This window comes from Haliotis rufescens, unplaced genomic scaffold, assembly GCF_023055435.1.
Source record: "Haliotis rufescens isolate VD_foot unplaced genomic scaffold, xgHalRufe1.0.p SCAF_130, whole genome shotgun sequence".
Lineage (NCBI taxonomy): Eukaryota > Metazoa > Mollusca > Gastropoda > Lepetellida > Haliotidae > Haliotis > Haliotis rufescens.
The window spans coordinates 315,484-459,662 of record NW_025963814.1 but is presented as its reverse complement, the minus strand read 5'-3'; the positions used below and the strand labels follow the sequence as shown (position 1 = coordinate 459,662).

Below are 144,179 nucleotides of genomic sequence, written 5' to 3'. Positions count from 1 at the left end.
TAATTTGTTTGTATGTTTCTTTTTTAACCCCGCACTCAGTAATACTCCAGCTATATGACACCAGTCTGTAAGAAATCGAGTCTGGACCAGAAAACCCAGTGGCTGACATCATGAACATCGATCTACGCAATTGGGACACAATAACATGGATCAATAAAGTCAGCGGGCCTCACCCGTTAGTTGCCTCTTTCTAGTCTTCACAATTACAGTAGCAGCAGAAGCAGTAGCAGTAGCAGCAGCAGCAGTATTAGTAGTAGTAGTAGCAGCATTAGCAGCAGCAGCAGTCGTAGTAGAAGTAGTAGTAGTAGTAGTAGTAGTAGTGGGAGAAGTAGCAGTAGTAGCAGTCGTAGTAGTTGTAGTAAAAGCAGCAGCAGTAGTAGTTGTAGTAGTAGTAGTAGTTGTAGTAGTAGTAGTTGTAGTAGTAGTTGTTGTAGCAGTAGTGGTAGTAGCAGTAGTAGCAGCAATAATAGTAGTAGTGGTAGCAGTAGTGGTAGCAACAGTGGTAGTAGTAGTGGTAGTAACAGTAGTGGTAGTAGCAGTAGAAGTAGCAGTAGCAGTCATAGTAGTAATGGTAGCAGCAGCGGTAGTAGTAGTGGTAGTAGCAGTAGTAGTAGTAGTTTTGGTAGTAGCAGTAGAAGTAGTAGTAGAAGCAGTAGTATTAGTGGTAGTAGCAGTAGTAGTAGTTGTAGTAGCAGTAGTAGTTGTAGTAGAAGTGGTAGTGGTAGCAGTAGCAGTAGTAACAGTAGTAGTAGTTGTAGTAGCAGTAGTAGTTGTAGTAGAAGTGGTAGCGGTAGCAGTAGCAGTAGTAACAGTAGTAGTAGTAGTTGAAGTAGCAGTAGCAGCAGCAGTAGTAGCAGTAGTAGTAGTAGTAGTAGCAGCAGCAGCAGTAGTAGTATTAGTAGTAGTAGTAGTAGTAGTAGTAGTAGTAGTAGTAGGTGCTAGAGCAGTAGTAGGTGCTATTGCAGTAGGAGTAGGTTTGCGTTGTTTGTATTTATCTAATATCTTCAGAACAAAGCAATCCCCATCAACTGTAAACGAAAATATATACATTGCGTGTAATAAACATGGTGTAAGTTGACAATTTAAAACTAACAACAACGAATTTGACAGATGATAGCAAATGCCAATTCCCGTCACTCAACCGCCAAACTGCCACAGCTGAACTCTATGGTCTTCAGAGTTATCTGCCCTTGTTTGGAAACAAATCGCCAGCACAAAAAGCAAGCGAAGCTTTGTCGACTGAGTGGGTTGGATTTGTTTCCAAGGGCAGATAACTCGTAAGACCATAGATAACTGTCAATTTAGTGCATCACTCTGGCAGAATGGGTTCGAATCCCGGACGGGACCCTGCTTATACCTACTCTATACCTAGACTGCACCTAGCGTATATTATAGTAGCAAGTACATACACTGTACCTTACCTGTATCTGGCATGTATCTTGCCTGTACCTAGCCCGTACCTAGCCTGTAACTGGCCTGTAACTAGCCTGTATCAAACTACCATGTACCTTGCTGGTACCTAGCCCCTACCGAGCCTGTACCTAGACTGTACCTTGCCTGTACCTTGCCTGTACCTAGACTGTTCCTAGCCGAAACCTTGACTGTACCTAGCCTGTAACTAGCCTTTACCTAGACTGTACCTAGCGTATATTAAACTTGCATTTAACAAGCCTGTAACTAGCCTGTAACTACCCTGCACGTGTATGTTCGTATCACCACTGACAGTGTTGCTGTTCTAAACACCGAGATTTGGCATGATTTGTAGTACATGTAGAACACGTCTTAATCCCCTTGATGGTAGTAGTACATGTAGAACACATCTTAACCCCCTTGATGCAAGTAGTACATGTAGAACAGGTCGTAACCCCATTGATGCTAGTAGTAGATGTAGAACACGTCTTAATCCCCCAGATGCTAGTAGTACATGTAGAACCAATCCATTTAATGCTAGTAGTACATGTACAACACATCTTAACCCCCTTGATGCAAGTAGTACATGTAGAACAGGTCGTAACCCCCTTGATGCTAGTAGTACATGTAGAACACATCGTAACCCCCTTGATGCAAGTAGTACATGTAGAACGCATCGTAACCCCCTTGATGCTAGTAGTACATGTAGAACAGGTCTTAACCCCCTTGATGCTAGTAGTACATGTAGAACACATCTTAACCCCCTTGATGCAAGTAGTACATGTAGAACACATCGTAACCCCCTTGATGCTAGTAGTACATGTAGAACAGGTCTTAACCCCCTTGATGCTAGTAGTACATGTACAACACATCTTAACCCCCTTGATGCAAGTAGTACATGTAGAACACATCGTAACCCCCTTGATGCTAGTAGTACATGTAGAACAGGTCTTAACCCCCTTGATGCTAGTAGTACATGTAGAACACATCTTAACTCCCTTGATGCTAGTTGTACATGTAGAACAAGTCTTAACCCCCTTGATGCTAGTAGTACATGTAGAACATATCTTAACCCCCTTGATGCTAGTAGTACATGTAGAACACATCTTAACCCCCTTGATGCTAGTAGTACATGTAGAACACATCTTAACCCCCTTGATGCTAGTAGTACATGTAGAACACATCTTAACCCCCTTGATGCTAGTAGTACATGTAGAACAGGTCGTAACCCCCTTGATGCTAGTAGTACATGCAGAACATATCTTAACCCCCTTGATGCTAGTAGTACATGTAGAACACATCTTAACCCCCTTGATGCTAGTTGTACATGCAGAACATATCTTAACCCCCTTGATGCTAGTAGTACATGTAGAACCAATCCATTTAATGCTAGTAGCAGATGTAGAACATATCTTAACCCCCTTGATGCTAGTAGTACATGTAGAACACATCTTAACCCCCTTGATGCTAGTAGTACATGTAGTACATATCTTAACCCCCTTGATGCTAGTAGTACATGTAGAACACATCTTAACCCCCTTGATGCTAGTTGTACATGCAGAACATATCTTAACCCCCTTGATGCTAGTAGTACATGTAGAACATATCTTAACCCCCTTGATGCTAGTAGTACATGTAGAACACATCTTAACCCCCTTGATGCTAGTAGTACATGTAGAACACATCTTAATCCCATTGATGCTAGTAGTAGATGTAGAACACATCTTAACCCCTTGATGACAGTAGTACATGTAGAACACATCTTAACCCCATTGATGCTAGTAGGATATGTAGAACACATCTTAACCCCCTTGATGCTAGTTGTACATGCAGAACATATCTTAACCCACTTGATGCTAGTAGTACATATAGAACAGGTTTTTACCGCCTTGATGCTAGTAGTACACGTAGAACACATCTTAACCCCCTTGATGCTAGTAGTACATATAGAACAGGTTTTTACCGCCTTGATGCTAGTAGTACATGTAGAACACGTCTTGACACTCTTGATGCTAGTAGTACATGTAGAACACATCTTAACCCAATTGATGCTAGTAGTACATGTAGAACACGTTTTAAGCCCCTTGATGGTAGTAGTACATGTTGGACACGTCTTGAGACTCTTGATGCTAGTAGTACATGTAGAACACGTTTTAACCCCCTTGATGCTAGTAGTACATATAGAACAAGTCGTAACCCCTTGATGCTAGTAGTACATGTAGACGGGTCTTAACCCCCTTGATGCTAGTAGTACATATAGAACAGGTCTTAACTCCTTGATACTAGTAGTACATGTAGAACACGTCTTGACACTCTTGATGCTAGTAGTACATGTAGAACACATCTTAACCCAATTGATGCTAGTAGTACATGTAGAACACGTTTTAAGCCCCTTGATGGTAGTAGTACATGTTGGACACGTCTTGAGACTCTTGATGCTAGTAGTACATGTAGAACACGTTTTAACCCCCTTGATGCTAGTAGTACATATAGAACAAGTCGTAACCCCTTGATGCTAGTAGTACATGTAGACGGGTCTTAACCCCCTTGATGCTAGTAGTACATATAGAACAGGTCTTAACTCCTTGATACTAGTAGTACATGTAGAACACATGTTAACCCCCTTGATGCTTCTTGTACATGTAGAACATTACTTCTTACATAATCGATCAAAAGCTTTCTCGTCATGTCCACGTTTCTAATCTTTCAATGCGAATTTTCTAAAAAAGCTTACTAAGACAAGACGTTCGCGTAATACCTCTATAATTGTCAGGGTTTGATTTATCTTTCTTAAACTTATAAATACCCCGTGTCTATAGGCTGCAGGTGTGTTCTGAAGTCTGAGAATAGTATTAGATAACAGTGCCAACTTCCGTACTAGCAGCTCACCACCAAACATCACATGTTCAATATTTATAGTGTCAGGGCCAGGTGATTTGTTCCTCCTCAGTGTCTGTACATACCTAGTGACTTCCTGAACGGATATTTCAGCACACAGTACATTATCAACCCATGAAAAAGATTCATTACCAGAGGCTTAGTTCTCAATTTCATAGTCAATACCATCTTTAAAGTCTTGATCGATTTGGTCAGCGTCATATGGTTTTGCTAAATCCGCCTATTACCTACCCCAAAGCTGACATATGTCAGTGGGGGTTGTTACATTACGCTCATCATATGTAAGTGGCATTGGTCAAGTGGTGCGATCTCGCGTTCTCGCAAATGTTTGATGCGTCCATAAAATCACTTTGGCCATTTGGCTGCGCTGCTCGAGCCGAGGCTTGATGGTGGTGGGTGTGGTAGGCATCTCGACTGGATGCAGATATCAGAGGTGGGTGGGGTAGTCGACTTCACTGTATGCTGATGTCGGTAGGTGTGGTAGCCATCACGAACGGATGCAGATATCAGAGGTGGGTGGGGTAGTCGACTTCACTGTATGCTGATGTCAGTAGGTGTGGTAGCCATCACGACTGGATGCAGATATCAGAGGTGGGTGGGGTAGTCGACTTCACTGTATGCTGATGTCGGAAGGTGTGGTAGCCATCACGACTGGATGCAGATATCAGAGGTGGGTGGGGTAGTCGACTTCACTGTATGCTGATGTCGGAAGGTGAGGTAGGCATCTCGACTGGATGCAGATATCAGAGGTGGGTGGGGTAGTCGACTTCACTGTATGCTGATGTCGGAAGGTGAGGTAGGCATCTCGACTGGATGCAGATATCAGAGGTGGGTGGGGTAGTCGACTTCACTGTATGCTGATGTCGGAAGGTGAGGTAGGCATCTCGACTGAAGGCAGATATCAGAGGTGGGTGGGGTAGTCGACTTCACTGTATGCGGATGTCGGTAGGTGTGGTAGCCATCACGACTGGATGCAGATATCAGATGTCTTCTATGCTTAAGGATGAGAAGAGGACGGCGTCAATATCAATGTAGCCTTCTGTGCTTTAATGGTAAACGGCTTAACGTCCCATCTGTCAATATAGTATTCTATGGACTCGTGTCAATATCAAAGCTCCTGAAGTGCCTCTGGACAAGTTGTACTTGCTATACAGTACTTTATGTTACCCTGGCTGTGTAGTACTACTTGCTACCCTAGCTATGCAGTACTTTGTGTTCCATGGCTGTGCAGTACTTTGTGTTCCATGGCTGTGCAGTACTACTTGCTATCCTACCTATGCAGTACTTTGTGTTCCATGGCTGTGCAGTATTTTGTTTTCCATGGCTGTGCAGTACTTTGTGTTCGATGGATGTGCAGTACTTTGTGTTCCATGGCTGTGCAGTACTTTGTGTTCCATGGCTATGCAGTACTTTGTGTTCCATGGCTGTGCAGTACTTTGTGTTCCGTAGCTGTGCAGTACTTTGTGTTCCATGGCTATGCAGTACTTTGTGTTCCATGGATGTGCAGTACTTTGTGTTCCATGTCTGTGCAGTACTTTGTGTTCCATGGCTATGCAGTACTTTGTGTTCCATGGCTGTGCAGTTCTTTGTGTTCCGTAGCTGTGCAGTACTTTGTGTTCCATGGCTATGCAGTACTTTGTGTTCCATGGCTGTGCAGTACTTTGTGTTCCATGGCTATGCAGTACTTTGTGTTCCATGGCTATGCAGTACTTTGTGTTCCATGACTGTGCAGTACTTTGTGTTCCATGGCTATGCAGTATTTTGTGTTCCATGGCTATGCAGTACTTTGTGTTCCATGGCTGTGCAGTACTTTGTGTTCCGTAGCTGTGCAGTACTTTGTGTTCCATGGCTATGCAGTACTTTGTGTTCCATGGCTGTGCAGTACTTTGTGTTCCATGGCTATGCAGTACTTTGTGTTCCATGGCTGTGCAGTACTTTGTGTTCCATGGCTGTGCAGTACTTTGTGTTCCATGGCTATGCAGTACTTTGTGTTCCGTAGCTGTGCAGTACTATGTGTTCCTTGCCTATGCAGTACTTTGTGTTCCATGGCTGTGCAGTACTTTGTGTTCCATGTCTGTGCAGTACTTTGTGTTCCATGGCTATGCAGTACTTTGTGTTCCATGGCTATGCAGTACTTTGTGTTCCGTAGCTGTGCAGTACTTTGTGTTCCATGGCTATGCAGTACTTTGTGTTCCATGGCTGTGCAGTACTTTGTGTTCCATGGCTATGCAGTACTTTGTGTTCCATGGCTGTGCAGTACTTTGTGTTCAATGGCTATGCAGTACTTTGTGTTACATGGCTGTGCAGTACTTTGTGTTCCATGGCTGTGCAGTACTTTGTGTTCCATGGCTGTGCAGTACTTTGTGTTCCATGGCTGTGCAGTACTTTGTGTTCCGTAGCTGTGCAGTACTTTGTGTTCCATGCCTATGCAGTACTTTGTGTTCCATGGCTGTGCAGTACTTTGTGTTCCGTAGCTGTGCAGTACTTTGTGTTCCATGCCTATGCAGTACTTTGTGTTCCATGGCTATGCAGTACTTTGTGTTCCATGGCTGTGCAGTACTTTGTGTTCCATGGCTATGCAGTACTTTGTGTTCCATGGCTGTGCAGTACTTTGTGTTCCGTAGCTGTGCAGTACTTTGTGTTCCATGGCTATGCAGTACTTTGTGTTCCATGGCTATGCAGAACTTTGTGTTCCATGGCTATGCAGTACTTTGTGTTCCATGGCTGTGCAGTACTTTGTGTTCCGTAGCTGTGCAGTACTTTGTGTTCCATGACTGTGCAGTACTTTGTGTTCCATGGCTGTGCAGTACTTTGTGTTCAATGGCTATGCAGTACTTTGTGATCCATGGCTGTGCAGTACTTTGTGTTCCATGGCTATGCAGTACTTTGTGTTCCATGGCTATGCAGTACTTTGTGTTCCATGGCTGTGCAGTACGTTGTGTTCCATGGCTGTGTAGTACTTTGTGTTCCATGGCTATGCAGTACTTTGTGTTCCGTAGATGTGCAGTACTTTGTGTTCCATGGCTATGCAGTACTTTGTGTTCCATGGTGGTGCAGTTTTTTGTGTTCAATGGCTGTGCAGTACTTTGTGTTCCATGGCTATGCAGTACGTTGTGTTCCATGGCTGTGCAGTACTTTGTGTTCCATGGCTGTGCAGTACTTTGTGTTCCATGGCTGTGCAGTACTTTGTGTTCCATGGCTGTGCAGTACTCTGTGTTCCATGGCTGTGCAGTACTTTGTGTTCCATGGCTGTGCAGTACTTTGTGTTACATGGCTGTGCAGTACTTTGTGTTCGATTGCTGTGCAGTACTTTGTGTTCCATGGATATACAGTACTTTCTGTTCCATGGCTGTGCATTACTTTGTGTTCCATGGCTGTGCAGTACTTTGTGTTCCATGGCTATGCAGTACTTTGTGTTCCATGGCTATGCAGTACTTTGTGTTTCATGGATGTGCAGTACTTTGTGTTCCATGGCTGTGGAGTACTTTGTGTTCCATGGCTGTGCAGTACTCTGTGTTCCATGGCTGTGCAGTACTTTGTGTTCCATGGCAGTGCAGTACTTTGTGTTCCATGGATGTGCAGTACTTTGTGTTCCATGGCTGTGCAGTACTTTGTGTTCCATGGCTATGCAGTACTTCGTGTTCCGTGGCTGTACAGTACTTTGTGTTCCATGGCTGTGCAGTACTTTGTGTTCCATGGCTGTACATTACTTTGTGTTCCATGGCTATGCAGTACTTTGTGTTCCATGGCTGTGCAGTACTTTGTGTTCGATTGCTGTGCAGTACTTTGTGTTCCATGGATATACAGTACTTTCTGTTCCATGGCTGTGCATTACTTTGTGTTCCATGTCTGTGCAGTACTTTGTGTTCCATGGCTATGCAGTACTTCGTGTTCCATGGATGTGCAGTACTTTGTGTTCAATGGCTGTGGAGTACTTTGTGTTCCATGGCTGTGCAGTACTCTGTGTTCCATGGCTGTGCAGTACTTTGTGTTCCATGGCTGTGCAGTACTTTGTGTTCCATGGATGTGCATTACTTTGTGTTCCATGGCTGTGCAGTACTTTGTGTTCCATGGCTATGCAGTACTTCGTGTTCCGTGGCTGTACAGTACTTTGTGTTCCATGGCTGTGCAGTACTTTGTGTTCCATGGCTGTGCAGTACTTTGTGTTCCATGGCTGTGCAGTACTTTGTGTTCCATGGCTGTGCAGTACTTTGGGTTCGATTGCTGTGCAGTACTTTGTGTTCCCTGGATATACAGTACTTTCTGTTTCATGGCTTTGCATTACTTTGTGTTCCATGGATGTGCAGTACTTTGTGTTCCATGGCTATGCAGTACTTCGTGTTCCGTGGCTGTACAGTACTTTGTGTTCCATGGCTGTGCAGTACTTTGTGTTCCATGGCTGTGCAGTACTTTGTGTTCCATGGCTGTGCAGTACTTTGTGTTCCATGGCTATGCAGTACTTTGTGTTCGATTGCTGTGCAGTACTTTGTGTTCCCTGGATATACAGTACTTTCTGTTCCATGGCTGTGCATTACTTTGTGTTCCATGGCTGTGCAGTACTTTGTGTTCCATGGCTATGCAGTACTTCGTGTTCCGTGGCTGTACAGTACTTTGTGTTCCATGGCTATGCAGTACTTTGTGTTCCATGGCTGTGCAGTACTTTGTGTTCCATGGCTGTGCAGTACTTTGTGTTCCATGGCTGTGCAGTACTTTCTGTTCGATTGCTGTGCAGTACTTTGTGTTCCCTGGATATACAGTACTTTCTGTTCCATGGCTGTGCATTACTTTGTGTTCCATGGATGTGCAGTACTTTGTGTTCCATGGCTGTGCAGTACTTTGTGTTCCATGGCTGTGCAGTACTTTGTGTTCCATGGCTGTGCAGTACTTTGTGTTCCTTGTGTTACTCTGGTGATGAGGTACTTAATGTTACCCTGGCTATGAAGTACAATATGTTACCTTGCTGTGCAATACTACATGTTACCCTGACTATGCAGTACTACATGTTACTTGACTATGTAGTACATTGTGTTACCCTGTCTATACAGTACTACATGTACTCTGGTTATGCGGTACTTATTGTTACCCTGGCTATGAAGTACAATATGTTTTCTGGCTATGCAATGCTACATATGTTACAAGTTATTGCTGTGATTTTTGGAGAACCGCACACAGCCCACCCTTCTAACCCGGCTCATCTTGACTGAAAATAGGCCAATTTGGCCTGAAACGGGTTTTGGCAGTATCCACTTCACATCTTACAAACTTAATTCCTAAATGATATTTTTCAAGGAAACCCATTTAAAAAACAAGAGTAGTTCTTATCCCAACAGATGTTACCAGTTTTTGCTGTAATTTTTGGAGAACCGCACACAGCCCACCCTTCTATCCCGGTTCATGTTGACTGAAAATAGGCCTATTTGGCTTGAAATGGGTTTTTGCAGTATCCACTTCACATCTTACAAACTAAAGTCCTAAATAATATTTTTCAAGGAAACCCATTTAAAACACAGGAGAAGTTCTTATCCCAACAAATGTTACCAGTTATTGCTGTGATTTTTGGAGAACCGCACACAGCCCACCCTTCTAATCCAGCTCATCTTGACTGAAAATTGGCCAGTTTTGTCTTGAAACGGGTTCTGGCAGTACCCGCTTCAGATCCTACAAACTATGTTCATAAATAATGTTTTTCAAGGAAACCCATTTAAAACACAAGAGAGGTTCTTATCCCAACAGATGTTACCAGTTATTGCTGTGATTTTTAGAGAACCGCACACAGCCCACCCTTCTAACCCCGCTCATCTTGACTGAAAATTGGCCAGTTTTGGCTTGAAACGGGTTTTGGCAGTATCCACTTCATATCTTAGAAACTTAATTCTTAAATAATATTTTTCAAGGAAACCCATTTAAAACATAAGAGAAGTTCTTATCCCAACAGATGTTACCAGTTATTGCTGTGATTTTTTTAGAACCGCACACAGCCCACCCTTCTAACCCGGTTCATCTTGACTGAAAATAGGCCAATTTGGCTTGAAATGGGTTTTTGCAGTATCAACTTCACATCTTACAAACTAAAGTCCTAAATAATATTTTTCAAGGAAACCCATTTAAAACACAAGAGAAGTTCTTATCCCAACAGATGTTACCAGTTATTGCTTTGATTTTTGGAAAACCGCACACAGCCCACCCTTCTAACCCGGCACGTCATGACTGAAAAATAGGCCAATTTGGCCTGAAACGGGTTTTGGCAGTATCCCCTTCACGTCTTAAAAACAAATATCCTAAATAATATTTTTCAAGGAAACAAATTTAAAACACAAGAGAGGTTCTTATCCCAACACATGATACCAGTTATTGCTGTGATTTTTGGAGAACCGCACACAGCCCACCCTTCTAATCCAGCTCGTCTTGACTGAAAATTGGCCAGTTTTGTCTTGAAACGGGTTCTGGCAGTACCCACTTCAGATCCTGCAAACTAAATTCCTAAATAATGATTTTCAAGGAACCCATTTAAAACACAAGAGAAGTTCTTATCCCAACATATGTTACCAGTTATTGCTGTGATTTTTTGGAGAAACGCACACAGCCCACCCTTCTAACCCGGCTCATCTTGACTGAAAATAGGCCTATTTGGCTTGAAATTGGTTTTTGCAGTATCCACTTCACATCTTACAAACTAAAGTCCTAAATAATATTTTAAAGGAAGCCCATTTAAAACACAAGAGAAGTTCTTATCCCAACACATGTTACCAGATATGTCTTTGATTTTTGGAGAAACGCACACAGCCCACCCTTCTAACCCGGCACAGCATGACTGAAAAATAGGCCAATTTGGCCTGAAACGGGTTTTGGCAGTCTCCACTTCACATCTTGAAAATTCAGTTCCTAAATGATATTTTTCAAGGAAACCCATTTAAAACACAAGAGAAGTTCTTATCCCAACAGATGTTACCAGATATGTCTTTGATTTTTGGAGAACCGCACACAGCCCACCCTTCTAACCCGGCACATCATGACTGAAAAATAGGCCAATTTGGCCTGAAACGGGCTTTGGCAGTATCCACTTCACATCTTGAAAACTCAGTTCCTAAATGATATTTTTCAAGGAAACCCATTTAAAACACAAGAGAAGTTCTTAACCGAACACATGTTACCAGTTATTGCTGTGATTTTTGGAGAACCGCACACAGCCCACCCTTCTAACCCGGCACATCATGACTGAAAAATAGGCCAATTTGGCCTGAAACGGGCTTTGGCAGTATCCACTTCACATCTTGAAAACTCAGTTCCTAAATGATATTTTTCAAGGAAACCCATTTAAAACACAAGAGCAGTTCTTATCCCAACAGATGTTACCAGATATGTCTTTGATTTTTGGAGAACCGCACACAGCCCACCCTTCTAACCCGGCACATCATGACTGAAAAATAGGCCAATTTGGCCTGAAACGGGTTTTGGCAGTATCCACTTCACATCTTGAAAACTAATAATCTCAATGATATTTTTCAAGGGAACCCATTTAAAACACAAGAGAAGTTCTTAACCGAACACATGTTACCAGTTATTGCTGTGATTTTTGGAGAACCGCACACAGCCCACCCTTCTAAACCGGCAGATCATGGCTGAAAAATAGGCCAATTTGGCTTGAAACGGGTTTTGGCAGTATCCACTTCACATCTTACAAACAAATATCCTAAATAATATTTTTCAAGGAAACCCATTCAAAACACAAGAGAACTTCTTATCCCAACAGATGTTATCAGTTATTGCTGTGATTTTTGGAGAACCGCACACAGCCCACCCTTCTAATCCAGCTCATCTTGACTGAAAATTGGCCAGTTTTGTCTTGAAACGGGTTCTGGCAGTACCCGCTTCAGATCCTACAAACTTAATTCCTAAATAATATTTTTCAAGTAAACCCATTTAAAACACAAGAGAAGTTCTTATCCCAACATATGTTACCAGTTATTGCTGTGATTTTTGGAGAACCACACACAGCCCACCCTTCTAACCCGGCACATCATGACTGAAAAATAGGCCAATTTGGCCTGAAACGGGTTTTGGCAGTATCCACTTCACATCTTGAAAACTCAGTTCCTATATGATATTTTTCAAGGAAACCCATTTAACACACAAGAGAAGTTCTTATCCCAACAGATGTTACCAGTTATTGCTGTGATTTTTGGAGAACCACACACAGCCCACCCTTCTAACACGCCTCATCTTGACTGAAAATTGGCCAGTTTTGGCTTGAAACGGGTTTGGGCAGTATCCACTTCACATCTTACAAACTTAATTCATAAATAATATTTTTCAAGGAAACCCATTTAAAACACAAGAGAAGTTCTTATCCCAACAGATGTTACCAGTTATTTCTGTGATTTTTGGAGAACCGCACCCTTCTAAACCGGCAAATAGGCCAGTTTGGCTTGAAACAGGTTTTGGCAGTATTCACTTCTCATCTTGAAATAAAATAATATGTAAATATATTTTACAGGAAATTCTTATTATAAACAAAAGTAAAGATCCTTTCCCAACAGATGTGACCAGTTTTTGTTGTAATGTTGGGCGTCTGTGTCTAAATTCGTCACATCTCAACTTATAAAAGGCCAATTCTATTGTAGCAAAACAATATAGTAGCAGTAATAGTAGCAGTAGTTGTGGTAGCAGCAGTAGTAGTTTGTTTGTATGTTTCTTTTTTAACCCCGCACTCAGTAATACTCCAGCTATATGACACCAGTCTGTAAGAAATCGAGTCTGGACCAGAAAACCCAGTGGCTGACATCATGAACATCGATCTACGCAATTGGGACACAATAACATGGATCAATAAAGTCAGCGGGCCTCACCCGTTAGTTGCCTCTTTCTAGTCTTCACAATTACAGTAGCAGCAGCAGTAGTAGTAGTAGAAGTAGTAGTAGTAGTAGTAGCAGTAGCAGCAGCAGCAGTATTAGTAGTAGTAGTAGCAGCATTAGCAGCAGCAGCAGTAGTAGTAGAAGTAGTAGTAGTAGTAGTAGTAGTGGGAGAAGTAGCAGTAGTAGCAGTCGTAGTAGTTGTAGTAAAAGCAGCAGCAGTAGTAGTAGTAGTAGTAGTTGTAGTAGTAGTTGTTGTAGCAGTAGTGGTAGTAGCAGTAGTAGCAGCAATAATAGTAGTAGTGGTAGCAGCAGTGGTAGCAGCAGTGGTAGCAGCAGTGGTAGTAGTAGTGGTAGTAACAGTAGTGGTAGTAGCAGTAGAAGTAGCAGTAGCAGTCATAGTAGTAATGGTAGCAGCAGCGGTAGTAGTAGTGGTAGTAGCAGTAGTAGTAGTAGTTTTGGTAGTAGCAGTAGAAGTAGTAGTAGAAGCAGTAGTATTAGTGGTAGTAGCAGTAGTAGTAGCAGTAGTAGTAGAAGTGGTAGCAGTAGCAGTAGTAGCAGTAGTAGTAGTTGTAGTAGCAGTAGTAGTTGTAGTAGAAGTGGTAGTGGTAGCAGTAGCAGTAGTAACAGTAGTAGTAGTTGTAGTAGCAGTAGTAGTTGTAGTAGAAGTGGTAGCGGTAGCAGTAGCAGTAGTAACAGTAGTAGTAGTAGTTGAAGTAGCAGTAGCAGCAGCAGTAGTAGCAGTAGTAGTAGTAGTAGTAGCAGCAGCAGCAGTAGTAGTATTAGTAGTAGTAGTAGTAGTAGTAGTAGGTGCTAGAGCAGTAGTAGGTGCTATAGTAGTAGGAGTAGGTTTGCGTTGTTTGTATTTATCTAATATCTTCAGAACAAAGCAATCCCCATCAACTGTAAACGAAAATATATACATTGCGTGTAATAAACATGGTGTAAGTTGACAATTTAAAACTAACAACAACGAATTTGACAGATGATAGCAAATGCCAATTCCCGTCACTCAACCGCCGAACTGCCACAGCTGAACTCTATGGTCTTCAGAGTTATCTGCCCTTGTTTGGAAACAAATCGCCAGCACAAAAAGCAAGCGAAGCCTTGTCGGCTGAGTGGGGTGGATTTGTTTCCAAGGGCAGATAACTCGGAAGACCATAGATAACTGTCAATTTAGTGCATCACTCTGGCAGAATGGGTTCGAATCCCGGACGGGACCCTGCTTATACCTACTCTATACCTAGACTGCACCTAGCGTATATTATAGTAGCAAGTACATACACTGTACCTTACCTGTATCTGGCATGTATCTTGCCTGTACCTAGCCCGTACCTAGCCTGTAACTGGCCTGTAACTAGCCTGTATCAAACTACCATGTACCTTGCTTGTACCTAGCCCCTACCGAGCCTGTACCTAGACTGTACCTAGCCCGTACCTAGCCTGTAACTGGCCTGTAACTAGCCTGTATCAAACTACCATGTACCTTGCTTGTACCTAGCCCCTACCGAGCCTGTACCTAGACTGTACCTTGCCTGTACCTAGACTGTTCCTAGCCGAAACCTTGACTGTACCTAGCCTGTAACTAGCCTTTACCTAGACTGTACCTAGCGTATATTAAACTTGCATTTAACAAGCCTGTAACTAGCCTGTAACTACCCTGCACGTGTATGTTCGTATCACCACTGACAGTGTTGCTGTTCTAAACACCGAGATTTGGCATGATTTGTAGTACATGTAGAACACGTCTTAATCCCCTTGATGGTAGTAGTACATGTAGAACCCAACCCATTTAATGCTAGTAGTACATGTAGAACACGTCTTAATCCCCTTGGTGCTAGTAGTACATGTAGAACACATCTTAACCCCCTTGATGCAAGTAGTACATGTAGAACAGGTCGTAACCCCATTGATGCTAGTAGTAGATGTAGAACACGTCTTAATCCCCCAGATGCTAGTAGTACATGTAGAACCAATCCATTTAATGCTAGTAGTACATGTACAACACATCTTAACCCCCTTGATGCAAGTAGTACATGTAGAACAGGTCGTAACCCCCTTGATGCTAGTAGTACATGTAGAACACATCTTAACCCCCTTGATGCTAGTAGTACATGTAGAACACATCTTAACCCCCTTGATGCTAGTTGTACATGCAGAACATATCTTAACCCCCTTGATGCTAGTAGTACATGTAGAACCAATCCATTTAATGCTAGTAGCAGATGTAGAAGATATCTTAACCCCCTTGATGCTAGTAGTACATGTAGAACACATCTTAACCCCCTTGATGCTAGTAGTACATGTAGTACATATCTTAACCCCCTTGATGCTAGTAGTACATGTAGAACACATCTTAACCCCCTTGATGCTAGTAGTAGATGTAGAACACATCTTAACCCCCTTGATGCTAGTTGTACATGCAGAACATATCTTAACCCCCTTGATGCTAGTAGTACATGTAGAACATATCTTAACCCCCTTGATGCTAGTAGTACATGTAGAACACTTCTTAACCCCCTTGATGCTAGTAGTACATGTAGAACACATCTTAATCCCATTGATGCTAGTAGTAGATGTAGAACACATCTTAACCCCCTTGATGACAGTAGTACATGTAGAACACATCTTAACCCCATTGATGCTAGTAGTAGATGTAGAACACATCTTAACCCCCTTGATGCTAGTTGTACATGCAGAACATATCTTAACCCACTTGATGGTAGTAGTACATATAGAACAGGTTTTTACCGCCTTGATGCTAGTAGTACACGTAGAACACATCTTAACCCCCTTGATGCTAGTAGTACATATAGAACAGGTTTTTACCGCCTTGATGCTAGTAGTACATGTAGAACACGTCTTGACACTCTTGATGCTAGTAGTACATGTAGAACACATCTTAACCCAATTGATGCTAGTAGTACATGTAGAACACGTTTTAAGCCCCTTGATGGTAGTAGTACATGTTGGACACGTCTTGAGACTCTTGATGCTAGTAGTACATGTAGAACACGTTTTAACCCCCTTGATGCTAGTAGTACATATAGAACAAGTCGTAACCCCTTGATGCTAGTAGTACATGTAGACGGGTCTTAACCCCCTTGATGCTAGTAGTACATATAGAACAGGTCTTAACTCCTTGATACTAGTAGTACATGTAGAACACGTCTTGACACTCTTGATGCTAGTAGTACATGTAGAACACATCTTAACCCAATTGATGCTAGTAGTACATGTAGAACACGTTTTAAGCCCCTTGATGGTAGTAGTACATGTTGGACACGTCTTGAGACTCTTGATGCTAGTAGTACATGTAGAACACGTTTTAACCCCCTTGATGCTAGTAGTACATATAGAACAAGTCGTAACCCCTTGATGCTAGTAGTACATGTAGACGGGTCTTAACCCCCTTGATGCTAGTAGTACATATAGAACAGGTCTTAACTCCTTGATACTAGTAGTACATGTAGAACACATGTTAACCCCCTTGATGCTTCTTGTACATGTAGAACATTACTTCTTACATAATCGATCAAAAGCTTTCTCGTCATGTCCACGTTTCTAATCTTTCAATGCGAATTTTCTCAAAAAGCTTACTAAGACAAGACGTTCGCGTAATACCTCTATAATTGTCAGGGTTTGATTTATCTTTCTTAAACTTATAAATACCCCGTGTCTATAGGCTGCAGGTGTGTTCTGAAGTCTGAGAATAGTATTAGATAACAGTGCCAACTTCCGTACTAGCAGCTCACCACCAAACATCACATGTTCAATATATATAGTGTCAGGGCCAGGTGATTTGTTCCTCCTCAGTGTCTGTACATACCTAGTGACTTCCTGAACGGATATTTCAGCACACAGTACATTATCAACCCATGAAAAAGATTCATTACCAGAGGCTTAGTTCTCAATTTCATAGTCAATACCATCTTTAAAGTCTTGATCGATTTGGTCAGCGTCATATGGTTTTGCTAAATCCGCCTATTACCTACCCCAAAGCTGACATATGTCAGTGGGGGTTGTTACATTACGGTCATCATATGTAAGTGTCATTGGTCAAGTGGTGCGATCTCGCGTTCTCGCAAATGTTTGATGCGTCCATAAAATCACTTTGGCCATTTGGCTGCGCTGCTCGAGCCGAGGCTTGATGGTGGTGGGTGTGGTAGGCATCTCGACTGGATGCAGATATCAGAGGTGGGTGGGGTAGTCGACTTCACTGTATGCTGATGTCGGTAGGTGTGGTAGCCATCACGAACGGATGCAGATATCAGAGGTGGGTGGGGTAGTCGACTTCACTGTATGCTGATGTCAGTAGGTGTGGTAGCCATCACGACTGGATGCAGATATCAGAGGTGGGTGGGGTAGTCGACTTCACTGTATGCGGATGTCGGTAGGTGTGGTAGGCATCTCGAGTGGATGCAGATATCAGAGGTGGGTGGGGTAGTCGACTTCACTGTATGCTGATGTCGGTAGGTGTGGTAGGCATCTCGACTGGATGCAGATATCAGATGTCTTCTATGCTTAAGGATGAGAAGAGGACGGCGTCAATATCAATGTAGCCTTCTGTGCTTTAATGGTAAACGGCTTAACGTCCCATCTGTCAATATAGTATTCTATGGACTCGCGTCAATATCAAAGCTCCTCAAGTGCCTCTGGACAAGTTGTACTTGCTATACAGTGCTTTATGTTACCCTGGCTGTGTAGTACTACTTGCTACCCTAGCTATGCAGTACTTTGTGTTCCATGGCTATGCAGTACTTTGTGTTCCATGGCTATGCAGTACTCTGTGTTCCATGGCTGTGCAGTACTTTGTGTTCCATGGCTGTGCAGTACTTTGTGTTCCATGGCTGTGCAGTACTTTGTGTTACATGGCTGTGCAGTACTTTGTGTTCGATTGCTGTGCAGTACTTTGTGTTCCATGGATATACAGTACTTTCTGTTCCATGGCTGTGCAGTACTTTGTGTTCCATGGCTGTGCAGTACTTTGTGTTCCATGGCTGTGCAGTACTTTGTGTTCCATGGCTATGCAGTACTTTGTGTTTCATGGATGTGCAGTACTTTTTGTTCCATGGCTGTGGAGTACTTTGTGTTCCATGGCTGTGCAGTACTTTGTGTTCCATGGCTGTGCAGTACTTTGTGTTCCATGGCTGTGCAGTACTTTGTGTTCCATGGATGTGCATTACTTTGTGTTCCATGGCTGTGCAGTACTTTGTGTTCCATGGCTATGCAGTACTTCGTGTTCCGTGGCTGTACAGTACTTTGTGTTCCATGGCTGTGCAGTACTTTGTGTTCCATGGCTATGCAGTACTTTGTGTTTCATGGATGTGCAGTACTTTGTGTTCCATGGCTGTGGAGTACTTTGTGTTCCATGGCTGTGCAGTGCTCAGTGTTCCATGGCTGTGCAGTACTCTGTGTTCCATGGCTGTGCATTACTTTGTGTTCCATGGATGTGCATTTCTTTGTGTTCCATGGCTGTGCAGTACTTTGTGTTCCATGGCTATGCAGTACTTCGTGTTCCGTGGCTGTACAGTACTTTGTGTTCCATGGCTGTGCAGTACTTTGTGTTCCATGGCTGTGCAGTACTTTGTGTTCCATGGCTGTGCAGTACTTTGTGTTCCATGGCTGTGCAGTACTTTGTGTTCCGTAGCTGTGCAGTACTTTGTTTTCCATGGCTATGCAGTACTTTGTGTTCCATCTCTGTGCAGTACTTTGTGTTCCATGGTTGTGCAGTACTTTGTGTTACATGGCTGTGCAGTACTTTGTGTTCGATTGCTATGCAGTACTTTGTGTTCCATGGATATACAGTACTTTCTGTTCCATGGCTGTGCAGTAATTTGTGTTCCATGGCTGTGCAGTACTTTGTGTTCCATGGCTGTGCAGTACTTTGTGTTCCATGGCTATGCAGTACTTTGTGTTTCATGGATGTGCAGTACTTTGTGTTCCATGGCTGTGGAGTACTTTGTGTTCCATGGCTGTGCAGTACTCTGTGTTCCATGGCTGTGCAGTACTTTGTGTTCCATGGCTGTACAGTACTTTCTGTTCCATGGCTGTGCATTACTTTGTGTTCCATGGATGTGCAGTACTTTGTGTTCCATAGCTATGCAGTACTTCGTGTTCCGTGGCAGTACAGTACTTTGTGTTCCATGGCTGTGCAGTACTTTGTGTTCCATGTCTGTGCAGTACATTGTGTTGCATGGCTATGCAGTAATTATTGTTCCATGGCTATGCAGTACTTTGTGTTCCATGGCTATGCAGAACTTTGTGTTCCATGGTTATGCAGTACTTTGTGTTCCATGGCTGTGCAGTACTTTGTGTTCGATGGCTGTGCACTACTTTGTGTTCCATGGCTGTGCAGTACTTTGTGTTGCATGGCTATGCAGTACTTTGTGTTCCATGGCTGTGCAGTACTTTGTGTTCCATGGCTATGCAGTACTTTGTGTTCCATGGCTGTGCAGTACTTTGTGTTCCATGGCTATGTAGTACTTTGTTTTCCATGGCTATGCAGTACTTTGTGTTCCATGTCTGTGCAGTACTTTGTGTTCCATGGCTATGCAGTACTTTGTGTTCCATGGCTATGCAGTACTTTGTGTTCCGTAGCTTTGCAGTACTTTGTGTTCCATGGCTATGCAGTACTTTGTGTTCCATGGTTGTGCAGTACTTTGTGTTGCATGTCTGTGCAGTACTTTGTGTTCCATGGCTGTGCAGTACTTTGTGTTCCATGGCTGTGCAGTTCTTTGTGTTCCATGGCTGTACAGATCTTTGTGTTCCATGGCTATGCAGTACTTTGTGTTCCATGGCTGTGCAGTACTTTGTGTTCAATGGCTGTGCAGTACTTTCTGTTCCATGCCTATGCAGTACTTTGTGTTCCATGGCTGTGCAGTACTTTGTGTTCCATGGCTGTGCAGTACTTTGTGTTTCATGGATGTGCAGTACTTTCTGTTCCATAGCTATGCAGTACTTTGTGTTCCGTGGCTGTACAGTACTGTGTGTTCTATTGCTGTGCAGTAATTTGTGTTCCATGGCTGTGCAGTACGTTATTTTCCATGGCTGTGCAGTACTTTGTGTTCGATTGCTGTGCAGTACTTTGTGTTCCGTGGCTGTACAGTACTTTGTGTTCTATTGCTGTGCAGTACTTTGTGTTCCATGGCTGTGCAGTACTTTGTGTTTCATGACTATGCAGTACTTTGTGTTCCATGGCTGTGTAGTACTCTGTGTTCCATGGCTGTGCAGTACTTTGTGTTACATGGCTGTGCAGTACTTTGTGTTCGATTGCTGTGCAGTACTTTGTGTTCCATGGATATACAGTACTTTCTGTTCCATGGCTGTGCACTACTTTGTGTTCCATGGCTGTGCAGTACTTTGTGTTCCATGGCTATGCAGTACTTTGTGTTCCATGGCTGTGCAGTGCTTTGTGTTCCATGGCTGTGCAGTACTCTGTGTTCCATGGCTGTGCAGTACTTTGTGTTCCATGGCTATGGAGTACTTTGTGTTTCATGGATGTGCAGTACTTTGTGTTCCATGGCTGTGGAGTACTTTGTGTTCCATGGATGTGCATTACTTTGTGTTCCAAGGCTGTGCAGTACGTTGTGTTCCATGGATGTGCATTACTTTGTGTTCCAAGGCTGTGCAGTACTTTGTGTTCCATGGCTATGCAGTACTTCGTGTTCCGTGGCTGTACAGTACTTTGTGTTCCATGGCTGTGCAGTACTTTGTGTTCCATGGCTGTGCAGTACTTTGTGTTCCATGGCTGTGCAGTACTTTGTGTTCGATTGCTGTGCAGTACTTTGTGTTCCCTGGATATACAGTACTTTCTGTTCCATGGCTATGGAGTACTTTGTGTTCCATGAATGTGCAGTACTTTGTGTTCCATGGCTGTGCAGTACTTTGTGTTCCATGGATATGCAGTACTTTGTGTTCCATGGCTGTGCAGTACTTTGTGTTACATGGCTATGCAGTACTTTGTGTTCCATGGCTATGCAGTACTTTGTGTTCCATGGCTGTGCAGCACTTTGTGTTCCATGTCTGTGCAGTACTTTGTGTTCCATGGCTATGCAATACTTTGTGTTCCATGGCTGTGCAGTACTTTGTGTTCTGTAGGTCTGCAGTACTTTGTGTTCCATGGCTATGCAGTACTTTCTTTTCCATGGCTGTGCAGTACTTTGTGTTCCATGGCTATGCAGTACTTATTGTTCCATGGCTGTGCAGTACTTTGTGTTCCATGGCTATGCAGTACTTCGTGTTCCGTGGCTGTACAGTACTTTGTGTTCCATGGCTGTGCAGTACTTTGTGTTCCATGGCTGTGCAGTACTTTGTGTTCCATGGCTGTGCAGTACTTTGTGTTTGATTGCTGTGCAGTACTTTGTGTTCCCTGGATATACAGTACTTTCTGTTCCATGGCTGTGCATTACTTTGTGTTCCATGGCTGTGCAGTACTTTGTGTTCCATGGCTGTGCAGTACTTTGTGTTCCATGGATGTGCAGTACTTTGTGTTCCATGGCTGTGCAGTACTTTGTGTTCCATGGCTATGCAGTACTTTGTGTTACATGGCTGTGCAGTACTTTGTGTTCCATGGCTATGCAGTACTTTGTGTTCCGTGGCTGTGCAGTACTTTGTGTTCCATGTCTGTGCAGTACTTTGTGTTCCATGGCTATGCAGTACTTTGTGTTCCATGGCTGTGCAGTACTTTGTGTTCCGTAGCTCTGCAGTACTTTGTGTTCCATGGCTATGCAGTACTTTGTTTTCCATGGTTGTGCAGTACTTTGTGTTCCATGGCTGTGCAGTACTCTGTGTTCCATGGCTGTGCAGTAATTTGTGTTCCATGGTTGTGCAGTACTTTGTGTTCCATGGTTGTGCAGTACTTTGTGTTCCATGGCTGTGCAGTACTTTGTGTTCCATGGCTATGCAGTACTTTGTGTTCCTTGTGTTACTCTGGTGATGAGGTACTTAATGTTACCCTGGCTATGAAGTACAATATGTTACCTGGCTGTGCAATACTACATGTTACCCTGACTATGCAGTACTACATGTTACTTGACTATGTAGTACATTGTGTTACCCTGTCTATACAGTACTACATGTTACTCTGGTTATGCGGTACTTAATGTTACCCTGGCTATGAAGTACAATATGTTTTCTGGCTATGCAATGCTACATATGTTACAAGTTATTGCTGTGATTTTTGGAGAACCGCACACAGCCCACCCTTCTAACCCGGCTCATCAGGATTGAAAATAGGCCAATTTGGCCTGAAACTGGTTTTGGCAGTATCCACTTCACATCTTGAAAACTCAGTTCCTTAATGATATTTTTCAAGGAAACCCATTTAAAACACAAGAGAAGTTCTTATCCCAACAGATGTTACCAGTTATTGCTGTGATTTTTAGAGAACCGCACACAGCCCACCCTTCTAACCCGGTTCATCTTGACTGAAAAATAGGCCAATTTGGCCTGAAACGGTTTTGGCAGTATACACTTCACATCTTGAAAACTCAGTTCCTAAATGATATTTTTCAAGGGAACCCATTTAACACACAAGAGAAGTTCTTATCCCAACAGATGTTATCAGTTATTGCTGTGATTTTTGGAGAACCGCACACAGCCCACCCTTCTAACCCGGTTCATCATGACTGAAAATAGGCTTATTTGGCTTGAAATGGGTTTTTGCAGTATCCACTTCACATCTTACAAACTAAAGTCTTAAATCATATTTTTCAAGGAAACCCATTTAAAACAAAAGAGAAGTTTTTATCCCAACAGATGTTACCAGTTATTGCTGTGATTTTTGGAGAACCGCACACAGCCCACCCTTCTAACCCGGCACATCATGACTGAAAATAGGCCAGCTTGGCTTGAAACGGATTTGGGCAGTATCCGCTTCACATCTTGCAAACGAATATCCTAAATTATATAATTCAGGGAAACCCATTTAAAACATAAGAGAAGTTCTTATCCCAACATATGTTACCAGATATTTCTTTGATTTTTGGAGAACCGCACACAGCCCACCCTTCTAACCCGGCACATCATGACTTAAAAATAGGCCAATTTGGCTTGAAACAGGTTTTGACAGTATACACTTCACATCTTGAAAACTAATATCCTCAATGATATTTTTCAAGGGAACCCATTTAAAACACAAGAGAAGTTCTTATCCCAACACATGTTACCAGTTATTGCTGTGATTTTTTTTGAGAACCGCACACAGCCCACCCTTCTAATCCAGCTGATCTTGACTGAAAATTGGCCAGTTTTCTCTTGAAACGGGTTCTGGCAGTACCTGCTTCAGATCCTACAAACTGATTTCCTAAATAATGTTTTTCAAGGAAACCCATTTAAAACACAAGAGAAGTTCTTATCCCAACAGATGTTACCAGTTATTGCTGTGATTTTAGGAGAACCGCACACAGCCCACCCTTCTAACCCGGCTCATCAGGATTGAAAATAGGCCTATTTGGCTTGAAACGGGTTTTGGCAGTGTCCACTTCACATCTTACAAACTAATATCCTAAATAATATAATTCAAGGGAACCCATTTAAAATATAAGAGAGGTTCTTATCCCAACAGATGTTACCAGATATTTCTTTGATTTTTGGAGAACCGCACACAGCCCACCCTTCTAACCCGGCACGTCTTGACTGAAAATTGGCCAGTTTTGGCTTGAAACAGGTTTGGGCAGTATCCACTTCACATCTTACAAACTTAATTCATAAAAAATATTTTTCAAGGAAACCCATTTAAAACACAAGAGAAGTTCTTATCCCAACAGATGTTACCAGTTATTGCTGTGATTTTTGGAGAACCGCACACAGCCCACCCTTCTAACCCGGCTCATCATGATTGAAAATAGGCCTATTTGGCTTGAAACGGGTTTTGGCAGTGTCCACTTCACATCTTACAAACTAATATCCTAAATAATATAATTCAAGGGAACCCATTTAAAATATAAGAGAGGTTCTTATCCCAACAGATGTTACCAGTTATTGCTGTGATTTTAGGAGAACCGCACACAGCCCACCCTTCTAACCCGGCTCATCATGATTGAAAATAGGCCTATTTGGCTTGAAACGGGTTTTGGCAGTGTCCACTTCACATCTTACAAACTTAATTCATAAATAATATTTTTCAAGGAAACCCATTTAAAACACAAGAGAAGTTCTTATACCAACAGATGTTACCAGTTATTGCTGTGATTTTTGGAGAACCGCACACAGCCCACCCTTCTAACCCGGTTCATCTTGACTGAAAATAGGCTTATTTGGCTTGAAATGGGTTTTTGCAGAATCCACTTCACATCTTACAAACTAAAGTCCTACATAATATTTTTCAAGGAAACCCATTTAACACACAAGAGAAGTTCTTATCCCAACAGATGTTACCAGTTATTGCTGTGATTTTTAGAAAACCGCACACAGCCCACCCTTCTAAACCGGCACATCATGACTGAAAAATAGGCCAATTTGGCCTGAAACGGTTTGGGCAGTATCCACTTCACATCTTGAAAACTCAGTTCCTAAATGATATTTTTCAAGGAAACCAATTTAACACACAAGAGAAGTTCTTATCCCAACAGATGTTACCAGTTATTGCTGTGATTTTTAGAAAACCGCACACAGCCCACCCTTCTAAACCGGCACATCATGACTGAAAAATAGGCCAATTTGGCTTTAAACAGGTTTTGGCAGTATCCACTTCACACCTTGAAAACTAATATCTTAAATAATATTTTGCAAGGAAACCAATTTAAATGACAAGAGAAGTTCTTATCCGAACACATGTTACCAGTTATTGTTGTGATTTTTGGAAAACAGCACACAGCCCACCCTTCTAACCCGGCTCATCTTGACTGAAAATAGGTCAATTTGGCTTGAAACGGGTTCTGGCAGTACCCGCTTCCCATCCTACAAACTGATATCCTAAATAATATTTTTCAAGGAAACCAATTTAAAACACAAGAGAAGTTCTTATCCCAACAGATGTTACCAGTTATTGCTGTGATTTTTGGAGAACCGCACCCTTCTAAACCGGGAAATAGGCCAGTTTGGCTTGAAACGGGTTTTGGCAGTATTCACTTCTCATCTTGAAATAAAATAATATGTAAATATTAACAAAAGTAAAGATCCTTTCCCAACAGATGTGACCAGTTTTTGTCGTAATGTTGGGCGTCTGTGTCTAAATTCGTCACATCTCAACTCATAAAAGGCCAATTCTATTGTAGCAAAACAATATAGTAGCAGTAATAGTAGCAGTAGTTGTGGTAGCAGCAGTAGTAGTTTGTTTGTGTGTTTCTTTTTTAACCCCGCACTCAGTAATACTCCAGCTATATGACACCAGTCTGTAAGAAATCGAGTCTGGACCAGAAAACCCAGTGGCTGACATCATGAACATCGATCTACGCAATTGGGACACAATAACATGGATCAATAAAGTCAGCGGGCCTCACCCGCGGTTGCCTCTTTCTAGTCTTCACAATTACAGTAGCAGCAGCAGTAGTAGTAGTAGAAGTAGTAGTAGTAGTAGCAGCAGTAGCAGCAGCAGCAGCAGCAGCAGCAGCAGCAGTAGCAGTAGTAGCAGCAGTAGTAGTAGTAGTAGTGGCAGCAGTAGCAGCAGTAGTAGTAGTAGTAGTAGTAGCAGCAGCAGCAGCAGTAGTAGTAGTAGTAGTAGTAGTAGTAGCAGCAGTAGCGGTAGCAGCAGCAGCAGCAGTGGTAGTAGTAGTAGTAGTAGTAGTGGGAGTAGTAGCAGTAGTAGCAGTCGTAGTAGTTGTAGTAAAAGCAGCAGTAGTAGTAGTAGTAGTAGTTGTAGTAGTAGTTGTTGTAGCAGTAGTGGTAGTAGCAGTAGTAGCAGCAGTAATAGTAGTAGTGGTAGCAACAGTGGTAGTAGTAGTGGTAGTAACAGTAGTGGTAGTAGCAGTAGAAGTAGCAGTAGCAGTCATAGTAGTAATGGTAGCAGCAGCGGTAGTAGTAGTGGTAGTAGCAGTAGTAGTAGTAGTTTTGGTAGTAGGAGTAGAAGTAGTAGTAGAAGCAGTAGTATTAGTGGTAGTAGCAGTAGTAGTAGTAGTAGTAGTAGTAGTAGTAGTAGTAGAAGTGGTAGTGGTAGCAGTAGCAGTAGTAACAGTAGTAGTAGTAGTTGAAGTAGCAGTAGCAGTAGCAGTAGTAGCAGTAGTAGTAGTAGTAGTAGCAGCAGCAGCAGTAGTAGTATTAGTAGTAGTAGTAGTAGTAGTAGTAGGTGCTAGAGCAGTAGTAGGTGCTATAGTAGTAGGAGTAGGTTTGCGTTGTTTGTATTTATCTAATATCTTCAGAACAAAGCAATCCCCATCAACTGTAAACGAAAATATATACATTGCGTGTAATAAACATGGTGTAAGTTGACAATTTTAAACTAACAACAACGAATTTGACAGATGATAGCAAATGCCAATTCCAGTCACTCAACCGCCGAACTGCCATAGCTGAACTCTATGGTCTTCAGAGTTATCTGCCCTTGTTTGGAAACAAATCGCCAGCACACAAAGTCAGCGAAGCTTTGTCGGCTGAGTGGGTTGGATTTGTTTCCAAGGGCAGATAACTCGTAAGACCATAGATAACTGTCAATTTAGTGCATCACTCTGGCAGAGTGGGTTCGAATCCCGGACGGGACCCTGCTTATACCTACTCTATACCTAGACTGTACCTAGCGTATATTGTAGTAGCAAGTACATACACTGTACCTTACCTGTACCTGGCATTTATCTTTCCTGTACCTAGCCCGTACCTAGCCTGTAACTGGCCTGTAACTAGCCTGTATCAAACTACCATGTACCTTGCTTGTACCTAGCCTCTACCGAGCCTGTCCTCAAGTCTCCCGCGTCCTCCGATATGGCATCAGCACAGAAGTCCGGCAAGACGAAGAAGAAGAAGAAGTCGATGGGTGGTAACGCTGACAAAAACACTCCAGTGACACGCACGACTGACAAAACTCCTGGTTCAAACAAGAAGACACTCACACGATCTCGGGCAGCAGATTTCTTCTGAGTTGTGTCACCATGAATGTTGTACTGAGATTCAATAGCAACACAAGAGGCCTATGCGCTATACGCCAAGGATGCCGACAATATCGACTCCACACCAGCCTCCGTAACACCGAGGTCTGCTGCAACTACAACTACAAGTGTCCTGGTTGCCAAGGTTGTTGTTATGGTAACAGGTGTGATTGTCCTGGAAGCAGGAGTGTCCTGTTATACTTTGTGACCACTCACTCACTCACTCACTCACTCACTCATGTAGCAGATCGTGTACAGTGGTACTATAGACGGGAACAGGGATACACTGAGTTAAGGCAAGTTCACTGGCAGCTGTCTATAGCTGGGTGGGGTGGGGTGGGGTGGGGCTCAATTGGAGGAGCATTCTTCACATATTGTCAGGGGAGGATGTTTTTTGGGGGGGTGTTTAGAGAGTGGGGTCGCATCCTTCACATAATTTTTTTTGGGGGGGTAAAGAGTGGGGTGGCAACTTTAATATATTTTGGGGTTGGGAGTGGGATAGCCATGCAGTTAACACATGGTTAAAGTGAGTGAGTGAGTGAGTTGGGTTTAGCGCTGTTTTTAGCAATATTTCAGTTATATCACAGTGTGTCAGCTTAATGTGGGAGGAAAGCCCGAAGTGAAGCAGGTCTCAGAAGTTTACCACTTCGGTGAAACCCACAAGCACAGGTATGGTGCTGACGAACCTAAGAACTTAACGGGGCGAACCAGGTTCGTACCTACAATCATAGGTTTCTGGCGTAGCCAAGGGATACAACTCTGTACAGCGAATTGCGGCGCCTTAGACGGCCACCTGTGTCCCCTTGTAGCTAAAGAATTAGAGAAAAACCATCGAGCTACGAGGAAGCACGGATTGCCTGACCCGGGTTAATGAATGGAGGTACAGGTCCCCCCTGTATCGAGTAGGTTATTGAGAGAGATAATGAAGAAAAAATGTCAATCCTACAGAAAAACTTCACTAAAGGCAGCCTATTGTTCAGATGACATTTAATGTATTTAATTTGTGACGTCAAGAACAATGGCTGAAGTAACATATTTTATTCAACGGTGACGCACGATGACATCACATGACTTCAACTGACCAATCAGCATTTAGAATCGATAAAATGCCAATACCAGAATGTTATTCTGCATGGTCATTCTACCTTTATGGGTTCTGTATTCAACGTAATAAGGACCCAGGGCACTCTCAAAATTAAATAGGGGGCTCTTATTAGAATACTATTTTGCTAAGAAAAAAAAACAGAGTTGAAAGATCGTAAATTTTGTGGTTTATGCTGACAGCCTGAAATGATACAAAGAAAAGTCTGTGTGTATTATACACGACAAATCTTTTTTCCAGAATTTAAATGCCCATAATTGAGGGTGCATATAACACACAAGTGCATATCATACACGAATAAATAAGTCTTGTGTACATTGATCAATCAGAAGGGATGCTAATTGGGATTGTACACTAGCCAATATATTAGCAAATATAGCCGTGGGCGCTTTTTAGAGCAGGGTACTTATTACGTTGAATACGGTAATATAACACTGATAACGCCCTAGACTCCAGTTGGTTCCCCACATAGGTGCAAAGTAGGAAGCCAGTCTCTCTCTCTCACTCACTCACTCACTCACTCACTCACTCACTCACTCACTCACTCACCTGGCTAGGACTCGGGTAACCACAATTTGGTAAGTAGAGTTGCTTCCCTTAGCATTGCAAGGATAGGCTTATTGTGGGTTCTATTGGCAGATTTGCCCAGATTATGGTCCTTGGTTTGTCAGAATCATACCCATGGATGTGGTAAATGTCAAAAGACCTGCCTCACTTCAGGCTGTCCGACCACATGAAGCTGACATGCCGTGATATAGCGGCAATACTGTTCAAAGCAATGTTTGATTACCTGAGTGAATGTTGGTCTGAACACGAGATGTTATAATTGTACAGTTTATGATTTGTATATAGGTTTCCATGGTGATGACACAGCACTGCAGTCAGGGTTTGCCACATATTTCTTCATAGTGTGTTACCATGGTTACAGGAGCCAGTTGCCTCTGCAATTCTGTTGAGATTCTGTAGGAAGAAACTGATGTCCAGATTTCGTTGGATGAAATTGAGATTTCTCGAATTGCGAATTTGATTGATGATTTTCAGGAAATCTTGATTTCAAGTAATGATTTCAAGTAATGATTACAAGCCAAAACAAAATGTCTCCTCTACCCTAGATGAATTGATGTGTCCAGATAACACTGAATGATAATGAGGTGTCCAGATTATGTTGAATTATAGTGAGGTGTCCTGATGTCATTGGAGTGAGTGAGTGAGTGAGTATGGTTTTACGCCGCTTTTAGCAATTTTCCAGCAATATCACGGCGGGGGACACCAGAAATGGGCTTCACACATTGTACCCATGTCGGGAATCGAACCCGGGTCTTCGGCGTGACGAGCGAACGCTTTAACCACTAGGCTACCCGACCGCCCCTTGATGTCATTGGAGGAAACTGAGGCATTTCAAGTTTATCTGGGCCGGTCGGGTAGCCTAGTGGTTAGAGCGTTCGCTCGTCACACCGAAGACCCAGGTTCGATTTCCGACATGGGTACATTGTGTGAAGCCTGTTTCTGGTGTCCACCGCCGTGATATTGCTGGAATATTGCTAAAAGCGGCGTAAAACCATATTCATTCACTCGCTACAGGATGTTGTGATATTGCCGGAATATTTCTGAGTCTTAAACTGTCCCTCCCTTCACCCTTGGGACAGGATTCTATACTACACTACACTTGATAAGGATATATATTTTCTTGCCATGATACCCAAAAATGATTTTCATGTCAAGAATATATTCAAATATTTGGCATTATTGTCATCGAAAGCTCAGTATTATATACTAATCAAAAGAAGTTAAGGCAACCCAATTTTTGCATAAAACTATAAACTACTTTTATAACAAACACGCTTATAATGAACTGATGGATAGTAGCGTCCTTTTGCTGTATATATGCTTATGATGAACTACGGTTTTAACGAACACAAATTAGTGGTCCCTTTGAGTTCGTTATTACCATAGGTTACTGTAGTTAATCGGTCATGTTATGACAGATTAACTGTAATCATATGAAAGAATCAGGGTTCTTCAACTCCTTGTGAGTAGTCTGTTTTATTTTGGGTTTATTCAGACCAGTGAGTTGTGATATTGTTGGCGCTGTGTGACAGTCTACAGGTTTACATCACATCAGTCTGGACCAGTCATCCTGGTGGCTCAGTCACTGGGGTAGCGGGGGGCACGGGGGGCACGGGGGGCACGGGGGGCCCAGTTGTCTAAGGCGATGTGCAGAGTTGCGTCCCTTGGGCACGCCAGAAACCTATAATTGTGGGTTCGAATCCCGGTTAGCCCTGATTATGTTTCTAGGTTTTTCAGCACCATACCCGTGCTCGTGGGTTTCACCGAAGTGTTAAACGTCTGACACCTGCATCACTTCGGGTTTTCCTCCCACATTAAGCTGACACGCCGTGATATAACTGGAATACTGTTAAAAGTGGCGTTAAACCCAACTCACTCACTCGCTGGTGTAGCTCTGATTTACTTGCAATCTGAAGTGGTGTATACTGCTCAAAAGAAGTTAGACAGATTAACCACAGTAATTTGAAGAATCAGGTGCTCCTTAACTTCTTTTGAGTAGTATATTAGGAAAAGACCTACCCTTGCTTGACTGATGACATTCTTGAACCATGGTGTACATTGTAGAAGTTGAAGACATTTGAATAAACAATGAGTATTGTTTCTGCATTCTGTTTTCTTGATGTTTGATGCTCATGATATCAATCAGTGGCTGTGTCCCGATTTACAGTAATTTGTCCCCTTAGATTTTTATCAACTTGTCAGTACGAACACATGGCCGACCAACATGAGGATTGGATGGTTAACATTACTATATTCTCATATTATACATTTATATACCACAGGTATCGAGGTACTAATGCGGGTACTCAAAAGCGGTCTTATTTGTTCCCTGGCCAGTGCATCCATTTGCATTCCAGTTATCATTCTCAACTCCCTGGGGAGTATACAACCAAACCAGTTAGTTTTTACATCCACTTCACATACTGGGTACCCATTCCCTCCTGGGTGAACAGAGGCACATTTGAACTAAGTCACTTGTCCAGGGTGACCCCACACGTTGTGACACTTGTGTTTCGGGTGTATGTACGTATCCGTGTTTCCACCATCTTGTCATCTACCGTCGGACGAGTGGGTTCTTTTGAGTGCACAGGGTGAATGTTCTGTACACTAGGAGTAGTCACAACACCTTAAAGACCTGTAAATATTGTTGGTCCCAAGGCTGAATAACAACCTGGTCACATGCGGGAAATGATCTCAGGACCTGGTGCTTGCTAACCTGGCGCTTTTGACCGCTTGCCCTCACCGCCCCTAATGAGACCTGACCACACCCAACTTTATAACATGCTGCTGTCACATAGTTCTTCTTATTCACGTTCGCTCGTCACGCTGAAAACCCGGGTTCGAATCCCAACATTGGTACAATGTGTGAAGCCCATTTCTGGTGTCCCCCGCCGTGATATTGCTGGAATATTGCTAAAAGCGGCGTAAAACCATACTCACTCACTCACTCACTTTTCTTATTCAAATATTGTCAATCTTTTTATTAACAATTTCATTATCAAGGACAGTCCTATTACATATCCTTCAGTCTTGTGATATACAAGCCCTTCCAGACCCGTGAAGATCCCTGGTAGAATAGATCTTCAGCAATCCATGCTTGATGTAAAAGGCGACTATGCTTGTCATAAAAGGCGATTAACTGGATCGGGTGGTCAGACTCGCTGACTTGGTTGATGCATGTCATCATATCCCAATTGCGTGGATCGATTCTCATGATGTCAATAACTGGATTGTCTGGTCCAGACTTGATTGCTTATAAACCGCCATAATATAGCTGGAATATTGCTGAGTGCGGCGTTAAACAACAAACCAACCAAGTTCAGTTGTCGTATACGAGCCCCGTCAGTCTCTCTCTCTCTTCTCTCCTCTCTCTCTCTCTCACACACTCTCTCTCTCTCTCTCTCTCAATATCTCACTCACTCTCTCTCACACACTCTCTCTCACTCCTCTCTCTCTCTCTCTCCTCTCATTTACGAGGAGCTGGGGATCACACGCAGATAAATAACAACAGCAAAGGGTTGATGGTTTGAAACATTTATGCATTTTCTTTATACATGCATGGGAGCCGTGAGCGTCGAGAGGCCACCCACAACTTCATATACAGCAGTCAAGCAGGATAGGTGGCAGGGACATCAGCCCTTCACACAGTACCCTCAGTGAACACTGGAGATAGCTAGACATACACCACACTGGCAATATACACATTTATACACCACTTATAGTGGCAAAGGTTTGCATAACAGTGGTTAGTGAACATGAAAAACCAATTCCACAAACTGCCACATATGGACCTAAAACGGAACATATTTAGCACTTGGTGCCCAATTTCATTTCTTTGGAATACCTGAAGGCCATTTCACATATTGTGACAATATTTGATTGTAGTATCCACGGTGACAGGATGTGGAATATGACCTGAATCCGCAAGCTCCTCGCAGTGATACCCCTTTCACGGAGCTCTCCATACTATCACTGACACCAGTCAAACCTTCCCACTGTGATGGGTGGCCACAACCATGCATGAAGTTGAACTCACAGCCGAATGACCGTTATGTTTACAAACAAGTGATAATGCAGTGACGTGGATACTCTTACCCTTGTTATATTATTTTCTTTGTTTATCAATCTTAATTTGCGTTTCATGACAACTATCATGTACTTGAAAGTTGGTTGATTTTCCATTTGTCTGCAATTGTGAACCAATCTGATCAAACAAACAAAATGGTAAATTCATCTGGAAATAATGGTCAGTCATAAACCTTTTCAAAATTCACTATGATATGGGGTTAGAGGGCAAATTTCAAGATTCTTGAAATGGGCGTGCCCCTACTGGTGACAGCGATGTTACCGAGAGTGTAACGAAGGTGTCAAGCGCTGGGAGGGAGCTTGAAGAATCAGGTCCTGTGATTGGAGGAGGTGGGTGATGCTGGATGTACAGGGCATGAGACAGGTCATGAGAACACTGCAAGCAGGGCAACCAAGCAGCATTGTATTAAGTACAGCTTCAAGAACTCATATAAACACCAAAGGCCAACACAAATTTATTGCTACATTATCACCCTGTCCTCTCACCTTCATATTTCATTATAACAGAACTGTCACAAAAACAATAGTGTCAGGGAACTGTAGCTCACCTGGATATGTACGCAACAGTTTTAAAAAACAAAGACAGTCTGAACCTAATTCTGATGTCTGCATTGATTTTCATCTATTCTCTGTATAAATACTAAACACTAGAACTAAAGTCTAATGAATTGACCAAAATGTCATCTAAAGGAGAAACATACATGACAAAGTCTTCCATTTTCATAGAAGTGAGTGAGTGAGTGAGTGAGGTTTTACGCCGCTTTAAGCAATATTCCAGCAATATCACGGCGGGGGACACCAGAAATGGGCTTCACACATTGTACCCATGTGGGGAATCAAACCCGGGTCTTCGGCGCGACGAGTGAACGCTTTAACCACTTGGCTACCCTACCGCCCCTTTCATAGAAGTTTTACAGCACATGGAGAGATTTAACAGCATGACTCACAGATAGCTAACTAGATAATAACTTTAATCACATATTGAACAATGACTGAGTAATGGTCATAAATATCTTTTTCAAAATGGCTGCCATGGTGGCCATATTGAAAAACTGATTCCAACCTCTTCAACAGATTCAGTGCCATCATTGTTGGGAATAAACATGTGAAGTGTCAGCTTCATTGGTCTTGTGGATTCTGAGGAGGAGAAATTTACAGAAGACAAGCAGACGAGCAGACAACGACATACGCTCACTTTCAATCGTGACCTTGAAAGATGATGTTTTTAAAAATAAAACCCCCTCCTTCACTATATTGATAAATATGGATCATAATGTAATAATTAATTTCTTGTGGCCAGAGATTAGTGTTGGTGAAAAATATAGTTTGGCTGGAAATACATTCCCCACCCCTCACTCAGCCTGTCCTACACCGTCACTGTGACTTTACCAAGCCACTTTACATTTACCCTTATAGTTCAGGAGGGACAGTGTTCCTGGAACTGCCAGCCAAACCAAGGCCAAGTGCCCTTCAAATGTAGTGATGCAATATTTTACAAATTGGTGTGAGTTGATTATGAAATCGAGGCCCTGTTAAATAATAACTCAATCTTGGGACATTCATCTTCCAGCCAAACTATTTTTGACATACATGAACAATTTGAAATGTATTCAAGACAATGACAAGGAGTCAACAGCCTCCATGAATGATGATAGCTTATGTACAGGGAAGTGAGGGCAGCAAGTAACAAACATTGTACACAGGGTATAAACAGTTGTATATGTACAGGAGAGGGTACTGCATGGAGGGGGATATGAGCCATACCGCCCGGTAGAAAGTATGTATATATAACAGTGGACATATCTTAGAAAAAAACAACAATATACATAGCACTGTCAAAACAGTCATACAATAAGAATTGGATCAGCTTGTGAGCCAGCATATAAACAACAATAACAGACTCAATGGTCATGAATACCAATGGAAAAAAAAACAAATCCTATGAAAATATGACCTTAACAGATCACCATACATTAGGTATGGCAGGGGGATACAAACATCAAGCCGTCACAATAAAAGTTAAAGTTGCGATAAAAAAATTACAAAATATACTTTAGCTAAGAGGGCATGCCTTGTGTGTAACATATGTTCTAAGTCAACCGTATAAAACATACACACTCCCAATTGTCCTGACTAACTTACTGGTTTCAATGGTCCCAGGCTCAAACCTGAATTGATTCAGCCAGATTCCACCTTATTCAGTAATTGCTGGGGCAGCGAAAAAGGTCAAGGTCGTAAACACTCGATCAAGGTCATAAGCACAAAGTTCAGTGTCATAAGCACAAGGTCAAGGTCATAAGCACTAGGTCATGGTTTCCATGCAATGTTAAAGCCAAATTTTCCAAAGCTTTGACAAATGGAGCATAAAATGGAGCATGTACTGCCTACATGAAGTCATGACAGAAATCAGAGTATCCACGGTATCAGCAATGGGAAAAACACTGCACAATAGCAAAACAATAGGAAAAAGAATGTAACATTGTATGACAGTTATAACCATATAGTTTTAAGTTTGGGCCTGACAGCAGCCTTCAGCACCAGATCAGACAAAGTTCAGGGTCCAAGACATGAATATACAGTTTAATATGGTAATTAACACTAGCCCACTGCCAGTACAGATGCAAGGTGCTAGTAAATCGGTTGTGCTTCACACCACTGTGAACAGTATTTCACATATACTACTCAAAACAAGTCCAAGAACACCCACAACTGGAAGGTTGTGTGCACCCACCAGCCATGGCAGACTAACTATAGTCATAAGAAAACATTGGGCTGTCTTTAACTTCTTTTTGAGTAATATACATGGTGTGTCAGTTTGTGTTAGGAGGAAAGCCAGAGTGATGCAGTTCTTCGACGTTTACCACTCTGGTGAAACCCACAAGCACGGGTATGGTACAGAAAACACTGTGACAATCAAGGTGGATCTAGGATTCGAACCCATGATCACAGGTTCACGCATGCCTGAGGGAGGAATTGCAGCACACTGCAGCACCTTAGGTGACTGGGCTACCCTTGCCCCTCAAACCAGGGCTGCCCTTGGCCCTCAAACCAGGACCACCCCTGGCCTTTAAACCTGGGCCACCCCTGGCCCTTAAACCAGGCCCACCCCTGGCCCTTAAACCAGGGCCTGTAGAGTGTGCAGGACACTGCCGATGTGAGTGCAAATAATACTTTGGTTAACATGTACAAGGAAGAAGATATCGCATTGGCCTATAATGATAGACTCAACTACTTATTTCACACTTAGATGTTTAGTATTTTCCATTAATATACACATGTAATATATAGTATATTCCAAGGAAAATATAGTTTCATGCAAAGTCTTTAAGTTTGCAAATGAGGGCCTTGTACTGATTACCTACCTCGTTAAGATAACCTTGAACCTGTGTTGCTGCTTGTAACAGAGACTAAGGACATCTCATAGTTCAGTGTAAGAACAAAATGTCCAGTCGAATGGTAGGAATTGGTCATTTTTCAAAGGTGAACAACAGCAACTAAAAACCTTATCTGACAATATTTATGTCATCTGGAACGTCAGTCTTGATCCCAAAGCTAGTTTCCTTCCGCAACACAGAATTCAGGGCCTCCTTCCACTGTTGAAACTCTATCGTCGACTTACGATAGTCGCAGCACTCGTATCATCTTATAGCGCATGGCCCAGTAGTTAATAAGTGTTTATTAACAAATGCAAAATACAAATAATTCCTGTGTGAAATTGCAGTTCTAGACAGCTGTGTACATTATTCTACCTATTCTGGTCAACACACCTTATTAATCACGACAGAAGAACTCGGACATGCCACATGCTTATTTTAGGACAGCATGCCGGTTGATCTTTCTGGCAAAGCAAATACAAAATCACATTATCCAAAACATAATTCTGCAATGTTATTTTCCTTATAAGCAATAACACAAAGCCTTATTTCAACACATTCACTTTAAGTTGTTTGGTTAGAATACCAAATACTGCAGTTGACCCAGGATTTTTATACATATTTTTCAGCATTTTTTGTGAACAATAATGCTAACGTCACACTGTTTTTTCTCTCTCACCTATTTGGTAAAATGGAGTCAGTCAAAAGAAATTGTTAGGTCAAATGTACTATTTCTTCTTTCTAATTTCAATTTGTTTGTCAGTCTCTTTAACCAAGTGAAACAATAACAGGCCTTCAGTTTTGTCCCTTTGCCTTCTGTTCCGGACAAGATGCTATTTTATTTCCACATTCCTGCACATTGTGTAACATGTTACAAATATTTTACATTATATTATTAATAACTATTTGATCTCTGAAGTTGATGCAGCTGCTGACAGGACCTCATCCCATCCTGCAGGAATCTGTATATTCCAGCACAGCATAGACGCGGTGGGGATGTACGGTCAAGGTGCCCCTATCAGCATTATCTCAATTGATACTCCCATCCTGCAGGAATCTGTATATTCCAGCACAGCATAGACGCGGTGGGGATGTACGGTCAAGGTGCCCCTATCAGCATTATCTCAATTGATACTCCCATCCTGCAGGAATCTGTATATTCCAGCACAGCATAGACGCGGTGGGGATGTACGGTCAAGGTGCCCCTATCAGCATTATCTCAATTGATACTCCCATCCTGCAGGAATCTGTATATTCCAGCACAGCATAGACGCTGTGGGGATGTACGGTCAAGGTGCCCCTATCAGCATTATCTCAATTGATACACCCATCCTGCAGGAATCTGTATATTCTAGCACAGCATAGACGCGGTGGGGATGTACGGTCAAGGTGCCCCTATCAGCATTATCTCAATTGATACACCCATCCTGCAGGAATCTGTATATTCTAGCACAGCATAGACGCGGTGGGGATGTACGGTCAAGGTGCCCCTATCAGCATTATCTCAATTGATACTCCCATCCTGCAGGAATCTGTATATTCTAGCACAGCATAGACGCGGTGGGGATGTACGGTCAAGGTGCCCCTATCAGCATTATCTCAATTGATACACCCATCCTGCAGGAATCTGTATATTCCAGCACAGCATAGACGCTGTGGGGATGTACGGTCAAGGTGCCCCTATCAGCATTATCTCAATTGATACTCCCATCCTGTAGGAATCTGTATATTCTAGCATAGCATAGACGCAGTGGGGATGTACGGTCAAGGTGCCCCTATCAGCATTATCTCAATTGATACACCCATCCTGTAGGAATCTGTATATTCTAGCACAGCATAGACGCGGTGGGGATGTACGGTCAAGGTGCCCCTATCAGCATTATCTCAATTGATACTCCCATCCTGTAGGAATCTGTATATTCTAGCATAGCATAGACGCAGTGGGGATGTACGGTCAAGGTGCCCCTATCAGCATTATCTCAATTGATACACCCATCCTGTAGGAATCTGTATATTCTAGCACAGCATAGACGCAGTGGGGATGTACGGTCAAGGTGCCCCTATCAGCATTATCTCAATTGATACACCCATCCTGCAGGAATCTGTATATTCTAGCACAGCATAGACGCGGTGGGGATGTACGGTCAAGGTGCCCCTATCAGCATTATCTCAATTGATACACCCATCCTGCAGGAATCTGTATATTCTAGCATAGCATAGGCGCAGTGGGGATGTACGGTCAAGGTGCCCCTATCAGCGTTTGTCAATTGATACACCCATCCTGCAGGAATCTGTATATTCTAGCATAGCATAGACGCAGTGGGGATGTACGGTCAAGGTGCCCCTATCAGCATTATCTCAATTGATACACCCATCCTGTGGGAATCTGTATATTCCAGCATAGCATAGACGCAGTGGGGATGTACGGTCAAGGTGCCCCTATCAGCGTTTGTCAACTGATCACCCATCTTGTCTATTCTATCAGAAGGTATGTACTAGATCAAATGGTCTCACAGAGATTTACAGAAATCAGAAATAAGGAGGGTAGTCGTAAGAGAAACTTTACAAAAAACAACAATAATAAACATGTCATAAATATGCATACAAACTCACGCACTATTTGCAGGTATTTGGAAGAATAAAGACACACCCACCCAGAATCAATGCCGAATTTCATTTTCAGTGATGAACACCACAAACAATATACTGTAAATCTGGAAATTAATGCGTCTCCAAATTAATACGACTGCTGACCCCTAGCCAAAAAATGCGACTCAAAATCAATGCGACTCCCCCCACCCCATCCCCAGTGGAATGATAGGAATCCTTACCCTAATCCGATCAAACAGTGGTCAATGATGCCTAGTTTGACACGAGTGGGTAGAACTCTTGACCCCAGCAGTGATAACTCACCGGATGCCCTTTGTGTAATTCCTATTCTTTAAATGACATTGTTATGTACTTCAAATTGCTCCTCAATAAACCGTGTTTGTGTATATATTCAAGTTGGTATTTCCGCTATCCAAAGTGTGCGCTATCCGAAGTCATATTGTTGATAGTCATTTTGGAGACATAAATACGAAGTTTCATTAATGCGAACAAAGACCACTCGCATTTTATCATTTAATTCATGCTCGCGTTAAATTCAAGATTTACAGTACCTCGTAACATAGGATTATCCTATAACACGTATGTCCCATTGTACGCAATAGATGCCAGGAAATTTGTTGTGCCTGCTAAATCCCAGTATGAGATGACCACAATAAAGCTAACTTGGTGAGAACACTACGGCCTTTTTTAGACGACTTGGAGTCAGTTGGCTTTAACATTGCTTTGAATGTGAGTGAGTCAGCTTAATGTGGGAGGAAAGCCCGAAGTGATGCAGGTCTCAGACGTTTACCACTTCGGTGAAACCCACGAGCACAGTTATGGTGCTGACAAACCTAGAAACATAATCGAAGTGAACAAAGATTTAAACCCTCGACCAAAGGTTTCTGGGTGTGTCCAAGTGAAGGAAGTCACAGGTCAACTCAGATCTATCATTATCAGTATCGAGATGTTACCTTCAATATACAATTAACTACTCTTGATCATTCGTACTGTTAAACCGAAATATAATCTAAAGTTCATGTACCCTTAAACTTTTCTATGTTTCATTACAATAACTTACCCACGAACCATAAAATGTTAGAACCGGACGCCATCTTGTTTCCTAGCAGACGAGTCAATATTCATCACGTGACAAGTCAATACTGATCATGTGACAAGTCAATACTGATCATGTGACAAGTCAATACTGATCATGTGACAAGTCAATACTGATCATGTGACAAGTCAATACTGATCATGTGACCAGTCAATACTGATCATGTGACAAGTCAATACTGATCATGTGACAAGTCAATACTGATCATGTGACAAGTCAATACTGATCATGTGACAAGTCAATACTGATCATGTGACCAGTCAATACTGATCATGTGACAAGTCAATACTGATCATGTGACAAGTCAATACTGATCATGTGACAAGTCAATACTGATCATGTGACAAGTCAATACTGATCATGTGACAAGTCAATACTGATCATGTGACAAGTCAATACTGATCATGTGACAAGTCAATACTGATCATGTGACAAGTCAATACTGATCATGTGATAAGTCAATGTTTGAGGTCAGTGTCAGTCACATGATTTGGGGGTCAACATTGAAACGTATTTTTTTGTCACGTGGTACGGAATAACCAATGGAATAGCAAGATTCTTAATAGAGGCATAACCAGTTATAATGAACACATTCTTAATGAAAGATTATCTAGAAGTTCGCCTACAGTAATAGTTACCTTATTTATCAATATTGACACTGAGATATTCACCTGTGAAGCTGTTCTTCATGAATAATCAAGATATTCACCTGTCAAGTTAATTGTCAGGATTTTCTTCGTACCCATATCATGAACAGTTTAGTAAATCTTCATGAACACATCTATCATGAAAGGTATTATTTAGATGCCCACCTACAAGTATGTTGACCAGGCTAAATGGTAAACAGAGTGTCAGCTTGACGAACAACATGTTTTGTACAAGAGGCCAGGGCATGCTATCAAAAGGTGCATCTGGCGTGTGGATATGCAATTCAAAGAGAAAAACCAGCTCTTGAAGAATGGCATACTTGTCCCAACATTACAGCGACAGAAATAGGCAATTTGTGGGCGTGTCCCAATGTTACAGTGACAGAAACATGTAACTTGTGGGCGTGTCCCAATGTTACAGTGACAGAAACATGTAACTTCTGGGCGTGTCCCAATGTTACAGTGACAGAAACATGTAACTTGTGGGCGTGTCCCAATGTTACAGTGACGGAAACATGTAACTTGTGGGCGTGTCCCAATGTTACAGTGACAAAAACGGAACTTGCGGGTGCGTCCCAATGTTACAGTGACAAAAACGTAACTTGTGGGCGTGTCCCAATGTTACAGTGACAGAAACAAAGTAGAAAAGACTCCTCTCTTGGTGCGGCTGAAATGAATAGAGTCACAGCCTCATGGGATATACGGACATAAATACTAACGTACTAAAAGCATAAGTGACTCTCCGCCACACGACCCCAGGAACCTGCGAGGGGTAGGACCAGACCGAGGCAGCCTCACTTTGATTGTAGAGTGAGTATAAATTATTTGATTACGACACGTTTACAGCAGAACAGTCTCCAGTCACATGGCACTCTGCCCACGTCTCTTCTCAATACAATCAGTCCAGGCGTATCAAACGTGGCGACAGTGCCCCCTGGTGGTTGGTAGAATCATCACACTCCCTACTATTTTTCATCGATTGTTTTTAACAAACGTATCCAGAATGTCCTCGGCCATTTTGAGGTTGTTGTGCGACACTCTCAAGGCCTCCACTGCTTTGAGGCGATCGTAGCCCCGGTCTACGAGTATGGTGACGTGCTCCTCGTTTAAACTGCCCACAATCGTTCCATTGTTCTCCTTGTTCAGGTCCTGGTTCTCTCGCAGTCCCTCGCGCCGAGCGGGCAGGGGAATATCATTCACATCTCCACTGAAACAACACACACATCCAATACTAATTAACCATACTTGATGGCCCCAGCTGTCACAGTAGTGTAGAATAGTGGGCAGGTCGATCTCATTAACTCATAGAAACAACATCAAAATACTATCATACATTCATATTTCCCCACAAACACAGGTAATTATTTTTGATTTTGTATTTATTTTGTGCCAGATGTATGCTCATCTTTTTGCATCGTAACCATGCATATTTATGCACATGTCTTCAAGTTTGCACGTACATCAACCAACCTACATTCCATAGTAAAAGAGCTGGAATGCAGGGGGATTACAGGACCCTTCCCCTTCAATGACTTGATATACCCTACCCTGAATGATTCATTATTCCTTACCACTCAATGACTCGCTATACTCTCCCCCTCAATGATTCTATATTCCCTACCCCTCAATGATTCTATATTCCCTCCCCCTCAATGATTCTATATTCCCTCCCCCTCAATGATTCTATATTCCCTCCCCCTCAATGATTCTATATTCCCTCCCCCTCAATGATTCTATATTCCCTCCCCCTCAATGATTCTATATTCCCTCCCCCTCAATGATTCTATATTCCCTCCCCATCAATGACTCGATATACCCTCCCCATCAATGATTCTATATTCCCTCCCCCTCAATGATCAATGATTCTATATTCCCTTCCCCTCAATGATTCTATATACCCTCTCCTCAATGATTCCATATACCCTCCCACTCAATAATTCTCTCGTCCCTCCCCTTGTGAAGGGTGGAGGTGTTGGTCCGTGGGGCGAAGGTGTGTCCTTGTGGGGTGAATATGTACCATTGTGGGGGTGGAGGTTTTTGGCCTGTGGGGTGGAGGTATGTCATTGTGGGGTGAAGGTGTGTCATTGTGGGGTGGAGGTATGTCATTGTGGGAGGTCGGTGTGTAATAGTGGGGTGGAGGTGTGTAATAGTGGGGTGGAGGTGTGGGCCTGTGGGGTGAAGGTGTGGGCCTGTAGGGTGGAGGTGTGTCATTGTGGGAGGTCGGTGTGTAATAGTGGGGTGGAGGTGTGTAATAGTGGGGTGGAGGTGTGGGCCTGTGGGGTGAAGGTGTGGGCCTGTGGGGTGAAGGTGTGTCATTGTGGGAGGGAGGTGTGTAATAGTTGGGTGGAGGTGTGGGCCTGTGGGGTGAAGGTGTGTCATTGTGGGAGGGAGGTGTGTAATAGTGGGGTGGAGGTGTGTAATAGTGGGGTGGAGGTGTGGGCCTGTGGGGTGGAGGTGTGTCATTGTGGGAGGGAGGTGTGTAATAGTGGGGTGGAGGTGTGTAATAGTGGGGTGGAGGTGTGGGCCTGTGGGGTGAAGGTGTGTCATTGTGGGAGGGAGGTGTGTAATAGTGGGGTGGAGGTGTGTAATAGTGGGGTGGAGGTGTGTAATAGTGGGGTGGAGGTGTGGGCCTGTGGGGTGAAGGTGTGTCATTGTGGGAGGGAGGTGTGTAATAGTGGGGTGGAGGTGTGGGCCTGTGGGGTGAAGGTGTGTCATTGTGGGAGGGAGGTGTGTAATAGTGGGGTGGAGGTGTGTCATTGTGGGAGGGAGGTGTGTCATTGTGGGAGGGAGGTGTGTAATAGTGGGGTGGAGGTGTGGGCCTGTGGGGTGAAGGTGTGTCATTGTGGGAGGGAGGTGTGTAATAGTGGGGTGGAGGTGTGGGCCTGTGGGGTGAAGGTGTGTCATTGTGGGAGGGAGGTGTGTAATAGTGGGGTGGAGGTGTGGGTCTGTGGGGTGGAGGTGTGGGCCTGTGGGGTGAAGGTGTGGGCCTGTGGGGTGGAGGTGTGTAATAGTGGGGTGGAGGTGTGGGCCTGTGGGGTGAAGGTGTGGGCCTGTGGGGTGGAGGTGTGTAATAGTGGGGTGGAGGTGTGTCATTGTGGGAGGGAGGTGTGTCATTGTGGGAGGGAGGTGTGTAATAGTGGGGTGGAGGTGTGGGCCTGTGGGGTGAAGGTGTGTCATTGTGGGAGGGAGGTGTGTAATAGTGGGGTGGAGGTGTGGGTCTGTGGGGTGGAGGTGTGGGCCTGTGGGGTGAAGGTGTGGGCCTGTGGGGTGAAGGTGTGTCATTGTGGGAGGGAGGTGTGTAATAGTTGGGTGGAGGTGTGGGCCTGTGGGGTGAAGGTGTGTCATTGTGGGAGGGAGGTGTGTAATAGTGGGGTGGAGGTGTGTAATAGTGGGGTGGAGGTGTGGGCCTGTGGGGTGAAGGTGTGTCATTGTGGGAGGGAGGTGTGTAATAGTGGGGTGGAGGTGTGGGTCTGTGGGGTGGAGGTGTGGGCCTGTGGGGTGAAGGTGTGGGCCTGTGGGGTGAAGGTGTGTCATTGTGGGAGGGAGGTGTGTAATAGTGGGGTGGAGGTGTGTCATTGTGGGAGGGAGGTGTGTAATAGTGGGGTGGAGGTGTGTAATAGTGGGGTGGAGGTGTGTCATTGTGGGAGGGAGGTGTGTTTTAGTGGGGTGGAGGTGTGGGCCTGTGGGGTGAAGGTGTGTCATTGTGGGAGGGAGGTGTGTAATAGTGGGGTGGAGGTGTGGGCCTGTGGGGTGAAGGTGTGTCATTGTGGGAGGGAGGTGTGTTTTAGTGGGGTGGAGGTGTGGGCCTGTGGGGTGAAGGTGTGTCATTGTGGGAGGGAGGTGTGTAATAGTGGGGTGGAGGTGTGGGCCTGTGGGGTGAAGGTGTGTCATTGTGGGAGGGAGGTGTGTTTTAGTGGGGTGGAGGTGTGGGCCTGTGGGGTGAAGGTGTGTCATTGTGGGAGGGAGGTGTGTAATAGTGGGGTGGAGGTGTGGGCCTGTGGGGTGAAGGTGTGTCATTGTGGGAGGGAGGTGTGTAATAGTGGGGTGGAGGTGTGGGTCTGTGGGGTGGAGGTGTGGGCCTGTGGGGTGAAGGTGTGGGCCTGTGGGGTGAAGGTGTGTCATTGTGGGAGGGAGGTGTGTAATAGTGGGGTGGAGGTGTGTCATTGTGGGAGGGAGGTGTGTAATAGTGGGGTGGAGGTGTGTAATAGTGGGGTGGAGGTGTGGGCCTGTGGGGTGGAGGTGTGTCATTGTGGGAGGGAGGTGTGTAATAGTGGGGTGGAGGTGTGTCATTGTGGGAGGGAGGTGTGTAATAGTGGGAGGGAGGTGTGTAATAGTGGGGTGGAGGTGTGGGCCTGTGGGGTGGAGGTGTGTCATTGTGGGAGGGAGGTGTGTAATAGTGGGGTGGAGGTGTGGGTCTGAGGGATGGAGGCGTTGGTCTGAGGGATGGAGGCGTTGGTATGCGGGGGAGGTGTGTGACTGTGGGGGAGGTGTGTGACTGTGGGGTTGAGAGGCTCAGGTTTGCTGTACTTACTGTGACTGAACAGGAGCTGGCTGTTTGGCCCTGGGCATATGGGCAGGTGGGCAGGCATATTCACTTGGAAGTCGATGTAACTGGGGGGGAGCGTTTCCTGTCACGGAGAAAATAGTTCCTGTAAAATGTGAGTGAAGCATGAGGAAAGCATTAGGCAAAGCATGCTGGGTAAGCAAATAAGGGCAAGCACAGGCATGCAACTTAAAAACAGCAGAGTCAAGCATGACAAAAATTCAACATAAACAACAAAATATGGGAACGAAGTGTTTGTTCACATGAATGCTTTGCATGAAAGATCAAGTCAAACATGTTATATATGTGCCAAAGTAATATATTTCTACCTCAACAAGTGCATCAAGTCTCAAGAAAGTCGAGAGAACATTGCATACAACTATTCAGGGATATGTTAAGTGCATCGTAAAACCTTCCAGAATTGTTTTGTCGAGGAATTGGTGAGAATTAGAGCCCTAAGTTCTTGTGATTGTGCAGCCTAGTGTTAATGTCAACATCCATGCAGAGGTGTTTACTCATTCAGCCATCCGGAAAGATCCGGGGTAGAATAGGTCTTCAGCAACCCATGCTTGCCGTAAAAGGCGACTATGTTTGTCGTAAGAGGCGACTAACGGGATCGGGTGGTCAGGCTCGCTGACTTGGTGGATACACATCATCGTATCCCAGTCGTGTGGATCAATTTTCTGGAATGTCTGGTCCTGACAAGATTATTTACAGACTACCGTCATATAGCTGGAATATTGCTGAGTGCGGCGTTAAACAACAAACCAACAAACCAACAAAACAAACAAAACTCATTCAGCAGATCCTGAGAGTGAGTGAGTGAGTGAGGGATGACTGCATTATTCCAGCTCTATCCCTATGGCAGGCTGTGAGTAATGGACCAGACAAACCAGTGACTGAAAGGACGTCAGTAAATCCCCACCATCAGGGTACAGACACACCATCAACCCTGTCACAGAGAACTCATCCCAGACTGTAGGTGATGGGTCACTAACTCTGCTCTACTGCATGGTACTCAAGATGAGTGAGTGAGTGAGTGAGTGAGTGAGTGAGTGAGTGACCCTGTCACAGAGAACTCATCCCAGACTCTAGGTGATGGGTCACTAACTCTACGCAACTGCATGGTACTCAAGATGAGTGAGTGAGTGAGTAAGGTTTTACGGCGCTTTTAGCAATATTCCAGCAATATCACCACGGGGACACCAGAAATGGGCTTCACACATTGTACCCATGTCGGGAATTGAACCCGGGTCTTCGGCATGACGAGCGAACGCTTTAACCACTAGGCTACCCGACCACCCTGGTACTCAAGATGAGTGAAGGACCCAAATGGTAATTGTTGTTTATAACCATCCCAATATTTAATTATATATATTTACTTACACTTTATAACTGTGTGGTTTATATGGTATTGTTTTTAAAAAACAACAACATAAATACAAAAAAGTACACAGGGTGGAAATTAACGCTCACCTATAGGCCCGAGGCCAGTAGAAAATACCTCGGGCTAATATAATCATACTTCTACTTAGCTATAGGCCGTTTTTTTAACACATGCTGTTAATTATCTTCCTCTCGATTCCCCAAATCGCTGCGCTAGACATCTTTCAAGTCTTAAAAGATTGAGTTAAAAGATTAGTTAATAAATATGGCAAATATTTGCCCGTTTTCACCATGTGTAAACTTTGATGGACACCTGTAGCGAACTTAAACTTGCTGACCTGCTGTCTGCTGTATAGGTAACCTATACCTAACAAGTATGCTACAAGACGTGCTACTCCATGTATAACCCTGTAATGTCATATACTGAACTGAATAAAAAATATTTTTAAAAAAAGAAAAAAAAGATTTAAATTTGAGAGTCTGCTTATTTTTTAAGGACTAGTAACAATTCCGAAAGGCCTGTGTTTTTCTAGTTAATTTCCATCACTGGCACGGCACAAGACAGAAGACAAATGATCGTGACAGTGTGACCACGTGACTCTGAGACAGTGTGACAGTGAGACTGACCAAGACTTCAGCGTCACAAGCAGAGACATAAGGTTCAACACATGAAGCTTCAGGATATTTTCTGAGTATGACATATCTCACATGGGATAATATCTCACCGTATTCAAGTTACCAAGACAACAGACAAGTATTTTATTGAAATGGCGATATGAGTTCTATAAGCATGCACGTCAAGCCCATGGTGACTCCAGGCCAGATTAGGTGCCCACTACGTGTACCCTATGCTTGTGGTAATACTGCTGATTCAGCACCTATCTCTCCATAGGGGACACAGCTGATGAGTGAATGTATGATGACTGAATGTATGCTTGTGGTAATACTGCTGATTCAGCACCTATCTCTCCATAGGGGACACAGCTGATGAGTGAATGTATGATGACTGAATGTATGCTTGTGGTAATACTGCTGATTCAGCACCTATCTCTCCATAGGGAACACAGCTGATGAGTGAATGTATGATGACTGAATGTATGCTTGTGGTAATACTGCTGATTCAGCACCTATCTCTCCATAGGGGACACAGCTGATGAGTGAATGTATGCTTGTGGTAATACTGCTGATTCAGTACCTATCTCTCCATAGGGAACACAGTTGATGAGTGAATGTATGATGACTGAATGTATGCTTGTGGTAATACTGCTGATTCAGCTCCTATCTCTCCATAGGGGACACAGTTGATGAGTGAATGTATGATGACTGAATGTATGCTTGTGGTAATACTGCTGATTCAGCACCTATCTCTCCACAGGGAACACAGCTGATGAGTGAATGTATGCTTGTGGTAATACTGCTGATTCAGCACCTATCTCTCCATAGGGGACACAGCTCATGAGTGAATGTATGATGACTGAATGTATGCTTGTGGTAATACTGCTGATTCAGCTCCTATCTCTCCATAGGGGACACAGTTGATGAGTGAATGTATGATGACTGAATGTATGCTTGTGGTAATACTGCTGATTCAGCACCTATCTCTCCACAGGGAACACAGCTGATGAGTGAATGTATGCTTGTGGTAATACTGCTGATTCAGCACCTATCTCTCCATAGGGGACACAGCTCATGAGTGAATGTATGATGACTGAATGTATGCTTGTGGTAATACTGCTGATTCAGCTCCTATCTCTCCATAGGGGACACAGCTGATGAGTGAATGTATGATGACTGAATGTATGCTTGTGGTAATACTGCTGATTCAGCTCCTATCTCTCCATAGGGGACACAGTTGATGAGTGAATGTATGATGACTGAATGTATGCTTGTGGTAATACTGCTGATTCAGCTCCTATCTCTCCATAGGGGACACAGCTGATGAGTGAATGTATGATGACTGAATGTATGCTTGTGGTAATACTGCTGATTCAGTACCTATCTCTCCATAGGGAACACAGCTGATGAGTGAATGTATGATGACTGAATGTATGCTTGTGGTAATACTGCTGATTCAGCATCTATCTCTCCATAGGGGACACAGCTGATGAGTGAATGTATGATGAGTGAATGTATGCTTGTGGTAATACTGCTGATTCAGCACCTATCTCTCCATAGGGAACACAGCTGATGAGTGAATGTATGATGAGTGAATGTATGCTTGTGGTAATACTGCTGATTCAGCACCTATCTCTCCATAGGGGACACAGCTGATGAGTGAATGTATGATGACTTAATGTATGCTTGTGGTAATATTGCTGATTCAGCACCTATCTCTCCATAGGGGACAAAGCTGATGAGTGAATGTATGATGAGTGAATGTATGTTTGTGGTAATACTGCTGATTCAGCACCGATCTCTCCATAGGGGACACAGCTGATGAGTGAATGTATGATGACTGAATGTATGCTTGTGGTAATACTGCTGATTCAGCACCTATCTCTCCATAGGGGACACAGCTGATGAGTGAATGTATGATGAGTGAATGTATGCTTGTGGTAATACTGCTGATTCAGCACCTATCTCTCCATAGGGGACACAGCTGATGAGTGAATGTATGATGACTGAATGTATGCTTGTGGTAATACTGCTGATTCAGCACCTATCTCTCCATAGGGGACACAGCTGATGACTGAATGTATGCTAGTGGTAATACTGCTGATTCAGCACCTATCTCTCCATAGGGGACACAGCTGATGAGTGAATGTATGATGACTGAATGTATGCTTGTGGTAATACTGCTGATTCAGCACCTATCTCTCCATAGGGAACACAGCTGATGAGTGAATGTATGATGACTGAATGTATGCTAGTGGTAATACTGCTGATTCAGCACCTATCTCTCCATAGGGGACACAGCTGATGACTGAATGTATGCTAGTGGTAATACTGCTGATTCAGCACCTATCTCTCCATAGGGGACACAGCTGATGAGTGAATGTATGCTTGTGGTAATACTGCTGATTCAGCACCTATCTCTCCATAGGGGACACAGCTGATGAGTGAATGTATGATGACTGAATGTATGCTTGTGGTAATACTGCTGATTCAGCACCTATCTCTCCATAGGGGACACAGCTGATGAGTGAATGTATGCTTGTGGTAATACTGCTGATTCAGCACCTATCTCTCCATAGGGGACACAGCTGATGAGTGAATGTATGCTTGTGGTAATACTGCTGATTCAGCACCTATCTCTCCATAGGGGACACAGCTGATGAGTGAATGTATGATGACTGAATGTATGCTAGTGGTAATACTGCTGATTCAGCACCTATCTCTCCATAGGGAACACAGCTGATGAGTGAATGTATGATGACTGAATGTATGCTTGTGGTAATACTGCTGATTCAGCACCTATCTCTCCATAGGGAACACAGCTGATGAGTGAATGTATGCTTGTGGTAATACTGCTGATTCAGCACCGATCTCTCCATAGGGGACACAGCTGATGAGTGAATGTATGATGACTGAATGTATGCTTGTGGTAATACTGCTGATTCAGCACCTATCTCTCCATAGGGGACACAGCTGATGAGTGAATGTATGATGAGTGAATGTATGCTTGTGGTAATACTGCTGATTCAGCACCTATCTCTCCATAGGGGACACAGCTGATGAGTGAATGTATGATGACTGAATGTATGCTTGTGGTAATACTGCTGATTCAGCACCTATCTCTCCATAGGGGACACAGCTGATGACTGAATGTATGCTAGTGGTAATACTGCTGATTCAGCACCTATCTCTCCATAGGGGACACAGCTGATGAGTGAATGTATGATGACTGAATGTATGCTTGTGGTAATACTGCTGATTCAGCACCTATCTCTCCATAGGGAACACAGCTGATGAGTGAATGTATGATGACTGAATGTATGCTAGTGGTAATACTGCTGATTCAGCACCTATCTCTCCATAGGGGACACAGCTGATGACTGAATGTATGCTAGTGGTAATACTGCTGATTCAGCACCTATCTCTCCATAGGGGACACAGCTGATGAGTGAATGTATGCTTGTGGTAATACTGCTGATTCAGCACCTATCTCTCCATAGGGGACACAGCTGATGAGTGAATGTATGATGACTGAATGTATGCTTGTGGTAATACTGCTGATTCAGCACCTATCTCTCCATAGGGGACACAGCTGATGAGTGAATGTATGCTTGTGGTAATACTGCTGATTCAGCACCTATCTCTCCATAGGGGACACAGCTGATGAGTGAATGTATGCTTGTGGTAATACTGCTGATTCAGCACCTATCTCTCCATAGGGGACACAGCTGATGAGTGAATGTATGATGACTGAATGTATGCTAGTGGTAATACTGCTGATTCAGCACCTATCTCTCCATAGGGAACACAGCTGATGAGTGAATGTATGATGACTGAATGTATGCTTGTGGTAATACTGCTGATTCAGCACCTATCTCTCCATAGGGAACACAGCTCATGAGTGAATGTATGATGACTGAATGTATGCTTGTGGTAATACTGCTGATTCAGCACCTATCTCTCCATAGGGGACACAGCTGATGAGTGAATGTATGATGACTGAATGTATGCTTGTGGTAATACTGCTGATTCAGCACCTATCTCTCCATAGGGGACACAGCTGATGAGTGAATGTATGCTTGTGGTAATACTGCTGATTCAGCTCCTATCTCTCCATAGGGGACACAGTTGATGAGTGAATGTATGATGACTGAATGTATGCTTGTGGTAATACTGCTGATTCAGCACCTATCTCTCCATAGGGAACACAGCTGATGAGTGAATGTATGCTTGTGGTAATACTGCTGATTCAGCTCCTATCTCTCCATAGGGGACACAGTTGATGAGTGAATGTATGATGACTGAATGTATGCTTGTGGTAATACTGCTGATTCAGTACCTATCTCTCCATAGGGGACACAGCTGATGAGTGAATGTATGATGACTGAATGTATGCTTGTGGTAATACTGCTGATTCAGCACCTATCTCTCCATAGGGGACACAGCTGATGAGTGAATGTATGATGACTGAATGTATGCTTGTGGTAATACTGCTGATTCAGTACCTATCTCTCCATAGGGAACACAGCTGATGAGTGAATGTATGATGACTGAATGTATGCTTGTGGTAATACTGCTGATTCAGCACCTATCTCTCCATAGGGGACACAGCTGATGAGTGAATGTATGCTTGTGGTAATACTGCTGATTCAGCACCTATCTCTCCATAGGGGACACAGCTGATGACTGAATGTATGCTTGTGGTAACACTGCTGATTCAGCACCTATCTCTCCATAGGGGACACAGCTGATGACTGAATGTATGATGAGTGAATGTATGATGACTGAATGTATGCTTGTGGTAATTCTGCTGATTCAGCACCTATCTCTCCATAGGGGACACAGCTGATGAGTGAATGTATGATGACTGAATGTATGCTTGTGGTAATACTGCTGATTCAGCACCTATCTCTCCATAGGGAACACAGCTGATGAGTGAATGTATGATGACTGAATGTATGCTTGTGGTAATACTGCTGATTCAGCACCTATCTCTCCATAGGGAACACAGCTGATGAGTGAATGTATGATGACTGAATGTATGCTTGTGGTAATACTGCTGATTCAGCACCTATCTCTCCATAGGGGACACAGCTGATGAGTGAATGTATGATGACTGAATGTATGCTTGTGGTAATACTGCTGATTCAGCACCTATCTCTCCATAGGGAACACAGCTGATGACTGAATGTATGCTTGTGGTAATACTGCTGATTCAGCACCTATCTCTCCATAGGGGACACAGCTGATGAGTGAATGTATGCTTGCACCTATCTAACATATGGCATATACCACACAGACATCCTTGGAGTAGCATAATATTTGTATTACTAAGTAGTATAAATATCACACACAGACATCCCTGGAGTGGTATAACACTTGTATTACACAGCAGTGCATATGACATCACACAAACATCCTCGGAGCAGTATAATAACGCAGTGTATATAGACAATACAGACAAGATGCAGAAGGTGGTTATCTGTAGCAATATGTAGCATTTAGTCTCCAGTAGTTAAGCACAGCAGACCACTGCTCTCATAGATCTTATACGGTTTAGAAACAATAATGCATACTGCAGACAGAACAAGAGATCAATAAAGAAGTGGCGAAGGGAACAAAGCAAATAGCTGCCACAGGAAAAAGCTCATATAATGAGATCACTGCCTAAGGCATAACTTTTGCAGAGTCTGAAAACCTAGCTTACATAGCCTCCACTTCCCGTCTTGACCCCTCCCTGTTATTGTCTGGTAACTACACAGTGATTAATGGCTTTCCTGCTTGGGTATATCTGCCCCTAACATTGCCTATTGCCACTGAATTCCCCAACCCCTTGTGTAAGGATGCTGGTATGCTGATGCCGTACCTCCCTCAGGTGACGGCGGGTGTTTGGAGATGCCCTCCGACGTGGGGGAGGTGTTGATGAGGGGGTGCACGCCAGGCAGGGGTTTGTCGTAGTGCGAGTCCGGCTCCGTGTCAACGGTCTTCACAGTGTGGCCGGGGATGTCGTACCTTAGCTCCGCATAGGACACTCCTGAAACACAGGCTACATCTTAGACACTGCCACCCTTCCCTCTAAACACTTACTACACCTGCACCCAGAAGCCGAACTTGAGTTAACATTCCGCTGCTACACAGTGGGATCCTCTGGAGCCACAAGGGGTTGAGTTTAGGGGTTAGAGGTTCGTGGACACCATGTGAGGAGATATTCTCAAGCTAAACATTAGTGTGATGTTACTTTCTGTACACTGACTTTTACCAGACACAAGACATAAACTAGGCTCTCCACAAGGGAACGTTTCCATCTAATGTGCGAGAGTGGGGTGTATGAGAGGGTGGAATATGAGAGTGGGGCGTTGGAGCGAGTGGAATATGAGAGAGTGGGCGTGGGAGAGAGTGGGTGAGTGAGTGAGTGGGTAAGTGAGTGAGTGGTAGCTAGCAGCAGCCAAGTGTTCAGGTGTGTGTGAGGACAGCTGTATCTAACCTTGGTCCTTCTCTGCGGGCGTCACGTTGATGACCGTCCTCTGGGGTACTGTCGGCCGCTGGAGGCGGGGCGTGTCTTCGTCGTCTGCTGGCGGGGTGGGTGGAAGCTGACGTCTGTCAACACAACACAACACAACGCATCTCGTCACTCAGCAAACACAGAAAACCTCACACATCATAGAAACTTTTGAATACTGACAGTATTGCTTAATGTTTGTTTGTGTGCTGTCAGCCATGAACACTAGGCCAGACAAACCAGTGATTAACACAAAGACTAACATCCCATGTAGTCAGAGTATGACACAGCAGGTCTGTTTGTCTGTTGCTTAATGCCACCCTCAGCGCTATTCAAGCAATATGACTGCAGTCTGAAATATTTGTTTGTTTGTTTGTTTGTTGTTTAACGCCGCACTCAGCAGTATTCCAGCCATATGACGGCGGTCTGTAAAAAAAATCGAGTCTGGACCAGACAATCCAGTGATTGACATCATGAGCATCGATCTAAGCAATTGGGATCGATGACATGTATCAACCAAGTCAGCGAGCCTGACCACCCGATCCCGTTAGTCGACTTTTACGACAAGCATAGTCGCCTTTTACGGCAAGTATGGGTTGCTGAAGACCTATTCTACCCCGGAATCTTCACGGGTCCAGTCTGAAATAATCTAGTCTGGACCAGTTTCTGGTGTGCCCAAGGCAAGTAACTCTACACAACAAATCAGTGCAGGCCCCCCTGCCCACCAACAAGTGACGGGAAGCTTATGCCGAGGTAGGACGTCGATAAGGATTCAAACTCTTAGAACATTAATGCTTTCCTTCACGCCACTGTACCACACACCAATTTCTTTGTTTTCTGTCAGTACTGCTGAAAACTATTCCCCAAATTCCACAATGCGGATCCTGGCATAACTAAGGGCCACAACTCAGCACAGTGAACAACGACCTTTAAGTGATGTGGTAGGGAAGTGTGTAGGGGACATAGTACGAGGAGGTTTTGGTGATTTGATAGGGGAGTGAGTAGGGGACAACCTACCTCGGAGGTTTTGGCGATGTGGTTGGGGAGTGAGCAGGCGACATAGTACGAGGAGGAACCGGAGGCGGCACGTCTCTTTTTGACGTGTGCGGAGAATCAAACGGGGAGCTGCGATCTCTTGTATTCTGAAATAATAAAACACCATAGCTGACATCACAAACATACAAACATTTCATGTACAGTACCCACAAACATACAAAAATTCCATGTACAACACCCACAAACATACAAACATTCCAAGTACAGTACCCACAAACATACAAACATTCCATGTACAACACCCACAAACATACAAACATTCCATGTACAGTACCCACAAACATTCCATGTACAGTACCCACAAACATACAAACATTCCATGTACCGTACCCACAAACATACAAACATTCCATGTACAACACCCACAAACATACAAACATTCCAAGTACAACACCCACAAACATACAAACATTCCATGTACAGTACCCACAAACATTCCATGTACAGTACCCACAAACATACAAACATTCCATGTACCATACCCACAAACATACAAACATTCCATGTACAACACCCACAAACATACAAACATTCCATGTACCGTACCCGCAAACATATAAACATTCCATGTACAGTACCCACAACCATACAAATATTCCATGTACAGTACCCACAAACATACAAACATTCCATGTACAGAAATCCCTTATACCCCACTTCAAACAAAGTGCTTACAAGTCAATGAAAGCTCAATCGATTGTTCTATCAATTTTTAATTTGCTTTCATTCTATCACAATGGCAGATTGAGTGAGTTGGGTTTAACACCACTTCTAACAATATTCCAGTTATATCGCGGCGTGTCAGCTTAATGTGGGAGGAAAGCCTGAAATGATGCAGGTCTCACACGTCTACCACTTGGGTGAAACCCACGAGTACGGGTATGGTGCTGACAAACCTAGAAACATAATAGGGGCGAACCGGGATTCAAACCCACAATCATAGGTTTCCGGCGTGCCCAAGGGACGCAACTCCGCACAGCGAATCGCAGCACCTTTGACGATTGGGCCACCCGTGCCTCCCAATGGCAGATTGAAACATGTCGCCAAGAAAAATATGTTGCACAAGTATCACAGGTTTTATACCACTTGCCTAAGGTTGTGGCATAAAACCTAACATCACATATACCCCATGTGATACTGCTACAACGTATAATATACAAGAGCACTATATGGCTAAATGCTAAGTGAACAACTCACTCTGTCTCGGGGGCTGACCGACAGGGCATGTAATGTAGTCGTCCCACCGTCCTGAAATGCAATGTCACGGATAGAAATGGATTCTTTTCAAGTGTGCCACGAACTCATTTATGGATTTTTAGAAAGGTTGGTTGGTTGGTTGTTTAACGCCGCACTCAGCAATATTCCAGCTATATGACGGCGGTCTGTATAAATAATCGAGTCTGGACCAGACAATCCAGTGATTGATAACATGAGCATGGATCCACGCAATTGGGATCGATGACATGTATCAACCAAGTCAGCGAGTCTGACCACCCGATCCCGTTAGTCAACTTTTACGACAAGCATAGTCGCCTTTTACGGCAAGTATGGGTTGCTGAAGACCTATTCTACCCCGGAATCTTCACGGGTTTTTAGAAAGGCCAACCAGACGAAAAAATTTCAATTAAAAGCATTAATAGGTTATTTGAAATACAGTAGTTTAAGCAAGTTCCTCACTGAACTCTTGTACTCAAACAATAACATGTATCCGAGGTAGACGGTGGTGCATTATTGGATACTTCTGCATTGACAATACAAGTCAGTGTGTGGGTCCACAACGTTTATTCTATGATAGTATGCAGCTACATCATATCCATGGCCATGGCCTCGGGTTAGCCTCTCAGAGGCGTACGAGAGCCAACCTGCCTAGCAGTCAAGTCTCGACTCACAGAAAGCGTACTATATTTAACTGCTGCTGTTATAATTTGTTTTGAGAAAGCACTGTGTATATCTAGATAGATGTATTTAACTTACTTAACTGAGGGAATATATCAAACATATATAGACTCACTGTTAAAATATATATAGTCTCCAGCGGTAGAAACACTAGCCCTTATAATGACAACATACAGCAAAACCCTTAAAAATGGCAAATTTCTACTAGTCCTTATGATACCTTAATTATTGGGCAGTTTGGCAAGGACTATAGGACTAGTGCCAATTTCTAACGCTGGACTCCCTGTTAAAACCTATACCCCACCAAACTGCCTATGATCCATGTGCTATACATTTATTTCTACAAATGGCCAAAGATATCCGTCTGTGTGTCTGTGTGCCAGGTTACAAATGTCCAAATCACTGGCTTCACTGTTTTTCACACATCCAAGATCAACATGGCCTCTAGTCCCTTAGTCAGAGACTAGTGGTTGGTTGGTTGGTTGTTTAACGCCACACTCAGCAATATTCCAGTTATATGCCGGCGGTCTGTAAATAATCGAGTCTGGACCAGACAATCCAGTGACTGATATCATGAACATCAATCCACGCAATTGGGATCGATGACATGCATCATCCAAGTCAGCGAGCCTGACCACCCGATCCTGTTAGTCGCCTTTACGACAAGCATAGTCGCCTTATACGGCAAGCATGGGTTGCTGAAGATCTATTCTACCCCGGAATCTTCACGGGTCTCAGAGACTAGTGAAAATATAGACAGACTAGTTGTTTTTATCCAAAATCTACTTATGATACACAAACCAATAGTCAAAATTGTCGGCTAGTTGGATATGACCAATGGCAGGAGTTATTGTTATCGAATTATCAATGTATTGCAATTGTTTGTCCTTCAATAGCACCATAACGATAGAACATACAACTGCCAATAGCAATGGCGATAGTATGAACAACAATCGATAGTTTCAATAGTTTCAAATGGTATTAAATAAAACATAAATCAATCAAATTTCAAACATGATTTAGAGTTACTTCCCTTTGGTTTGAGTAAGTGAGTGAGTGAGTTGGGTTTAACGCCGCTTTTAACAGTATTCCAGTTATATCACGGCGTGTCAGCTTAATGTGGGAGGAAAGCCCGAAGTGATGCAGGTCTCAGACGTTTACCACTTCGGTGAAACCCACGAGCACGGGTATCGTGCTGACAAACCTAGAAACATAATTGGGGCGAACCAGGATTCGAACCCACAATCATAGGTTTCTGGCGTGCCCAAGGGACGCAACTCTGCACAGCGAATCGCGGCGCCTTAGACGACTGGGCCACCGGTGCCCCCCACCCTTTGGTTTGAGCAGCGACAGGGAGAAAAATGTCTGACTTTGAGATTGTCAGCAATACATTTTTCATTTTTCTTACATCGATTGATATAATTATCAAGCCTTTAGGCTGGTTTAATACTATTGCAATAGTGTGGGGTACAGGAGCAGTACAATCGCAATAGTGAAATTAGCCCTAATAGTCATCCCAATAAACCCATGGTGTCTACCCAGCAACCAATGCTTGTTGAGAGGCGACTAACGAGATCGCGTGGTCAGACTCGCTGACTTGGTTGATGCATGTCATCGTATCACAATTGTGTGGACTGATGCTCATGATGTCAATCACTGGATTATCTGGTCTAGACTCGATTATTTACAGACCGCCGTCATATAGCTGGGATATTGCTGAGTGTGGCGTTAAACAACAAACAAACTAATAAACATAATGGACCAATAATACACTGAATGTATAGTCTCACATCATCATCCTCTATGTCCATGGTGTGGTTGTGTCTGGGCTCCACCTTGAGGCTCCCCGACGGGTGGAAGGCGTCCACTATCACCTGCTCGGTGCCCTTGATCTCAGTACGACAGAAAGGACAACTTTGCCCATCAGAATCCTGTAACAGACAGAGAAATTAGAGACATGTACAGAGTTGTCTCCCTTTGGCCAGACATGCTGCAGAAAATATTTCACTGTTAAATTTAGATACATCATTAGAAAATTGGTGAGGTGAGGTGAGGTGAGGGTAGGTGAAATTGGGTTTAACGTTGCGTCCAAGATTATTGCACTTATATAGCGACGTGCATGCACGTGTATGTGTGTGTGTGGCTGCTTGTACTAGTCCGGACTGATGCCGATTTATAGTGCTAGCTCACTGAGATACCATGCCGCAGTTTAACATGAATACCCCACTCAGACACAGTATACTGACTCCGAGCCGACCAGTCCTTGTTTTAGCCCCTTAATGCCGAGCACCAGACAGGGTAACAACAAGTACCATCTTTTAACGTCTTTTGGTATGACGCGGCCGGGGATCAAACCCCGGACCTTCCGCTCTCCGGGCGGACGCTCTACCACTAGACCACGGAGGCGGTCTCTTATAAAATTGGAGCTTCTTCTCTATCATATTTGAGTTTTATTCATGAATTTTTCTGATGAATAGTGAGTGACTGATGTTTTGACCAGTGTCAGTGTACAGTGTGTGTCAGTGGTGGGCCTCACCTGCCACTGTGTGAGACAAGGGGTACAGAGTGTGTTAGTGGTGGGCCTCACCTGCCACTGTGTGAGACAAGGGGTACAGAGGAGGTGGCCGCATGGCTCGATGCGGATGTCCTTGTCGTTCTCGGCACAGATCTTGCAGAGTTGGAAGGTGGAGCCCATCTCGCAGTACAGCTCGTACTGTTCCTGCGTCACCTTGATGTGGTCCTCCTGGCTGTCCTGAACCAGGAAACTCAGGTCCGGGTTGATGTGGCGACCGTCAGGGTACAGGAAGCTGAAACAGACGCAGGTTCTGGGAATCAGTGGGGTTTTATCACTTATCAATTATCATAGGTTTTCAAAATTATGAATGGGAATTAATGGGTCCATGTCATAAAACTAAGGTCCAGGGATTCCAAGTACAAAAGCAGCAAACTCAAAGGACTGAAGAAACACCTCCCTCTGCCCTGACACAGACACTGGTGCTATACTTACAAGCCCTCCCTCTGCCCTGACACAGACACTGGTGCTATACTTATAAGCCCTGCATCTGCCCTGACACAGACACTGGTGCTATACGTACAAGCCCTCCCTCTGCCCTGACACAGACACTGGTGCTATACTTAACAAGCCTTCCCTCTGCCCTGACACAGACACTGGTGCTATACTTACAAACCCTCCCTCTGCCCTGACACAGACACTGGTCCTATACTTACAAGCCCTCCATCTGCCCTGACACAGACACTGGTCCTATACTTACAAGCCCTCCCTCTGCCCTGACACAGACACTGGTGCTATACTTACAAGCCCTCCCTCTGCCCTGACACAGACACTGGTGCTATACTTACAAGCCCTCCCTCTGCCCTGACACAGACACTGGTGCTATACCTACAAGCCCTCCCTCTGCCCTGACACAGACACTGGTGCTATACGTACAAGCCCTCCCACTGCCCTGACACAGACACTGGTGCTATACTTACAAGCCCTCCCTCTGCCCTGACACAGACACTAGTGCTATACTTACAAGCCCTCCCCCGCCCTGACACAGACACTGGTGCTCTACTTACAAGCCTTCCCTCTGCCCTGACACAGACACTGGTGCTATACTTACAAGCCCTCCCCCGCCCTGACACAGACACTGGTGCTATACTTACAAGCCTTCCCTCTGCCCTGACACAGACACTGGTGCTATACTTACAAGCCTTCCCTCTGCCCTGACACAGACACTGGTGCTATATGTACAAGCCCTCCCTCTGCCCTGACACAGACACTGGTGCTATACTTACAAGCCCTCCCTCTGCCCTGACAGACACTGGTGCTATACTTACAAGCACTCCATCTGCCCTGGCACAGACACTGGTGCTATATGTACAAGCCCTCCCTCTGCCCTGACACAGACACTGGTGCTATACTTACAAGCCTTCCCTCTGCCCTGACACAGACACTGGTGCTCTACTTACAAGCCTTCCCTCACCCTGACACAGACACTGGTGCTATATGTACAAGCACTCCCTCTGCCCTGACACAGACACTGATGCTATACTAACAAGCCTTCCCTCTGCCCTGACACAGACACTGGTGCTATACTTACAAGCCTTCCCTCTGCCCTGACACAGACACTGGTGCTATACTTACAAGCCCTCCCTCTGCCCTGACACAGACACTTGTGCTATACTTACAAGCCTTCCCTCTGCCCTGACACAGACACTGGTGCTATACTTACAAGCCCTGCATCTGCCCTGACACAGACACTTGTGCTATACTTACAAGCCTTCCCTCTGCCCTGACACAGACACTGGTGCTATACTTACAAGCCCTGCATCTGCCCTGACACAGACACTGGTGCTATACGTACAAGCCCTCCCTCTCCCCTGACACAGACACTGGTGCTATACGTACAAGCCCTCCCTCTGCCCTGACACAGACACTGGTCCTATACTTACAAGCCCTCCCTCTGCCCTGACACAGACACTGGTGCTATACTTACAAGCCCTCCCTCTGCCCTGACACAGACACTGGTGCTATACTTACAAGCCCTGCATCTGCCCTGACACAGACACTGGTGCTATACTTACAAGCCCTGCATCTGCCCTGACACAGACAGTAGTGCTATACTTACAAGCCCTCCCTCTGCCCTGACACAGACACTGGTGCTATACTTACAAGCCCTCCCTCTGCCCTGACACAGACACTGGTGCTATACCTACAAGCCCTCCCTCTGTCCTGACACAGACACTGGTGCTATACTTACAAGCCCTCCCTCTGCCCTGACACAGACACTGGTGCTATACGTACAAGCCCTCCATCTGCCCTGACACAGACACTGGTGCTATACTTACAAGCCCTCCCTCTGCCCTGACACAGACACTGGTGCTATACTTACAAGCCCTCCATCTGCCCTGACACAGACACTGGTGCTAAACGTACAAGCCCTCCCTCTGCCCTGACACAGACACTGGTGCTATACGTACAAGCCTTCCCTCTGCCCTGACACAGACACTGGTCCTATACTTACAAGCCCTCCCTCTGTCCTGACACAGACACTGGTGCTATACTTACAAGCCCTCCCTCTGCCCTGACACAGACACTGGTGCTATACTTACAAGCCCTCCCTCTGCCCTGACACAGACACTGGTGCTATACTTACAAGCCCTCCCTCTGCCCTGACACAGACACTGGTCCTATACTTACAAGCCCTGCATCTGCCCTGACACAGACACTGGTGCTATACTTACAAGCCCTCCCTCTGCCCTGACACAGACACTGGTCCTATACTTACAAGCCCTCCCTCTGCCCTGACACAGACACTGGTGCTATACTTACAAGCCCTCCCTCTGCCCTGACACAGACACTGGTGCTATACGTACAAGCCTTCCCTCTGCCCTGACACAGACACTGGTGCTTACTTACAAGCCCTCCCTCTGCCCTGACACAGACACTGGTGCTATACTAACAAGCCTTCCCTCTGCCCTGACACAGACACTGGTGCTATACTTACAAGCCCTCCCTCTGCCCTGACACAGACACTGGTGCTATACGTACAAGCCCTCCCTCTGCCCTGACACAGACACTGGTGCTATACGTACAAGCCTTCCCTCTGCCCTGACACAGACACTGGTGCTTACTTACAAGCCCTCCCTCTGCCCTGACACAGACACTGGTGCTATACTAACAAGCCTTCCCTCTGCCCTGACACAGACACTGGTGCTATACTTACAAGCCCTCCCTCTGCCCTGACACAGACACTGGTGCTATACGTACAAGCCCTCCCTCTGCCCTGACACAGACACTGGTGCTATACGTACAAGCCTTCCCTCTGCCCTGACACAGACACTGGTCCTATACTTACAAGCCCTCCCTCTGCCCTGACACAGACACTGGTGCTATACTTACAAGCCCTCCTTCTGCCCTGACACAGACACTGGTGCTATACTTACAAGCCCTCCCTCTGCCCTGACACAGACACTGGTGCTATTCGTACAAGCCCTCCCTCTGCCCTGACACAGACACTGGTCCTATACTTACAAGCCCTCCCTCTGCCCTGACACAGACACTGGTGCTATACTTACAAGCCCTCCCTCTGCCCTGACACAGACACTAGTGCTATACGTACAAGCCCTCCATCTGCCCTGACACAGACACTGGTGCTAAACGTACAAGCCCTCCCTCTGCCCTGACACAGACACTGGTGCTATACGTACAAGCCTTCCCTCTGCCCTGACACAGACACTGGTCCTATACTTACAAGCCCTCCCTCTGTCCTGACACAGACACTGGTCCTATACTTACAAGCCCTGCATCTGCCCTGACACAGACACTGGTGCTATACTTACAAGCCCTCCCTCTGCCCTGACACAGACACTGGTGCTAAACGTACAAGCCCTCCCTCTGCCCTGACACAGACACTGGTGCTATACGTACAAGCCTTCCCTCTGCCCTGACACAGACACTGGTCCTATACTTACAAGCCTTCCCTCTGCCCTGACACAGACACTGGTGCTTTACTTACAAGCCCTGCATCTGCCCTGACACAGACACTGGTGCTATACTTACAAGCCCTCCCTCTGCCCTGACACAGACACTAGTGCTATACTTACAAGCCCTCCCTCTGCCCTGACACAGACACTGGTGCTATACTTACAAGCCCTCCCTCTGCCCTGACACAGACACTGGTGCTTACTTACAAGCCCTGCATCTGCCCTGACACAGACACTGGTGCTATACTTACAAGCCCTCCCTCTGCCCTGACACAGACACTGGTGCTATACTTACAAGCCCTCCCTCTGCCCTGACACAGACACTGGTCCTATACTAACAAGCCTTCCCTCTGCCCTGACACAGACACTGGTGCTATACTTACAAGCCCTCCCTCTGCCCTGACACAGACACTGGTGCTATACTTACAAGCCCTCCCTCTGCCCTGACACAGAGACTGGTGTTATACTTAGAAGCCCTCCCTCTGCCCTGACACAGACACTGGTGCTTACTTACAAGCCTTCCCTCTGCCCTGACACAGACACTGGTGCTATACTTACAAGCCCTCCCTCTGCCCGTCCAGCAGCGCCTGACACAGAGACTTGTTCTGAGGGATGGTCTGAAGAATCTGCTTGTCTGACGTCACATAGCCAATGGCCCACTGTCCCAGCCTTGTGCAGCTGAGCCGAAACACGTAGCTGTAGACAGAAATCAGGACAATTAGTCAACAAAAACACAGAAAAGAAAACAAAGAAATCAAACATATTTCAGGACATCATAATGCTCAAGATTGAATAATGTTTCAGATGGCAGCAGAACGGCAAAGAGATTGTAATGGGTTGACCTAAAGAAAACTACATGCATCAGCTTCATGGTTTAGTCAGCTCTTGCAACAAGATTGGGTACCAGGCAACCTTCTCTCACTTATTCCACCTCCCTGCAATTATAAACTTTTCACTCTCTTCTTTTCCCTACTCATTCTCAGCCAGTGACTCTCCCTTCTTCCCTCACAAGATCAGGCGTCCTCCTGCCTTCCCTCACAAGCTCTGACGTTCTTCTGCCTTCCCTCACAAGCTCTGATGTCCTCCTGCCTTCCCTTTCAAGCTCTGACGTCCTCCTGCCTTCCCTTTCAAGCTGACGTTCTCCTGCCTTCCCTCACAAGCCCAGACATTCTCCTGCCTTCCCTCACAAGCTGACGTCCTCCTGCCATCCCTTTCAAGCTGACGTCCTCCTGCCTTCCCTCACAAGCTCTGACGTCCTCCTGCCTTCCCTTTTAAGCTGACGTCCTCCTGCCTTCCCTTTCAAGCTCAGACATCCTCCTGCCTTCCCTTTCAAGCTCTGACGTCCTCCTGCCTTCCCTTTCAAGCTGACATTCTCCTGCCTTCCCTTTCAAGCTCTGACATCCTCCTGCCTTCCCTTTTAAGCTGACGTCCTCCTGCCTTCCCTTTCAAGCTCAGACATCCTCCTGCCTTCCCTTTCAAGCTCTGACGTCCTCCTGCCTTCCCTTTCAAGCTGACGTCCTCCTGCCTTCCCTTTCAAGCTCAGACGTCCTCCTGCCGTTCCTCACAAGCTCTGACGTCCTCCTGCCTTCCCTCACAAGCTCAGCCGTTCTCCTGCCTTCCCTCACAAGCTCTGAAGTCCTCCTGCCTTCCCTCTCAAGCTCAGATGTTCTCCTGCCTTCCCTTTCAAGCTCTGACATCCTCCTGCCTTCCCTTTCAAGCTCTGACGTCCTCCTGCCTTCCCTCACAAGCTCAGCCGTTCTCCTGCCTTCCCTCACAAGCTCTGACGTCCTCCTGCCTTCTCTCTCAAGCTCAGATGTTCTCCTGCCTTCCCTTTCAAGCTCTGACGTCCTCCTGCCTTCCCTTTCAAGCTCTGACGTCCTCCTGCCTTCCCTTTCAAGCTCTGACGTCCTCCTGCCTTCCCTTTCAAGCTCTGACGTCCTCCTGCCTTCCCTCACAAGTTCAGCCGTTCTCCTGCCTTCCCTCACAAGCTCTGACGTCCTCCTGCCTTCCCTCTCAAGCTCAGATGTTCTCCTGCCTTCCCTTTCAAGCTCTGACGTCCTCCTGCCTTCCCTTTCAAGCTCTGACGTCCTCCTGCCTTCCCTTTCAAGCTCTGACGTCCTCCCTTTCAAGCTCTGACGTCCTCCTGCCTTCCCTTTCAAGCTCTGACGTCCTCCTGCCTTCCCTCACAAGTTCAGCCGTTCTCCTGCCTTCCCTCACAAGCTCTGACGTCCTCCTGCCTTCCCTCTCAAGCTCAGATGTTCTCCTGCCTTCCCTTTCAAGCTCTGACGTCCTCCTGCCTTCCCTTTCAAGCTCTGACGTCCTCCTGCCTTCCCTCTAAAGCTGACGTTCTCCTGCCTTCCCTCACAAGCTCTGACGTCCTCCTGCCCTCCCTCACAAGCTCTGATGTCCTCCTGCCTTCCCTTTCAAGCTGACGTCCTCCTGCCTTCCCTCACAAGCTCTGACGTCCTCCTGCCTTCCCTCACAAGCTCTGATGTCCTCCTGCCTTCCCTCTCAAGCTCTGACGTCCTCCTGCCTTCCCTCTCAAGCTCTGACGTCCTCCTGCCTTCCCTCTCAAGCTCTGACATCCTCCTGCCTTCCCTTTCAAGCTGACGTCCTCCTGCCTTCCCTCACAAGCTCTGACGTCCTCCTGCCTTCCCTCACAAGCTCTGACGTCCTCCTGCCTTCCCTCTCAAGCTGACGTCCTCCTGCCTTCCCTCACAAGCGCTGACGTCCTCCTGCCTTCCCTCACAAGCTCTGACGTCCTCCTGCCTTCCCTTTCAAGCTGACGTCCTCCTTCCTTCCCTTTCAAGCTGACGTCCTCCTGCCTTCCCTTTCAAGCTCAGACATCCTCCTGCCTTCCCTCACAAGCTCTGACGTCCTCCTGCCTTCCCTCTCAAGGTCTGACGTCAAAATTTACAGGCCACTGTCATATAGCTAGGATACTACTGAGTGGGACACAGACAGAAAGACAGACACAGACACAGACACAGACACACACACACATACACACACACACACACACACACACACACACACACACACACACACATACACACACACACACACACTGTCGTAAGTCTATGTCAAAGCATGGGAGTTGCGATTGTCTTAGCGCTAAGATTGCTTTGTGGAATGTTGCCCCCTACTTGTATGTTGTACACACCTCCCTGGTTTGTTGATGTAATTCTTTAGTCTAGCCTTCACCTCGTCATACGTGAGGAACGCCACGTAGCCAGGATGCGTGACGGCCAAAACGTTCCAGTTGCGCAGCAAATTATTCCAAGGCTGAAACAATCTGGAAGAAAACATTGCTAGTGTTAAAATAGCCATAGATGAATGAAATCAAAAAGATCAATACAAGGAAATACAAGTTGTTATTTTGTTCATTTACAAGAAAGGCAAAAATATATTTAAAATATTAATCCTATCTTGTGAAGACATCAAACACTGATATATTGCCGTATATCCTACCTTGTGATGACAACGCTAATATATTGCTGTATATCCTACCTTGTGAAGACATCAAACACTGACATATTGCTGTGTATCCTACCTTGTGAAGACATCAAACACTGATATATTGCTGTGTATCCTACCTTGTGAAGACATCAAACACTGATATAGTGCCGTATATCCTACCTTGTGAAGACATCAAACACTGACATAGAAATTGGCACTAGTCCTATAGTCCTTACCAAACTGCCCAATAGTAAAGGTATTCTAAGGACTAGTAGAAATTGGCCCATTTTAAAGGTTTTGCTATATGTTATTATTATAAGGACTAGTGGACAAAAACTGTTAGTTTCTAACCCTGACTGACATATTGCCGTTTATCCGACCTTGTGAAGACATCAAACACTGATATATTGCCATATATCCTACCTTGTGAAGACATCAAACACTGATATATTGCCATATATCCTGCCTTGTGAATACATCAAACACTGACATATTGCCGTATATCCTACCTTGTGAAGACATCAAACACTGACATATTGCTGTGTATCCTACCTTGTGAAGACATCACACACTGATATATTGCCATATATCCTACCTTATAAAGAAATCGAACACTGACATATTGCTGTGTATCCTACCTTGTGAAGACATCAAACTCAAACACTGATATGTAGTCGTTACACGTAAGGTCGATGGTGGACTTGAGCGCCATGGCCTCCAAGGAGGTGCTGATGGAGTGAGTCTCATTTAGTGTGCTGCGAAAATCTTTCCAGGACACAATGATTCTGTAACAGAAGAAAATGTATTAGACCACAGCTACTTGTCTCTCAGAAATGTGCAGATACAGCATGATGTCAAAGTACTGCAGCATTAAACCAGCCTCAGAAACTCGCCTTTTTCAGACTAGCCGAGAGGACTGTAGAAACCTTATTTCACTGGTACTTTCAATTATTTTGAGTACAAAAACCATGCATTAAATGAAAAAGTCAAATGTATAAAAACAGCTTGCGTAAAAACCCAATGAAGCTTTTTCAGCACAATTAAGAGCTAATTTACTTTCCGAGTAAAGCCTATATATTTAGAACAGTTACATACATCTTAAACATTCTTTCATTTTTTTTAAATCTTAAAATGTTCACTAATTTGGGGGAAAAGCCATAGAGTGATGAATAGATGAGTGAAAAATTATTGGTTACCCAATTGAAATAGAAACCCTAGAGTAAAAACTCTATTGCTCAAAAAATTATCTGGAGCTCTGGTCATGCTTGAGCAAGCTAAGAATGTACACTATGTTTTTCAAAGCTGTCAATTTTCCTCAGTTCCAGTGTGTAGTAAGGTTAAAGTATTGAGAACTGGTTCAGGCCCCTCAACTGCTGCTAGTCACGAGGAGTGCCATGATTGGATTTTCACTAGTCCTCAGCACAATTTGGTAGCCTTGGGCTTGCAGACTAGTGTGAATTTCTAAGGCCGTAAACCAGTGTTGGAAAAAAAGGAAGGCCTGGGTTTCTTGAGATTCTACAGTAGTTCTAGTGAGTGAGTGAGTATGGTTTTACGCCGCTTTTAGCAATATTCCAGCAATATCACGGCGGGGACACCAGAAATGGGCTTCACACATTGTACCCATGTCGGGAATCGGACCCGGGTCTTCGGCGTGACGAGCGAACGCTTTAACCACTAGGCTACCTGACCGCCCCACAGTAGTTCTAGGGACTCCTGAATACCCCTCCAGTTAACAAGATAAACAATGGGTTAGGACAGGACCCCTTGATTTTCATGCAGAATCTCAATCTCTGGAAACTAGGACACCGTGAAAAAACTGTAGGCTATACACTGTGAAAAAACTGTAGGCTATACACTGTGATAAAACTGTAGGATATACACTGTGATAAAACTGTAGGCTATACACTGTAATAAAAAGTGTAGGCTATACACTGTGATAAAACTGTAGGCTATACACTGTGATAAAACTGTAGGCTATACACTGTGATAAAACTGTAGGCTATACACTGTGATAAAAATTGTAGGCTATACACTGTGATAAAACTGTAGGATATACACTGTGATAAAACTGTAGGCTATACACTGTAATAATAATTGTAGGCTATACACTGTGATAAAACTGTAGGCTATACACTGTGATAAAACTGTTGGCTATACACTGATAAAACTGTAAGCTATACACTGTGATAAAACTGTAGGCTATACACTGTGATAAAACTGTAGGCTATACACTGGGAAAAAACTGTAGGCTATACACTGTGAAAAAACTGTAGGCTATACACTGTGATAAAACTGTTGGCTATACACTGTGATAAAACTGTTGGCTATACACTGTGAAGAAACTGATGTCAATATACTGTGATGAAACTGTTGGCTATACACTGTGATAAAACTGTAGGCTATACACTGTAATAAAAATTGTAGGCTATACACTGTGATAAAACTGTTGGCTATACACCATGATAAAGCTGTAGGCTATACACTGTGATAAAACTAGGCTATACACTGTGATAAAACTGTTGGCTATACACTGTGATAAAACTGTTGGCTATACACTGTGATAAAACTGTAGGCTATACACTGTGATAAAACTGTTGGCTATACACTGTGATAAAGCTGTAGGCTAAACACTGTGATAAAACTGTTGGCTATACACTATGATAAAACTATTGGCTATACACTGTGATAAAACTGTTGGCTATACACTATGATAAAACTATTGGCTATACACTGTGATAAAACTGTTGGCTATACACTGTGATAAAACTGTAGGCTATACACCATGATAAAACTATTGACTATACACTGTGATAAAATTGTTAGCTATACACCATGATAAAACTATTGGCTATACACCATGATAAAACTGTTGGCTATACACTGTGATAAAACTGTTGGCTATACACTGTGATAAAACTGATGGCTATATACTGTGATAACACTGTAGGCTATACACTGTGATTAAACTGTTGGCTATACACTGTGATAAAACTGATGGCTCAACACCATGATAAAACTATTGGCTATACACTGTGATAAAACTGTTGGCTATACACTGTGATAGAACTGTTGGCTATACACTGTGATAGAACTGTTGGCTAATGGCTATACACTCTGATAAAACTGTAGGCTATACACCATGATAAAACTATTGACTATACACTGTGATAAAACTGTTGGCTATACACTGTGATAAAACTGTTGGCTATACACTCTGATAAAACTGTAGGCTATACACCATGATAAAACTATTGACTATAAACCATGATAAAACTATTGGCTATACACTGTGATAAAACTATTGGCTATACACTGTGATAAAACTGTAGGCTATACACTGATAAAACTGTAAGCTATACACTGTGATAAAACTGTAGGCTATACACTGTGATAAAACTGTAGGCTATACACTGGGAAAAAACTGTAGGCTATACACTGTGAAAAAACTGTAGGCTATACACTGTGATAAAACTGATGGCTCAACACCATGATAAAACTATTGACTATACACTGTGATACAACTGTTGGCTATACACTGTGATAAAACTGTAGGCTATACACCATGATAAAACTATTGACTATACACTGTGATAAAACTGTTGGCTATACACTGTGATAAAACTGTTGGCTATACACTCTGATAAAACTGATGGCTCAACACCATGATAAAACTATTGACTATACACTGTCATACAACTGTTGGCTATACACTGTGATAAAACTGTTGGCTATACACTCTGATAAAACTGTAGGCTATACACCATGATAAAACTATTGACTATACACCATGATAAAACTATTGGCTATACACTGTGATAAAACTATTGACTATACACTGTGATAAAACTGTAGGCTATACACTGTGATAAAACTGATGGCTCAACACCATGATAAAACTATTGACTATACACTGTGATAAAACTGTAGGCTATACACCATGATAAAACTATTGGCTATACACTGTGATAAAACTGTTGGCTATACACTGTGATAAAACTGTTGGCTATACACTCTGATAAAACTGATGGATCAACACCATGATAAAACTATTGACTATACACTGGGATACAACTGTTGGCTATACACTGTGATAAAACTGTAGGCTATACACCATGATAAAACTATTGGCTATACACTGTGATAAAACTATTGGCTATACACTGTGATAAAACTGATGGCTCAACACCATGATAAAACTGATGGCTCAACACCATGATAAAACTGTTGACTATACACTTTGATAAAACTGATGGCTCAACACCATGATAAAACTGTTTTCTCAACACCGAGACAAAACTGTTGGCTATACACTGTGATAAAACTATTGGCTATACACTGTGACAAAATTGTTGGCTAAACACACCCAGATTTTTGTTTGTCTTTTATCTAAAACAGCAGTGTGCACCCATTAATGGAGGATATCATATTGATGACACTAATTCAGCCACATCAATAAACCTGCACCAATCCATTTAGTTGCCTCTCATTACAATGAGCGGTTACGGGGATCTGTTCCAACCAAGCACCACCCTTAGGGATGACAGGTGTAATGTGTGATTGGTTTGGTTGGTTTGTTGTTAACACCACACTCAGCAATATTCCAGCAATGTGACGTCAGTCTGTAAATAATCCAGTCTGGACCAGACTATCAAGTGATTGGCATCATGAACATCGATCCACGCAATTGGGATACAATGACATGCATCAACCAAGTCAGTGAGCCTGACCACCCAGTCTTGTTAGTCCCTTCTTATGACAAGCATAGTCGCCTTTTACAGCAGCTTGGATTGGACCTCCAGTGGTATCAAATTGAGAGGAATTTACAGGTATCAAATCTACATTGACAACCTCTAAATTGAGAAGCAGTACTGAGATAGGTTTTTAAGTTCATATCAAAGGCAATTTTCATTCGACCCACACTTATGAGTGAGTGAGTTGAGTTTAACGCCGCTTTTAACAGTATTCCAGTTATATCGCGGCATGTCAGCTTAATGTGGGAGGAAAGCCCGAAATGATGCAGGTCTCAGACGTTTACCACTTCGGTGAAACCCACGAGCACGGGTATGGTGCTGACAAACCTAGAAACATAATCGGGGTGAACCGGGATTCGAACTCACAATCATAGGTTTCTGGCGTGCCCAAGGGACGCAACTCTGCACAGCGAATCGCGGCCCCTTAGATGACTGGGCCACCCGTGCCCCCCTCCAACACTTATGATGGATCACTGCATTGGTGTATGTCCAAACTTCCGTTCTCTTCAAACTGAAGTTTTTGTTTTAAAGCGCTTTGAATACACTTGACCCTGACCAAGAAAAACTATGAATTTATGTCCTGTTGATGACAAACTCTGCACTGTATTTTAGAATAATAATATTCAAGTAAGGAAGTACGTTACTGCAGTCTCGTTAGCCCTCTACTTCGTCAATTCTAAACACTCCCACACCACCGGCACACTTCAAAATGTATCACAACAAATATTTTATATCAGTTCTCTCCTCAACCATAGGTATGTGTTATTTCTATTTTTTATTATATTCATCATTCGGCCCACTCCCTACACCTGAGCCTGAGCCTGAGTGGAGTGGAGTGGAGTGGAGTGGAGTGGAGTGGAGTGGAGTGGAGTGGAGTGGAGTGGAGTGGAGTGGAGTGGAGTGGAGTGGAGTGGAGTGGAGTGATTGAATGAGTGAGTGAGTGAAGTGACTGTGTGAGTGAGTGAGTGAGTGAGTGAGTGAGTGAGTGAGTCAAGTGACTGTGTGAGAGAGTTGGGTTTTAATGCGTGTCAGCCAGCTTAATGTGGGAGGAAAGACCAAAGTGATGCAGGTCTCAGACGTTTACCACTTTGGTAAAACCCACGAGCACGGGCACGGTGCTGACAAACCTAGAAACATAATCAGGGCGAACCAGGATTTCAACCCACAATCATAGGTTTCTGGTGTGCCCAAGGGACGCAACTCTGCACAGGGAATTGCAGAGCTTTAGACGACTGGGCCAACCGTGCCCCAGCTGAGCATGGAGATTTGAATCAATCATGGAACATCTACATAACCATAGGAGGCGTTTGGATAGCCTAGTGGCTAAAGCGTTTGCTTGGAATGCCGAACGCCCGGGTTCGATTCGCCACATGGGTTGCAATGTGTGAAGCCCATTTCTGGTGTCACGCCGTGAAATTGCTGGAATAATGCTAATACCAGTGTAAGACCATACTCACTTAGATAACAATAGTATTATCACACATAACCATAGTATAATCACACATAACAACAGTATAATCACACATAACAATGGTATTATCAGCCCTTAACCTCACCCAGTGTTTAATGAATTCATCTTCCGGCCCCCTCCCTTGCAGCTCAGCCTGGAGATGAGAAACACATAATAAAGTGGATGGATGTACGATCTTGAGTGGGGTTTAACACCGCTTTTAACAGTATTCCAGTTATATCACAGTGTGTCAGCTTAATGTGAGAGGAAAGCCCGAAGCGATGCAGGTCTCAGACGTTTACCACTTCGGTGAAACCCACGAGCACGGGTGTGATGCTGACAAACCTAGAAACATAATCGGGGCGAACCAGGATTCGAAACCCACAATCATAGGTTGCTGGCGTGCCCAAGGGACGCAACTCTGCACAGCGAATCGCGGCACCTTAGACGACTGGGCCACCCGTGCCCCCGGACTTACAAACAGTCATGGGACATCTACATGGCACAGCAGTATCAGCCCTGAACCTCACCCAGTGTCTAACAACAACCCGTGAAGATCCGGGGTAGAATAGGTCTTCAGCAACCCATGTTTGTAGTAAAAGGCGACTATGCTTGTAGTAAAAGGCGACTAACAGGATCTGGTGGTCAGGCATGCTGACTTGGTTGATGCATGTCATAGATCTCAATTGTGTGGATCGATGCTCATGACGTCAATCACTGGATTGTCTGGTCCAGACTCGATTATTTACAGACTGCCGTCATATAGCCATGATAGCTGGAATATGCTTGGTGCGGCGTTAAACAACAAACAAACAACCAACCAGTGTCTAACATGTCTAATATCATGCATGTGTGTAAGGAAAACATGTACTTCCTCGTGTGTGTGATACCAGTTAGGGAGTGTTATGAGATAATATACCATGGCTGCAATTACACACAGAATCAACTGTTTTCCTCATCCTGCTCTAGTCACCTATTTATCTTTAACACACCTTCACATGGCTTTTTGTGACACAAATCAAACTCAGCGAGTCCTTTTATTGTGATAATATACAGCAAAACCCTTAAAATGGGCACATTTCCACCAGTCCTCATGATATAAGGCTTCTGGGCAGTTTGGCAAGGACTATAGGTCTTGTGCCAATTTCAAAAGCTGATACTTAGAGACTACAGGGTTCCCATTGATTATATGCTCACCACCAAAAGAAACGCAAACTATAGAAACATGTGGAGAAGTTTATAAGCTGAGAAGAGATGTTTCTAATCTGTACCACTGACTGAGTGAGTGAGTGAGTGAGTGAGTGAGTGAGTGAGTGAGTGAGTGAGTGAGTGAATGGGTGAGTGAGTGAGTGAGTTGGGTTTAACGCCGCTTTAAACAGTATTACAGTTATATCGCGGCGTGTCAGCTTAACGTAGGAGAAAAGCCTTGTAGATTTAGCCTCGCTAAATTGAATTTGGCTTGTGAGTGAGTGAGTTGGGTTTAACGCCGCTTTTAACAGTATTCCAGTCATATCACGGCGTGTCAGCTTAATGTGGGAGGAAAGCCCGAAGTGATGCAGGTCTCAGACGTTTACCACTTCGGTGAAACCCAAGAGCACGGGTATGGTGCTGACAAACCTAGGAACATAATCGGGGCGAACCGGGATTCGAACCCACAATCATAGCTTTCTGGCATGCCTAAGGGACACAACTCTGCACAGCGAATCCTGGCACCACGTGCCCCAAACTTCATTTATACCAGTCAACAGAATAAACATATAAGCTGGGTGTTGTTTTTAGGAAAACACTGTTTATTGTTATTATGGAAGTGCTTTACCCAGTGCTAGTAAGCGGTGCTATTTTTTGTTTGCTTGGATTAATGGAAGGATATGTATCAACCCACTAGGGATGGGGTGGGGAGGAGTCGCAATTTTTGCTAGGGGGTCAGCAGTCGTATTAATTTGGAGACACATTAATTTCAAGATTTAGTTGTGTCCCTTGGGCACGCAAGAAACCTATGATTGTGGGTTCGAATCCCGGTTCGCCCCGATTATGTTTCTAGGTTTGTCAGCACCATACCCGTGCTCGTGGGTTTCACCGAAGTGGTCAACGTCTGAGACCTGCATCACTTCGGGCTTTCCTCCCACAGTAAGCTGACACGCCGTGATATGACTGGAATACTTTTAAAAGCGGTGTTAAACCCAACTCACTCACTCACACTCCAAATTCAATTTAGCACGGCTAAATCTACAAGGCTTTCCTCCCACATTAAACTGACATGCCGTGATATGACTGGAATACTGTTAAAAGTGGCGTTAAACCCAACGCACTCACTCACACTCCAAATTCAATTTAGCACGGCTAAATCTACAAGTAACCAAGTTCAACACCCAAACCACAGCACGTTAATCTCCTGATTGATCACTCTTTCAAACTTACGGCCAATCTTGAAACAACAAATTCCCAACACTACTTGTCATGTGTAGTGGGGACGGAAGTGATGTGCGGTTTCTCTTTCACCACGAAAAACATGACGAGCACATCACATGAATATCTACATTCCTCTGGCATCGTGTCCGTGTCATACAACAAAGTGAAACTACTGATAAACTACTGATGTCCACACCTCCAATCAATGTCACACAGGAAACTTTGATATAAAGATCACACCCTGTCTGAACAGGGTGATATCCTGGTCACTGTATCATATATCATATTTGAAATGTAAATATTACTATTATGATTATTGCTGCGTACACTGATTGTTCTAAATGCTGGTTTCACAAAATTAATTCAGGTAGACAAATGAATAAACAGAAGAGTGACTAGTCCCATATAACACCTTGATAAGCCTTTTATTTTTCATTATTGTTTGACAAAAGATGTGGCCTTAAAGTCAATGTAGGTGGTTGGTGAGGTGAGGTGAGGTGAGGTGAGGTGAGGTGAGGTGAGGTGAGGTGAGGTGAGGTGAAATTGGGTTTAACGTTGCGTCCAAGATTATTGCACTTATATAGCAACGTGCATGCACGTGTATGTGTGTGTGTGGCTGCTTGTACTAGTCCGGACTGATGCCGATTTATAGTGCTAGCTCACTGAGATACCATGCCGCAGTTTAACATGAATACCCCACTCAGACACAGTATACTGACTCCGAGCCGACCAGTCCTTGTTTTAGCCCCTTAATGCCGAGCGCCAGACAGGGTAACAACAAGTACAATCTTTTAACGTCTTTTGGCATGACGCGGCCCGGGATCAAACCCTGGACCTTCCGCTCTCCGGGCGGACGCTCTACCACTAGACCATGTAGGTGGTTGGAAATGATTTCTTCTTTAGTTTCAACTTCCAGAATAGCACTGCTTCTCATAAATGAAAAACAAAGTCGTAGGTCACACTATCAAGGAAGTATGATTGTGAAACAATACTGAAAGATAATTGATTGATTTTATTACAGTAAAGATTTTTAAACATATTTTTCACCTTTTAATTAAAATAGCAGTGATAAAATCTTGTCTTTTTTTCGTTATACCTAGGTGCATCTCTATACAAGTCGGCCCAAAGTAATCATATTTTATTTTTTCGAATTTAAGGTTGTTGTTTGTTGTTTATCCCAAATGCGTGGATCGATGCTCATGATGTCAATCACTGGATTGTCTGGTCAGACTTGATTATTTACAGACCGACGTCATATAGCTGGAATATTGCTGAGTGAGGCGTTAAACAACAAACAAACAAACAAACAACAACAACTAAGCGACTAACAGGATCGGGTGGTCAGGCTCGCTGACTTGGTGGATGCATGTCATCGTATCCCAATTGCGTGGATCGATGCTCATGATATCAATCACTGGATTGTCTGGTCAGACTTGATTATTTACAGACCGACGTCATATAGCTGGAATATTGCTGAGTGAGGCGTTAAACAACAAACAAACAAACAACAACAACAACAAAACAACAATCTGCAAAATGCACTGAAAGTGAAAGGCCTCCATATGCTCGTCTGCTCAGATTTCAGAATAAGCGCTTTTGTTTACAAACAAGAGAAAAGTTTGATCATGTGACATGCAAGTCAGCTTGTGGCAGTTGTGTCATGCTAAGTCATCACTGCATCCGGGAGTGGATATAACTATCGATACTGCCTCTGAAGCCAGGCAAGTATCTGTGTATATCCCCTTTCCTTGTGATGGCCGACTTGTGTCAGGGGAGACTACTTGGACATAACAGGGCCTATGCTTGGGGTGAGGTTAAATGGGGTTTAACGTCACGTCCAAGATTATTGCACTTAGATAGAGACGTGCATGCACGTGTGTGTGTGGCTGCTCCGAACTGATGCCGATTAGAGCTAGCTCTCTGAGATACCATGCCGCAGTTTAACATGAATACCCAACTCAGACACAGTATACTGACTCCAAGCCGACCAGTCCTTGTTTCAGCCCCTTAATGCCGAGTGCAAGACAGGGTAACAACAAGTACCATTTTTTAACGTCTTTTGGCATGACGCGGAAGGGGATCCAACCCTGGGCCTTCAGCTCTCGGATGCTCTACCACTGGACCAAGGAGGCGGTCGTCTAAGCTTGGCCACTTATACATCCTCCGCTGAAAACTTGGGATTTCATTGGTCATTCTGGATTACTGTATTCGACGTAATAAGCGCCCCGATCTAATAAGCTCCCACGGCGATATTTGCTAACATATTGGCTAGTGAACAATCCCAATTAGCATCCCTTCTGATTGATCAATGTACACAGGACATATTTATTCGTGTATAATACGCACTTGTGTGTTATATGCACCCTTAATTACGGGCAATTAAATTCTGGAAAAATATATTTGTCGTGTATAATACGCTCAGACTTTTCTTTTGTATCATTTCAGGCTGTCAGCATAAACCACAAAATTAACGATCTCTCAACTCTTTCACCAAAAACATATTCTAATAAGAGCCCCCTATTTCTAATTTTGAGAGCGACCTGGGCACTTATTACATCATATACGGTAAATAGAATAACACACATTACTGACTTGTAACAAGGAAGGAAGTTGAGATCTAAGAAGTCAAAAAGCAGAAACTGTCTTTCTCTTTGTTGATTGGGATGTCATTTCACTACAGTTTCAGCGTTAGAAATTGGCACTAGTCCTGTTGTCCTTGTCAAACTGCCAATAGTTAAGGTATCATAAGGACAAGTAGACATTTGCCATTACTAAGGGTTTCTCTATATGTTATCATCATAAGGACAAGTAGACTAAAACTGGGTTTTTTTACCACTGAGTTAATATGTTAAAATAAGTTATACAGCACTTTATTTTGAGAAATATATATCAGTATTCTTAATTAAAGGGGTGTTCTGAGGTCCATGTTATAACAAGATGAGTGAGTGAGTTGTGTTTAACGCCGCTTTTAACAGTATTCCAGTTATATCACGGCGTGTCAGCTTAATGTGGGAGGAAAGCCCGAAGTGATGCAGGTTTTAGACGTTTACCACTTCGGTGAACCAGGATTAGAACCCACAATCATAGGTTTCTGGCGTGCCCAAGGGACGCAACTCTGCACAGCGAATCGCGGCGCCTTAGACAACTGGGCCACCCGTGCCCCCTATAACAAGTTGAAGTGAGGTGAGGTGGAAAGGGGCTCAACATCACCTTTTAGATTATTGCACTGATGTAGTCATGTGTGTGATTTGTTTGTTTGTTTGTTGTTTGATGCTGCACTCAGCAATATTCCCGCTGTATGACAGCAGTCGGTAAAAAATCGAGGCTGGACCAGTTAGTCCAGTGATTGACATCATGAACATTGATCCACGCAATTGGGATTCGATGACATGCATCAACCAAGTCAGCGTCCCTGACCACCCGATCACATCAGTCGCCTCTTACAAGCACAGATTGATGATGACCAATTCTGACCATGATCTTCGAGGGGCTTGTGGTCAATTTATGATATTTGAGACCAGTTTGGGAATATAAAATATTCCAAATATTCTAATGATCACAACATGCCTCACATTAGGTCCAACGTGTAGCTAGTGTGTATGAGGGAGTCGACTCCTGCTGCTCCACACAGATTGTAACAGTGGTGTTCTGTTGTACTTTATCTGCAGGAGAACACACACTTGATCTCCATAACTAGGTCACTTGTTTATACCCTGTGTTTTTTTCCCTGTCAATAACAAGGAAGGAGAATGTATGCCACAAGGGACCCGATAACTTGATCGGCAGGATAGGCGGACACAGACACAGATAATGTGCACTAGCATGCACAGGCCCATTCATGTAATATACTTCCTTGATCGTGACAGAAGGCTGAGGCAGCCAGCAACTCGGGTCAGGGCCTGGAGTCACATTACATGAGATCTTCCATGCAGTGCCACACAAGGAAGGGCTGGTTAAAAAGATTGATAATCGGAATTATCATCAATGTGAAGAAATATTAACATTGGTTGGTTTGTTGTTTGACGCCGCTCTCAGCAATATTCCAGCTATATGACGGCGATCTGTAAATAATCGAGTCTGGACCAGACTATCAAGTGATTAATATCATGAGCATCGATCCACGCAATTGGGATCGATGACAAGCATTCAATTATTTACAGACTGTTTAGTTACAGCAGTGTCTGCTCTGGCTTAAATTTTCTTAGGGTCACTTGGACCCCTTCATCATAAAATAAGGGGTCCCAAACAAAAATGGAGGGGTCCAATTTATAGCATTATAACATAACATTAACAACAGAATACAGTGGTTGTGAAAAATAAGAAATCTTTTCGCAACTGCAAAATATCAACAAACAGGCAAAGGGAGAGAAAGGTTCACATCAGGGCACATCCTGCTCTCATAACCAAGAGGTTTACATTAAGGGACAAACAATTTCTTAAAAGGGACATTTGATATTAATGAATATTATAACACAAAATTATCCATGTTAATATCTAACTTCGTATATGAAAAGGCAGTACACGGGTCAGCCATTGGTAAGGGGTCATTGTGACAGACATTTGTGAATGTTTTTACCGAGATCTACAAATGATTTGAAGTTATGGATTCAGTTAAGTTCAATGGCTGTTCTGATGCTACTGTACTGAGTACTGAGTACTGAGTATTGAGTTCATGTTGTAACTGTGACAATGATCAATGAGTCATAAAATATAATTGGCATATCAAACGTTTTTTTAGTAAGAGTATGTTCAGGATCCAGCATTTCCTTGATAAATCTAGTCAACATGTTTCAGGTGCTCTGAATGTTTAAACATGTCAGTTACACCAATAACGGTCCTGGCAAAATGTGTTTTGCAATTCTTAATATGACTCACAAGATATTGAATTATTATCAGCTTGATAAGTCTGTTGTAGAATAACTAAATATTCAGAGTCCGCTAAATAAAAACAATGCTTACATCATTGTACATTCAAGTGTTCGCATTCATTCTTTATCATATACAGTATCGCGGTATTGATAAATCTCGTAATCCACACAACCTGTCGACTGTTTACTTATGCAAATCTAAGCACGATATATTTCATCGCATGATCGAATACAGGACTCGTTGCGGAATGTCACGGCTACTTGTACACTCGATAACATTTTTTATGACAGTTCCTCGGATGTTTTTGAAGTGGAATTACCCCTTCCTCCTTTCAAAATTGATTAGAAAAAGAACCCATTTGTTCAAACGAAGTCCCTTGACCAAACCTCGGTCGTATGCAAAATTCAAAACAGGAAGTGATATACCATATAATCCACACAGCCTTACTTACTGCGGTAAGATTCACCAATGACAAGTACTTTGTTTACCGAACTCGGTAAAGAAAATCAGCATCAATCAATCCAATGAACAACAAACATTTTGTGAATCACATATTTAATAAGTTTGTAAGCGTGCCCCACTACGATCCATTATAAATTAACTACCGCGATAACATAGCGTATCATCCTACACGGTCGCTCGATTTCGCGGGTCACTGTTACCACGTTCTGAAGTATACCCTTGATGTGCCTGGCTATTTTTAGTTTGACACAAGGTCAGGATATTTTCGACCAATCAGCAAGCTAAATTAATTACGACTATATCCGACTTGCTTAATATGTGGCAACTGATTGGCCATACCGAAAATTAATACATGTAAAACCGACAATAGATATAGGTCAAGAAACCGGTTTGGGTATTTGTCATAAAAAGGGAGAGAATAATGAAACTGGTTTGGTTTAGCAAACGGAAGTGTTAATCAACATGCTTCGCTGTCTTGTTTGGCAACAAATACCTTTACGCAAAAACGTACGTCTTTGATTTACGATAACAGTGTCAATTCGATATGAAATAATATAGCCCCAGTCACCGCGTCCACGAGACCCACACATGTTACGCAGGTGCGTTCAAACTTATTTTTGTGCGTCCAAGACGCAAAAACGCGCTCTTCAGCCAACACTGGTACACTATTCCACAATATCAGCTGTTTACAGCGACCCTCCTCTCTCACACTACACCACCCCCTACCCACACCTGCTTGTTGTAAGAGGTGACTAACGGGATCGGGTGGTCAAGCTAGCTGACTTGGTTGATGCATGTCATCGATCCCAATTGCATGGATCGATGCTCATGATGTCAATCACTGGATTGTCTGGTCCAGACTCTATTATTTTCAGACCGCTAACATATAGCTGGAATATTGCTGAGTGCGGCGTTAAACAACAAACCAAACCAACCACATCAAGACAGAACAGTACACTATTCCACAATATCAGCTGTTAACTAGTCTGTCCCGCAGTCCCTGAACCATATTATTTTCCCTTCCCCCCAGCCCTTTCTGTAATAGTAATGCAAAAGGCCTAAATGAAGCAAGTCTGGATTTTACTTAAGCAATCTCCCATCTCGCTGGGGCTGCTTTTTAATTTAAGAGGAGTTACTTGTTTCTATCAACATCCTATATTTTGGGAAGCATTAGTCTAGCTGTTAACTACAACCTCCCCACCCATTCTCATCTCTCATAAACAGTAAGCTTGCTGTTATGGCAATTGCCTCCATTAACTGACGAGGATGTACAGCTTTGTCTCTGTCTGCGTGAAGTAGGAGGGATGGGCGTCCTGCCATACCCACCCCCACACCAGCATCGTTAGCAGCAGGGTAATGAGTGGCAATAGACTCAACACACACACCTCACTTCCTGTCTCCCGCTCACAAACAACCTGCATCTTTCACAAACTATGAATGAATAACAGCGTTGGCAGAAACTGGAAAATACCTCTCATGCCCCATGCTCTGAAAACACTTCTTTATTCTAAAACAAACTGTTTATATCCTACATTGCTATTGCTGTTGTATGTTTGAAACATGTGTCCGAGTTTCCTTCCACGGGCTTCTTCCAGATTCCTACACAGGGATGGGGAAACAATAGCAGCCTGCTACTCGTCCCTTCTGTCGGGTGTCACTGATCAGTGTCCGAAATGACACCCACTTGCCTGCCTGACCGCCTGCCCGACTGCCCATATGCCCACCTGACCACCTGCATGCCTGACCACCTGCCCATCTGACCACCTGCACGCCTGCCCATCTGACCACCTGCCCATCTGACCACCTGCACGCCTGCCCATCTGACCGCCTGACCACCTGCCCATCTGACCACCTGCCCATCTGACCACCTGCACGCCTGCCCGCCTGCCCATCTGACCGCCTGACCACCTGCCCATCTGACCGCCTGCCCGCCTGCCCATCTGACCGCCTGACCATCTGACCGCCTGCCCGCCTGCCCATCTGACCGCCTGACCACCTGCCCATCTGACCACCTGCACGCCTGCCCATCTGACCACCTGCCCATCTGACCACCTGCCCGCCTGCCCATCTGACCGCCTGACCACCTGCCCATCTGACCATCTGACCACCTGCCCATCTGACCACCTGCACGCCTGCCCGCCTGCCCATCTGACCGCCTGACCACCTGCCCATCTGACCGCCTGCCCGCCTGCCCATCTGACCGCCTGACCACCTGCCCATCTGACCGCCTGCCCGCCTGCCCATCTGACCGCCTGACCACCTGCCCATCTGACCATCTGACCACCTGCCCATCTGACCACCTGCCCATCTGACCACCTGCACGCCTGCCCGCCTGCCCATCTGACCGCCTGACCGCCTGACCACCTGCCCATCTGACCGCCTGCCCGCCTGCCCATCTGCCCGGCCGCCCATCTGACCACCTGCCCGCCTGCCCATCTGACCGCCAGTTTCCCTGCCCACCTGCCCGCCTGCCCGCCGGACCGACTGCCCTTCTGACCAACTGCCCGCCTGCCCACCTGACCGCTTGCCCACCTGCCCGCCTGCCCATCTGACCGCTTGACCGTCAGTTCCCCTGCCCACCTGCCCGCCTGCCCGCCGGACCGACTGCCCTACTGACCACCTGCCCGCCTGCCCACCTGACCACCTGCCCATCTGTTCGCCTGCCCACCTGCCCATCTGCCCACCTGCCCGACTGCCCATCTGTTCGCCTGCCCACCTGCCCACCTGACCGCCTGACTGCCTGCCTGCCTGCCTACCTGCCCACCTGCCTGTGCCTTGATACTTTTCTGTAAGGCTGCATGAAATTTTCCTCCACCTGCCCGACTGTCTGGCAGATAATTTCATGACTACTTAAAATTGAGCTTAATGACTCCTTTTAGACTCTCAAGTGATTTATTGCATTATTTCAAGAAGCGATTTGTCCCTTTTAGAGGCAATTTTTCAATATTTATAATGTCTGAATGTGGGCAGGAAACTTTGAAGACGGGCAGGCATCACTTATAGGTCACCTGCCCAACCATCTTGTTGGGTTTAAAAATTATTTTCTAAACACTATCACTGATAACATTCTGTGTCTACTGCAATTGCTCAAAGACATACAGCAGGCCCAGACACATTCTGCGATAGAATTATCAAAATTCTGCACCTAAAATTACAAATTTCTGCAGTAAAATCTGCACTATTTCCCACTCAAAAATAAAGACAAACTCATATTTTTCTTTAAAAATTGTACTCTTGGCAATGCAAGCAAAACTTCCTGGGACAGACATGAACATGTGTAGGACCCTACAGTCCCATCTGGGCAATACAAGCAATACTTCCCGGGACAGACATGAACATGTGTAGGACCCTACAGTCCCATCTGGGCAATACACATGATACAAGCAATACTTCCTGGGACAGACATGAACATGTGTAGGACCCTACAGTCCCATCTGGGCAATGCAAGCAATACTTCCCGGGACAGACATGAACATGTGTAGGACCCTACAGTCCCATCTGGGCAATACAAGCAATACTTCCTGGGACAGACATGAACATGTGTAGGACCCTACAGTCCCATCTGGGCAATGCAAGCAATACTTCCCGGGACAGACATGAACATGTGTAGGACCCTACAGTCCCATCTGGGCAATACAAGCAATACTTCCCAGGAGACATGAACATGTGTAGGACCCTACAGTCCCATCTGGGCAATACACATGATACAAGCAATACTTCCCGGGACAGACATGAACATGTGTAGGACCCTACAGTCCCATCTGGGCAATGCAAGCAATACTTCCCGGGACAGACATGAACATGTGTAGGGCCCTACAGTCCCATCTGGGCAATACAAGCAATACTTCCCGGGAGACATGAACATGTGTAGGACCCTACAGTCCCATCTGGGCAATACACATGATACAAGCAATACTTCCCGGGACAGACATGAACATGTGTAGGACCCTACAGTCCCATCTGGGCAATGCAAGCAATACTTCCCGGGACAGACATGAACATGTGTAGGGCCCTACAGTCCCATCTGGGCAATACAAGCAATACTTCCCGGGAGACATGAACATGTGTAGGACCCTACAGTCCCATCTGGGCAATACACATGATACAAGCAATACTTCCCGGGACAGACATGAACATGTGTAGGACCCTACAGTCCCATCTGGGCAATACAAGCAATACTTCCCGGGGCAGACATGAACATGTGTAGGACCCTACAGTCCCATCTGGGCAATACACATGATACAAGCAATACTTCCTGGGACAGACATGAACATGTGTAGGACCCTACAGTCCCATCTGGGCAATACAAGCAATACTTCCCGGGACAGACATGAACATGTGTAGGACCCTACAGTCCCATCTGGGCAATACAAGCAATACTTCCCGGGACAGACATGAACATGTGTAGGACCCTACAGTCCCATCTGGGTAACTAATACAAGCAATACTTCCTGGGACAGACATGAACATGTGTAGGACCCTACAGTCCCATCTGGGCAATACAAGCAATACTTCCCGGGACAGACATGAACATGTGTAGGACCCTACAGTCCCATCTGGGCAATACAAGCAATACTTCCAGAGACAGACATGAACATGTGTAGGCTCTGACAGTCCCATCTGGGTAATACAAGCAATACTTCCCGGGACAGACATGAACATGTGTAGGACCCTACAGTCCCATCTGGGCAATACAAGCAATACTTCCTGGGACAGACATGAACATGTGTAGGACCCTACAGTCCCATCTGGGTAACTAATACAAGCAATACTTCCAGAGGCAGACATGAACATGTGTAGGACCCTACAGTCCCATCTGGGCAATACAAGCAATACTTCCTGGGACAGACATGAACATGTGTAGGACCCTACAGTCCCATCTGGGTAATACAAGCAATACTTCCCGGGACAGACATGAACATGTGTAGGACCCTACAGTCCCATCTGGGCAATACAAGCAATACTTCCAGAGACAGACGTGAACATGTGTAGGACCCTACAGTCCCATCTGGGTAATACAAGCAATACTTCCCCGGACAGACATGAACATGTGCAGGACCCTGCAGTCCCATCTGGGCAATACAAGCAATACTTCCCGGGACAGACATGAACATGTGTAGGACCCTACAGTCCCATCTGGGTAACTAATACAAGCAATACTTCCCGGGACAGACATGAACATGTGCAGGACCCTACAGTCCCATCTGGGCAATACAAGCAATACTTCCCGGGACAGACATGAACATGTGTAGGACCCTACAGTCCCATCTGGGCAATACAAGCAATACTTCCCGGGACAGACATGAACATGTGTAGGACCCTACAGTCCCATCTGGGCAATACAAGCAATACTTCCCGGGACAGACATGAACATGTGTAGGACCCTACAGTCCCATCTGGGCAATACAAGCAATACTTCCCGGGACAGACATGAACATGTGTAGGACCCTACAGTCCCATCTGGGCAATACAAGCAATACTTCCCGGGACAGACATGAACATGTGTAGGACCCTACAGTCCCATCTGGGCAATACAAGCAATACTTTCCCGGACAGACATGAACATGTGTAGGACCCTACAGTCCCATCTGGGCAATACAAGCAATACTTCCCGGGACAGACATGAACATGTGTAGGACCCTACAGTCCCATCTGGGCAATACAAGCAATACTTCCCAGGACAGATATGAACATGTGTAGGACCCTACAGTCCCATCTGGGCAATACAAGCAATACTTCCCGGGACAGACATGAACATGTGTAGGACCCTACAGTCCCATCTGGGCAACTAATACAAGCAATACTTCCCGACAGACATGAACATGTGTAGAACCCTACAGTCCCATCTGGGCAATACAAGCAATACTTCCCGGGGCAGACATGAACATGTGTAGGACCCTACAGTCCCATCTGGGTAACTAATACAAGCAATACTTCCCGAGACAGACATGAACATGTGTAGGACCCTACAGTCCCATCTGGGTAATACAAGCAATACTTCCCGGGACAGACATGAACATGTGTAGGACCCTACAGTCCCATCTGGGCAATACAAGCAATACTTCCCGGGACAGACATGAACATGTGTAGGACCCTACAGTCCCATCTGGGCAATACAAGCAATACTTCCCCGGACAGACATGAACATGTGTAGGACCCTACAGTCCCATCTGGGCAATATAGGCAATACTTCCCGGGACAGACATGAACATTTGTAGGACCCTACAGTCCCATCTGGGCAATACAAGCAATACTTCCCGGGACAGACATGAACATGTGTAGGACCCTACAGTCCCATCTGGGCAATACAAGCAATACTTCCCGGGGCAGACATGAACATGTGTAGGACCCTACAGTCCCATCTGGGTAACTAATACAAGCAATACTTCCCGAGACAGACATGAACATGTGTAGGACCCTACAGTCCCATCTGGGCAATACAAGCAATACTTCCCGGGACAGACATGAACATGTGTAGGACCCTACAGTCCCATCTGGGCAATACAAGCAATACTTCCCGGGACAGACATGAACATGTGTAGGACCCTACAGTCCCATCTGGGCAATACAAGCAATACTTCCCGGGACAGACATGAACATGTGTAGGACACTACAGTCCCATCTGGGTAACTAATACAAGCAGTACTTCCCGGGACAGACATGAACATGTGTAGGACCCTACAGTCCCATCTGGGCAATACAAGCAATACTTCCTGGGACAGACATGAACATGTGTAGGACCCTACAGTCCCATCTGGGTAACTAATACAAGCAGTACTTCCCGGGACAGACATGAACATGTGTAGGACCCTACAGTCCCATCTGGGCAATACAAGCAATACTTCCTGGGACAGACATGAACATGTGTAGGACCCTACAGTCCCATCTGGGTAATACAAGCAGTACTTCCCGGGACAGACATGAACATGTGTAGGACCCTACAGTCCCATCTGGGCAATACAAGCAGTACTTCCCGGGACAGACATGAACATGTGTAGGACCCTACAGTTCCATCTGGGTAATACAAGCAGTACTTCCCGGGACAGACATGAACATGTGTAGGACCCTACAGTCCCATCTGGGTAATACAAGCAGTACTTCCCGGGACAGACATGAACATGCAGCCTGACCTGCCCTGCATAGGTGGGTCATCCAGCTCGGGATGTGATTGTGCAAATGGCTGTAGCGGAGTGGTTGCTGTCATTGACCCAAATACTGCTACAAGTACAAGCAGCCATTCATAATATTACTCTGCAGGTCACCTGCAATTAGTCTTCTTCCATTCAGAATCTGGTTAACCCTACATATGCCAGCATGTGGAGCAACCCAGACCTCGCAAGCTCCGACGTTCATACAGTTTGGCCCTCACTCTATGAAGGCTCATACTCCAATGAACCCACACAAAGTGAAGGTCACTTCTTAAATGACCAATATATTGAATGTACCTGTGATATTAAGTGCTGCTGGCCCAGTGAACTAACAAATTTAGAACTGAATGGAAACACTGGTTCTGAGTGAGTGAGTGAGTGAGTGAGTGAGTGAGTGAGTGAGCGAGTGAGTGAGTGAGTGAGTGAGTGAGTGAGTGAGTGAGTGAGTGAGTGAGTGAGTGTGGTTTTACGCAGCTTTTAGCAATATTCCAGCAATATATCGGCGGGGGATACCAGAAATGGGCTTCACACATTGTACCCATGTTGGGAATCAAACCCGGGTCTTTGGCGTGACGAGCGAACGCTTTAACCACTAGGCTACCCGACCGCCCTACTGGTTCTAGGAAATTTATCAAATCGAAAGTGTTTACAAGGCAGATTCAAACTAAAGGCAATTTCATAGTCGAAATATTCAAGCCTTCTTCAAGTGTATTCAAACTAGTACAGTAAGGAAGTGTGTTACATACAGATATATTGCCCTACTTTCAAAGCAATCTTTCTAGAAGGAAACATTGTGCTTTTCAGTGGACAAGTTCCTATTAAAGAAACTAATTGTGAAGCCAATGGCCTGGTATGGTGGACAGGAAATATTTGAGAGGAGAATGCATAACCTGAGTATGAATCAGTTCACCCATACTACCACTGGGGCATCCCTGACAACATACTCACAACACACTGACAACATACTGACAACATGCTGACAGCATACTGACAACATACTGACAACATACTGACAACATACTGACAGCATACTGACAACACACTCACAACACACTGACAACATACTCACAACACACTGACAACATACTGACAACATGCTGACAGCATACTGACAACATACTGACAGCATACTGACAGCATACTGACAACATACTGACAGCATGCTGACAACACACTGACAACACGCTGACAACATACTGACAACATACTGACAGCATACTGACAACATGCTGACAACATACTGACAACATACTGACAACATGCTGACAACATCCTGACAACATCCTGACAACATGCTGACAACATGCTGACAGCATACTGACAGCATACTGACAGCATACTGACAACATACTGACAACATACTGACAAGTCCTCTAGCACTGTAAACTCAAATGGTAAAACCCTTTACTGGACCATTACAAAGTAAATGACCTTATGATCTCATTCCACAAAGCGATCTCATTCAGGGACAGACCATTTCATATTGGTGGGAAGAGCCTGGCATTTTATCAAAAACAATCGATTGTCCCCGAAAGTTCTTAAACAAAATATTCATGCTTCAGCAATGTTGGGAAAAAAAGAATTGCCTGCCACAAATAATTATTTTTATTTTTTTTAGAATATAAAAAAATTCAGGCTCATCGTTTTAAATCAAAAAAATATCTGTTGTTTCAGCTGTAGCTGAAAAATAGGTAATCTTGATACAAAATCCCCCCCCCCCCCCCCCCCCCCCAGAATAGCAAATAGTCCATCCTTTAGCACTAAGATGATCATGACTCTAAAATGTAATAGGTTACCATCCGTGTTGACAATTCATGTGTGTGTTGCGATCCATACCAACATGTATTGCATGTGTTTCTTCATCTGTACTTCATGGACCTAATAAAATAACCCAAACATTGGACTTCCCTCTCCACAGCCCCCCCCCCCCCCCCCCACACCCCTACACACACACATTGACAACTTTGTAGTCATCTGACAGGTTGATGTGGCCACTACGCATTAATAGACACATTATACAGGAAGCTGGTCGGGAATAGTTTCCTCTTCACGATCAGAGAAATCATTTGCTAATTTCTGAATTTCATTTCGACTTGTCACTTATGTAAACTTTGCCAACAAGATGAAAATATGCATGATTTTGAAAGAACTCAATATACTGGTATTTTCCAAAGGTATTGTGATACACATTCATTAGTGTTTCAAATCATGGTATACCGGTAATACGGCACACCTCTAGCGACAGACAGATACACCATAAAGATTGCTTTATTGACTGGAACAAAGCATGGTTTGCTAAGACCAATCTTAACACAGGCCTTGTGTCAAACGCGATGCCAAAAGATAAGTTCAAGGAATCAGACTCTTAACGTTTCCTACACAGCCTGCCATCCTGGCACAATCTTTTAACAATCTGGTCACATTTTAAACAACATCTTCCTGAAGCAAGGGCATTAACTGACTATAAAAGTCCAGTTTCCACCCTTGCCGAACTGGTCTGGAATTTCCTGGCTCGATCGTAGTGTCATCAATGGCTATTACAAGATATGTCCCTTCTATGTTCCTCCTATTGACCAATCAGATTCCATCTCTCATATCACTTACATTTGCTTCAAAATCCATGGCAGCGCCCAGTCAAGATGATCTGATCAATAATCATGATCTATATTGAAATAAAACAGGTCTTACACCGCAAAGTGCATCAAATCACTTGAGCACCTTGATTAAAAATATGAAAAGATTTGCAAAATATCTGTCGACCGAAACCTGCATGTTGAAATCCATTTTGTTTATGAACCGGATGTCTAGTTCGTTACACGATTTTCCTTGGACTATGCATAGACTCGTAAGTCCAGCCAAAATGTAACTCCATAATTCCAGCCTAGTTTGGCAAGGGTGGAAACTGGACTTTTACAGTCAGTTAACTCCCTTGCTTCAGGAAGATGTTTAAACAATTGCTCCCATAATTATTGACCCGTGAAGATTCCGGGGTAGAATAGGTCTTCAGCAACCCATGCTTGCTGTAAAAGGTGACTATGCTTGTCGTAAAAGGCGACTAACGGGATCGAATGGTCAGGCTCAATGACTTGGTTGATGCATGTCATTGATCCCAATTGCGTGGATCGATGCTCATGATATTAATCACTGGATTGTCTGGAACAGACTCGATTATTTACAGACCGCTGTCATATAGCTGGAATATTGCTGAGTGCGGCGTTAAACAACCAACCAACCAACCAAACCCATAAATATCACCCTATTACACACTCTGTTTTTCAATGTCAATGACACAATTTCTTTCATATTCATTAAACACAAATGCTGCTTTCAAGTTTGAACGTCAAGGTGCTTGGTGGTATATTTCCCTGTCTACATCACTGGCTACTTGAGGCAGAGCTGGGTCCATTCCATCTGGCTCTGTGTCAAAGTGTAAACTACTAGCCACACCACTTGTGTTCCATGCCGAGCTTCCTGTCGCCGTGACGACAGCTGACCTATCACATAATGGCTAGTAATGGCCGATTTCCTCCACAGTGAAACAGGCTACAATTACAACCACCAAATTTATGTGTGTTCATCACACGTGTCAGGCTTACTTTGAAATTGAAATTGTGTTGGCTCCAATTCAGTTTGGAAGTTTCATGGGAATGTGAGAGACCAGATATATCAGTGACTGTTGTCAGACATGACACTGGTTCGACACCATGGACATAATGTAACCACATTGCTGTAGCAGGTCATGATCTTGCTGTGACACTTCTAAACACCATGTGACACTGCTAAACACCATGTGACACTGCTAAACACCATGTGACACTGCTAAACACCATGTGACACTGCTAAACACCATGTGACACTGCTAAACACCATGGACATAATGTAACCACATTGCTGTAGCAGGTCATGATCTTGCTGTGACACTTCTAAACACCATGTGACACTGTAATAAGCTCTGTGACACTGCTAAACACCATGTGACACTGTTATAAGCTCTGTGACACTGCTAAACACCATATGACACTGGCTCAACACCATGGACATAATGTAACCACATTGCTGTAGCAGGTCATGATCTTGCTGGGACACTGCTAAACACCATATGACACTGCTAAACACCATGTGACACTGCTAAACACCATATGACACTGCTAAACACCATGTGACACTGCTAAACACCATATGACACTGCTAAACACCATGTGACACTGCTAAACACCATATGACACTGGCTCAACACCATGGACATAATGTAACCACATTGCTGTAGCAGGTCATGATCTTGCTGTGACACTGCTAAACACCATGTGACACTGCTAAACACCATGTGACACTGCTAAACACCATATGAAACTGTTGTAAGCTCTGTGACACTGCTAAGAGCTCCAGGCACTGTCAAAGCTCCCAGACACTGCTAAAAGCTGCCAGACACTGCCAAAAGCTTTGTGATACTGCTAAAGGCTCTGACACTACTAAAAGCTCTGTGAAACTCCTTAAACCTTCCAGACACTGCCAAAAGCTCTGTGGCACTTCCAAACGTAAATAAGCACCCAGGGCGCTCTCAAAATTAGAAATAGGAGGCTCTTATTAGAATATTATTTTGGGAAAAAAAAACAGAGTTGAAAGATTAATTTCATGGTTTATGCTGACAGCCTGAAATGTTAACATACGACAGATATTTTTTCCAGATTTTAATTGCCCATAATTAAGAGTGCACATAACATGATTGCGTATTAGATGCGTATAAATAAGTCTTTTGTACATTGATCAATCGGAAGGGGTGCTAATTGGGATTGTTCACTAGCCAATGTATTAGCAAATATCGCTGTGGGCGCTTATTACGTCGAATACGGTACGTCTCTCCCAACAGCATAAATGGGTACCCGGTAGGATGAGATGGCTATGTGAATGTTGAGCTTCAAGCGCCCGAGAAGCACACTAATCTATTAGTGCTTTGAGCATACACAGAGTATAAGGAGGTTATCACAACAAAAGTACACAAATTATTTATTTTTGATAATGTATACGAGGTGAATAATAAGATATGTCGGTCATGACGAAGCACATACCCCAAATGATGCAATTTGTTATGTGACATCCAGTCTAGAGTCACAGTGAAATCGTCATGGACAATACTGACGTTCACACACTCCTAATATCTTAGTCATGACTGGCACGCCTCAATGCTTCCACTGAGAGGGGATCTTTGAGGACAGAGTCGAGCCATGTAACCAACAGCCCACTAGATACATGTTAATAATTGATAGGTGAGGTGAGGTGAGGTGAAATTGGGTTTAACGTCGCGTCCAAGATTATTGCACTTATATAGCGACGTGCATGCATGTGTGTGTGTGTGTGTGTGTGTGTGTGGCTGCTTGTACTAGTCCGGACTGATGCCGATTTATAGTGCTAGCTCACTGAGATACCATGCCGCAGTTTAACATGAATACCCCACTCAGACACAGTATACTGACTTCGAGCCGACCAGTCCTTGTGTTAGCCCCTTAATGCCGAGCGCCAGAAAGGGTAACAACAAGTACCATCTTTTAACGTCTTTTGGTATGACGCGGCCGGGGATCGAACCCCGTCCTTCCGCTCTCCGGGCGGACGCTCTACCATTAGACCACGGAGGCGGTCTAATAATTGATAGTGTTATTCATGTGATAAACTTATAGATAGGAAAATGAGGTTCTCCAAAGAGGAACCTTTGGCAAGCTTTAACATAATGCAAAGCCTATTTGCTCAGAAACTCTTGACTTATCAATTTCACTACAATCAGATCTGCAACTAGGCTTGTAAGGGGCGACTGACGGGATCGGGTGGTAGAATAGGTCTTCAGCAACCCATGCTTGCCGTAAAAGGTGACTTATGCTTGTCGTAAAAGGCGACTAACAGGATCGGATGGTCAGGCTCGCTGACCTGGTTGATGCATGCCATCGATCCCAATTGCGTGGATCGATGCTCATGATATTAATCACTGGATTGTCTGGTCCAGACTATTATTTACAGACTGCCGTCATATAGCTGGAATATTGCTGAGTGCAGCGTGTTAATGCGGAGAGGTATTGTATCAGAGTTTTGTTTGTTTGTTGTTTAACGCCGCACTCAGCAATATTCCAGCTATATGACAGCGGTCTGTAAATAATCAAGTCTGACCAGACAATCCAGTGATTGACATCATGAGCATCGATCCACGCAATTGGGATACAATCAACCAAGTCAGCGAGGTTGTGTACCCGATCTTGTTAGTCGCCTCTTACGACAAGCATAGTCGTCTTTTACGGCAAGCATGGGTTGCTGAAGATCTATTCTACCCCGCATCTTCACGGGTCTTGTACCATGTAAAAGATCTGCCTTTAGTGAGATTATTGAGAAATGCTCCAGTTTACTGTGAGGGCTGAACAAACACAGCTGCAAAAAAGTGGTCTCTACATCATGAATGGCGCAGTTCACACTGGAATTTCTACATTTATTTTTGTTATGGCTGAAATAATGCCGATGTGACGATGAAAGTTTTACTCACTATGGTTAATGAAAATTATGTCTGTAAATTCGATTATATATAATTGATATAAAGAATGGGACAATATGATAAAACGATTATGAGACACGTGTGGACATTTATTAAATATATTTTAGGAATAAAAAATATGAATAATGATCGCCATAGGCTCGTAATGAAAGTCACATAATGCATAAAACGCATAAATAAAAGCATTTGCTTCCGACTGCATCATATACAGAAATCTTATAAAATAATTGTTACTCTCGAGAAATTAAGACATGCAAATTCAGCAAAACATTTAATTTGCTGATAAAACCAGAAGTTGTGGAGACGGAAAACAAGTGTGTGGTCATTCAATCTTAAATAGCTGGAATACTGCTGAGTGCAGCATTACACAACAAACAAACAAGCAATATATATTCAGTATCTATTTCCAAACCGATACATATAAGTAAACAGTTATGATGACAAACTAAAGAAAAAATACTCTTTATGAAAGGTTACGGAGAGCTGAGGTAACCATGGTAACATGACAAGGAAACCAATACACAAAGCATGATCATGAATTTCTGCCATCTTGTCAACATTCACCCACGATAAATTATCCATCATTGATTGGCTGATGAAGTCGATCATCAGGGATGAACATGAATACTTGCCCATAGGCCCGAGGCTAGTAGAAATTACCTCAGGCTAATCAAATTATAATTCTACTAGCCCATTGGGGCTCTTAGTTTATTGACACTTGCTGTAAATTATCTATTGTTTGCTTGTTAGGTTATGAGTTTATTACCATCCCTGACTATTAATCATAAACATACACACAGGGCCGTCTGACAATGACTCTCAGCATGCTCAGTCGGTGCCATGAACATTTCAAGTTTAATATTTGTTTGTTTGTTGTTTAACGCGGCACTCAGCAACATTCCAGTTATATGACAATGGTCTGTAAATAATCAGGTCTGGACCAGTCAACCCAGTGATTGACATCATGAGCATCTATCCACATAATTTGGATACGATATCATGTATCAACCAAGTTACGACAATCATGGTCACCTTTTACGGCAAGCATGGGTTGTTGAAGACCTATTCGACCCCGGATCTTCAACACGCCGCACTCAGCAACATTCCAGTTATATGACAATGGTCTGTAAATAATCAGGTCTGGACCAGTCAACCCAGTGATTGACATCATGAGCATCTATCCACATAATTTGGATACAATGACATGCATCAACCAAGTCAGCGAGCCTGACCACCCCATCCCGTTAGTCGCCTGTTACGACAATCATAGTCACCTTTTACGGCAAGCATGGGTTGCTGAAGACCTATTCGACCCCAGATCTTCAAGGGTGTCGAAATTCAATACTACCTAAAACAAGTCTCGGACTAATGAAACAAATGATCCCAAACAGATTAAGTCACAGAACTATGGGGCTACAATAGGGCTGGCTCTAAGATGAATATCGATAGCCAGCCCAAGGCTACAGTTGATGTCTTCTTCACTAAAATCAGTGAGTGTGTATGGTTTTACGCCGCTTTTAGCAATATTCCAGCAATATCACGGCAGGGGACGCCAGAAATGGGCTTCACACATTGTACCCATGTCGGGAATCGAACCTGGGTCTTCAGCGTGACGAGCAAACGCTTTAACCACTAGGCTCCCCGACCTCTCCCACTAAAACCAAAAACAACTGTTTCCACCTACACACTCTCCCCTTTACAACCACATAAACTTTTGAGTCTACTAGCCTCAGTATATTGGTTTGGTTGGTTGGTTTGTTGTTTAACGCTCTCAGCAATATTCCAGCTATATGATGGCGGTCTGTAAAATAATCATGACTGGACCAGACAATCCAGTGATTGATATCATGAGCATCGATCAATGGGATCGATGGCATGCATCAACCAAGTCAGCGAGCCTGACCACCCGATCCTGTTAGTCGCCTTTTACGACAAGCATAGTCACCTTTTACGGCAAGCATGGGTTGCTGAAGACCTATTCTACCCCGGATCTTCACGGGTCCCCTTCAGTATATCTCTGAGCATCATTTTCAGTAGAGTTCACTATTATCATATCGACGATTACTATCTGAGCATACGAGACCAAATAGACATGGGCTTTGGACTTGTTCATAAGAACTAAAGAAAAATATAATTTGCCTTTTCCCAGTTTTTAACAAGCGTAAAAAAATGGTTTCAAAATGACGTCATAATGCTCATTAAGATATAGCGTGTTGAAGGAAGTGTTGCTATAGCACGAGGATAAGGGTGTGATTCAAAAACTCCTGTCTTAACTCTCATGTCCAGTAAAGATTCAGGTCTCTTGGTTAAAATACCATATTCGACGTAATAAGCGCCCCGCTCTAACAAGCGCTCACGACAATATTTGCTAATATATTGGCTAGTGAACAATCCCAATTAGCACCCCTTCTGATAGATCAATGTACACAAGACTTATTTATTCTTGTATAATGCGTGTGTTATATGCATCCTTAATTATGGGAAGTTAAATTCTGGAAAAATACATCTGTCATATATAAACATTTCAGGCTGTCAGCATAAACCACAAAATTTACGATCTTTCAACTCTGTTGTTTTTCACCAAAATAATATTCTAACAAGAGACCCATATTTCTTATTTTGAGAGCGCCCTGGGTGCTTATTATGTCGAATACGGTACTAAGCCAGAAAATCTTAAGTATCTCAGGACCTCCTTAGTTTGGAACACTTTCGCAGTCATGACTTTTGAACGGCTTTTATGATGTTTGAGACTTGGTCAATCAGAATGACCTTCTGATGTTGGGCAGTGTTAGAAATTAAGGCAGTTGGTGTAGCTGAGTTAGTGAGTGAGTGAGTTTTGGTTTACGCCGCTTTTTTAGCAATATTCCAGCAATATCACGGCGGGGGACACCAGAAATGGGCTTCACACATTGTACCCATGTCAGGAACCGAACCCGGGTCTTCGGCGTGACGAGCAAACGCTTTAACCACTAGGCTACCCGACCACCCTAGTGTAGTTGAGGTTTGCTGGTGATGGAGACATGAATCCTTCCCACCGACCTGCTATTTTGGTAACGAAGCATATATACAGTAAACTATGTTCCTAACGAACACGATAATAATGAACTGACGAATATAACAAAATGTGTTTTGATCCCGTCCATTTGCTGTATATTTGCTTATAATGAACTACAGTTATAACGAACTAAAATTAGTGGTCCCTTTGAGTTTGTTATAACTGTAGTTTACTGTACAGTCAAAGAACAACATGTATGACTCTTTATGAGCCAAAGTATGGCAGTTTTCATATATGTATCCATTCTCTGACAAAAAAGGTTCGTTTCAAGGTGTCAATTGCGGTAATCCGTTTGTGGTAACTGTAAATAAAGACGAGTTGGTGCGATCTGCCAATCATTTCACAAACAAATTTGCAGAAATGTAAGTGTAAACAATATTGAATGAAAGTTTTAAAAAAATCAATAAATAAGATTAAAAACATAAAGCCAGATACTCAATGAACACTTTTTGTAAACAGATAGTGCAATACGATAACTATCTTGTTTCTTCAGAAAAGATTTGTTGACATGCTACTTTCGGTGTTATGTGTTAACAGTAACATTTGCTGCGGAATAATAGTCAAAACTGTGTGTATAATGCGCACCCCCTGCACAGCTGTATTTTTTAATATACAGTGTATATTTTATTATTGCTCCTATATTATACATAAGCAAAAATAATATTCATAAATAACCATTCTTATTCGTTAGGTTATATTTGTGATACGTACGTATTTGCCACTTTGTGTATCTTTAACAGCCACAGTGTTAATACACTGCATCTGTATTCTACTAATGTTAGTCACATGCAAAGTTATATAGTTTGAACCAATATGCGGCAAGACTGCACTTCGGAAGCAGCTTCCAACGTTAATAGGCCTGGCGACATTGTCGCTGTCGCTTCACTGATTTTGCATGTCTCTTCTGAAGAGCAATACATGAATCTACACAAACTTCGGTAATTACCAAGTTCTGTTTACAGTACGATTTGCAAGTGGTGGGTTTTCAAAACAATGGACAGGGAGTTAATTAACTCTTTCAACGTTAAGACACAGACACAACAGGTGTTGTTGTGTGATGTTATGTGTACTCACTTGTCACCGAATGACCGTCTCCACCAGTCTGCAGCATCACTTTTAGTAATCCTAAACGTCTCCCCTGCATAGGTTCCAGAAGGAGGAGGGTAGATCGCCTTTAACTCCGCAAGCATGTGCGAAAACACCAGTGACAGCTTTGTCAGGTTGCGTCGGAAGTGAGAATTCTCATCGAAGATTTTGTCTCTTCCTTCGCGAAATAGCTTGATAGTGTTTTTGCATTTGCTCATTAAATTTTCAATGAATATTCTAAAATATTCACACTCGTTGAGCGTTTGTAGTTTGTCGTCATGCTTTGAGCAGATCAAACGCAAATGCTGATAGGTGTCGGGCAGAATATCCAGGATGAATGGAGGGCTGTTCCTTAAATTCATCCTCGAATGCTGACACAGTTTCACAACTTTGTCCATCATTTTCCATGATTTCTCGATTGTTCGTTTATCCACTACAACTAATTTTGGAGGGGCTAGAACTTCCTGAAGACGGCTAAACATGTTTCCAAAATTCTTGCCTTGATTTCGACTCCTACCACTCACCGCCATTTTGCCCTTCCTGGTCCAGCCCCGAGTCGACGAGGTACGGCAGTCAATAAGCGGGTCATAAGGATTGGGGATAACAAGTCTACGGAAATCTGCACGGGCCACATGTGAGCAAGAGTTTCAAATTCTGTTTTACAAGGATATGGAGATCCGGATGTGTCACATTTATTGTATTGCGTTTGCAGTTCGTTCGTTACAGTAAAGGTCAAACAAAGTCTGCTTTTTCATGTACATTTCTATGGTGAGAAATATATCCAAGTGATGTGAGGTGTACAATAGTGAATGTCTCAATGTACATTTTTACCAAGTTCATATTGAAATAAAAAAAGAATGTGCGGACACTAGAGGGACCAGTTCCATGTTTGATTGTAATGAGTGAGTGAGTGAGTGAGTGAGTGTAACAATATTCCAGTTATATCGCGGCGTGTCAGCTTAATGTGGAAGGAAAGCCCGAAGTGATGCAGGTCTCAGACGTTTACCACTTTGGTGAAACCCACGAGTACGGGTATGGTGCTGACAAACCTAGAAACATAATTGGGGCGAACCGGGATTCGAACCCACAATCATAGGTTTCTGTCGTGCCCAAGGGACGCAACTCTGCAAAGCGAATCGCGGCATCTTAGACGATTAGCAAACGCTTTGGCCACGAAAATACCCCACAACCCTCGAGTGAGTGAGTATACGTTTAACACTGTTTTCTGGGTTATTATTAGCGTCTCACCAAATATTATCTGTCCAGCGTTAAAGGTACATTTGGATGAGAGTGAGTGAGTGTGTTGTGTTTTAACGCTGTTTTGAGCATTATTCCAATTATATCACGCATGTCAGCTTAATATGGGAGGAAAGCTCGAAGTGATGCAGGTCTCAGGCGTTTACCACTTTGGTGAAACCCAGGGACACGGATCGATATGGTGCTGACAAACCTAGAACCATAATAGGGGCGAACCGCGATTCGAACCCACAATCATAGGTTTCTGGCGTGCCCAAGGGACGCAACTCTGCACAGCCATCCGTGCCTCCTCATTCTGTGGGTTGGCTGCTGTATTTGGGTTTCCCTGTGTGCGGGATACATGTTGTACTAAGTCGTAACGATATGAGTGAGTGAGTGAGTGAGTTGGGTTTAACGCCGCTTTGTACAGTATTCCAGTTTTATCACGGCGTGTCAGCTTAATGTGGGAGGAAAGCCCGAAGTGATGCAGGTCTCAGACGTTTACCACTTCGGTGAAACCCACGAGCACGGGTATGGTGCTGACAAACCTAAAGACATAATCGGGGCGAACCGGGATTCGAACCCACAATCATAGGTTTCTGGCGTACCCAAGGGACGCAACTCTGCACAGCGAATCGCGGCGCCTTAGACAACTGGGCCCCCCGTGCCCCCCGTGCCCCCCGTAACGATATGACAGGCCAAACCCCAAACAATTGCTGATCACTGATAATATATATGCAGACTAGAGTAGCTTCCCTTTGACAAAGAGCAATGCCTCTTGCGGGCGTGAAAAGCGATTTCTGATAAAGTAAAAACAATTTTAATGTGTAAGCAATTGTCGTTTTTCCGATATACTACTGAAAGTTTGCTTAAGACCAAGTTTTGATGATATAAAAAATATCATCCAACCAAAAAAGATTGAAATATCCAAATGGTTGGGTAACCTCTATAGGACTAAAATCACGATGAACGGACAGAGGCATGCAGTCATTGACACGATATGCACCTGTGTTTGGATGTATCGTGACAGAATCGTTGCACATCATTATCAGAGGGCACAACAACATTTGCCACTGAGGATTGCAACAACTGACTGCACTTATGTCCCCCCAGCGTCAAAGACATCGTTTGACGACCGAAGAATAGGGCAGATGCAAAGTGTTGAAACTGGGTCAACACAACGTTGCAAACGTCTTTGTTGTCAGCGAAGTGTGATCAGCGGGGCATGGAATCGATAACAGACGTTTGGATCAGCTTCCCAGCGACAGCGTTCCACAACACAGCGGGAAGACAAGTTTCTCCCGATTGCAGAAAGACATCATCATTTCGTGACTGCCACCACACTCAGAAATGATCTGCAGAACGCCAGTGGCGTTACCGTGTCTACTCAGTGCGTAATCGTCTCCGTGAGGCTGGTTCCGGTCACGGAGGGCATGGATTCGCACCCCACTGATCCGACATTACAGGCAGACGCGTTTGAAACGGGCTGAAGATCACGTCAATTGGACAGACCAGCCCTAGACCAGGCTCTAGTACCTTTCACTAATGAATCGAGTGACTGTCTAGACTTCAGACCCTCGTGCCCAAGTGTGACGTATAGACAAGGAGATTCAGACAAAAGATTTCAGGATTACAACGTAGCCGAACATGGCCGCTATGTGGAACGGGGTCAGGCATGATTTGGGGTGGGTTCTGTAGAGCTGGAAGCACCGATCACCATGTACTACCGCGGGGCATGCTGACAGGTGTGAGCTTCAGGGATGAAGGGCGGTCGGGTAGCCTAGTGGTTAAAGCCTTCACCCGTCACGTCAAAGACCCGAGTTCGATTCCCGACATGGGTACAATGTGTGAAGCCCATTTCTGGTGTCCCCCGCCGTGATATTGCTGGAATATTGCTAAAAGCGGCGCAAAACAACAGTCACTCACTCATCCCCGTGTACGATAACGCACGACTTCATCGGGACAGCGCCGTTGATGCCTACTTAGACCAAGAGACCATTTTCCGCATGGAATGGCCAGCCCGGTCACCAGATGTCTGTCAAACACATGTGGAACTAGCTGCAGATCGTCTTAACATGAGGCCCTGTCCTAATGGAAACTCTACACGAATTCGGCAATACTCTTTCTCAAGAGTGGAACAGTCTTCCCTCGGCTTGGTTTGTTTGTTTGTTGTTTAACGCCGCACTCAGCAATACTCCAGCTATATGACGGCGGTCTGTAAATAATCGAGTCTGGACCGGACAATCCAGTGATAAATATCATGAGCATCGCTCCACGCAACTGGGATCGATGACATGCATCAACCAAGTCAGCGAGCCCGACCACCCGATCCCGTTAGTCGCCTCTTACGACAAGCATAGTCACCTTTTACGACAAGCATAGTCACCTTTTACGGCAAGCATAGTCACCTTTTACGGCAAGCATGGGTCTTCCCTTGACAACCACCGAGACACTTATTCGGAGCATAAGACGACAGAGCCAGGTTAAGATCGCCTCACGTGTATAACATATGACACTGTGAGTAGTATAGCTTCTGAGATATACATGATGTTTTATGTCGTTGTTATCAATTAATGCATTCAGACAGCCTTCAATCAAATATGGCCGCGAAATTATCCATCTTTAGGCAAGCAACTAGGAACACAGGAAATATTTAGCATAAGAACCAGAGCAAAACAAGTCTTTTGCAAAGAAGCCTAATTTGAAACTACATGTACTAGAATCCACAATAGACGCTAACCAAAGCATCTTTTGACATGCACTTAAGAACAATAAATGTCCCTCATATATAAGGCTGCCAGGTGCTGTAAATTTTCAATCTATTCTTGGAAAACCAATAAAGTTATTATCTGCAGAGCAAACTAGATATTTTTGTGGTGATCCTTAGCAAACTCATTACTCACTTGGTAACGTAATGTATTAATGCGCACATTCTTGGAACACTCGCAATGTTTAGGTACTGATGTAAGAGATGAGAAGAGTCTTGGGACAACGTAATTTAAGAATGACTATCATGGGATAATCTTTGTGTGTTTTGCGATGGTAAATATCCTGCATTATGTTTTTTCCTTCTACAGGATGTTTACCATCCCAAAACAAACTCGCGTGATACACGTTACTCTAGTCCCCGGACACCACCTCGCGACTTCATCTTCCTTGGCGATTTGTTAGACGTCAAACATCCTTCCTGGTTTGAACTCTACAGGGCAGCTGTAATGTTGTATAAGAGTGTCCTTGCAAAGTCCTATACCACCAGGAACGTGTTTTATTGCCTCTTATTTCAAGCCACGTGACTGATAAGCAGAATCAGTCTTGGCTGATTACGTGTCATATCGTACCTCGAAAACGTGGGACGTGCTCATGCTATCGATCATTGGTTCGCCAGCTCAGGACTCGAATATTTGCAGGCTGCTGTGAAATAACTGGAATATTGCCAACTGTGTTGACAGTTTGGAACAGGTTTAGCCTCTACATTTTCAGGGCTGGTGCCTATTGAAGGTGTAGTGTATATCGCATTATTTTGTTTATTTAAGAGGCGACTATCGGGATCAGGTGGTCAGGCTCGCTGACTTGGTTGATGCATGTCATCGATCACAATTGCGTAGATCAATGCTCACGATGTCAATTACTGGATTGTCTGGTTCAGACTCGATTATTTACAGACCGCCGCCATATAGCTGGAATATTGTTGAGTGCGGCGTTAAACAACAAACAAACAAATAAACTTACACCTTCATCGGGTGATTAAATGCTACGAGGCACAGAACATATGTACTGAACCGCAAAAGAAACGTCACCCCAAGTAACATTGCATGAAAAATTGTCATTTTAATATCTGGGTAAGTTTTGTCAATGTTTCTAACATTTAACATTACCTTGTCCGGAAAAAAAACAAATTTGATGATAAAAAAACAAAGCGGGTGACAATAAAACCGATCGCTCAAACAGCAACGGCCATGGTAACCCGATGCACGTGAGTTCCGTGCAAATTTAAATGCACATGCGTTCCCCCATTTCTTGCCCTATAAAAATCCACCCAGATCGGATAACATTCTTTCGTTATTGAATTGCTATCACATGCCAAGACTGACAAGAAATCAGCGACACCAAGCCCTTGGACGATTGCAAGCTGGACAAACCGCCCGGCAAGTAGCCCATGCATTTCAAGTCCACGTAAGGACCATATACAGGCTCCAGCAACGGTACCAGATCACCAACACTACACATGACCCACCACGTAGTGGAAGACCAAGGGTAACCACCCGACGTTAGATTGTGCGACAGCATCTTCCAAGATCGCTTTGTTACTGCTGCGGAAACTGCTCGACAGACCATGGAGACACACCAGCCACACATTAGTGTGGACAGTACAGCAGATGGCAGAGACAGTCTGGCGACGCCGTGGGAAACGTTATTCAGATGCTTGTGTTGTTGAGAGAGACTCGTGGGGTGGTCCGAGCATCATGGTGTGGGATGGAATTGGTCTTGCACAGAGGGTCGGCCCTGTGGTCTTCCAGAACATCGTTCCAGGGAGAGGCAATGGTGTCACAGCAGCTCGGTATATCGATCAAGTCTCTAGACCACACGCCATACCTCATTTGGCTCGTCGCCGCAACGACGAGTTTCAGTATGATGGCATCAGAACCATGCAGTGGCCTGCCCTCAGACCCGAATTAAATGCACACGGCTGAATGACGTCCGACTAAGGCCGACAACTGCAGCTGAACTACGTCAGGCGTTCCTCAGAGTGTGGGCTCAAGTGCCTATGGCCTTCATCAACCGTCTCATCCATTCTATGTATCGACGTTGCACGGCAGTCATCACGAGATACTGACTTGTGATGCCATGTTCTCAGAGACTAGAGCTGTGTTTCACTTTAAGAACATTTGACACTTTCATTTCAACCTTGATGATCAGTTTTGCCAAGGTTAATCATTTTAATATGTCTCAAAGTATGTTTACAGCGTTTGGACAAATAAGGTTTCTCATATATCTATCCATGGTGACGTTTCTATCTGATAAATGTACCTGTAAGAACAACACAATTTAAATTATAAAGATAACAGAGGAGGAAACTTCACAAGGGAAGCCAGCAGTTTATTGGCGCAGATAGGTGATTAGCAAAGGACAAATGGGAGCCAGCGCTTAACAGTTAATAGGCTGATATGTGTTAAATGTTGGCTTCCATTTGTTTGTTTCAAGGTGTCAATAGCGATAATCTGACCATGTTGTAAATAACGGTGAGTTGGTACGTTCTGCCGATCAGTTCAAACACGACACTGTCGAAATTAATGAAAGAATTAATCAAATTGATAAAATAGCTTACAAACATACGTACAGATATATACAACGAACACTTTCTATAACCAGATATACTGTGTACTATAGTGAGTATGGTTTTACGCCGCTTTTAGCAATATTCCAGCAATATCACGGCGGGGGACACCAGAAATGGGCTTCACACATTGTACCCATGTCGGGAATCGAACACGGGATTTCGGCGTGACGAGCGAACGCTTTAACCACTAGGCTACCCGACCGCCCCCTCTGTGTACTACAGCACGAGTCTGTTGACATGCTGACCGCCTCCGTGGTCTTGTGGTAGAGCGTCCGCCCGGAGAGCGGAAGGTCCAGGGTTCGATCCCGGGCCGCGTCATACAAAAAGACGTTAAAAGATTGTACTTGTTGTTACCCTTTCTGGCGCTCGGCATTAAGGGGCTAAAACAAGGACTGGTCGGCTCGGAGTCAGTATACTGTGTCTGAGTGGGGTATTCATGTTAAACTGCGGCATGGTATCTCAGTGAGCTAGCACTATAAATCGGCATCAGTCCGGACTAGTACAAGCAGCCACACACACACATACACGTGCATGCACGTCGCTATATAAGTGCAATAATCTTGGACGCGACGTTAAACCCAATTTCATCTCACCTCACCTCACCTGTTGACATGCTAGTACATGCTTGCGGTAACCTATTTGCGTTGGGGGAAAAAATCAAAACTAATTGTATGCGTATACCCACCAGTGCTCACTATACACAAGAGCATTGTCCATTCGTGACCAACTCGTGTTATTCCGGGACAAGCCGAATAGCGACTCGTGCCCCTATCGTGGCCATTTTTGCGACCTGGTTCCATCTTTGCGCAAACGGGCATACCTAAAACAATTGTCAACTCGTTGCGTAATGGTTCACATTGATTTCCCCATATATTATATATATTTCAGATGCAATTTAAAGCACATCGGGACATGCCGAATGATACAGTATAATTGAACACATTTAACTGTGTCTTGGGTATATTTCTAGATGCAAGACATATGTAAAATCAAAAATTATTTCTGAGGGATTCTTTGACGAAGAACTTGAAATCATACGCGCATTCTGATTGGTTTGTCGTATTTTCGCACATAACATTCATCGATAGGGGGGCGAGTCTTCTTGCAGGTTACGGAAAGGGGCGAGTGGTGACGAATGCATTCATCGATAGGGGGACGAGTCTTCTTGCAGGTTACGGAAAGGGGTGAGTGGTGACGAATGCATTCATCGATAGGGGGACGAGTCTTCTTGCAGGTTACGGAAAGGGGCGAGTGGTGACGAATGGAGCATTGTCGTGTTCTCCTTGAAAGAATTAAAAAAGCTAAAGGTCTTCTGCCTCCGGATGAAAATCTACTGCTGGCCGCATCCAAACCAAACCACATGAAGCGTACTAAAATACCTCTGTGAGAGTCGGGAATTGAGTGGGGCGGTACGTTGAGGACATCATGTGATATTGATATAATAGATCAGGTAATAGGTTAAAAGGGGCACTGATCTAAAACAATTCCCCGGGACTGGTTGCTGCCTTTGTTATTGTTTTTACCCGTGAGTACCCGGATGACATAGCAGACATCTAGACTAGTTCGCGACCTGTGCTGCGTAATTCGTAAGCGCATTTGTCACTTTTATTGATAGTATAAGGGCGTATGGTCACATTGATCAACAAAATGAAATACAGTTGTGGAAATAATGAGGAAATGTAGGTATGTTTGTGGGTAGCATCGGTAATGGTGACGAAGTTTTGATAAGTCACTTGATGGGTAATTGTGCGATTTTCGTATTCATTATTTTGACTTGCAACACAAAGTAAATATTTTTCCTGAGCATTGTTTATTTTATCGTGTTTATATTTTTACAGTCAAAAAGTGCAAATTTTTCACGTAGGAAATTTATTAAACGCCTAAAAATTCAGTTATTTTACAAATTGACTGAAAAATCTGTTCATGTGTAATATATCTTCACCAAGAGACAGAAAATGTTACGATGAAAAGTACATTGCTATATTGTTTGGCTTCGAAACCAAGTCAGCAAGCCTTACCACCCAATCCCGTTAGTCGCAGATCTTGATACAAGTATAGTTGGTTGGTTGGTTTGTTTAACACCGCACTCAGCAATATTCCAGCTATATGACGGCGGTCTGTGAATAATCGAGTCTGGACCAGACAATCCAATGATTAATATCATGAGCATTGGGATCGATGACATACATCAACCAAGTCAGCAAGCCTGACCACCCGATCCCGTTAGTCGCCTTTTACGACAAACATAGTCACCTTTTACGACAAGCATGGGTCGCTGAAGACCTATTCTACCCCGGAATCTTCACGGGTCTGATACAAGTATAGATTTTCTGATAACTTTGTTGGACAAATTAGAATTAAATGTACCGTACAGAAAAGTGTGACAGAGGATTGAGTGAGAAACTTGGATGCATCAGACGTATGACAGGAAACGACTCACTAAGCGACCGTGGATGACATTTGTCATAATCGCCTTCACGTTCCGATACGCGAGATGCTGTATGGCACTGCAGGTGTTCCATAGATATCGTGGGCGTTGTTGTAATGATAAACATAATTGCAAAAAACACCGATGAGTTAATTTATTCCGTCCACAATGTTCTTAAACACCGTGCATGGTAAAATGTGTGCTTATAATGTATAACAAATCAGATAATATTTTACGACATCAAACTGACAGCTAAGTTGTATACGGTTTGCGGCATACACGTCAAAGCAAGATGGCGGAGGCCGAGTTTGAGGAAGATACGATATGGTAAAGATTTTATTTGATTCGGTGGTTTGTATTGTTAGTGCGTTATTAATGGAGTATTGACACTGTTTACTTTAATTAGCAAATTGTCACGTTGGTCTTCATTCATATATTCGTGAAACAAGGTATATAATATGTTGCGAATCCTAATTCGTAAGTAGATTCAGTTGTCACCATCTAGGTCTATAGACAATCTTCACATTCAGATAATCAGTTCTCTGACGAACATTGGCTTTTCACAAACAAACATTTTGTTCGCGGATGTATTGAATCGGAATGTAAATTTTATTTATGACCAGGTGACAAGAACATTCAGTGAGTCATAAGGGACTCGCTAGGCCTAGTCCAATGTTTACATCTACCCCTAGTGGTACATTGCTGGTACGTACATCTACAATCAACAAGCATATATATACATCCTAATATGTGTTCTATACATACTTGTTATGTCAACATACTACCCTACATAAGGTGTATACAATAAATACTTCAAAAGCTCAAATTGTCATCACATTCACAGCGTGATCATTGCTTATTATCTGCATGTATACTCGAACCTGTGGTACCGCAGCATTCATCGCGGCATTTGTGATTTCCTGTAGTTCACACGGGACATGCATCCTAGCGTGGTTTACCAATGCATATTGGTAACTAGGAAGTGCTCGCTTTGTAAACAATTTCAATTTCTTCAGAATGTTCCGTCTTCTGCTAGTAAGCATTCAGTAACATGTTGATACTTACCGGTACTTCTGGTATCTCTTTAATATTGCCTATCTCCATCTATCAACGGGCTATGATATAACCCCGCATTTTCCCAAGTAAACTTTCTCTTTCGACCTTAACTAGACGGTCTGCATATTCATGAAGACAAATAACGGAAGTGACGTAGTCCTCACAGTTATCTCACAATGTGGCCAGAAATGTTCAGGAGATAATAAAGGCCACAATGCCATACTTCGCAATACGTTGTTTACTAGAAGCCGAATGATAAATACAAACTGTTGTCATTAAAAGAGTGCTTTTTATATATTTATTAACTTTAAAAAAAAATTCAACTTCTTTTGACAATTTATTTTCGTCCAATTTTTTAAAATAAAAATCTTAAAATGTCTTTTCTGTTATTTTATTGTTCATCTTATGAAAAAGAATTTCTTACTTTTCGGTAAATATGCATTGGATACCTATTAATTATTACACATACTGAATTTTGCTTGTCCTGTCTTTGCACTTGTGTGGATAAATCACTGAAGTCTGGCATCATCATACTTAGTGGTAGGTAGAATTATGTGCTGTTTTTGCCTGCATACACAACTTTTCCCTGCACTGCGATACGCTAGAGTTCTCTCCCTTGTCAAACTGAGAATTTAGGCCCGGCTTTCACTCAGCACAACTTATGTAAATGTAAGCAATGAACTTTTACTGGTAAAATATGCATAGTTAGATAAAATAAATTACATCTGATATAGAGGACACGAATAATCTTTAATGTTAGTGAGTGCGTTTTATTCCGTTTAGCGTACATAGCAAGTACCACGATACCCCGAGGTTGGAGGCTAAACCCTGAAACTATTCCTCATCTGAAGGAATATATGATTTGAATCAGGTGACACCCAATCTCATTAAAATCAGATGTTAGTTCTCCCTACTGCTAATCAAAGATTTGAGAACACCCCATTACGGGTCACGTCAGACCGACCTTGCAAGAATTTTGACCGACAAATGGAAGGACTGACAAGAGGTCGACATTAGCCAATCAGAAGGCAGCTTTCTCGGCCTTTTGGCACTAATTTCAAATTGGCGACTACGCTTCGAAATATATTTTGACATATTCTCGATACAAATTTGAAACCTGAACGACAGAACATTCTGGAATGGCTAATATATGTTCTAGATTGTGTGGATTCAGTTGTTAAGCCCTAAACTATCGTTTGGAATACCCCATGTTAAAGTTTTTAAGGTTGCATGATTGAAAATCACATTCCTACTGTCACTTTCATGATGTGTTAAGCTACGCTGTGATTGGTCGGAATACTGAATTTTTCTTGTGCTGTCTTTGCACTTGTCTGGATAAATCGCTGAAGCCCAGTATCATCATACTTAGTGGTAGGTAGAATTATGTCCTGTTTTGGCCTCCATACACAACTTTTTGTAAACAAACACACTTATTCTCAAATGAGAACAGACGGGCCTTATGCAAGCCTTTCAGCATGTTCAGTGCGCTTGCCATATTGGTTTACATAATTATATAGATATGCTACTACAACTGCAGCAGTGAAGTGCATGACAATATAGGTTTTCTCACCAAGGTGACCGTATCGCTTGCTCTCCGTGGGGCTTCTGTGACAACATGTGGAGCCACAGACATGATAGCACCAAAGACACAAGCTTTCTCTTCAATTTGCCTCCAATAAAAACATGACTGAAGCTAGATATTCTGCGCAGCGCCGCCTCCGTGGTCTAGTGGTAGAGCGGAAGGTCCGGGGTTCAATCCCCGGCCGCGTCATACCAAAAGACGTTAAAAGATGATACTTGTTGTTACCCTGTCTGGCGCTCGGCATTAAAGGGCTAAAACAAGGACTGGTCGGCTCAGAGTCAGTATACTGTGTCTGAGTGGGGTATCCATGTTAAACTGCAGCATGATCTCTCAGAGAGCTAGCACTATTGATCGGCATCAGTCCGGACTAGTACAAGCAGCCACACACACACACACAGGTCGCTATATAAGCGCAATAATCTTGGACGCGACGTTAAACCCAATTTCACCTCACCTCCATGCATAATCCGTGCAGGTGCCCCTTATCTATAGCCCTATTCATTATTAACTGTAGATAGATTTTATCTTCGGCTACGTAATCCCTGGCCACAGTATAGCTCAGTGCTGATAAGAAGGCCAAGTGTAAATACTACCTGGGTGTACACATGACAGGGGGTAGGACATTGTTGTGTAGCTCTTAGGGACAAGTCCAAATTTACTACCCAGGTAACCACCCCCTATTACCTGACCCTACCCGGGTACCCGTTGTAGGTCTCAATAGATAGTGAGTGAGTGAGTGAGTGAGTTGGGTTTAACACCGCTTTTAACAGTATTCCAGTTATATCACGGCGTGTCAGCTTAATGTGGGAGGAAAGCCCTAAGTGATGCAGGTCTCAGACGTTTACCACTTCGGTGAAACCCACGAGCACGGGTATGGTGCTGACAAACCTAGAAACATAATCGGGGCGACCCGGGATACGAACCCACAATCATAGGTTTCTGGCGTACCCAAGGGACGCAACTCTGCACAGCGAATCGCTGCGCCTAAGTCGACTGGGCCACCCATGCCCCCCTCAATAGATAGGTATAAACTGTCTATTGGGGAACGTTTGACCGTAGCTCTTGCAAAATGTATTTAGATACACGTATTAAACAATCTGGTCATGCATATGCACTGATGTTTACTGCATGAAGTTTTATCTTTTTTTCAAACATATAAAATTCAGAAGGAACGTGTGCATAGTCAGAGTGAGTGAGTTTGATTTTACGCTGCTTTTAGCAATATTCCAGCAATATCACGACGGGGGACACCAGAAATGGGCTTCACACATTGTACCCAGCATAGTCAGAAAGAAATGGGAACATTAGTGACTTGTTAGGTGACCATAGAGTTTTAGGTATGTTTTGTCATTAATCAATATATCACATGACTAACCCGCGTCCAGGTAGTCCCGTGGGTCCCCGAGTCCTGCTCAGTACCCACCCGACCCATGTACCCGAGTTACCCATCCCAGCCCTTGTAGCTCTGTAACATCCCTCCCCTTGTACATGACATGCACTGGTTGTTTGGCTGGTCTATTATTGAAAAGATTGATGTGGTTCCGAATACCTGACTGACCCCAAATTAGGGGCCAAACCTTTTTGTCATTGACACCCACTGCTGGTGACAAGACAAGGGAACAAACATGAGAGCATGTACCAAACACTTCTGCCCCGACAGGATTTGTCTGAGTGAGTGAGTGAGTTGGGTTAACGCCGCTTTTAACAGTATTCCAGTTATATCGTAGCGTGTCAGCTTAATGTGGGAAGAAAGCCCGAAGTGATGCAGGTCTCAGACGTTTACCACTTCGGTGAAACCCACGAGCACGGGTATGGTGCTGACAAACCTAGAAACGGATTTCTCTGACAGTTGTTGGTTGGTTTTATGATAAAAAGCCTATGTACCATGCCCACCTGCCTACCTAGTATCGGACCTGTGAAGATCCGGGGTAGAATAGGTCTTCAGCAACCCATGCTTGCCGCAACAGCGACTATTCTTGTTGGATTCTTGCATGATCAACATACGGGATCAGGGGCGGTCGGGTAGCCTAGTGGTTAAAGCGTTCGCTCATCATGCCGAAGACCCGGATTCGATTCCCGACATGGGTTCAATGTGTGAAGCCTACTTTTCTGGTGTCCCCAGCCGTGAAATTGCTGGAATATTGCTAAAAACGGCGTAAAACAATACTCACTCACTCACATATGGGATCGGATGGTCTGGCTCGCTGACTTGGTTGATGCATGTCATCGTATCCCATTTACGATTCTCACGATGTCAATCACTGGACTTTTTGGTCAAAACTTGATTATTCACAGACTGCTGTCGTAAAGCTGGACTATTGCTGAAAACAAACAAACAAAACAACTAAACCTACTGGGGGGACACGGGTGGCCCAGTCGTCTAAGGAGTGCAGAGTTGCGGCCCTTGGGCACGCCAGAAACCTATGATTGTGGGTTCGAATCCCGGCGAATCCCGATTATGTTTCTAGGTTTGTCAGCACCATACCCGTGCTCGTGGGTTTAACCGAAGTGGTAAACGTCTGAGACCAGCATCACTTCGGGCTTTCCTCCCACTTTAAGCTGACACGCTGCGATATAACTGGAATACTGTTAAAAGCGGCGTTAAACCCAACTCACTCACTCACTCACTAAACCTACTGGACATGCTGAACAGAAATATGTAAAAAAAAGAGTAAAACATTAACAATGACTTTGTTCATGTTGTTTGCTGACTGTTGGGAATGTACAGTGTGTTCAGAATGTAGACAGCTGTGTTGTACATACGGAAGGCATTTACTGCTGCTGGTTACAGAATATTACAACCAGAAAGTGCTTTATTTTGCATACATTTGAATAGAATTAAGGTCCATCTGGTGCTATTGTCTGAAGCTGATGGAGTTTATTATAGGGTTGTTGCCATGGTTGCGAGTGATATCACAGTCAGACAAGTATATAGTCAGTGCCAGAACCTTTTAAGTCTACTAGCTCAAACATAGATGTCAATCACTGGATTGTCTGGTCCAGACTCAATTATTTACAGACCGCCGTCATATAGCTGGAATATTGCTGAGTCCGGCGTTATACAAACCAACCAACCAACTCAAACATAGCTTTTAGAATTTTGTATTGAGGCTGGATATCTTTTCAACTGCAGCTACAAAACCAGATACATTGTACATAAAGTGAATATACAGGAGCCGGCTGTGTCCGGGTTTTTCATAACTTTGACACGTCATTATTTATTAACCAATCACAGCCTTGGTTGCACATTAGTTTCGTTACAAGGCTGGTTTGGCTTTGTAATGTACTGTCATCGATCAATAATGTGAGTAGGTCGGCGATCGGACCAATTTTCTTCTGAAAAACTTAAAATATAACAACATTTATTTAGATTCTACATGTATAACATCCAGTCGTAAAATAATACAGACTACTTTGATTAATTTACACAAAGTATTTTTATTTTTTTAAGCATGCAGTTTGAATCATCTTCCACGATCAGTGTTACATAGATCTACATGTCCCATGCCACTGTGAAATAATTGCGCCACTGTTCCATTCACTACCATCATTACGTAATGTGAACCTAAGCAAGGAATATCTGTACAATGCTCTTTCCTACACCGCAGGGTCAGTTTCTTGGACCCTGATGACAGCGGTATATCGAGGGATCACTGTATAAATCTTGCAAGAATGTATTTTTTGTGCCAGACAATTTCTTTCTTTTTTCAACAGTTTTGATTTAAGCATTATTAAGTTTTTCAAACATTTCCTGCGAATCTGTATTTTTTTCGACCAAATACCCCCTCTCGAATATTAAATGGTCGGCCCCTTACACAGCGAGGCAGGGCCAAACACCATGAGTTTGAACTTTGCTTCAGTTAGGCAGAGTTTGCATGGTAGGTTCTGCCAGGTAACATTGATATAATATGTTTCATGGTAGGTAACTTGATAATGTTGATTAGGTGGTGAGATGTACGTGACATGCATAAAAGCTCGGCATGGTAAGGAGCCATATTCAGTTTCCTTGAGTGAGTGAGTGAGTATGGTTTTATGCTGCTTTCAGCAATATTCCAGTGATATGGTGGCTGCACCTGACCAATGTTTGAAATAATTTTAGAACCCAACAAGACAGTCGGGCGGGTGACCCACAAATGTTACCTGCCTACATTCAGACATAATAAAAATTGAAAAATCTTGAAAACTAAGAGGCAAATCACATCTTGATTCAGTTGAAATAATCCCAATCTCATTAAAATCAGATGTTAGTTTTCGCTACCGCTAAACAAAAATCTGAGGACTTCCCATTACGGGTCACATCAGAACGACCTTTCGCGAATTTTGACCAACCAATGGAACGACTGACAAGAAATCGACATTAGCCAATTAGCCGACAGAAGGCAGCATTCTCGAGCTTTACGACACTAGTTTCAAACTGGCAACTATGCTTCGAAACATATTTTGACGTATTCTCAATTTAAAAAATTATAACTGATAAGAAGAACATTCTGGAATGGCTTATAGATGGCCTAGATTGTATGGATATAATCATAAAACCCGTAACTGTCATTCGGAATACCCCGTGTTAAATATTTCGTGGTTGCATGATTAGAAAACACATTCCGACTGTCACTTTCATGATCTGGTAAGCGACGCTCTGATTGGTTGGATGAAAGGTCGTTCTGACGTGACCCTTAATGGGATGTCCTCAGATCTTTGTTTAGCGGTAGCGAGAACTAAGATCAGATTTTAATGAGATTGAAATAATGCAAACAATTGCTTGAAAATCTATAATAAGTTATGATAAAAACATACTCTTAAAATTATCTGCCAGACAAATAGATGAAAATTGCAGACACCGCGACAGAAAGGTTACAAGCCGTGTGCAGGTTGTTATTTCGGACACTGCCCCAGACCTGTGTTACTGTTATCAACATGCTACTCTATGCATGGTTTAGTTATAAGAGTGATGCTGCAGTTCTTGAACTGACTGTACATGTTGCCATGGTTACAGGATGACGGAGCTAGAGACGGCTCTGGTGGAGGAGTGCGACTTTGGTACACTGAGGAACATCTGCAAGGGACGGAGCGTTCCGGAACACCTGAGAGGAGAGATATGGCAGGTAGGCCACCACAACATCCCAGCTGTGAATGTCCTCTGGAACACTGTGATAATGTGTCCTCTGGAACACAATGATAATGCATCCTCTGGAACACCATGGTAATGTGTCCTCTGGTACACCATGATAATGTGTCCTCTGGAACACCATGATAATGTGTCCTCTAGAACACCATGTTAATGTGTCCTCTGGAACACCATGTTAATGTGTCCTCTGGAACACCCTGATAATGTGTCTTCTGGAACACCATGTTAATGTGTCTTCTGGAACACAATGATAATGCATCCTCTGGAACACCATGTTAATGTGTCCTCTGGAACACCCTGATAATGTGTCTTCTGGAACACCATGTTAATGTGTCTTCTGGAACACAATGATAATGTGTCCTCTGGAACACAATGATAATGTGTCTTCTGGAACACCATGTTAATGTGTCTTCTGGAACACAATGATAATGTGTCCTCTGGAACACCATGATAATGTGTCCTCTGGAACACTATGTTAATGTGTCCTCTGGAACACAATGATAATGTGTCCTCTGGAACACTATGTTAATGTGTCCTCTGGAACACCATGATAATGTGTCCTCTGGAACACTATGTTAATGTGTCCTCTGGAACACAATGATAATGTGTCTTCTGGAACACCATGTTAATGTGTCTTCTGGAACACAATGATAATGTGTCCTCTGGAACACTATGTTAATGTGTCCTCTGGAACACTATGTTAATGTGTCCTCTGGAACACCATGTTAATGTGTCCTCTGGAACACCATGGTAATGTGTCCTCTGGAACACCATGATAATGTGTCCTCTGGAACACCATGGTAATGTGTCCTCTGGAACACCATGATAATGTGTCCTCTGGAACACAATGATAATGTGTCTTCTGGAACACCATGTTAATGTGTCTTCTGGAACACAATGATAATGTGTCCTCTGGAACACTATGTTAATGTGTCCTCTGGAACACCATGTTAATGTGTCTTCTGGAACACAATGATAATGTGTCCTCTGGAACACAATGATAATGTGTCCTCTGGAACACCATGATAATGTGTCCTCTGGAACACAATGATAATGTGTCTTCTGGAACACCATGTTAATGTGTCTTCTGGAACACAATGATAATGTGTCCTCTGGAACACTATGTTAATGTGTCCTCTGGAACACCATGTTAATGTGTCTTCTGGAACACAATGATAATGTGTCCTCTGGAACACAATGATAATGTGTCCTCTGGAACACTATGTTAATGTGTCCTCTGGAACACTATGTTAATGTGTCTTCTGGAACACCATGATAATGTGTCCTCTGGAACACCATGATACTGTGTCCTCTGGAACACCATGATACTGTGTCCTCTGGAACACCATGATAATGTGTCCTCTGGAACACCATGATAATGTGTCCTCTGGAACACCATGATAATGTGTCCTCTGGAACACCATGTTAATGTGTCCTCTGGAACACCATGATAATGTGTCCTCTGGAACACCCTGATAATGTGTCCTCTGGAACACAATGATAATGTGTCCTCTAGAACACCATGTTAATGTGTCTTCTGGAACACCATGTTAATGTGTCCTCTGGAACACCCTGATAATGTGTCTTCTGGAACACCATGTTAATGTGTCTTCTGGAACACAATGATAATGTGTCCTCTGGAACACTATGTTAATGTGTCCTCTGGAACACCATGTTAATGTGTCTTCTGGAACACCATGATAATGTGTCCTCTGGAACACCATGATACTGTGTCCTCTGGAACACCATGATACTGTGTCCTCTGGAACACCATGATAATGTGTCCTCTGGAACACCATGATACTGTGTCCTCTGGAACACCATGATAATGTGTCCTCTGGAACACCATGATAATGTGTCCTCTGGAACACCATGATAATGTGTCCTCTGGAACACCATGTTAATGTGTCCTCTGGAACACCATGATAATGTGTCTTCTGGAACACCATGGTAATGTGTCCTCTGGAACACCCTGATAATGTGTCCTCTGGAACACCATGATAATGTGTCCTCTGGAACACCATGATACTGTGTCTTCTGGAACACCCTGATAATGTGTCCTCTGGATCACCCTGATAATGTGTCCTCTGGAACACAATGATAATGTGTCCTCTGGAACACCCTGATAATGTGTCCTCTGGAACACAATGATAATGTGTCCTCTGGAACACTATGTTAATGTGTCCTCTGGAACACCATGTTAATGTGTCTTCTGGAACACAATGATAATGTGTCCTCTGGAACACAATGATAATGTGTCCTCTGGAACACTATGTTAATGTGTCCTCTGGAACACCATGTTAATGTGTCCTCTGGAACACAATGATAATGTGTCCTCTGGAACACCATGATAATGTGTCTTCTGGAACACTATGTTAATGTGTCCTCTGGAACACCATGTTAATGTGTCCTCTGGAACACCATGATACTGTGTCCTCTGGAACACCATGATACTGTGTCCTCTGGAACACCATGATAATGTGTCTTCTGGAACACCATGTTAATGTGTCTTCTGGAACACCATGTTAATGTGTCCTCTGGAACACCATGATACTGTGTCCTCTGGAACACTATGTTAATGTGTCCTCTGGAACACAATGATAATGTGTCCTCTGGAACACTATGTTAATGTGTCCTCTGGAACACCATGTTAATGTGTCTTCTGGAACACCATGATAATGTGTCCTCTGGAACACCATGATACTGTGTCTTCTGGAACACTATGTTAATGTGTCCTCTGGAACACCATGGTAATGTGTCCTCTGGAACACAATGATAATGTGTCCTCTGGAACACTATGTTAATGTGTCCTCTGGAACACCATGTTAATGTGTCTTCTGGAACACCATGATAATGTGTCCTCTGGAACACCATGATAATGTGTCCTCTGGAACACTATGTTAATGTGTCTTCTGGAACACCATGTTAATGTGTCCTCTGGAACACCATGTTAATGTGTCCTCTGGAACACCATGTTAATGTGTCTTCTGGAACACCATGTTAATGTGTCTTCTGGAACACCATGATAATGTGTCCTCTGGAACACCATGATACTGTGTCCTCTGGAACACTATGTTAATGTGTCTTCTGGAACACCATGATAATGTGTCCTCTGGAACACAATGATAATGTGTCCTCTAGAACACCATGTTAATGTGTCTTCTGGAACACCATGATAATGTGTCCTCTGGAACACCATGATAATGTGTCCTCTGGAACACCATGATAATGTGTCCTCTGGAACACCCTGATAATGTGTCCTCTAGAACACCATGATAATGTGTCTTCTGGAACACAATGATAATGTGTCCTCTGGAACACAATGATAATGTGTCCTCTGGAACACCGTGATAATGTGTCCTCTGGAACACCATGTTAATGTGTCTTCTGGAACACCATGATAATGTGTCCTCTAGAACACCATGATAATGTGTCTTCTGGAACACAATGATAATGTGTCCTCTGGAACACAATGATAATGTGTCCTCTGGAACACCGTGATAATGTGTCCTCTGGAACACCATGTTAATGTGTCCTCTGGTTCAGACTGGATATAAATTCCTTATAGACCACAGGTCTGTCTTGTTCAGACACGTGGATTGGATGGAGCTGCAGAAGTGCTGGATATAAATCCCTTAGGTATTAACCATTTAAATCTTCTGGAGAGGGTGGGTGGGGACCATATGAGCCTGATTTTTTTTTCAAAGAATAAGGTCTATAGCAATATTAGGTTTTTCAAGAATTTTCAGGGACAATTTAATTTTTTTGATAGCATCCAAGCCCTCAATAAAAAAATATCATACTCTAAAAGACCTCTAATTTGTAATGTGCGTATATGTGTTCAGATCTGCCTGGGGGTACAAGGGAAGGGGGATGCGTTGGCAGCCTTCGACGGTCTGTACGACATGGAGGAACAGGGCCCACTCCGGGAGGACTGTGCTGCTCTTGTAGGTGAGTTGTAACAGGACCAGGGAGGACTGTGCTGCTCTTGTAGGTGAGTTGTAACAGGACCAGGGAGGACTGTGCTGCTCTTGTAGGTGAGTTGTAACAGGACCAGGGAGGACTGTGCTGCTCTTGTAGGTGAGTTGTAACAGGACCAGGGAGGACTGTGCTGCTCTTGTAGGTGAGTTGTAACAGGACCAGGGAGGACTGTGCTGCTCTTGTAGGTGAGTTGTAACAGGACCAGGGAGGACTGTGCTGCTCTTGTAGGTGAGTTGTAACAGGGCCCGCTCCGGGAGGACTGTGCTGCTCTTGTAGGTGAGTTGTAACAGGACCAGGGAGGACTGTGCTGCTCTTGTAGGTGAGTTGTAACAGTGTCAGGGAGGACTGTGCTGCTCTTGTAGGTGAGTTGTAACAGGGTCAGGGAGGACTGTGCTGCTCTTGTAGGTGAGTTGTAACAGGACCAGGGAGGACTGTGCTGCTCTTGTGGGTGAGTTGTAACAGGACCAGGGAGGACTGTGCTGCTCTTGTAGGTGAGTTGTAACAGTGTCAGGGAGGACTGTGCTGCTCTTGTAGGTGAGTTGTAACAGGGTCAGGGAGGACTGTGCTGCTCTTGTAGGTGAGTTGTAACAGGGTCAGGGGAGGACTGTGCTGCTCTTGTAGGTGAGTTGTAACAGGGTCAGGGAGGACTGTGCTGCTCTTGTAGGTGAGTTGTAACAGTGTCAGGGAGGACTGTGCTGCTCTTGTAGGTGAGTTGTAACAGGGTCAGGGAGGACTGTGCTGCTCTTGTAGGTGAGTTGTAACAGGGTCAGGGGAGGACTGTGCTGCTCTTGTAGGTGAGTTGTAACAGGGTCAGGGAGGACTGTGCTGCTCTTGTAGGTGAGTTGTAACAGTGTCAGGGAGGATTGTGCTGCTCTTGTAGATGAGTTGTAACAGTGTCAGGGAGGACTGTGCTGCTCTTGTAGATGAGTTGTAACAGTGTCAGGGAGGACTGTGCTGCTCTTGTGGGTGAGTTGTAACAGGGTCAGGGAAGGACTGTGCTGCTCTTGTAGGTGAGTTGTAACAGGGCCAGGGAGGACTGTGCTGGTCTTGTAGGTGAGTTGTAACAGGGCCAGGGAGGACTGTGCTGCTCTTGTGGGTGAGTTGTAATAGTTGACCATTTCAACACTGAGATGTCTATCAGAAGCCAGTATACAAACTGTTATTATTTCCTTCCCAGACAAACTTGGCAATGAAGAAGAAGACAAAGTGTCGATTGTGTCGGACCTAGAGTCCATCGTCACGTTCTACTGCAAGTCCCGCGGTGAGACGTACACAGCATCTAACGGCTGGCTGGAGACAATACAACCCCTCTTGGCCCTCAAACTGTCCCGAGCCGAACTCTACAACTGCTTCTATGCCATACAGAACAAATATATTCCCAGGTACACAGCACCAACTTTTAATAATTTGATTGGCTTGTCATCTTGTAAAAACTGGGGTGGCCCAGTCATCTAAGGCCCTCAAATAGTTGTGTTCCTTGGGCAAGACAGAAATCTGTGATTGTTGGTTCGAATCACTGTTCCCCGATTGTTTCTATCTTCAGTCCTTCCAGGTCATTAAACTCTGGACACTCCTCTACACTCCATCCATGTCATTAAACTCTGGACACCCCTCTACACTCCATCCATGTCATTAAACTCTGGACGCTCCTCTACACTCCATCCATGTCATTTAACTCTGGACACCCCTCTACACTCCATCCATGTCATTAAACTCTTGACACTCCTCTACACTCCATCCATGTCATTAAACTCTGGACACTCCTCTACACTCCATCCATGTCATTAAACTCTGGATGCTCCTCTACACTCCATCCATGTCATTAAACTCTGGACACTCCTCTACACTCCATCCATGTCATTAAACTCTGGACACTCCTCTACACTCCATCCATGTCATTAAACTCTGGACGCTCTTCTACACTCCATCCATGTCATTAAACTCTGGACACCCCTCTACACTCCATCCATGTCATTAAACTCTGGACACTCCTCTACACTCCATCCATGTCATTAAACTCTGGACACTCCTCTACACTCCATCCATGTCATTAAACTCTGGACACTCCTCTACACTCCATCCATGTCATTAAACTCTTGACACCCCTCTACACTCCATCCATGTCATTAAACTCAGAACACTCCTCTACAGTCCATCCATGTCATTAAACTCTGGACACCCCTCTACACTCCATCCATCTCATTAAACTCTGGACGCTCCTCTACACTCCATCCATGTCATTAAACTCTGGACACCCCTCTACAGTCCATCCATGTCATTAAACTCTGGACACCCCTCTACACTCCATCCATGTCATTAAACTCTGGACACCCCTCTACAGTCCATCCATATCATTAAACTCTGGACACCCCTCTACAGTCCATCCATGTCATTAAACTCTGGACACCCCTCTACAGTCCATCCATGTCATTAAACTCTGGACACCCCTCTCACTGCCTGTGTTGTTGCCAGGGACTGCCTGAAGACCAGTGGAGCGTTCCATCTGTTCCGCCTACTGCTGCAGTACCACGACCCAGAGCTCTGCTCCTTCCTCGACACCAAGAAGATCACCGCCGACCTGTTTGCTATGCCCTGGGTAAGATAGTGGGATAACTTTAGTACCTGAATAGACTTCTGTCAGACATACCAGTGTCAAACATGCCTGTGTAAAACAGACTAGTGTCAAACATACTAGTGTCAAACATATCAGTGTCAAACATATCAGTGTCAAACATACTGGTGTCAAGCATACCCGTGTCAAACATACTATGTGACTGATATCCTTTCATTCCATGCTACATGACTGATATCCCTTCATACCATGCTACATGACTGATATCCCTTCATACCATGCTACATGACTGATATCCCTCCATACCATGCTATATGACTGATATCCCTTCATATCATGCTCTATGACTGATATCCCTTCATACCTTGCTATATGACTGATATTCCTCCATACCATGCTATATGACTGATAGTCCTTCATATCATGCTATATGACTGATATCCCTTCATACCATGCTATATGACTGATATTCCTTCATATCATGCTATATGACTGATATCCCTTCATCCCATCCTATTTAACTGATATCCCTTCATACCATATTACATGACTGATATCCCCTCATACCATGCTATATGACTGATATCCCTTCATACCTTGCTATATGACTGATATTCCTTCATACCATGCTATATGACTGATAGTCCTTCATATCATGCTAAATGACGGAAATCCCTTCATACCTTGCTATATGACTGATATACCTCCATACCATGCTATATGACTGATATTCCTTCATACCATGCCATATGACTGATATCCCTTCATACCATGCTATATGACTGATATTCCTTCATACCATGCCATATGACTGATATCCCTTCATACCATGCTATATGACTGATATTCCTTCATACCATGCCATATGACTGATATCCCTTCATACCATGCTACATGACTGATATCCCGTCATACCATATTACATGACTGATATCCCTTCATACCATATTACATGACTGATATCCCTTGATACCGTGTTACATGACTGATATCCCTTCATACCGTGTTGCATGACTGATATCCCTTCATACCATGCTATATGACTGATATCCATTCATACCATGCTATATGACTGATATCCCTTCATACCATGTTACATGACTGATATCCCTTCATACCATGCTATATGACTGATATCCATTCATACCATGCTATATGACTGATATCCCTCCACACCATGCTACATGACTAATATCCCTTCATACCATGCTACATGACTTATATCCCTTCATACCATGCTATATGACTGATATCCCTTCATACCATGTTACATGACTGATATCCCTTCATACCATGTTACATGACTGATATCCCTTCATACCATGTTATATGACTGATATCCCTTCATACCATGTTACATGACTGATATCCCTTGATACCATGTTATATGACTGATATCCCTTCATACCATGTTATATGACTGATATTCCTTCATACCATGCTATATGACTGATATCCATTCATACCATGCTATATGACTGATATCCCTTCATACCATGTTACATGACTGATATCCCTTCATACCATGCTATATGACTGATATCCCTTCATACCATGCCATATGACTGATATCCCTTCATACCATGCTATGGCACTTCATGTGAGACTGTGTGACTATGTATGTGGCAAGTTGGACGTTGTCTGTCATGAAGGAAGTATTTAATGTGAAACAGGATGTATGTGTGTTTCAGTTTCGCTGTCTAATAAGTGCGACCTGTGACCTCCCGGTGACCCTGAAGATGTGGGATGTGTATTTCCAGCATGCCGACCCGTTCCTGGTGTTCTTCCTGGCACTGGTCATACTGGTGAACGCCAGGTATGTTCACACGAGGAACAAACTGGGCATTCCAAAAGCATGACTTATTCATATATTTACAGGTTTTTGTCTCCAAGTTCATAAAGATTGGTCTGGTTGCCATTGTAAATTATGGATTTATTTAATTACAACTGATGTCCAGCTACAAATCTTTATCCTTTATCTGTACAGTGTCAGTATGGACCTTGGCTGTATAGAAACAGTAGGGTCGGGTAGCCTAGTGGTTTAAGCGTTCGCTCTTCATGCCGAAGACCCGGGTTCGATTCCCAACATGGGTACAATCTGTGAAGTCCATTTCTGGTGTCCCCTGCCGTGATATTGCTGGAATACTGCTAAAAGTGGCGTAAAACCATACTCATTAACTCACTCACTCACTCACTCACTCACTCACTCACTCACTCTAGAAACAGTGTGAGTTAAACATATATATATATAGCCAGGTTTTACAGGAAACAGTGTAAGCTCAATAAAAATATATATTGAAATAATTTGATTTTGTACATCTACCCAATCGGAAAAAGTTTGTATTTCCTGGAACACCTTATTGGCACCACCATGTGTAACATTGTGTTACATTGTGTTACACAGTCTTGTAACATGTGTAACATTGTGTTTCAGTCACTGTTTCAGTCATGTAATATTTGGCCTGTTGACTTCATATGACTTTCAAGATTTTTTTTACATTTTGTCTCTTTCACTTGCAGGGAGATTATTCTGTCTTCTGACGAGGAATCAAAACAAATTATCGCAGGTATGTACCGGCTAATGTAGGAATGGAGGCTCAGAGTATGATGACTTGTTGCACTTCTTTACTTTTGCGACTGCCTCCATGGTCTAGTGGTAGAGCGTCCACCCAGAGAGCGGAAGGTCAGGTTTCGATCCAAGGCCGCATCCTACCAAAAAGATGGTACTTCTTGTTACCCTGTTTGGCGCTCGGCATTAAGGGGCTTAAACAAGGACTGGTCGGCTCAGAGTCAGTATACTGTGTCTGGGTGGGGTATTCATGTTAAACTGCAGCATGGTATCTCATGCAATATAAATTGGCATCAGTCCGGACTAGTACAAGCAGCACATATCCATGCATGTCGCTATATGAGTGCAATAATCTTGAACGCGACATTTAACCTCACCTCACCTCACCTCACCTCACCTCACAACAACGTTTCACCTCACCTCACCTCACAACCCCGTTTCACCTCACCTCACCTCACCTCATCTCACCTAACCTCACCACACCTCACCACACCTCACCTCTTTACTTTTGTCAGGCATGTTGAGAACAGACTGTTTGTGATTGAGATGATTTCCGCTTGATGACAAATGATTTAAGACTCACATGGGATGCAGATACAGAATCTACATATAAAAAGGGTCAACAGAGATTGTATTCCTTCGTCGTTTAAGACATTTTCAAACTAATGTTTTATTAAACATTTATTTTAAGTATTCTGACTTTAACTTCACTAGCTGGTTTGGAAACCTGTCTGTTCGCAGCAAAAACCAAACTGTTCAATATCTGAAACACAGCAATAACAGATAGAAACTAAACATTTAAGTCCTCTAGTACTTATAATGATAACATATAGCAAAACTCTAGAAAAGTGCAAATATCTACTAGTCCTCATGATACCTTAAGGACTATAGGACTAGTGCCACCTTCTGATGCTGGAATAATATCATTGGCATCTCCCTCCAGAACATTGGCAGTATTTATCAATGTTCCCGTTTACCGGTAATTACCAGTTTTTACCGGTAAAATTAGGCTTGGACCGGTAATTCTTGTGACTGCCAGTCCCTGTGGACAGGCAAATAAAGTACCTTAAAAATCTTTGTTGTTGAACAAAACATCGACCATAGTCAATAAATAATATTTTTCGACTAAAGTCAGCTTGTCTGTTGTCATCAGGGTTTCCAGTTGTCTATTATTAGTGTATTATATGAAGGAAATAATATTTCACTATGTTCCAAGGTTAAATATCTATTTGTAGTGACAGCCTTGAACCAAAGTGAAATACCGATATTCAGGAAAAAAGAGATAATTGTGATTGAACTTCGTATGAATGATGTCCAGAACTTAAATAAGTTAATTCAGAAATGATGGCAATAAATTTGTCTGCAATTTTCATGCAATTTTTATTTGTTCAAAGTTGGGACTGACAAAAATTGGGTGGGACTGGCAGTTTCCATAGCCAGCGGGAACACTGTTTACCAACAACAAATAGAGACTTGTCGTTTCCAGAGAAGATCGTGTCCTGTAAGAGAAAATATTGACAGTAGCGGGTGAACACTACCAAGCTGACTGTCATTCATTTCCTGAAGACCTGACCGCCTCCGTGGTCTTGTGGTAGAGCGTCCGCCCGGAGAGCGGAAGGTCCAGGGTTCGATCCCGGGCCGCGTCATACAAAAAGACGTTAAAAGATTGTACTTGTTGTTACCCTGTCTGGCGCTCGGCATTAAGGGGCTAAAACAAGGACTGGTCGGCTCGGAGTCAGTATACTGTGTCTGAGTGGGGTATTCATGTTAAACTGCGGCATGGTATCTCAGTGAGCTAGCACTATAAATCGGCATCAGTCCGGACTAGTACAAGCAGCCACACACACACATACACGTGCATGCACGTCGCTATATAAGTGCAATAATCTTGGACGCGACGTTAAACTCAATTTCACCTCACCTCCTGATGAACGTCAGTATGTCACGTGATTACGTTGTCAATCGCGCGGAGACATACAGAACTACGTTCGGGGAATTCCTCAATGTCCCAAAATAACATAATAAATAATTAGGCAAAACTGAGAGCGACATCAATTTAGGCTATGAATGATGCAGGCTTTGAAGTCAGACAGATCTTGTAAATGTTGGGTCACCGAAATGAAGGGTCCATTCGAAGCTATAACAGAGAATGTCGACTTACCAAAAGAAATCACTGAGCTCCACACTATCGTGCCTCGGGAAATCCAACCGCGCCGCCTCAAGCGGTTATCCCCATCAGCAGCCGTAGTATGACTCAAACACACACCCAAAGTTCACAGAACGTTAATAGCAATCCATTTTCAGCATGAGCCGGGTCTGGAAATCTTTCCAATTTCAATGGGGGCGGTCGGGTAGCCTTGTGGTTAAAGCGTTAGCTCGTCACGCCGAAGACCCGGGTTCGATTCCCGACATGGGTACAATGTGTGATGCCCATTTCTGGTGTCCCCCGCCGTGATATTGCTGGAATATTGCTAAAAGCGGCGTAAAACCATACTCACTCACTCCAATTCCAATGCTACTTTACTGGGTGCAACTTGTATTTCAAGCAAATGACATTGCGGTAGCCGCCATTTTCTGCCGTTTGTAAAATCAAGGGATGTCACTCCATGTGGAATGTTTGGGACGGATGACGTCACGACGTCACGACTCTCCGCGTTGATATAGTTCCCTTTCAATAATTAAAGTTTGATGTTAAATGGATTGTTTATTATGATTTATGTATCTGTCAATCTAAGGATTGAAGTTGTATTTGTTGACGTTCATCAGCTGATGAAGACAGTGGCTCATGTGAGCAAATTTACCATGAAGCTCTTCACACATCGTGGAATTTGCTCACGTGAGTCACTGTCTTCATCAGCTGATGAACGTCAACAAATACAACTTCAATCCTTAAATGTTTAGGTCATGATATGTGAAGCAAGGTTGAAATGTTTAGAGACTTGTCATTTCCAGAGAAGATCGTTTCCTGTAAGAGAAGATGTTTAGGTCATGAAATGTGAAGCAAGTTTGAAATGTTTAGAGACTTGTCATTTCCAGAGAAGATTGTGTCCTTCCCATCAGGCCTTGAGGCAGAGGACATTGAGGACTTCTGCTCCCTGGCACAGTACTACGAGACAAAAACACCGCAGTCTTTCAGGAGGGTGAGTTCAGAGAACACTACAATACTTGGTGAAAATCTGATGATTAACTTATTGTGTCACAATGCAAATGTTGTGACTGAATTTTGTTTTGAATTTTGTAAGATGACCAACTAGATTGTAATGAATGCATGCTTTAACAACTCTCCCGAGGCAAGAGAGTTAACTGACTTTAAAGTCCAGTTTCCACCCTTGCCGAATTAGGCTGGTATTATGGAAATACATTTTGACTGGGCTTACGAGTCTATGCATAGTCCAATCAAGTTCGTGCAACGAAATAGAAATCTGGTTCGTAAACTGTCGTGCTGATTTCGGTCAATTGCCAGATTTGTAAAGCATGTGCACCTCCAACTTATGTCAGCAGATATTTTCCAAATGTTTTCATGTTTTTAATCAAGGTGCTCACGTGATTTGATGGGCATCGCGATGTAAGACACGTTTTATCACAATATCGATCTTGATTAGCGATCAGATCGCTTGACTTGATGCCGCCATTTTGTTTGAATCAAATGCAAGTGATACGAGAAGTGGACTCTGAATGCTCCAAAGTAGAGGTTTAGAAGGGACATAACTGGTAATAACCACTGGTGGCGCTATGATCAAGCCCAGGAATTCCAGCCTAGTTCGGCAAGGGTGGAAACTGAACTTTTAACAATGACTTTGAAATTATATGAACATGTTGCTTTCTGCAGAACTGCTTCAATGAGTTCAGTTCATGTGGTGTTTAGGACGGCTCCTCCAAGTTGGTATTAGATCCATGGAGAATACAATCGGCTCCACATGACATTTACCGTATTCGATGTAATAACTGCCCTGCTCTAATAAGCGCCCATGGAGATATTTGCCAATATAATACAATCCCAATTAGGACCTCTTCCGATTGATCAATATACACTTGTAAGACTTATATATTCGTGAATAATACGCACCTGTGTGTTGTATGCACCCTTAATTATGGGTAATTAAATTCTGGAAAAATATATCTGTCGTGTATAATACACCCACTTTTCTTTTGTATCATTTCAGGCTGTCAGCATAAACCACGAAATTTACGATATTTCAACTCTAATTCTAATTTTGAGAGCTCCCTGGGCATTTACTAAGTCAAATTCGGTAGATCATGTTTGCAGTTCATGAGTAGGAACTGGATAATTCCAAATGTGATGATTCATCAGTATTGACAGCTGCTGTGGTGTCGATGTTGCAGGACTACCAGATGCCGCTGTTTGGGACGTCCCTGGCGCCAGTGCAGGAGGGGGTTGGGGAGCAGGTGGGGCAGGCGCTGTGTCTCCCCGTGTCCGTCATGGAACTCCTGCAGGCTAGCGAACTGGCAGCGGTGAGTCTATGTAGTAGTGTCATTACCCCCTTGAAGATCTGTCTGGGGCAGGCGCTGTGTCTCCTCGTGTCCGTCATGGAACTCCTGCAGGCTAGCGAACTGGCAGCGGTGAGTCTATGTAGTAGTGTCATTACCCCCTTGAAGATCAGGTGGGGCAGGCGCTGTGTCTCCCTGTGTCCGTCATGGAACTCCTGCAGGCTAGCGAACTGGCAGCGGTGAGTCTATGTAGTAGTGTCATTACCCCCTTGAAGATCAGGTGGGGCAGGCGCTGTGTCTCCCTGTGTCCGTCATGGAACTCCTGCAGGCTAGCGAACTGGCAGCGGTGAGTCTATGTAGTAGTGTCATTACCCCCTTGAAGATCAGGTGGGGCAGGCGCTGTGTCTCCCTGTGTCCATCATGGAACTCCTGCAGGCTAGCGAACTGGCAGCGGTGAGTCTATGTAGTAGTGTCATTACCCCCTTGAAGATCAGGTGGGGCAGGCGCTGTGTCTCCCTGTGTCCGTCATGGAACTCCTGCAGGCTAGCGAACTGGCAGCGGTGAGTCTATGTAGTAGTGTCATTACCCCCTTGAAGATCAGGTGGGGCAGGCGCTGTGTCTCCCTGTGTCCGTCATGGAACTCCTGCAGGCTAGCGAACTGGCAGCGGTGAGTCTATGTAGTAGTGTCATTACCCCCTTGAAGATCAGGTGGGGCAGGCGCTGTGTCTCCCTGTGTCCGTCATGGAACTCCTGCAGGCTAGCGAACTGGCAGCGGTGAGTCTATGTAGTAGTGTCATTACCCCCTTGAAGATCAGGTGGGGCAGGCGCTGTGTCTCCCTGTGTCCGTCATGGAACTCCTGCAGGCTAGCGAACTGGCAGCGGTGAGTCTATGTAGTAGTGTCATTACCCCCTTGAAGATCAGGTGGGGCAGGCGCTGTGTCTCCCTGTGTCCGTCATGGAACTCCTGCAGGCTAGCGAACTGGCAGCGGTGAGTCTATGTAGTAGTGTCATTACCCCCTTGAAGATCAGGTGGGGCAGGCGCTGTGTCTCCCTGTGTCCGTCATGGAACTCCTGCAGGCTAGCGAACTGGCAGCGGTGAGTCTATGTAGTAGTGTCATTACCCCCTTGAAGATCAGGTGGGGCAGGCGCTGTGTCTCCCTGTGTCCGTCATGGAACTCCTGCAGGCTAGCGAACTGGCAGCGGTGAGTCTATGTAGTAGTGTCATTACCCCCTTGAAGATCAGGTGGGGCAGGCGCTGTGTCTCCCTGTGTCCGTCATGGAACTCCTGCAGGCTAGCGAACTGGCAGCGGTGAGTCTATGTAGTAGTGTCATTACCCACTTGAAGATCTGTCTGGGGCGGTCGGGTAGCCTAGTGGTTAAAGCGTTGCTCGTCAAGCCGAAGATCTGGGTTCGATTCCCGACATGGGTACAATGTGTGAAGCCCATTTCTGGTGTCCCCTGACGTGATATTGCTGGAATATTGCTAAAAGCGGCGTAAACCCATACCCAATACCCACTGAAGATCTGTCTTCAAGAAGGCCTTCAGCAACGGCCCCATGTATCTTATGTAGTGTGCGCGCAGCGTACGCACATTGCCAGCAATCTCTCACTGGCCACAATTGTTTTCGTAGAATTACAGACCCATGGAGATAATGGGTAGATTAGGTCTTCAGCACCCCATGCTTGCCAAAAAAGATGACTATACTTGTCGTAAGAGGCGACCAATGGGATCGGGTGGTCAGACTCGCTGACTTGGTTGATGCATGTCATCGTATCCCAATTGTGAAGATCAATGCTCATAATGTAAATCACTGGATTGTCTAGTCCAGACTTGATTATTCACAGACCTGCATCATTTAGTTTGAATATTGCTGAGTGCAGCGTTAAACAACAAATAATCCGTGTCATTACATGTTGCTGTTTTGTCCAAGGTGACATGCTGAGTTTTGTTGTTATGGTAATGAGTTGATATGTGTTACCAAGGTGACAAGATTATGCATATTGTCATTTCGATGTATTGCCAATGGCAATTAGCCATAGTAACGTGTTGCAGTTTGTTGACAAGAATATGCATGTCATGATGTTGTCATGGTAACATGCTGCTGTGTTACAGGAGGATGGAGTGCGATACTTCATCGTCGACTGCCGGCCAGCGGACCAGTACAACAGCGGACACCTACCCACAGCCTTCCACCTCGATGCTAACTTGGTGTGTTGCAAATGCTTACTTCACTGTTCATCTATCTGCCTTATGGGGACCTCAGAGCAGAATAGGCCCCCAGTACCTCATGTTTGTTGTCATGGTGATCTCAGAGCAGAATAGGCCCCCAGTACCTCATGTTTGTTGTCATGGTGATCTCAGAGCAGAATAGGCCCCCAGTACCTCATGTTTGTTGTCATGGTGATCTCAGAGCAGAATAGGCCCCCAGTACCTCATGTTTGTTGTCATGGTGATCTCAGAGCAGAATAGGCCCCCAGTACCTCATGTTTGTTGTCATGGTGATCTCAGAGCAGAATAGGCCCCCAGTACCTCATGTTTGTTGTCATGGTGATCTCAGAGCAGAATAGGCCCCCAGTACCTCATGTTTGTTGTCATGGTGATCTCAGAGCAGAATAGGCCCCCAGTATCTTATGTTTGTTGTCATGGTGATCTCAGAGCAGAATAGGCCCCCAGTACCTCATGTTTGTTGTCATGGTGATCTCAGAGCAGAATAGGCCCCCAGTATCTTATGTTTGTTGTCATGGGGATCCCAGGGCAGAATAGGCCCCCAGTACCTCATGTTTGTTGTCATGGTGATCTCAGAGCAGAATGAGTCCCCAGTACCTCGTTTGTTGTCTTGGTGATCCCAGAGCAGAATAGGCCCCCAGTACCTCATGTTTGTTGTCATGGTGATCTCAGAGCAGAATAGGCCCCCAGTACCTCATGTTTGTTGTCATGGTGGTCTCAGAGCAGAATAGGCCCCCAGTACCTCATGTTTGTTGTCATGGTGATCTCAGAGCAGAATAGGCCCCCGTACCTCATGTTTGTTGTCATGGGGATCTCAGAGCAGAATAGGCACTCAGTATCTTATGTTTGTTGTCATGGTGATCTCAGAGCAGAATAGGCCCCCAGTACCTCATGTTTGTTGTCATGGTGGTCTCAGAGCAGAATAGGCCCCCAGTACCTCATGTTTGTTGTCATGGTGATCTCAGAGCAGAATAGGCCCCCAGTACCTCATGTTTGTTGTCATGGTGATCTCAGAGCAGAATAGGCCCCCGTACCTCATGTTTGTTGTCATGGTGATCTCAGAGCAGAATAGGCCCTCAGTATCTTATGTTTGTTGTCATGGTGATCTCAGAGCAGAATAGGCCCCCAGTACCTCATGTTTATTGTTGTGGGGATCCCAGAGCAGAATAGGCCCCCAGTACCTCATGTTTGTTGTCATGGTGATCCCAGACCAGAATAGGCCCCCAGTATCTTATGTTTGTTGTCATGGGGATCTCAGGGCAGAATAGGCGACCAGTACCTCAAGTTTGTTGTCATGGGGATCTCAGAGCAGAATAGGCCCCCAGTACTTCATGTTTTTTTTGTTGGGATCCCAGAGCAGAATAGGCCCCCAGTACCTCATGTTTGTTGTCATGGGGATCCCAGAGCAGAATAGGCCCCCAGTACCTCATGTTTGTTGTCATGGGGATCTCAGAGCAGAATAGGCCCCCAGTACCTCATGTTTGTTGTCATGGGGATCCCAGAGCAGAATAGGCCCCCAGTACCTCATGTTTGTTGTCATGGTGATCTCAGAGCAGAATAGGCCCCCAGTACCTCATGTTTGTTGTCATGGGGATCTCAGAGCAGAATAGGCCCCCAGTACCTCCTGTTTGTTGTCATGGTGATCTCAGAGCAGAATAGGCCCCCAGTACCTCATGTTTGTTGTTGTGGGGATCCCAGGGCAGAATAGGCCCCCAGTATCTTATGTTTGTTGTCATGGTGATCTCAGAGCAGAATAGGCCTCCAGTACCTCATGTTTGTTGTCATGGTGATCTCAGAGCAGAATAGGCCCCCAGTACCTCATGTTTGTTGTCATGGTGATCTCAGAGCAGAATAGGCCTCCAGTACCTCATGTTTGTTGTCATGGGGATCCCAGGGCAGAATAGGCCCCCAGTATCTTATGTTTGTTGTCATGGGGATCCCAGGGCAGAATAGGCCCCCAGTACCTCATGTTTGTTGTCATGGGGATCCCAGAGCAGAATAGGCCCCCAGTACCTCATGTTTGTTGTCATGGGGATCTCAGAGCAGAATAGGCCCCCAGTACTTCATGTTTGTTGTCATGGGGATCTCAGATAAGAATAGGCCCCCAGTACCTCATGTTTGTTGTTGTGGGGATCTCAGAGCAGAATAGGCCCCCAGTACCTCATGTTTGTTGTCATGGTGATCCCAGAGCAGAATAGGCCCCCAGTACCTCATGTTTGTTGTCATGGGGATCTCAGAGCAGAATAGGCCCCCAGTACTTCATGTTTGTTGTCATGGGGATCTCAGATAAGAATAGGCCCCCAGTACCTCATGTTTGTTGTTGTGGGGATCTCAGAGCAGAATAGGCCCCCAGTACCTCCTGTTTGTTGTCATGGTGATCTCAGAGCAGAATAGGCCCCCAGTACCTCATGTTTGTTGTCATGGTGATCTCAGAGCAGAATAGGCCCCCAGTACCTCATGTTTGTTGTCATGGTGATCTCAGAGCAGAATAGGCCCCCAGTACTTCATGTTTGTTGTCATGGGGATCTCAGATAAGAATAGGCCCCCAGTACCTCATGTTTGTTGTTGTGGGGATCTCAGAGCAGAATAGGCCCCCAGTACTTCATGTTTGTTGTCATGGGGATCTCAGATAAGAATAGGCCCCCAGTACCTCATGTTTGTTGTCATGGGGATCTCAGGGCAGAAAAGGCCCCCAGTATCTTATGTTTGTTGTCATGGGGATCCCAGGGCAGAATAGGCCCCCAGTACCTCATGTTTGTTGTCATGGGGATCTCAGAGCAGAATAGGCCCCCAGTACTTTATGTTTGTTGTCATGGTGATCTCAGAGCAGAATAGGCCCCTAGTACCTCCTGTTTGTTGTCATGGGGATCCCAGAGAGGAATAGGCCCCCAGTATCTTATTTTTGTTGTCATGGGGATCTCAGAGCAGAATAGGCCCCCAGTTTCTCATGTTTTGGTTGTCATGGTGATCTCAGAGCAGAATAGGCCCCCAGTTCCTCATGTTTGTTTTTGTGGGGATTGCCTGGCCCAGTATTTAGGCAACATTTACTCACGCACTCCTTTAAAAACACATTGATTCAGTGCTTCTGTCTTGACATGAGTGTTCTGCATGAAGTGTTCTGTGTTTATAGATGTTGCAGAACCCAGTGGAGTTCAGCACGGCTGTTCATGCGCTGTTTGCCACACGGAGCTCTGCACTCGCCACAGGTAATCTGCTACTGACAGGATTCATGATGTATGCACTGACCCCTGTGGGGAATCAGGGTTAGATCCCTGCTGGGGATTCAGGGTTAGACCCCTGTGGGAATTCAGGGTTAGACCCCCGTGGGGATTCAGGATTAGCTCCCCATGGGGATTGAGGGTTAGATATCTTTAGGACTCAGGGTGAGACCCCCATGGGGATTCAGGGTGAGACCCCTGTGGGGATTCTGGGTTAGATCTCTGTGGGGATTCAGGGTAAGACCCCCGTTGGGATTCAAGGTTAGACTCCCATGGAGTTTCAGGATTAGATCCCCATGGGTATTCAGGGTTAGATTTCTGTGGGGATTCAGGGTTAGACCCCCATTGGGATTCAGGGTAAGACCCCTGTGGGGATTCAGGGTTAGACCCTAATTGGGTTTCAGGATTAGATCCCAATGGGGATTCAGGGTTAGATCTCCGTGGGGATTCAGGGTTAGACCCCTGTGGGGATTCAGGGTTAAATCTCCGTTGGGATTCAGGGTTAGACCCCAATTGCGTTTCAGGATTAGATCCCCATGGGGATTCAGGGTTAGATCTCTGTGTGGATTCAGAGTAAGACCCCCGTTGGGATTCAAGGTTAGGCCCCCATGGGGTTTCAAGATTAGATTCCCATGAGGATTGAGGGTTAGATATCTTTAGGATTCAGGGTGAGACCCCCATGGGGATTCAGGGTGAGACCCCCATGGGGATTCAGGATTAGATCCCTAACACAGGGGAACACCCGTATTTCCTGGGCAGCGGGCGGGGGGAGGTGTTGTTGTATTCTATAATTAGTTTATGTCCCCCAGGTTCAGTGGCAGCAGGGGAACACCTGTGTTTCCTGGGCAGCGGGCGGGGGGAGGTGTTGTTGTATTCTATAATTAGTTTATGTCCCCCAGGTTCAGTGGCAGCAGGGGAACACCTGTGTTTCCTGGGCAGCGGGCGGGGGGAGGTGTTGTATTCTATAATTAGTTTATGTCCCCCAGGTTCAGTGGCAGCAGGGGAACACCTGTGTTTCCTGGGCAGCGGGCGGGGGGAGGAGGTGTAGTATTCTATAATTAGTTTATGTCCCCCAGGTTCAGTGGCAGCAGGGGAACACCTGTGTTTCCTGGGCAGCGGGCGGGGGGAGGAGGTGTAGTATTCTATAATTAGTTTATGTCCCCCAGGTTCAGTGGCAGCAGGTGAACACCTGTGTTTCCTGGGCAGCGGGCGGGGGGAGGAGGTGTAGTATTCTATAATTACTTTGTGTCCCCCAGGTTCAGTGGCAGCAGGGGAACACCTGTGTTTCCTGGGCAGCGGGCGGGAGGAGGAGGACCAGTTTGTCAACATGGTGGTGGCCAACTTCCTGCAGAAGAGTCAGCAGTACATCAGCATGGCAAGGGGAGGCTATGCTGGTAGGTAGCCACTCAGTTATCTCCCTTTCCACACCGTTGAAAACAGAGAGATGTATGTCTGCATTATTCATAACAATGGCATTCATAATGATAACTTCTTTCCATAAGTAGGCCCTGTGCTTGGCGTTAGAGGCCACATGATGGCTTGGGTGGTCAGGCTTGGTGGCACGTGGTCCTGTGCACAGCGCACAGATCACAATTCAGGTGAAGTTAAGCAACGTCGGTCTCGGAGAGTAGTTGGATGGGTGACCACGTTCAGCAGCTTGACTCCTGAGAGTTTCTAGGGCTTCGGTCCTGCCCCACACTGAAGCACATGTACCACATGTGGTGTCTCCTTAGGCAAGTGACTTTGTTCGAAATGTGCCTCTGTTCACCCAGCAGTGAGTGGGTACCCAGTAGGATGAGATGTAATGTGTCTGTTAACCTTCTAGCGCCTCACAGGCAGCTTGGGTTGTATACTCCCCAGGGAGCTGAGATTGAAAATCGTGTGCTCACTGATCCATTGAACAGGGTAATAATAGTGTAGCGCTATGAGCATCCACTTGGTGAATGGAATCTGGCGCATTATAAATGCAATTCTGGGGATGCAAGCACCTCTGTCAACTCAACACAATTCATTCTGGCCAAAAATATCCCAATATTGCAAATACTGTATGCATGGATAAATTTGACTTTTCAACATGAATGATTTTTAGTCCTCTATAGCTTTATCAATCGTCGCTATGGTGACTGTTGCTATGGTTACAGCCCTGCACCAACTGCTGCGGGATAACCTTGGGGAGGGACTTGTCAATCACAACAGTCGGACCTGCATCGCATGTTCCCCCGGCACTCCAAGCAGCGCCAGTGACGCGGAAAACAGCGACGACTTCGCCAACAGTAAAACAGTACGTTACACACGTCGGTCACATGGGGGTGGAGGTGTAGTGTTGAGGTAGTGGAGCATTGGAGCGTGCAGCAAAACATAACTTTGCCTCGGTTAGAAGCAAGAACAGTTAAAACTCCACAGAGTAAAGATAAACAAGTCTGTTTGTTTCAACAGGGCCCATTTCTCAAGTGATCATGGGGTGGTCAGGTAGCCTAGTGGTTAAAACGTTCGCTCATCACGCCGAAGACCCGGGTTTGATTCCCGAAATAGGTACAATGTGTGAAGCCCATTTCTGGTGTCCCCGCCGTGATATTGCTGGAATATTGCTAAAAGCGGTGTAAAACCATACTCACTCACTCACTCACTCACATAGACTTCCATGATACAGACCTCAGTGAGTACATGCTGGGAAGGTAGATGGTCTCCGTAAATGGCTGGATTATTATACTCACTCACTCACTCACTCACTCACTCACTCACTCACTCACTCACTCACTCAAGTGATCATAGTGTGCTATCGCTGTAAGTCTATTGTAAACTGTGAGTGAGTGAGTGAGTATGTGTTTACGCCGCTTTTAGCAATATTCCAGCAATATCACACATTGTACCCATGTTGGGAATCGAACCCGGGTCTTCAGCATGTCGGGCGAACGCTTTAACCACTAGGCTGGCTACCTGACTGCCCCCGATCGTGATGTGAAAAGATCCTTTTTCCACAACTGCTACAACTGTCGTATTTCCCATAAAGTAAAGATAAATTATGGATAACAACTTCTTTATTCACAGCAGCCCAACATTTTGGTATAGATCCTTATGCTGTTGTCAAGCAAGGCTTGCTTAACAACTGCTTATTCTGTAAATAAAAAAGTTGTTATCCATAAATTATCTCTACTTTGTCTTCCCTCAATTTCTGTCTCCCCTGTTACAGCTGACCCGGGACCTGTTTGGGAAGCTGTCGACAGTGGTCAAGAGCAAGTCAGTGGAGATGAAGGAGAAACTGGCCAACTACATCAAAAACGACCAGACCCCAATAGAGAGGTAGGAGTAACTCTGTAGATGACCAGACCCCAATAGAGATGTAGGGATAACCCTGTAGATGACCAGACCCCGATAGAGAGGTAGGAGTAACTCTGTAGATGACCAGACCCCAATAGAGAGGTAGGGATAACTCTGTAGATGACCAGACCCCGATAGAGAGGTAGGAGTAACTCTGTAGATGACCAGACCCCGATAGAGAGGTAGGGATAACTCTGTAGATGACCAGACCCCAATAGACAGGTAGGAGTAACTCTGTAGATGACCAGACCCCAATAGAGAGGTAGGAGTAACTCTGTAGATGACCAGACCCCAATAGACAGGTAGGAGTAACTCTGTAGATGACCAGACCCCAATAGACAGGTAGGAGTAACTCTGTAGATGACCAGACCCCAATAGAGAGGTAGGGATAACTCTGTAGATGACCAGACCCCAATAGAGAGGTAGGGATAACTCTGTAGATGACCAGACCCCAATAGAGAGGTAGGGATAACTCTGTAGATGACCAGACCCCGATAGAGAGGTAGGGATAACTCTGTAGATGACCAGACCCCGATAGAGAGGTAGGGATAACTCTGTAGATGACCAGACCCCAATAGAGAGGTAGGGATAACCCTGTAGATGACCAGACCCTGATAGAGAGGTAGGGATAACCCTGTAGATGACCAGACCCCGATAGAGAGGTAGGGATAACCCTGTAGATGACCAGACCCCAATAGAGAGGTAGGGATAACCCTGTAGATGACCAGACCCTGATAGAGAGGTAGGAGTAACTCTGTAGATGACCAGACTCCAATAGAGAGGTAGGGATAACTCTGTAGATGACCAGACTCCAATAGAGAGGTAGGAGTAACTCTGTAGATGACCAGACCCCAATAGAGAGGTAGGGATAACTCTGTAGATGACCAGACCCCGATAGAGAGATAGGGATAACTCTGTAGATGACCAGACCCCAATAGAGAGGTAGGGATAACCCTGTAGATGACCAGACCCCAATAGAGAGGTAGGAGTAACTCTGTAGATGACCAGACTCCAATAGAGAGGTAGGGATAACTCTGTAGATGACCAGACCCCGATAGAGAGGTAGGGATAACTCTGTAGATGACCAGACCCCGATAGAGAGGTAGGGATAACCCTGTAGATGACCAGACCCCGATAGAGAGGTAGGGATAACTCTGTAGATGACCAGACTCCGATAGAGAGGTAGGGATAACTCTGTAGATGACCAGACCCCAATAGAGAGGTAGGAGTAACTCTGTAGATGACCAGACCCCAATAGAGAGGTAGGGATAACCCTGTAGATGACCAGACTCCAATAGAGATGTAGGGATAACTCTGTAGATGACCAGACCCCGATAGAGAGGTAGGAGTAACTCGGTAGATGACCAGACTCCAATAGAGAGGTAGGGATAACTCTGTAGATGACCAGACTCCAATAGAGAGGTAGGGATAACCCTGTAGATGACCAGACCCCAATAGAGAGGTAGGGATAACTCTGTAGATGACCAGACTCCAATAGAGAGGTAGGGATAACCCTGTAGATGACCAGACTCCAATAGAGAGGTAGGAGTAACCCTGTAGATGACCAGACTCCAATAGAGAGGTAGGGATAACCCTGTAGATGACCAGACCCCAATAGAGAGGTAGGGATAACCCTGTAGATGACCAGACTCCAATAGAGATGTAGGGATAACTCTGTAGATGACCAGACCCCGATAGAGAGGTAGGAGTAACTCTGTAGATGACCAGACTCCAATAGAGAGGTAGGGATAACTCTAGATATGGTAAATCTGGTTGCAATGAAATTAGTTTGAGAGACAGCCACAAAGCACCAGGTTAGCAAGAGCTGAGATTGTATCCTGCTACTTACCAGGTCGTTATTCAGCCTTGGGACCAACAATGTTTACAGGTCTTTACGGTGTTGTCACTACCCCCAGTGCACAGTACGTTCACCCTGTGCTCTCAAAAGAACCCACTCGTCCAATGGTGGATGACCAGAGGGTGGAAATACGAACACGTACATTCCCCCGAAACACAAGAATCAAAACTTGTGGTGTCACCTTGGGCAAGTGCCTTAGTTCAAATTTACCTCTGTTCACCCAGCAGGGAATGGGTGCCCGATGCCTATAGGCATCTTGGTTGTGTACTCCCCAAGTTGAATATGATAACTGGAATCCAAACAGATCCACTGGTCGGGGGACAGATGAAACCGCATTTGAGAAGATACTAGTACCTGGATCCCTGCGGTAGATTATGTATGTAATAATAATTGAATTATGATCTTCCTGCTTATTTCCACGTTTATATTTTTCATTGCTGGTACAGGCATGTGAGCAACACAGACAGGCTGGGCAAGCGATACAGGAACATGGCCAACGTCTTCACGATCGGGGATGATGATGAAGGTAGGAGGCAGGAGCTGTGAAATCGGGGATGGGGGGAAACAGGTGTGTTAAACTGGGGTGGGGGTGAAATTGGGGTGGGGGAAACTGGGGAGGGGGGAAACAGGTGTGGGAAACTGAGGTTGGGGTGAAATCGGGGGTGGGGGAAACTTGGGAGGGGGGAAACAGGTGTGGGAAACTGAGGTGGGGGTGAAATCAGGGTTGGGGGTTGGGGAGAGTGTGATCACAGTGTGGGGCGGTTGGAATCTTTGGCTGAGGAGGGTAAACTCAAGGGTTGGGAGTTTGGAAGCTGGGGCTGGGGAGGGTAAATTCAAGGGTGGGGAGTTTGGAAGCTGGGGTTAGGGGGGGTTTATTCAAGGGTGGGGAGTTTGGAAGCCAGGGTTGGGTAGGGTTAATTCAAGGGTGGGGAGTTTGGAAGCTGGGGTTAGGGGGGGTTAATTCAAGGGTGGGGAGTTTGGAAGCTGGGGTTGGGGAGGTTTAAGTCAAGGGTGGGGAGTTTGGAAGCCGGGGTTGGGGAGGGTTAATTCAAGGGTGGGGAGTTTGGAAGCCGGGGTTGGGGAGGGTTAAATCAAGGGTTGGGAGTTTGGAAGCCAGGGTTGGGGAGGGTAAATTTAAGGGTGGAGAGTTTGGGAGCTGGGGTTGGGGAGGGTAAATTCAAGGGTGGGGAGTTTGGAAGCTGGGGTTGGGGAGGGTTAATTCAAGGGTGGGGAGTTTGGAAGCTGGGTTCGGGAGGGTAAATTCAAGGGTGGGGAGTTTGGAAGCTGGGGTTGGGGAGGGTTAATTCAAGGGTGGGGAGTTTGGAAGCTGGGGTTGGGGAGGGTAAATTCAAGGGTGGGGAGTTTGGAAGCTGGGGTTGGGGAGGGTAAATTCAAGGGTGGGGAGTTTGGAAGCTGGGGTTGGGGAGGGTTAATTCAAGGGTGGGGAGTTTGGAAGCTGGGGCTCTGTTGTTGTTCAGCTGGGTTTTAGTGTCATTTTGCTGTTGTTCCACTGATTTCTACTGTACTGAGCTTTACTCTTGTTCTACATAGGTCTACTCTTTTTCTACACAGTTTTACTCTTGTTCTACATAGTTCTATCATTGTTCTACAGTTCTACTATTGTTCTACAGAGTTTTACTCTTGTTCTACATAGTTCTATCATTGTTCTACAGTTCTACTCTTGTTCTACATAGTTCTATCATTGTTCTACAGTTTTACTCTTGTTCTACATAGTTCTATCGTTGTTCTACAGCGTTTTACTCTTGTTCTACATAGTTCTATCATTGTTCTACAGTTCTATCATTGTTCTACAGCTTTTTACTCTTGTTCTACATAGTTCTATCATTGTCCTACAAAGTTTTACTTTTGTACTACATAGTTCTATCATTGTTCTGCATAGTTCTATCATTGTTCTACAGAGTTTTACTCTTGTTCTACATAGTTCTATTCTTGTTCTACAGAGTTTGAGTCTTGTTCTACATAGTTCTATCATTGTTCTACAGAGGTTTACTCTTGTTCTATATAGTTCTATTCTTGTTCTACTGAGTTTTACTCTTGTTCTTCTGAGTTCTAATCTTGTTCTTCTGAGTTCTACTCTTGTTCTACATAGTTCTACCCTGTTCTACTGAGTTCTACTCTTGTTCTACATAGTTCTACCCTCTTCTACTGAGTTGTTGCTGTTGCAGGAGAAGACAACATGATGCTGCCGGTGTCGGATGATGAGCCGAAGGAAGTGGTGAGCCTGGACACCTGGCTGCAGAAGCCTGACGTGGCCTACAGCTGTCAGTGCCAGGAGGTGCTGGGCAATGGCTACATGTTCCCCAGGTAACACATCAACAGTCGCATGTTGCCAGTACGGTAGATCCATGTATGCTGGCTGCAGAAGCCTGACGTGGCCTACAGCTGTCAGTGCCAGGAGGTGCTGGGCAATGGCTACATGTTCCCAAGGTAACACATCAACAGTCGCATGTTGCCAGTACGGTAGATCCATGTATGCTGGCTGCAGAAGCCTGACGTGGCCTACAGCTGTCAGTGCCAGGAGGTGCTGGGCAATGGCTACATGTTCCCCAGGTAACACATCAACAGTCGCATGTTGCCAGTACGGTAGATCCATGTATGCTGGCTGCAGAAGCCTGACGTGGCCTACAGCTGTCAGTGCCAGGAGGTGCTGGGCAATGGCTACATGTTCCCCAGGTAACACATCAACAGTCGCATGTTGCCAGTACGGTAGATCCATGTATGCTGGCTGCAGAAGCCTGACGTGGCCTACAGCTGTCAGTGCCAGGAGGTGCTGGGCAATGGCTACATGTTCCCCAGGTAACACATCAACAGTCGCATGTTGCCAGTACGGTAGATCCATGTATGACATCACTACGCTACATTTAGAGGCTGGCATGTTTTATTGTTACAATGTTGGTATGTGATATCTACAATGTTGGTTTGTGATAACCACAGTGTTGGTATGTGATATCTACAATGTTGGTTTGTGATAACCGCAGTGTTGGTATGTGATATCGACAATGTTGGTATGTGATATCTACAAAATTGGTATGTGATATCTACAATGTTGGTATGTGATATCTACAATGTTGGTATGTGAATGTTGATGTTCAGTGTCTGTATTCAATGTCACTACAATGTCCGTAATTTATGTTGCTACGATGTTGATATATGATGTCGGTATGTGATGTCACTACAATGTTGGTGTGTGATGTCACTACAATGTCCGTAATTTATGTTGCTACGATGTTGATATATGATGTCGGTATGTGATGTCACTACAATGTTGGTGTGTGATGTCACTACAATGTTGGTATGTGATGTCACTACAATGTTGGTGTTCGATGTTGATATATGATGTCGGTATGTGATGTCACTACAATGTTGGTGTGTGATGTCACTACAATGTCCGTAATTTATGTTGCTACGATGTTGATATATGATGTCGGTATGTGATGTCACTACAATGTTGGTATGTGATGTCACTACAATGTTGGTGTTCGATGTTGATATATGATGTCGGTATGTGATGTCACTACAATGTTGGTGTGTGATGTCACTACAATGTTGGTGTGCGATGTCACTACAATGTTGGTATGCGATGTTGATGTGCGCTGTCGGTATGTGATGTCCGTACAATGTTGGTGTGCGATGTCGATGTGTGGTGTGGGTATGTGATGTCACTACAATGTTGGTGTGCGATGTCACTACAATGTTGGTATGAGATGTTGATGTATTGTGTCTGTATGCGATGTCACTACAATGTTGGTATGCGATGTCGATGTATGGTGTCGGTATGTGATGTCACTACAATGTTGGTATGCGATGTCCCAACAATGTTGGTATGTGATGTCACTACAATGTTGGTATGCGATGTCAATGTATGGTGTCGGTATGTGATGTCAATGTATGGTGTCGGTATGTGATGTAACTACAATGTTGGCATGCGATGTCATCGAATGTTGGTATGCGATGTCACTACAATATTGGTATGCGATGTTGATGTATTGTGTCTATATGCGATGTCACTACAATGTTGGCATGCAATGTCACTACAATGTCAGTAAGTAAAGTAAATATCAGTAAGTTATGTTGCTACGATGTTGGTATCTGCCTAGCACTGCCCAGATTACATTCTAGGACAGTGTGTTACAAGTGTAACATTTCTCCTGTTGTTACAGCTACCTTCTGGTGACGGCATCCCACCTATATGTCCTCCGAGACATCCCCAAGAAGAAGGGCATGGCCTACATCCAAGCTCGCCGCGCCCTCGGCAGTGTCGTCAAAATAACATCCAAAAAGAAACATCCAGACTTCATCACATTCAAGTACGGCACAAGTGAGGACGAGGGCTTCCACATCACAGACATGGACAGGTTCATCATCAGCAAGGCCGGCGATGCCACCAGGATCATCAAGCAGCAGATCATGAAGGTGTTGGACGCACTCGACAGCTAGCGGGGACTCGACAGCTAGCGGGGGACTCGACAGCTAGCGGGGACTCGACAGCTAGCTAGGGGACTCGACAGCTAGCGGGGGGACTCGACAGCTAGCGGGGGGACTCGACAGCCAGCGGGGGGACTTGACAGCTAGCGGGGGGACTCGACAGCTAGCGGGGGGACTCGACAGCTAGCGGGGACTCGACAGCTAGCAGGGACTCGACAGCTAGCGGGGACTCGACAGCTAGCTGGGGGACTCGACAGCTAGCGGGGACTCGACAGCTAGCGGGGACTCGACAGCTAGCGGGGGGACTCAACAGCTACCTTGGGAACTCGACAGCTAGCGGGGGGACTCGACAGCTAGCGGGGGGACTCGACAGCTAGCGGGGGGACTCGACAGCTAGCTGGGGGACTCGACACCTAG

At 44.4% G+C, this 144,179-nt stretch overlaps 2 protein-coding genes and 1 long non-coding RNA gene across 6 annotated transcripts; 2 read left to right on the top strand and 1 right to left on the bottom strand.

The window, feature by feature from the left end:
- Window positions 1-40,382: 40,382 nt before the first annotated feature.
- Window positions 40,383-98,918, bottom strand: LOC124116549 (E3 ubiquitin-protein ligase CBL-B-like). 4 transcript variants are annotated; one of them, XM_048394876.1, is made up of 13 exons: window positions 98,348-98,918; window positions 72,908-72,955; window positions 67,239-67,385; window positions 66,305-66,436; window positions 63,700-63,837; window positions 59,240-59,459; window positions 58,443-58,583; window positions 55,954-56,004; window positions 54,718-54,842; window positions 53,686-53,798; window positions 53,068-53,235; window positions 45,189-45,306; window positions 40,383-41,864 (listed from the first exon to the last, which is right to left on the bottom strand). In XM_048394876.1, exons 1-13 carry the CDS (start codon window positions 98,887-98,889, stop codon window positions 41,630-41,632), a joined length of 2,178 nt encoding a protein of 725 aa, XP_048250833.1. In that variant the 5' UTR covers window positions 98,890-98,918; the 3' UTR covers window positions 40,383-41,629. The 4 variants fall into 4 exon arrangements, with proteins under 4 accessions (XP_048250833.1, XP_048250834.1, XP_048250836.1 ...); XM_048394877.1 differs by having other exon boundaries at window positions 45,189-45,285; XM_048394879.1 differs by lacking the exon at window positions 53,068-53,235 and having other exon boundaries at window positions 45,189-45,285.
- LOC125378937 lies at window positions 42,923-44,806 on the top strand. Its single transcript, XR_007220532.1, has 4 exons — window positions 42,923-43,069; window positions 43,910-44,035; window positions 44,162-44,224; window positions 44,750-44,806. It is a non-coding gene; the product is annotated as an uncharacterized LOC125378937 (long non-coding RNA).
- An 8,721-nt stretch (window positions 98,919-107,639) lies between the features above and the next one.
- LOC124116550 (TBC1 domain family member 23-like) lies at window positions 107,640-143,906 on the top strand. The gene is made up of 17 exons (XM_048394875.1): window positions 107,640-107,688; window positions 114,993-115,101; window positions 118,970-119,075; window positions 120,283-120,487; window positions 121,578-121,701; window positions 123,369-123,493; window positions 124,198-124,244; window positions 127,283-127,386; window positions 128,591-128,719; window positions 130,809-130,904; window positions 134,053-134,128; window positions 135,397-135,534; window positions 136,282-136,421; window positions 137,331-137,440; window positions 139,763-139,842; window positions 141,503-141,641; window positions 143,498-143,906. Exons 1-17 carry the CDS (start codon window positions 107,654-107,656, stop codon window positions 143,772-143,774), a joined length of 2,040 nt encoding a protein of 679 aa, XP_048250832.1. The 5' UTR covers window positions 107,640-107,653; the 3' UTR covers window positions 143,775-143,906.
- The last annotated feature ends 273 nt before the right edge of the window (window positions 143,907-144,179 follow it).

Coding starts and splice junctions, on each gene's coding strand:
- LOC124116550 (XM_048394875.1), top strand. CDS start 107,654: ATGGCGGAGGCCGAGTTTGAGGAAGATACGATATG. Junction 120,488..121,577: donor CAGAACAAATATATTCCCAG/GTACACAGCACC, acceptor TGTTGTTGCCAG/GGACTGCCTGAAGACCAGTG. Junction 124,245..127,282: donor ATCAAAACAAATTATCGCAG/GTATGTACCGGC, acceptor TGTCATTTCCAG/AGAAGATTGTGTCCTTCCCA.
- LOC124116549 (XM_048394876.1), bottom strand. CDS start 98,889: ATGGCGGTGAGTGGTAGGAGTCGAAATCAAGGCAAGAATTTTGGAAAC. Junction 67,386..72,907: donor ATGAATTCATTAAACACTGG/GTGAGGTTAAGG, acceptor CTTCTGTTACAG/AATCATTGTGTCCTGGAAAG. Junction 58,584..59,239: donor CTTGTCTCACACAGTGGCAG/GTGAGGCCCACC, acceptor TGTCTGTTACAG/GATTCTGATGGGCAAAGTTG.